The sequence below is a fragment of the Hemitrygon akajei genome, unplaced genomic scaffold (genome assembly GCF_048418815.1).
Source record: "Hemitrygon akajei unplaced genomic scaffold, sHemAka1.3 Scf000076, whole genome shotgun sequence".
Lineage (NCBI taxonomy): Eukaryota > Metazoa > Chordata > Chondrichthyes > Myliobatiformes > Dasyatidae > Hemitrygon > Hemitrygon akajei.
In genome coordinates this window covers 2,636,820-2,780,305 of record NW_027331962.1, presented here as the reverse complement: position 1 = coordinate 2,780,305, position 143,486 = coordinate 2,636,820, and the positions used below count along the sequence as shown (strand labels likewise).

Genomic DNA, 143,486 nt, shown 5'->3' with positions numbered 1-143,486 from the left:
CCAACACACCTTTTGTCCCTCTTCCCTCCGGGAGAAGGTTCAGGATTTTGAAGATTCGTACGGCCAGATTTGGGAACAGCTTCTTTCCAACTGCGATAAGACTACCGAACGGATCCTGACCCAGATCTGGGCCGTTCCTTCCAAATATCCGGACCTGATTTGCACTACCTTACTTTCCCTTTACTATTTTCTAATCATGATTTATAATTTAATTTTTTATTATATTTAATTCGATTTGTACTTCAGGGAGCGCGAAGCGCAGAAACAAATGTCACTGTGATGATTGTACGCTCTAGTATCAATTGTTTGGTGACAATAAAGTAAAGTAAATTTCGGTCAGTCTGCGATCGGACCTGATATCGAAACACATGGGGATGAGAGATAGGAATGGCGACGATATTGCGTTGGAGACACACAAATACTGTGAAGGAGTAGATAAAAACAAGCTTAAAACCATTTTTATTTTAATTGTATTTACAGAACCAGTGAGTGGGGTTGCCGTGGTGACCAATAATCCCACTCCCCTGGAAAACCTCGATACCATCGCACTGAGTTGTGACGCGTCGGGCACTGTTCAGACACGGACATGGTTCAAGGATGACCAACCCATCCGGGAAAACGGCAGAATGTTTACATCTCCCGACAAGGCGAAACTGACTATAATCAGTGTGAACAGAAACGACGCAGGGACGTACAAGTGCATCGCCAGCAACTCTTTCAGCAGTGGCGCTGGAGAGACCTACGTGCAAGTTTACTGTAAGTACACAGTTAGTCAACGGCGTTAATTTGTATCGGATAGTACATTTAACAACATGTGTCCTCATTGTATAGATGACCAGAGAAGGTTAGAATATCCCGGAACCACCAGGATTATTACTCTAATCAACATATCTTTTTTTTTATTTTATGAATGGACCGGAGAAGGACCATATACGTGTCTTTTTTTTAATGACAAAAAAATAGATAGGTGTATGGACAGGAAAGGAATGGAGAGTTATGGGCTGAGTGCAGGTAGGTGGGACTAGGTGAGAGTAAGCGTTCGGCACGGACTAGAAGGGCCGGGATGGACCGTTTCCGTGCTGTAGTTGTTATATTGTTATATGGTTATAAGGTCAGAATTGTACCGGAGCATCCAGTTCTGTCCAATATTGTGTCAAACCAGACATTAACTTGCTTTGCTCTGTCAGTCCCCTGGGGTATGTAAGCATGATACAACTGGAGCAATCTCCTGCAGACAGGGCAGGAACTCACCATTGTGTCAGTGAGCTCGGTTAACGTTGGGAGTTACACGTTTCGGGTTACTAACTGCGTAACCAAGAGGAGCAGTAACCTCACTGTCCATGTTACCGCACAAGGTGAGAGAATGAGTCTCTCATTCGTCCATGTAAACCCGATGATCAAAGATCCAAACCATTTCCCTCTCACGATCTCCTCACGCCATACATTGTCTCTTACTTGTTAATGGCTGACCAGCCCAGCAGAAGGGACTCGGCACAAAACGTAAACGGATTAATAAATTCTATTAATGCTGCCTGACACACTGAGTTATTTCGGCATTTAGAACGTATAACATGGAACAATACAGTACTGTACAGGCTCTTCGGCCCACAATAATGTACCGACCCTCAAACGCTGCCTCCCATATAACCCCCCCACCATAAATTCCTCCATATACCCGTCCAGTTCTCTCTTAAATTTCACTAGCGTATCTGCCTCCACCACAAACTCAGGCAGTGCATTCCACGCACCAACCACTCTCTGAGTAAAAAACCTTACTCTAATATCCCCCTTGAACTTCCCACCCCTTACCTTAAAGCCATTGCACTTACATTCTTGACGACCTGCCAGTTAAACTTCACTGAATCCTGCACTGGGACGACGAGGTTGATAGTTAAACACACAAAGTGCTGGTGGAACACAGCAGGCCAGGCAGCATCTATAGGGAGAAGCACTGTCGACGTTTCGGGCCGAGACCCTTCGTCCGGTAATTCCAAATTACCCGGTGATTAACAGATGTGAGACACGTAACACTGTGGGACTGGCGACAGGAGTCGACATTCAGCAAGTCATTGTATTCGGAGGAACAACTGTCATGGGCCTGTGGCCTTATGAAACAGATAAATAGTCCACAAATTCTCATTGGCACGATGTCTGAAGCCGAATAAGTAAATCTCGCCCGTATTCGGTCTCACCAACCTTATTTCCTTCTGGTTGCAAAGGTAATCCACATGAATTGTGTATTGTTTCCTCAGATGACATCACTGGTGAATAGAAGAGGACGGTTGACAGGGAATTCACACATGAGAAGGACAACCATCGTTGAAGAAGCCACCGCTCAAAACATCTCTTACTTTTTATTTATGTAGAGGGTTTCGTCTGTCACTGCGTATGTTAATCAAAATGGCTTCTTTGTAATCAAAATGGCTTCTTTGTTATGTAACTACAGACAGAGAGCTTTCTTTGGCAGCTTGTTTGGGTTATAGTTACTGATCATGAGAATTGTATTCATTTGTTAAGCAATTGGGATAGATGCTATTGTTTCTTGTGGGTCTGCGAGCTCTGGTTTCGCGGTATTTGGGGAGTTAGAGAGGAGATCGGGAAGAAGGCGGACGGTGATGGAGGCGCTGCGGTCGATCACTGCCGGTGGTCCCAGGCGCGCGGGTCGTGGAGGTCGGAGAGGATCGAATAGCGGACCGCAGTCATCTTTGGTTGAGCTCCAACGACTGTGCACTGAACCCTGATAAGTTCTGGCACCTTTTCTTTCCTTTCTTCTCTTTGATATATATTGTATCGCTATTTAACACTTGGTCCTAGTAAGATATATAAAGGGTATTCTGTGAAAGTACCTGGTGTGCGGTTTGATAGTGTGTGTGCGAGATTTTGCTCAGGTGCACGTCACAGCATCCACGTACACGGGAGGCCCGTTTTGGTGGGTGGACGGAATTTCCCCGGGACATACACCAGCCGATTGCGTGAGGGTTACATTTACAACCGTTGTCCATGACTCCCCCATATGTCTGCCAGGTGTCACATCTTCACTCCGGGATATCACTGAAGATCGAGACTCATTTTGTATCGAAGCCGCTGAGTTCTCTCACCTCAATCCAGACTCCTACATCCAATGACGTCACCCTCATGGGTTCACCACCCTCATGCTTCCACCCACATTCGCCCTCTCAACTTTGCCCTGCGATATAGAAACATTGATACACAGAAAACCTGCAGCGCATTGCAGGCCGTACGGCCCACAAAGAATGAACGAGAGTTACATGTTAGAACCCCAAAGCCCCCTCCCCCAGCTCTCCCCCCCCACCCCCCCATAAGCGGCAGCGCGCAACCATCCCCTCTCCGCCCCCACCGGCAAAAATGCCATCGGCACCCCCACCGATCACCGATCACCGATCAACAGCAAAGACACAGACTTGCAGTTACCCCGAAGAGTTCGCCTTTCACCCGGTATTCGATATTCCACAGGTTCTCTCCCTAATCAGGGAGGAAGAGGGGCGAACATTTTCCCACCTTGACGGGAGTGGCCACCCCGATGCCCGTTTCTACAGCCAGCAGTTGCCAGGAACCACTTTCTCGCCCTCCACCGCACACCGCGGTCACAGAGGCACAAGGTGCATTTGGACTGCGCGGGAGGTGCGGGTGTGGGGGGTCCAAACATGGGCTTGTAGAAGGGATTTTCCAGGCACTGGGAAGTGCAGAATTAGCGGTCGGGTTTGTGAAATAAACAACAATGTAGCGTAATCAGGGAGTCATGGGAAGTATAATAACACATTGTGGTGACCAATACTCAGTGAATTATCAAATTCTCACCCAGACCATGACCGTGAGTAGAACATTAATACCAGGATGACGTGTTTGAGGTGTCTGAAATGTTGACAAAATGCAACACTCGGTCGGTGATTGAATAAACGCGCGGATGTCTGGTGGGATTGCAGAAGGTGCATCCTTTGTTGTTGAACACGTGTCTCTTCAACGCTGTTATTCTCATGCATTATAAGCGGCTGGTGCGTGGATGTGTCAAGGGCGCTCAGGTAAAATGGCTCCGAGTTAGAATCGCCTTCCCTTTCCGCGTCCATGGTTGCTATCTGACCAATTGACTCTGTCCTGGATTATATATTTTGCATCAGAAAACATGTTAAATCCTATTCAACTCAGATGCTCCACCATAGCGCAGCTGGTTGCAGTTAACTGGCCATTTTCAGATCATATTGAATAGAAACTTCAGATCACCATTTCCCCCGCACCCTCACTAACCCATCACTCAAAACCCACGCCAGAAGTTCCGGATTGGCCAGAAGCTTTGATGCCATTTTCCAACCTCTCCCCTTAGTGTCCAAAGTTCTTTCAAACTATCCGACCTGAATATCGTCTGAATTTCAAACCCACTATCTCTTCGTCAGAAATTAAAAGAAAAAAGATTGGCAACAGACGGTCTAAGGAACTTATTCCTTCTTTCTGACTGACTCCCTGTGCTGAGGGCCGTGAACCCTGTCTGCAGTGCAATCAGGAGCTGTACATCTGTGCTCTTGTCCAACCAAGTCCCCGCAAGTCACCACGTGGTTCACTATGGTGACGTCATCATTGGCAAATCCTAACTGCAGCTCACAAATACTCATCAGTTAATTGTTCCCAGAAACACGTTTATACCAGTTGCAATTTCATTAATGACTTACTTTAATCCATAAAGGATATCGGGCGGACTGTTGAGGTTAACGCACTTACATTTCCAAAGTGAACGCAGGTCGGCCAGTCGGCAGATAGAGCCTGTTCCCCTGCTTCAGGAGATCTCGGCCGGTCAGACTGCAGCCTCAGAATTACAGTTGGTGGGCATCGGAAACGGACGGACACGACTGCACTCTGTGATAACTGACACCGTAACTGCCATATCTTTGCCAGCTTGCAGAAGTGAATTGGAGACGTGATCCAGAAATCGTTTACGTGGAGTTTCTCTGCTCCAGTTTGAGAGACACCACACTGAAACAAAAACAATTCCGCTACAGCCACAGTTCTGAGATGCCCAATCTGTGTAATCTGCGCTTGCCTTCGACAAAAGGCAGCTTTGCAAATAACAATATTTAGAAAAGATGGTGAAGGGTTAAAATGCTGTGCTTTGCAAACGAGCTCACGGAGGTAAATTGAGGAAGAAAACAATTGGCAGAGGAAGTTGGCGAATATTGTTTTGTACTTGTGGGAGAGCAGGTGTGGAGAGAAAACATTTATTTATAAGCACGACTCTTGGATGTGAACCAGAACGTGTTTACTCTGAGAGTTTCCATGTTCCAGTTTGAGAGAGACCACACTGAAAAAAATATCTCCCCACAGCTAAAGTTCTAAAGAATCACAATCTATATAATCTGTGCTGCCTTCAACAAAAGCCAGCTTTTCAATTGTGAATGTTTAGAAAATATTGTCAAGGGTTAAAATTCGGTTCTTTGCAAAAGGGCGCACAGAAGTAAAATGAGGAAGAAGGTAAATAGCTGAGGAGGTTGGCGTATATTGTTTTCTACTTGTGGGGAAGGCGGAACTTTGTGAGGGAACAGGTGCACAGGGAAAGCAGTGTCTAAAGGAAATTGACATCGGTTTATAAGCACGACTCTTGTATCTGAGCCTCTGCAACAGGAGGTTTCACAAGGTCTGACAATGGAGTGTGTGGATCCTTTTGTTGTCCTCCTCTCCAATTCCTTATTTTTTTACCGAAGTTACTTCAGAGCGCCGTGAGGGAGACTTCGCTATTTCATGAAAGCGGAAGAGGAGAAATGGAGAAGTCAGGCGAGGGTAGTTTCATATCTGGATTTTGGAATCTGCAGCGGCGTGTTGCTGAGGGAAGAGTAACTAAGAGTACAGCGGGTCACGAACAAGATCTATTAATGGAAAGGTCAGGAGAGAGAGCGCGAAAATCCTGAACGTCTGGAGCAACAGGTTTGCCTTTGCGAGGGAAGGCAGCGGTGACGCAATACCCGCGGAGGGAGATGGACTGTCAACGGGTCGTGTCGAGACCCTGCAGCGATACTGAACACCCGGAGGGCAGTGAGCCACTTTACCAAGTTCTGGTGGCTGAGAAGCGGATCGAGGTGACAGGCTTTGATGGGCAGTTGCGACGGTCAGAGAGTGGATATGATGTAAGAAAATGTATCAAAGAATCCTCCACTGTCATCTTCTGAATGATGAAGAGGGAGATATTTATATAAAGAGTAGAGCGTGGGGGGTGCGATGGGACCTGACCCGTGACAGAGGTGTCCAGTTAAGCGCGGCTGATTGGAAGATGGGAGTGACGTCAGAAGTGTAAGCGTGGAGATCGCGGCAGAGGTTGGGAGGTGATGGACAGAGGTAACAAGGGCTGGTACATAAGCAAACTGACAGTAAAACCAGGTAAAGCATGGGACCCCTGGAGGGTGAAAAGGAGAGCAGATGCGCACTTTGAGCGAGAAGGCACTGTGGGTGTCTGTGTGTAATGCAAGATGGAGTCAGAGGAGGGAGGGTAATTAAGCTCAGTAACAGGGCGCGGTGTTTGGTGTGTACAGGAGGTTCCAGGTGGCTCAGAAACAGACTGCAGGTAGAGCTCACCTGTTTTGTTTTGTGATTTGCAGCAAAGAAACAGGCTGAAACAAATCAATAAACCAGGAAATTAATTACTGTAATGAAATATATTCATTTTCATTTTTAAAATCTTTTTATTGATACATAATCTTCTGCAGCTATAAAATGATTCAGAGCTTCAACAATTAATAAAGCTGAAGAAAAAAACTTATCAAAAAGGATAATATATGAAAATGAACAAATCTTATATAAAGAAAAGAAGGAAAAAAGAGAACCCGACTAATTAAAAGAGAAAGAAAAAAGAAAAAAAGAAGAAAACGAAAACATTAGGAATCATCTCCCGGAGCAATACGACTTACAATCGTCCATATACATAAAAAATAAATCATCAACCGCCAATTCATGTTTATTTTAAATAAAATTGGAAAGAAAGCATATAAAATAATTCAAATTAAATGATAATATTTGGCAAAAGAGCCCCATCCTCTCTCAAAATCAAATTGAGGATCAAAAGTTCTACTTCTGATTTTTTTTCAAACTGAGACATAACATCACTTGAGAAAGCCACTGAATTAATGTAAGGACAGAGGTGTCTTTTCATTTTAATAAAATAGCACTTCTTGCCAACAATATAATTGGCAAGAATATTGCCAATTCTGCAATAGAACCTCTTGCTAAAGGATTCATTTTCAAAATAGTATCCAGCAAATCATATTCGTGCAAATATGGAAACTTAGATAAGTATTATTGTAAAAAAATGTCTAACCTGAAACTATTACAAGAAGTGTGTATGAAAGAGAGAATATTTACTAATTAACTCTTCAAAAGTCATCAATGGACCATCACAAAATAAATCTGCAAAAAAATCAGACCACTTATTTCTCTATAATAGAAAAATGGGATCAGTTATTGAAGGTTTAAACCACAGGAACCCTGGAGGGTGAAAACAAGAGCCGATGCGCACTTTGAGCGAGTAGACAGTGTGTGTGTGTGTGTGTGTGTGTGTGTGTGTGTGTGTGTGTGTGTGTGTGTGTGTGTGTGTGTGTGTGTGTGAGTCTGTGTGTGTGTGTGTGTGTGTGTGTGTGTGTGTGTGTGCGTGTGTGCGTGTGTGTGTGTGTGTGTGTGTGTGTGTGTGTGTGTGTGTGTGAGTCTGTGTGTGTTCGTGTGTGTGTGTGTCTGTGTCTGTGTCTGTGTGTGTGTGTGTGTATATGTGTGTCTGTGTGTGTGTGTGTGTGTGTGTGTGTGTCTGTCTGTGTGTGTGTCTGTGTGTGTGTGTGTGTGTGTTTGTGTGTCTGTGTGTCTGTGTGTGTGTGTGTGTCTGTGTGTGTGTGTGTGTGTCTGTGTGTGTCTGTGTGTGTGTGTGTGTATGTGTGTGTCTGTGTGTGTGTGTGTGTGTGCTCGGAAGTAGATTGCAGGTGGTGCTCACGTGTTTTGATTTGAGAATTACAGAAAAGAAACAACCTGCCAGCATATGTGGTGAGATTAGTTATCTTAGCGGTAACAGTGCAATGCAATGCATTATAATATAGAGAATAAATAAATGAGGATAAATAATTACAGGCAGAATATATATATATAAACATACATAAAATATTTAAATTAAAATTAATGCAAAAAGTGAGGTAATGTTCATGGGTGCAAGGTCCAATTAGTAACCGTATTGTCGAGAGGAAGAATCTGTTCCTGAAGAGTTGAGGGTGTGACGTCAGGCTTCTGTCCCTCCTAACAGATGGCAGCAGTGAGAGGAGGGGATGCCTTGGGTGCCGGGTTTCCTTTCCGATGGACGCCCCCTTTCTGCGGCACCGCTGCTTGATAATATCTTGGAGACTGCGGAGGCTGGTGTCCATGATGATTTTACAACCTCCTGTACCTTCTTACGACCCTCCGCAGTTTGCAATCACCCCTTCACCACCCCCGATATGGCACTGCAGCCTGTCAGAATCCTCACCACGCTATATATCTGTGGAAGTTTTCGAGTGTCTTGAAACTCCTTATAAAATATCAATTTCATCAGCTTTGCCTCGAGCTTCCACCTGTCCTCAACTTCACTTGGTCCATTTCTGTCACTTCTCTGCTCGGCTCCCCTCTGACATTCCCCGTTCCCTTTTCCTTCTCTCACTTTATCTCCCTCCCTGCCCATCGCCTCCATCCGGTTCTCCTTTCCCTTCCCTTTCTCCCATGGTCTTATTTCCTTTCCTATTATATTGCCACTTCTCAGCACTTTATCTCTTCCAGATCTCCACTTCACCCTCTCGCTCCAACCTCCCCAGGTTTACCTACTTGTGCTAAAACCGCCATGATACTTGTCTTCAGAGATGCTGGAGTGTCAAGCCAAAATACCCGTGTTCTCCACATTGCCGAAAAAATCCTCCCGAATACCAGCATGAACGAAACAAAATGCCGCTTAATCACTATTTCTGCAAAGTAGATTGTGTTCAGTGTATCACCGGGAACAGCGGCTGTTGTTGCAAATTGTTCTCTTGAGGATCAGCTCTAACAAACAACAACGAACAAGCGAAAGACATGCCTCCCGTTTGCAGAAGCAAGTTAAAGACGCGATAATGCAGAAGTGTCTCTCATTTACAGTCCAAATATAGTTTCCTACATATCAGAAGGGTATTTCTGTATCAGGCAGCTTCACCCAAGAATTTCAGTGACTGGGCATGACAAAAGAAGAGGCACAACTGCACATTGTGGTAACTGACGCCGGTGGCAATACAGTGACGGCCGGACTTCCATTGGCAAAGTTGAAAGAGCAACGGCACAGAAAGCAGGCGGCACAGTGTCACCACAAGGGGGCAGTGTCGGAATGCGGAGACGAGGTCAGACTGGGAGCAATGGTCACACGGTCCCTGTGCCGCTCAAACCTTGCAGTCTGATCTCGCACCTCGTCTCCTTCTGTCTCCAGGATCTTTTCTGTCTCCTCAACCTCGCCCTGTCTGATTCGAAAACATTGCACAGACCGTGTATAATAATTAAAATGCCACTGGCGATAGAGTGGGCAGCCAGCGCCTCTTCCCCAGGGCACCACTGCTCAGTACAAGAGGACATGGCTTTAAGGTACGGGGAGGGAAGTTCAAGGGGGATATTAGAGGAAGGATTTTCACTCAGAGAGTGGTTGGTGCGTGGAATGCATTGCCTGAGACAGTGGTGGAGGCAGATACACTAGTGAAATTTAAGATGCTACTAGACAGGTATATGGAGGAATTTAAGGTGGGGGTTACATGGGAGGCAGGGTTTGAGGGTCGGCACAACATTGCAGGCCGAAGTGTACTTCCTGTACTATTCTGTGTTCTACGTTCTATATGCAGCAACAATTTCCAGCAGGGCACAAATCTACAAGATGTACATTTTCTGAGCTGGTATCGCCGCAGTCTTCTGCCAATTATGCACAAAAACACTCGAATTCTCTACAGGCACCGGTGGTCATACGAACTCCACATGAACTTTAACGGCTCATCGCACATGACTCCCAGCAATGCAAGTACTGCACCTGGAAGTGAGCGGCGGAATTCCGCCAGAGACCCGCCACACTCTGAATGTCGCGCTCCAGCCCGAAGGGTTCTCAGTCCACCAGGCAGACCGATAGGCTGCATCAGATAAGAACAGAGCAGCGGCGACTCCTTCATGATAAACCATGGATTCGGAGCGTAGCTGGGTGTCTCTTCCATGTCCACCGAATATGCGTTCTCATCCTCTAATTGAGGATCCCCAATCGCTATTACACTCCCCTTTCAGCATCCCCTTCTGGGCCACAGAGCCGGTCTCAGTACCTTCCTCCTGGTAATCTCCACAACCGGCAACCCACCAAATGCATCTGAAGTGGCACGCCTATTATTGAGGGGTCCGGCCACAAGGGGGCACTGCTGCGACTGTCTATCTCCTTTGCCTCTCCTGCCGGTTACCCGTGATACTGCCCCCTTCATCTCGGGGTGGCTCCCTCCCTGTAGCTTCTTCCTATCACCTCCTCATTGTCCCGTGTGAATCGAAGCTCATGGAACAGCAGCTCCCGTTCCTTAACATGCTCCCTCAGGAGCTGCACCCGATACACGTTGTGCAGATGTATTTATGCGGGATAGAGGCGGTATCTCAGTTTCCCTAAATCTCACACATGACACTGACTCCGCATCTATTCTCAGCGCACTAGCTATGTAATAATTAAAAAAAAAATCACCTTACTTGAAACTTCATTCCTTACTTCGAGCATGCGGCTGTGTTTGTCCAAGCGTGTTCTCGCCTAAGCTTCTTTCACAAAAGCCGGACCACTCTAACAATTCACCAGCAATGGCCGTTCCAACAATGGAGAATCCTTCTTCATCTGGCTGGCCAATTCAGAGAAAAAGTCCCATCACTGCTGTCATAACCGCCAGGTGGCGCAACGCGTCCTCAGTGCATGAATAAGTAATATGTGCATAAAATATACAAAATATTTCGGTAAGTGAACAAACAAATGAATGAACAAATTAATTAACTAAAGGAAAAGTAAATTAAGTAACAAATAAAAAATGAATTTTGAGGTCGCTTTCATGGGTCCATGGACCGTTCAGAAATCTGATTCCAGAAGATTTTGGTAAATCTCTGAGCGTGGGTCTTAAGGGTCATGTAACTACTTCCGGATGGTGGTAAGGAAATAAGAAAATATCGTGGATGGTAGTAATGAGACAAGAGTATATTCCGGATGGTAGTAATGAGACAAGAGTATATTCCGGATGGTAGTAATGGGAAAAAGCATATTCCGTATTGTACTAATAGGAAGTGTGTATATCCCGAATGGTTGTAATGAGACAAGAGCATATACCTGACGGTGTTCGCCCTTAATTGTGGACCTGGTATTCCCGAGGAACCACCTTTTGAAGATTTTCTCGATTATGAAGAGGCTTGCACTGTGATGAATGTGATTGTTGTACACAAGCCTCTGCAATCTGTGTCGATCCTGTGCATTGCAGCCTGCACACCAGACGGTGATGGAAACAGTCAGAATACTCTCCGCCTTGCATGTGCGTACATTTCCCAGGTTTTGGTGACATACCCATACCAAATCTCTCCCTTTGTGGGCCGAAGGGCCTTTATTGTGCTGTGGGCTTTCTCTGTTTCTATGTTTCTATCACCTGATGGAATGCAGCCGCTGACGTGCCCGAATGTGACAGAGACAGGCTCCGCTCTCTCGGGATCGCGTGGATAACGGTCACTTTACTCTCTCATTCTCTCTTCATGTCGGTGGGCAAGAGAAACTCTCTTTGACAATATTATCTGATGCAAAACCACAGAAGATAGCTGTAGAACAGCACACAGGATTTGATGTAGATTTGAGCAAAGTACAGATTCTCTCATTGGGCCTGATCCAATTAGGGCTGCTGCTTGTGACGTCAGAATCCAGATATCTGACCCGCAAACCAGGAAGTGCGGCTCAGTCTCCGAGTGTAACAGAGATCGGCGCTGCTCTCTCGGGATGTCGGGACTGCCCTTCGCAGCTCTCGTTCTTTGTCTCCACATAACGGCGGGTGAGTGTCACTCTCTCCAACCACTGGTGATCATATAATCAACAGAACGACGCGTGGTTAGTTGGATGAAGATGAGATTATAATTTTCATCATGTCTCTCCTGTGTGTGTGTGTGTGTTTTTTTTTTGTTGACTCCTGTTGGTTATGTGAAAGATTTCCAATCCTCTCACTTCCCACTGTTTTCTTGCTATATTACGTGACCCCGCTTTTGCTTTTATCAAAAACAGGAGAGAATCTGTGGATGCTGGAAATCCAAGCAACACATACACAAAATGCTGGAGTAAGCTAGGAGGCCAGGCAGCATATATGGGAAATAGTAAACAGTCGACGTTTCGGGCCGAGACCCTTCATCAGGACTGGGAACAAAGAAGATGAGACGTCAGAGGAAGAAGTGTGGGGGTTGGAGGGGTGGAAGACGTGGTAGGTGATGGGTGAAACTGGGAGAGGGGGAGCAGTGAAGGAAAAATCTTCTTTGGATTTTATTTCCTTAACGATTCTCGAAGGATCATTGCCAATGCCTCCACATCACTTCAGCCACCTCTTTCAGATCTCTGGGGTGTATACCATCTGGTCCAGGTGACCTATTTACCTTTAGACCATCTCTGTTTCCCAAAGAACCTTCTCCCGTGTAACGTAACTTTACACATTCTGACCACTGACATCTGGGACTTCCGTATTCCTGCCAGTGTCTTCGAGAGATAAGGGTGATGTACAAGACTTATTCAGTTCATCTGCCATCACCTTGCACCCCCACCCCATTACTACCTGTCCAGCCTCATTTTTCAGTGGTCCGATATCCACTTCAGCCTCTCTTTTACAATATATGTACCTGAAGAAAAATTTGGTATCCTCTTTAATATTGCGGGCTAGCTCATCTATGTATTCCATCTTTTCCTTCTTAATTATTTTGGTTGCATTGTTTGTTTTTAAAAGCTTCCCAATTCTCTAACTTCCAAATAACTTTTGCTCTGTGCCCTCCCCTTGGTTTTTACGTTGTCTTTGGTTTCTCTTATCAGCCACGGTTTTGTCACCTTACCTTTAGAATACTATTTGCTCTTTGTGATGTGTATATACCCTGTGCCTTCCGAATTGCTCCCAGAAATTCCAGCCATTGCTATTCTGTTTTCATCCCTGCCCGTGTTCTTTTCAAATCAATTTTGTCCAATTCTTCTCTCTTGCTCTCAAATTACACATCTGACTTTAATGTCAGGGTAACATTAATGTCACCTTCTCTAATGTCAGGGTGAATTTGATCATATTAAGAGCATTTCGCCCGAAGGGTTCCTTGAACTCGTGACCTAATTAATTAATTAATCATTCACCAAAATCTTGCTTTAAAATACAAACTCATAAATGCCCTCCATTACTTCATAAAGGCACCATAAATTCAAGCCTGATCCAGTTTTAGAGTCAAAATATTACAATTTATCTGATAAACTCCAAGTAAATGGCAGGATACTTGGTAGTGTGGAGGAGCAGAGGGATCTGGGGGTACGTGTCCACAGATCCCTGAAGGTTGCCTCACAGGTAGATAGGGTAGTTAAGAAAGCTTATGGGGTGTTAGCTTTCATAAGTCGAGGGATAGAGTTTAAGAGACGCGATGTAATGATGCAGCTCTATAAACTCTAGTTAGGCCACACTTGGAGTACTGTGTCCAGTTCTGGTCACCTCACTATAGGAAGGATGTGGAAGCATTGGAAAGGGTACAGAGGAGATTTACCAGGATGCTGCCTGGTTTAGAGAGTATGGATTATGATCAGAGATTAAGGGAGCTAGGGCTTTACTCTTTGGAGAGAAGGAGGATGAGAGGAGACATGATAGGTGAGTATAAGACATTAAGAGGAATAGACAGAGTGGACAGCCAGCGCCTCTTCCCCAGGGCACCACTGCTCAGTACAAGAGGACATGGCTTTATGGTAAGGGTAGGGAAGTTCAAGGGGGATATTAGAGGAAGGTTTTTCACTCAGAGAGTGGTTGGTGCGTGGAATGCACTGCCCGAGTCAGTGGTGGAGGCAGATATACTAGTGAAATTTAAGAGACTACTAGACAGGCATATGGAGGAATTTAAGGTGGGAGGCTATATGGGAGGCAGGGTTTGAGGGTCAGCACAACATTGTGGGCCGAAGGGCCTGTAATGTGCTGTACTATTCTATATGTTTTATAATCAATACATTATTTCAGATAGGACAATCCATAATAACCATTCAGATATAATATTACAGGATAAACAAGCAGGAACAACTCCCCCAATAGATAAAACCATTCCAAACACACATACGTTCCTCAACCAGTGGAGCACCTCACCACAGGCATTGTTTGTGTCATCAGTCAGACAACCGAAATATTTTCTCTGTCAATCAGCTTCCAAATGTTGCTACTCTGTCATTCGTTGCCACGCCCCGCTGCTGATTCCCTTCTCCTCATCGTACGTTCTTACCCCGACCATCGTCCAGAGCCCCAAACTCTGCCCTGTGCAGACCCGCCTCTGGTTTCTGACCCCGCTCCGTTGGACATCCAACGGATGGTTTCCCATTCTGCTTTCAGTCTTTAGAGGACAGCGGTGTTTTCAACAACACTTTAGAAGCAGGGAAAACGACCCATAATCTGGAAATGAGCCGTGAATAAGGAGGGTAACTCCCAAATTCATTCTTCCTCAGCCCAGAGATTTCAGGGGCGAAGAACATCTCAGACAGAACTGCAGTCAGCTCAATTTCTTCAGTCTGCAGAGAATTCAGGGAAACCTCTTCATCCACAGGATGGTGACGGTTTGGAACCCATCACCACAGGGAGAGCGAGAGGGGAACAACAGGGGAGGATTTAAAAGGACTGTCCTGGAACAGAATCACTGGCAGGGGCCAGCCGGCCTGAGTTGACCCTCTACTGTGCACGAGGTGTGTTAAAGATTCACTAAGTACCGGAGACAGAGTTTAAAATAGAACTGATTTACTTGTCTCAGATCCAGAATATTAAACTCCAGTCCCATTAAAGGTGAATATGCAGCAGAAGAAACTCCTCCCATGCCCAGTGACCAGGGTGCAGACCTGGGTGTGGTGAGCAGCAGCAATAATTGCAGATTTCATCACCGACAGTCACTCTCGAAATTGCATTCAGCAACTGTGATGGACAAATATCCAGCATGCAGCTCATTGAAACTTTCTCCCCAGTGTGAACCCGGTGGTCTGTCACAAGTATAACAATGTTTAGGTTACGACTGGAGAAAACAGGGATTTGGAGTGCGGGTCTATCCAATGAGAGAAATGTTCCTTCTTCTGAGTCTGGAAGAGAGATTTTCATGGTTTTTTGCTGGGGAGAGATGAGAAGACGCGAATGGAGAGAGTGGGCTCTTTTTCTTTCTTTTTGTTGCCTTTACTAACCCTATAGTCAAAGTAAGAATTATAAATCTCAATTGTTTAATCACATATTGTGTACTGTTTGTAATTTCAGGGTACTGATTTGAAACAGGGGACACATCACACAGCATCCACCCAAAAGAGATTTCTTAAGTTTGGCCGGGCTGGGGGGGCCAAATTAAGCTATATTAAGCTGCTAGCTGAAGCGAGAGTTACATACGCTTAGATTACTTAGTGAATCACTTCCCACATTCACTGCAGGTGAACGGCCACTCCCCAGTGTGAACTCGCTGATGCACATTTTGGTTGATTTGGCTGACAGAAACTTTTCCCAAAGACTGACCAGTTGATCGGCCTCTACTCAGTGTGAACTCGCTGGTGTCTCTGTAGTTGAGATGACCGAGTGAATCCCTTCCCACAGTCTGAGCAGGTGAACGGCCACTCCCCAGTGTGAACTCGCTGATGTAACTTCAGAATAGATGACTGAGTGAATCCCTTCCCACGGTCTGAGCAGGTGAACGGCCACTCCCCAGTGTGAACTCGCTGATGTAACTTCAGAATAGATGACTGAGTGAATCCCTTCCCACGGTCTGAGCAGGTGAACGGCCGCTCCCCAGTGTGAACTCGCTGATGTAACTTCAGAATAGATGACTGAGTGAATCCCTTCCCACGGTCTGAGCAGGTGAACGGCCACTCCCCAGTGTGAACTCGCTGATGTAACTTCAGAATAGATGACTGAGTGAATCCCTTCCCACAGTCTGAGCAGCTGAACGGCCACTCCCCAGTGTGAACTGACTTGTGTACCAGTAGTTTGTGTGACAGAATGAATCCCTTCCCACAGTCTGAGCATGTGAATGGCCTCTCACCAGTGTGAACTCTCTGATGTCCTTTCAGATTAGATAAGCAAGTGAATCCCTTCCCAGAGTCTGAGCAGGTGAACAGCCTCTCTCCAGTGTGAACTCGCTGATGTACCTTCAGTTGGGATGACAAAGTGAATCCCTTCCCACAGTCTGAGCAGGTGAAAGGCCTCTCTCCAGTGTGAACTCTCTGATGTACCTTCAGTTGGGATGATTGAGAGAATCCCTTCCCACAGTCTGAGCAGGTGAACAGCCACTCCCCAGTGTGAACTGACTTGTGTACCAGTTGTTCGTGTGACAGAATGAATCCCGTCCCACAGTCTGAGCACGTGAATGGCCTCTCACCAGTGTGAACTCTCTGATGTCCTTTCAGATTAGATAAGCAAGTGAATCCCTTCCTACAGTCTGAGCAGGTGAACAGCCTCTCTCCAGTGTGAACTCGCTGGTGTACCTTCAGAATAGATGACTGAGTGAATCCCTTCCCACAGTCTGAGCAGGCAATCGGCCTCTCTCCAGTGTGAACTCGCTGATGTACCTTCAGTTGGGATGACTGAGAGAATCCCTTCCCACAGTCGGAGCAGGTGAATGGCCTCTCCCCAGTGTGAACTCGGTGATGTACCTTCAGTTTTGATAACTGAGTGAATCCTTTCCCACAGTCTGAGCAGATGAACGGCCAAACCCCAGTGTGAACTCGGAGATGTACCTTCAGTTGGGATGACAAACTGAATCCCTTCCCACAGTCTGAGCAGGTGAACGGCCTCTCTCCAGTGTGAACTGACTTGTGTACCAGCAGTTCGGATGACCGAGTGAATCCCTTCCCGCAGTCTGAGCAGATGAACGGCCTCTCCCCACTGTGAAATTGCTGATGTTCCTTCAGTTTAGATGACTGAGTGAATCCCTTCCCACAGTTTGAGCAGGTGAATGGCCTCTCCCCAGTGTGAACTCGCTGATGTATCTTCAGTTTATCTGAGCAAGTGAATCCCTTCCCACAGTTTGAGCAGGTGAATGGCCTCTCCCCAGTGTGAACTCACTGATGTATCTTCAGTTTATCTGAGCAAGTGAATCCCTTCCCACAGTCTGAGCAGGTGAAAGGCCTCTCCCCAGTGTGAAATTGCTGATGTATCTTCAGTTTATCTGAGCAAGTGAATCCTTTCCCACAGTCTGAGCAGGTGAATGGCCTCTCTCCAGTGTGAACTGACTTGTGTACCAGCAGTTCGGATGACCGAGTGAATCCCTTCCCGCAGTCTGAGCAGATGAACGGCCTCTCCCCACTGTGAAATTGCTGATGTTCCTTCAGTTTAGATGACTGAGTGAATCCCTTCCCACAGTTTGAGCAGGTGAATGGCCTCTCCCCAGTGTGAACTCGCTGATGTATCTTCAGTTTATCTGAGCAAGTGAATCCCTTCCCACAGTTTGAGCAGGTGAATGGCCTCTCCCCAGTGTGAACTCACTGATGTATCTTCAGTTTATCTGAGCAAGTGAATCCCTTCCCACAGTCTGAGCAGGTGAAAGGCCTCTCCCCAGTGTGAAATTGCTGATGTATCTTCAGTTTATCTGAGCAAGTGAATCCCTTCCCACAGTCTGAGCAGGTGAATGGCCGCTCCCCAGTGTGAACTCGCTGGTGAGCCATTAGATCAGATGACCGAGTGAATCCTTCTCCACAAATTCAGCAAATGACCAGCCTCTGCCCAGTGAACTGACTGGTGTGTCCACAGGTGGGAAGACCAACTGAATCCCTTCTCACACACAGAACAGGTGAATGGCCTTGTCCCAGTGTGAACTTGCTGATGTCCCTTCAGTTGAAATGTCCAACTGAATCCATTCCCACAGTCTGAGCAGATGAATGGGTTCCCCCCCTTGTTTAAAATGACAGGCATGGCAGTCAGTCAGATGATAGAGTGAATCCCTCCCCACAGTCTGAACAGGAAGGATGATCGAGTGAATCCCTTGCTCCACTTCTTAAATATCTGGACAGAGACAGCAAAACTGGCGTGTTGTGTTCGAGATTCCCGTAGACAAATCCCTTGTCATTTTTAACCTGTAAAAAGACTTACAGAATCAATCAATGGGTGTAGGACAACATTTCAGATGAGATCACTTGAGTTGTCACGGTATGATCTGACAACACAGTGAAGTTCAACCCAAGTTGGAGAGAGAAATCATCTTCTAATTGGGCACAGCGCTGGCATCTGGAATGACCCTCAAACTCTCTGATGCTCTTCCTGTGTCTATAAGAATGGGGCATTTCTGCCATATCCAATCTGTGACCTGGCTCAGTTTGACTCTCTCCATTGGTATTACTCCCTGTTCCCACTGAGCTGCATGGTTTCCTGTTCCCACAGTAACTGAAACACTCTCACACAAAAAGCCAGCAATGCATTCCATGCACCCACCATCCTCTGTGTAAAAAAATTACCCCTGACATCCCCTCAGTATCAATTTTCATGCACCTTAAACTCTGCTCTCTTGTGTTAGCCATTTCAGCCCTGGGAAAATAACCTCTGGCTATGCACACGATCAATGCCCCTCATCATCTTATACAACTAAAAAAGCTCTTAACATAAACAAGGACATTTTACACATTATACGTGATTGAGTTCATGTGCACTCGCACACAACCTATGTAGCAGGCCTGTAACGGGTAATGAAGGATTTTCTCACCAGAGCTTTTGTACATTGTCCATATGTGGTTTGCTTGCTAAACTACGCTTTAAAAAGTCAGATTTCCAAATATCACTCCACTTCTTCCCACTTGCAAATTCTCCAGCAACTTTTGCATCGCCACAATACACACAGGTAACAGCAGTTTCTATATTGGACATAAATATTTCCCCTGAACCCACCTGAGGAATTGAGGATGGAACCTATGTAACCTCTGGCTAAAAGAATAATTGGGACTGAATAGGAATTTTGAACTGAAGTGAACTCCGTTTTCAGCATTTAGCTAAGACAGGCTCATAACCAGTTCTCTGTGGCTTGCAGAGAGACACACTGAGAGCCGATGACATTGTACTCTCATTAGCTGATAACATTATACACTGTACTCTTGTTTGAGTAAGTGGAGGAGGACTCACTGATAAGGACAGGAATGAACTTCTGTTTGTAATTAAATCAGGGGCTTGCAAAGGGAATAACTGACAAGGACTGGACTGTACATCCATCTGTAATTAAAACCTTGATTTAGTGAACTCTCAATTCTAAGTAATTAAGTTTTGCACCAACAGACTTGGGTGTACCAGTTCAAACAACATATTGCAATTGTAATGTATGGGCTTACTATGTACAGGTATACGGCTGTAACCTGACTAAGTCAGTCCACTTGTCAGATGGTGGCAGTGCTTACATGCCTTCCCTTTGACAACTGGGTCTCAAACCCCTGCAGGAGAATGCGCAATAAACTGTGGTGATGATAAGAAACTGGACTCCCGAGTTTTAATTATATTCAACTTTTAACATTTGTCACCACGAACACGATCCCAATACAGGGAGTGCCAAGCAGACGGGATGAGCAAGTGGCTGGACCACTCTGGGGACTGCGGAGAGTGACCGGGTGCCCAGTAGGTATTTTACCTTTTGTCACTCTCCGTTAGTTCATTTGGAGGTACGGTCCCTCGCCCAAGGCTGATTGCTTAGCTTGACGGGATCAGGAAAGAATCTGTCGAGAGGCTCGTATAAGGCAAAATTTTGCTAAGTGGGCAGGAGGCGGTACCAGGTAAATTTTACTAAGTGGGCAGGAGGCTTACATGCCAGGTAATTTCATTAATTGAGCAGGAGGTGCCAGCCGGGTAAAGTTACCTGATCGATAATTGAGCAGGAGGCTTTGTGCCGGGTAAATGACAAAGAGAACATGGGTCAATTGCAGTCGATTGAGAGTCTTCCAGACAAGGAAAAAGATTTTCAAATGTTGAGTGCAGCGCTGAATAAGAAATTGGGGAACAAAATGTGGCCACGGACGGGGGAGGGTGCAGGAGCCTGGGATATTACATCATGAGAACAAGCAGTAAATTGGATATGGAAAAAGAACTGTGGAAAGAAGTGGAAATTGTTGAAAAGGGAATGGAAGGAAAAGCAGATATGAAGTGGAACAGTATATTATTAGCAAGTTGGAGGAATAATGCATGTGACAACAGGATAGAGGTATGTAATGCAAAGGTTGGGAGATGCTAAAAGTGAAGTGTGAATGGGTGGATGGATGCCGAAAATGAGAGCAGGAAGAACAACGTAAGCAAACCAAGGCCGGCCCAGATAGGAGAGAAGGGCAGGAACGTCAGACAGACATACTTTATTGACCCCGAGGGAAATTGGGTTTCGTTACATACTGATAGGGAAACAAGGGATCCCAAACACATGTCTGTCATACCGACCCTGTTTGAGGACAGTGACCGTGATGAGGAGTGGGCACCCACCGTACCTCTCCTACCTTACCAGGGGCCAAGTTCACCCAGTGATCCCAAACCCCAACAGTGGCCGCTCGGGTAAAACAGCGGGACAGGGAAGGGGGGGGGGTGTCACTTTACCATGTGATCCTGAAAGGGAATACAGAGGTTTATTCCGAGACAGGGAGGGAAGAATCCAATAAAACCCCAGTTAATGGCTCCACAAAGACAATTCCCACCTGAATGCTGCCCAATCCACGAGCAGGAGGAGGGACAGCCCTCAGTGATTCCTGTGTCTGCACCCCGGAAGCCTCAAGAAACGATAATGATCATGAATCAGGCCCCAGATAGAAAAGAAAACCCAGCACAGTGTGTCGGCAATACAAAAATGTTTAATGCAACTCCACAAGATTTATTCAGTCTCTGCTGCATGATTCTCTCAGCTGCTGAGGGGAGGAAATGGAAGGCAGATTTGAGATACCAAACCTATCAGGAGTTACAGGCGGGAAAACATAATGAGAATGAACAGACAGACCAGATTATTCAAGTCTTGGAAAGGGCTCTCCAGCAACCTGTAAACATTACTAAAGTAGTTGAATGCAAACCTAACCCTGGGGAATCGGGACCAGACTATTGGGAGTGATTTGTGGCCTGCTATGGCACTTTTGCAGGAGACCAAGCCTTTATAATTGGAATCTGTCCCCCCAGTTTAATGCCCTACTGTTCTATCGCTTACCAATATAGATAGCCAACAGGATTAAAAATAATATGGATTGCCCTGACAATGACCGAAATGGAATACGTTGAGCTTTGACATATCATTGCGACCCGACTTTCGAATCCCAATCGACCATGAAGGGAACTAATATTAAAGGAGAATATGTTCAGTGGAAAGAAGGATGCGAGCGGGCTATATCTGGGGATCAGAAATGGGAACAGAAGAACAGAAAGCTGCCACGGGACAGGTGGGGAAAACAACCCGTTTAGAAATGGACAAGCAAGGATGCTTCCTACTGTGATTTCCACCCCTCAGGAAGAGCCCAATGTAATATTGCAAGTTGCTGGAATTCCAATTCCGTTTATGATTGATATGGGGGCAACCACAACCACCCTCGATCAGGAAACAGTATCAGAAAAGGGATTCCAGCTATCAGACGCTACAATCACTGTGTCTGGCTTTGAGGGCATAGGATGTACGTATTCACATAACCAGCCACTGCAGGTGGAATTCCAGGGGAACCAGTGTGAGGTTTCATTCACAGTCACCACCAGTCGGGGGTGTAATCTAGCAGGGAGAGACTTGCTCTGTCTGTTGGAAGTCGAGATCCTCTGCAGAGACAATGGTATCACCCTGCAACTAGCGAACAACCGACAACTTCCCCAATTTCTGAACCGCCCCCCCCCCCCAAGTGGTGGGCACTTAATCCGGACTCCACTGAGTTTGAACCCCTTCTGCCAGCGGCCGACTCTCATGTGACTCTGTACTTCGACCCTACGGGGTGCTCAACTGAGGAAAGCCATATTTATGCAGCCCTCGAGGGACAAAAGTTCCCATTCACGGTGATTGGACAGGTTAAAGGAAGAGAGGGCAGTTCATTACTGTGTGTGTGCAGTTCTGGATTTCCTTTGGCGACAGACAGGACTGGTGGCTGCCCATACCAGCATCAGGGTTTGCCCTGGGTTCCCTGCCTACACCCTGACAAAACAAGCCTCCAGCACGAAAGGAGACTGGCAAGATTTCCTGTGGGCCAACTCCGATACTGGAAGGAGTCGGAAGTGAAGACGGGACATCTAGTAAAACTCTCTTTTAATGTTGACAAAACCCAAGATGTTGCACCACATCTCTGGGCAATTTCAGGCCATGAAGTCGGCCGCACCAACTGCCCCCTGTCTGGATCACAGTGAAAGAAGGACAGACTCTCCCATCCATTCTGCAATACCCCCTCAAGCCTGAGGCAACTTTTTACGAGGATGGAAGCTCTTTTGTGGATCCATCAGGAAAACGATATCCTGGCTATGCGATAGTGACGGACAGTGAAGTAATTGAGCAGGCCTCTTTTGAAGCAGCTGTCTCCGCCCAGAAGGCTGAGCTGTTTGCTCTGACTCGTGTCCGTATCCCAGCAACAGACAGAAATGGGAACGTTCACACAGACTCCCGTTATGCGTTTGGAATGGTACATGACTACGGGGCTCTCTGGGAACACGGGGATTCCTGACTTCCTCTGGCCACCCCATTAGTAATGCCACCTTTGTAGACAACTTACTCACCGCTCTACAGCTACCTCGAGTTTCGGCTATTATTAAGTGTGCAGCCCACGTCCGCATGTCTAACCTGGTCACTACGGGCAATGCTTTAGCAGATGAGACAGCGAAAAGTGCGGCACAATCCTCGGTAGTTGTAGTCCGCTCGGGTTCCCGTCAAGCAATCCTCCATGATTCAAGCAGAACGGGTTTGCCAGACATGCGGGAGGTGCGTACTTTTCAGGGGGACGTCTCTGAGGATGAGCGCAAACTGTGGTCCCAGATGGGATGCCAGAAAGACCCCGACCTAGGTTTTTGGATCACCCCAATGGGACAGGTTTGTGTTCCTACACAGTTTTTACTTACATTGGTCAATTATGTACATAACTGTACACACTTGGAAAAGGAGGGAATGGTTGGTTACCTGTACCCTGCACACCGGGTACAACTCCCTTGACAGGTGAAACCTTTTCGTGTCTACAAGTTGATTTCATTGAATTGCCTCGAGTACATTGCTATAGATACTGCTTAGTTATTATAGACGTGTTTAGTAGATGGGTTGAAGCTTTTCAAACTACCATTAATACTGCTGACTGGTGTGAAGGTATTATTACGGGAAATAATTCCCAGGTACGGCCTGCCAGAGATGCTGAGCTCTGACAATGGCCCACACTTTGTGGTGAAAGCAAACGAAGGGGTACGTAACGAACTAGCTATCAAGCAACAATTCCACTGTGTACACCACCCACGGACCACCGGTATGGTGGAAAGAGCCAATGGCACTCTGAAGAGTAAACTGGCCAGACTAACAGCGGAGACTGGACTCACTTGGTTGAAGGTCCGACCATTAGCCCGATTCCACATGAGGGTTACCCCACAGGGGAAAACAGGGTTGTCACCAGCTGAAATCATTTCTGGACGCCCCATGAGGACACCCTGGGAACAAAGTCTCAGGATTAAAGGCTAAGTGAATAAGAATAAGGAACCTTGGTTCTCGAGGGAACTCTGATAAAGAAAAAGAGAGATGTATGACATGTATAAGAAACAGGGAGCAAATAAGGTACTAGAGGAGTATAAAAGAGTAAGAAAATACTTAAGAAAGAAATCAGGAGGGCTAAAAGAAGACATGAGGTTGCTTTGGCAGTCAGGGTGAAGGATAATCCAAAGAGCTACATCAGGCATGGTAAGAGCAAAAGGATAGTAAGGGATAAAATTGGTCCTCTTGAAGATCAGAGTGGTCGGCTATGTATGGAACCGAAAGAAATGGGGGAGATCTTAAATGTTTTTTTTGCATCTGTATTTACTAAGGAAACTGCCATGGAGTCAATGGAAATAAGGCAAACAAGTATTGAGGTCATGGAACCTATACAGATAGAAGAGGAGGAGGTGCTTGCTATCTTGAGGCAAGTAGATAAATATCCAGGACCTGACAGGGTATTCCCTCAGACCTTGAAGGAGACTAGTGTTGAAATTGCAGGGGCCCTGGCAGATATATTTAAATGTCGTTATCTACGGGTGAGGTGCCAGAGATTTGGAGGATAGCTCATGTTGTTCCGTTGTTTAAAGCAGGCTGTAAAAGTAATTCTCGAAATTATAGGCTGGTAAGTTTGATGTCGGTAGTGGGTAAAATATTGGAGACAGGATCGACAATTATTTAGATAGACAGGGTCTTATTAGGGAGAGTCAACATGGCTTTGTGTGTGGTAGGTCATGTTTAACAAATATATTAGAGTGTTTTGAGGAGGTTCCAAGGAAAGTGGATGAAAGCAAGGCAGTGGATGTTGTCTACATGGACTTCAGTAAGGCCTTTGACAAAGTCCCGCATGGGAGGTTAGTTAGGAAGATTCAGTCGCTAGGTATAGATGGTAAGGTAGTAAATTGGATTAGACATTGGCTCAATGGGAGAAGCCAGAGATTGGTAGTGGAGGATTGTTTCTCTGAGTGGAGGCCTGTGACTAGTGATGTGCCACGGGGATCAGTGCTGGGTCCATTGTTATTTGTCATCTATATCAATGATCTGGATAATAATTTGGTAAATTGGATCAGCAAATTTGCTGATGATACAAAGATCGGAGGTATAGTGGACAGTGAGGAAGGTTTTCAAAGCTTGCAAAGGGATCTGGACCAGCTAGAAAAATGGGCTGAAAAATGGCAAATGGAGTTTAATACAGATAAGTGTGAGGTATTGCACTTCAGAAGGAAAACCCAATGTAGAACAGATAAGGTAAATGGTGGGGCACTGAGGAGTGTAGTAGAAGAGGGATCTAGGAATATTGATACAAAATTCCCTAAAAGTGGCGTCACGGGTAGATAGGGTAGTAAAGAGAGCTTTTGGTACATTGGCCTTTATGAATCAAAGTATTGAGTATAAGAATTGGAATGTTATGGTGCGGTTGTATAAGTCATTGGTGAGGCCGAATTTGGAGTATCTTGTGCAGCTCTGGTCACCGAATTACAGGAAGGATGTTAATAAGGTTGAAAGAGTGCAGAGAAGGTTTACGAGGATGTTGCCGGGACTTGAGAAACTGAGTTACAGAGAAAGGTTGAATAGTTTAGGACTTTATTCCTTGGAGCGTAGAAGAATGAGCGGAGACTTCATAGAGGTATATAAAATTATGATGGGTATAGATAGAGTGAATGCAAGCAGGCTTTATCCACTGAGGCTATCGGAGAAAAAAACCAGAGGACATGGGTTAAGGGTGAAGGGCAAAAAGTTTAAAGGGAACATTGGGGGGGGCTTCTTCACAACTGGTTCTGACAGAGGCATAACTGGTTCTTCTGGGCACATTCTGTTTCACTCCCAACTATTCCCTACCTTCCTTTGTGCAGGTATGTAATGTCTAAAGGACCAGTGTTTGAGTAAACGAGACTCACCCAACTTTCTCCTGACTGAATCAATGGAAACCCTGAGTCAGATGGGTTCTCTCCAGTTGGTGCTCTCAGTCCTCGGGCTGGTTCACTTGCTGCTGTTCCCTCGTCTTCAGTCGTGGTTTTTCTTCCAATGAATCTCTCACTGCAGGTCTAACTTTAACATGAAAGATAATGAAGCACATTAACATTACAAAGGAGGACCAAACATTTCTGCTTAATGTTACTAGGAACAAAACTCACTGAAATTTAAACGTTGAAGGCAAATATAATGATCTCAGTGAACAATCTTTTATTGTCCCTCATATGTCACAAAACGATATGGGATAAGAAGGAGCCATCATTCAGTCATGGTAAGACATAAGACAAAGGAACAGAATCAGATGATTCGATCCATCTGGTCTGCCACACCACTCAACCAGGGCTGATTTTTATTCCAACACCATATTCCTGCCTTCCTCCTGTAACCCTGAAGCTAATTAGCAATCATGAATATATTAATCTCTGTCATAAATATACCCAAATGGCAGCCTCAATCAGACTCCGCGGCAACAAATTCCATAGATCAGACATATTTTGGCAAAAAAAAATTCTCAACTGAATTTTAACAGGCAGCATCTTTATTCTGAGACTGTGCTGTCAGATCACAGACTCTGTCTAATGGAAACATCCTCTCCATGTCCACTGTATCCAGGCTTTTCAGCATTCGGTAAGTTTACTTAACCGTACGTCCCTCCACCACCCCCCCGTCCCTCTGAACTCCATCGAGCACAGGTCCAGAACCATCAAATGCTCCTCATACATAACGCCGATCATTCCTGAGATTATTCATGTAAACCGTGTTAGCAACAACTGTACTGAACACACTTCCAGGAATAACAGACAAATTGGTACCAGGATAATTTAAAGGGAAACATTGTGCTTTCTTTACTGTTCTACTATCACATGTGTTGGCGCGTGGCCAAGTGGTTAAGGCGTTGGTCTAGTGATCTGAAGGTTGCTAGTTCGAGCCTTGGCAGAGGCTGCATGTGTGTCCTTGAGCGACGACACCAGTGCCAAGCTGTATGGGTCCTAATGCCCTTCCCTTGGACAACATCGCTGGCGTGGAGAGGGGAGACTTGCAGAGACTCTAACGGAGGCCTACAAACTATCACAGCCATTTTCATTTCCAGGTTAAAACAGGTCCATTTCATGAAATATAAACCAAGAAATAAAAAGAAACTGGAAGTACCAGAAACACTCAGCAGGTAAGGAACAGCTTACAATACAATTCAATTAATAACATTTCATCAGATTGAGTTCAAACATTTTCAGTTTTTAGTGCAGATCTCCAGCACAGCTGCCTGATTTCCACTATGTGACAGTGGGGGGGGGGGGGATTTCCAAACACAGTTTGAACACCAGACTCAGGGTCTATTTCTACTGTTGTAAACACGGAACAGCCCATTTACTCACAGCCTCTCCCTGCGAGGATGAAATGGGAACTCATCCTCTCCTCAGATTGGCAGCCATTGCTTCCAAAGGAACTCCAGAAACAAACATCTGATCCCAGACCAGAAATACTCGATCAACACCTCACAAGCCCAAACAGCTCAATCCCGGGTCCACTTTACCTGGATCAAAAACCGTGATCTCCCAGGACTCAACCTCACAGACTCACACAGCTGAATCTGCCACTCACCGACCCTAAGAGTCTCACACATCGTCCCCACATCTCACACTGGGTAGCACAATCTAAGATTTTACCTCAACCAATGTCCAGCTGCTCAAAATTTCTGCTTCATTGCAGGATCTGTATCTTACAGCCCCATCTGTAGAAGCTCAAACCAAAGTCAAAGCCAAAACACCAATAGTTCCATTTGCCTGGAATGCCGATCACAGGATTAGAGCCCAAGCACCAACTCTCCCAGTACTCTTTGCTGCCAGTAAAATGCTGCAGTGTGTCAGCCCGTCACTGTTCATAAACTAGCACCTCCACACCAATGCACAACAGAACTGGGACCTGATGACCCTCCGACATTCCAACTAACAATAACCGATTCTGGAAATGACTCAGCGAGGCCAAAAGTACAGAAGAACACTTCACAATGAAGACAAGGGTTGGAAGAAAGTTTGCTGATATATAACATTGAGGAGGTGGGATACAAGGCGGACTGAGGATGACCCAGATGGTTGATGTATATCACTGAAACGGTGTGAGGAGACTGGACAGAGGTTGAACAAGATGAGCAGATGGAACCAGGTGGGAGAAGGGATCAAGGACGATCACTGATGGTCCTCCAGCAACACATAGGTACTGAATGAATAGTACATACTATTGTACAAAAGATTCTAAAATGACAGAATTAGCAAAAATAACAAGAACTTTGCCAGATATACTTTGACCCTCACCAAAATTTTTACCAACACAACATAGAAAGTTTCCCATCCGGACACTTCACGTTTTGCATGGTAACTACTCTGCCTGTGACTGCGAGGAACTGCACAGACCTTTGGATCCAGATCAGCACATCACAGAAACCATCCTCCCCCCTAGACTTCCCAGTCCCTCGGTAAAGCAGGCAGTGAAATCAAAGATCCCCACAACCTGGGACGTTCTCCTTTCTCACCCACCCCAGTCCGGGAGAAGGCACAACAGCCATAAAGCTCCAGGACAAATGTGAGGAGCCTCAGGAAGCGAGGTGAGTTGGGGGAAGTTAACAGGACTCCGTGGCCAACATCAGATTTCCCAACACAACATGGAGGATGCGTGACCACCAATCTGGAGAATCTCCGAGAATGGGGGCGACCAGAACTGTATGAAACACTCCAGATGAGGGCTAACAAGTTTTACAAAGCTGCAACACAACTTCATGACTTTTGAACTAATTCAACTAATAAAGACAACCACGCCATTTGCCTTCTTAACCACCCGATCAATCTGTGCAGTCTCTTTCAGGGAGCGATGAACTTGGAGTCTAAGATCCCTCTGATCATCGACACTGTTCAGGGTTTTGCATTTAACACTGTACTGTCTCATACATTCAGGGCTGCAGTGCTACCAGAGCTCACCGGAGAGCCGCTCCGACACCTCTGTAAAACAGTCAAAATAAACAAGCACGGAATTTAACAGCGGCCGCATATTAAATAGAGGGAATTTTACCGAAGCGGGGGTTGGGAAGAGGGGGTGTTGACTGCTGGGGAAAAATACCACTAATAACATTAGGATATTTGATCGTTTTTGGTGAAATCCTGGAGCTGTGACTGTTTTTTATTTAGGTATTTGTGAAATTCCTTCTCGCTCGACCCGTTGTCCTAGGAAGCTGGGAAATACCTGCACAGAAGTGCGAGCATTATTCCGCTCTTTCCAATGGGTACCATTGGATACCAGGAAGGAGCTATATTAAGCAAGGAATGAACATAGAAACCCAAGTTTAAAAGTCGAAAACAATGAAAGAAAAATTCACTGCTCACTCATCTTCTTCCTGATTTTGATCAAATACACAAGCTAATCATCCAAAATCCTCTTCTACACCCGGATAAATTTAGTTTTGTTTTACAAGCTAAATGGAAGAAAAGCATTTCTGGGCTATAAGCTAGTTTTACGTCATTTCAACTATCATTAATAGCGGATCAACCCCTTGGCCTCGCTCCACCAACTGTAGCTGATGGGAAAGAGGCTCTTTTTCTCTTTGTGTTGATAGGAAAAAGAGTAATTTAGTGAGGCAATGAACGAGATGAAATGCATTTCCAAAACTCCCAAATGGTTGCTGTCCTCCCCTGTTAACATTTGTCACTTGCAAATTACGATATTTTCTATTTGCATAAATGTGATAATAATTCATGTAAAGATTCAAGCTTCTTTAACTTTTTATATATTTAAAGACTAAACAGAATCTGTAAAGATCGAACCACGTAACACCCAACTTGTGAGAATATTGTGAGTATCGACACTCACAGGTACACTTCCCGTCCAACCATTTCTGCGAGAGAAACGGTACGAGGCAGAGTTGCCAACCTACCACTTTTGAGACTAATAATCAGCAATATTCCTGGCTTTAGCAATAGTTCGTCAGATGTTCTTTTTTCATATTTGATTACTTGGTTCCAATTTAGGTGGCTAAAAGTGTAAAAAAAATGAATGGCTTTATTTCTGTTATTTTTATACCTCTGAGGAACACTGCTAAGCGCTGCGGGCCCTGCCGTCTGCTCCGACTCAGTCGTATTAGTAAGGCTACATCTGTGGTGGTCCGTGGATTACTCGCTAATCCTAAAGTAAATTTTTCTCACTAACAACCCTTTGGCTTCTAAGCAAACAAAGTTATTTTACTTGCTTGATAATTATATTTTATGATAATCAGTTAAGTGCAACCGTGCAATACTTTGTCATATTATTAAATTAAATATTATATGTTTAATTGTACCAGTTATACACTGAAATGTAGTGAGAGGCTGTAATCTTGTTAATGTCTTAGCTATCACTATATTTCTGTGGAGCTCTGGAATTCACATATTTCTTTCATCTTGGTTTACTGCTTGACATTATAAGAAGCCCTATATATGTCACACCCAATTTGTGTACCTGCTCATTACACGAATGGGGCAAGGAAGTTGCCCAGTACATGAAATGAACAGGTAGACAAATTGGGTGTCACACACGAGAGGTGATTGATAACTTCGTGGCCTAAGGTGGAACGAGTCAATTTTACAAAACCGAGCAATTTTCAATTATCTGAAACAGAAATACCGCAAAAGTTATTAATTTCAAACTGTGAGAGCTGAAGCCATAAATTAAGATGTGCGTTTCTGAAAGAGGTTGAGGGAGTCGGTGCAGTAAACAAATGTGATTTAATTATGTCTGATAAGCAGGAATGCAGAAGCCCTGACGAGATTAATTGCTTGTGGAATCATTGAAGTCCTGAGATATGGACTATTGTTTTACAGAAATGTGTAAAAAAACAACTCCAAATATGGAATGGGATAAGACTATGTACCTCCCGAGTCAGGGAGGGGAGGAGTAAGGAAGAAGGATAAAACCTGTTGCCCTGTAAGGTTCGGGGTTACCTTCTCTGAGGGGGCCCAGCTCTGCAGAACTGTTAATAAACTTTGTTTCCTTGAATTTGTCTTGAAGCCATTATTCGGGAGCGTGGCTCGTTTCTGACAAAACTTTATGCATAATCACTCAAAGAGTTGAACCACGTGCAGGTACCGAGAGTTGGATAACTTTAAGCCTTCTAACTTAGGCCGCGAACTTATCAACCACCGCCACCCCCCCCCACCCCCACCCCCGTACAGCTCCGGCACCTAAAAAATTGCCACTGCACCCCTGCTCCAGCCGTCCGGCAGAGCTCGGGCCCGGCCCTTTCCCAATGCAACCGACCCACATTTACACAATTTCGGGATCAGCCCCGACTCACCCCCGCTCGAATCGGAAAACCGCCAACAGCTGCAGAGAGCACTGCGCATGCGTATAGCAGACGTTTCTCCGCAGCGCCACCTGTGGCCGGAGGTCCATGCAGCGCCACCAGTCTCTGGAGGTCCATGCAGCGCCACCAGTCTCTGGAGGTCCATGCAGCGCCACCAGTCTCTGGAGGTCCATGCAGCGCCACCAGTCTCTGGAGGTCCATGCAGCGCCACTAGTGGCTGGAGGTCCATGCAGCGCCACCAGTCTCTGGAGGTCCATGCAGCGCCACCAGTCTCTGGAGGTCCATGCAGCGCCACTAGTGGCTGGAGGTCCATGCAGCGCCACCAGTCTCTGGAGGTCCATGCAGCGCCACCAGTCTCTGGAGGTCCATGCAGCGCCACTAGTGGCTGGAGGCGGGAGGGACAACGGAGAGGCAAATCACAAACACCACAAAGTCTGCAGATGCTGGAAATTCAGAGCAACACAAACAAAATGCTGGCGGAACTCAGCAGGCCGGGCAGCCTCTATCGAAAAGAGTTTCAGTTGAACCCTCCTTCAGGACTGAGATGGGATGGGAGAAATATCTGAATAAAATCGGGGCGGGTGAGGAAATGTCTCGCTGGAAGGTGATAAGTGAAGCCAGGTTGGTGGGAAAGCTCAAGAGCAGAAGAAAATAGAGTCTAATAGGAGAGGGGAGTGGAGAATAGGAGAAAGATATGGAGCAGTGGACCCAGAGAGAAGTGATACGCAGGTGAGAGGACGTGAAAAGTCAGAGAGGAAGAGAGGGAGTGGGAGGGAGGGGTGTGAGGGAAATTTGTTCACCGGAAGGAGAAATCGATATTCATGCCATCAGGTTGTGGGGGTGGAGGTACATACACGGAATATGAGGTGCTGATCCTGGACCCTGAAGGTAGCCTCATTTTGGCACAAGAGGAGGCGATGGGTTGACACGTCGGAACGAGAATGGGAATCGCAATGAAAATGTTTGGACACCGGGAACTCCCGCTCGGAGCGGATAGTTCAAAGTTTAATTTATTATAAAGCAGGTATCCATAAACAACTCTGAGTTTTTTTGTTCTTCTCCGGAGAACCACGAAACAAAGAAAGAACATGAAAGTCGCTCAGGGAGAAAAATCAAACTCCCACCCCACCCCCCGCATAAAACAGAACGTCATCCTGATCATCAACCCCCAAACCCACCCCTCCAGACAAAAGGGAACTATAATATTGATGCCCCCCCAAAAACAACCCTACCCCGCATAACTGCGGAGGAGCCGGTGTCACGAGTGTAGAGGCGGCCGCATCGGGAGCAGTGGACACAACAGGCGACCCCGGAAGATTCACAGGTGAAGTGTCGCCTCACCTGGAAGGATGTTTGGACAACGGAGAGAGTTCGGCCGTCCGGCCCTTTCACTGTGACACCCCGAACTCCACATCAAATCCGTCCAAACGAACCTGGGTGAACTTTAATGACCAATAAATATAATGCCTCTCAGCGATCAGCTGTCTGAGTGACCCCTGACTGTGAGAGGAAGGGGTGTCTATGGTCCACACTGTCAGGGTGTTGAGTTTACCAGGAGACAAAGACTGCACGGACGAGAGGTTTTCTGTTGACTAATACACTGTGTGTGGACCCCGCTGGCAATTCTGGTGTTGTGACCCGAATCGAGACAAACACCACGCTGCCCACTCCACCAACAACACGGCACAGCCGGACACATAACAGGGGACTTTACATCCCACAACACTGGATTCAGTGATGAAACCCGTGATTAATGTTGTTGTCCCACCGAAAGGTCCATTAAATGCCAGCGCTCTCCCACAGGTTACAACCAGTCGCGGAGGCGGACAGGCCGAGTGGGCGTTACCCCGCTGAGTCCGTCTCCCGCTCGGAGAAAAGCTCAAAGTAAATGTCCGCTTTCTGATTTATTTCCATTTCCCTCCGAGGGAAGTTGGGGCGTTTGTGAAGCGTCTCCCGCGGCCGGAGTCCGATGTGTCGCCGAGAGGTAGGAGGAGACCGCTCGGCCCGTCGGTGTGATGCCGGCTCCCCGGGGAGGGGGGATTTTATTGAGAGGGTGAAGATGGTGAGAGAGGGGGCGGACAGGATGTTTGTCCCGGGGGGGACAAGAGGGGCTCATCTGTGGAAATGTCTGAGCCCACGGTGGTGTCGAGCGGAGGGATTCACCACATTGGGGGGCAAACACCGGCAGACTGTTGCCCTGCAAGCGGGGCCGATGGTCCGGGCAGAGTGACAATTATTTGTGTTTTGTTGGGATTGTACCAGGAGGAGGGTGGAAAAAAAAACTAAATGTATCAGGGATGGGGTAAGAAGGGGAGGAGGGTCATTAATTGAAGTTAGAGAAGTCAATGTTCATGCCATCAGGTTGGAGGCTACCCAGACGGTATATAAGGTGTTGTTCCTCCAACCTGAGTGTGGCTTCATCTTGACAGTAGAGGAGGCCATGGATAGACATATCAGAATGGGAATGGGACGTGGAATCAAAATGTGAGGCCTCTGGGAGATCCTGCTTTCCTTGGCAGACCGAGCGCAGGTGTTAGATAGATAGATAGATAGATAGATAGATAGATAGATAGATACTTTATTCATCCCCATGGGGAAATTCAACATTTTTTCCAATGTCCCATACACTTGTTGTAGCAAAAACTCATTACATACAATACTTAACTCAGTAATAATATGATATGCATCTAAATCACTAACTCAAAAAGCATTAATAATAGCTTTAAAAAAAAGTTCTTAAGTCCTGGCAGTTGAATTGTAAAGCCTAATGGCATTGGGGAGTATTGACCTCTTCATCCTGTCTGAGGAGCATTGCATCGACAGTAACCTGTCGCTGAAACTGCTTCTCTGTCTCTGGATGGTGCTATGTAGAGGATGTTCAGGGTTTTCCATAATTGACCGTAGCCTACTCAGCGCCCTTCGCTCAGCTACCGATGATAAACTCTCCAGTACTTTGCCCACGACAGAGCCCGCCTTCCTTATCAGCTTATTAAGACGTGAGGCGTCCTTCTTCTTCAGGGAAATGGTCTCCCAGTCTGCGTCGGGTCTCACCAAAGGCCACACCGGGAGCATCGGACACATTATACCACACCAGCCGACTCACAGGTGAAGTGTCGCCTCACCTGGAAGGACTGTCTGGGGCCCTGAATGGTGGTGAGGAAGGAAGTGTAAGGGCAGGTGTAGCACTTGTTCTGCTTACAAGGATAAGTGCCAGGAGGGAGATCGGTGGGGAGGGATGGGGGGACAAGTGAGTCGCATAGGGAGCGATCCCTGCGGAAAGCAGAAAGGGAATGTGGAGGGAAAGATGTGCTTGGTAGTGGGATCCCGTCGGAGGTGGCGGAAGTTACGGAGAAGTACACGTTGGACCCGGAGGCTGGTGCGGTGGTAGGTGAGGACAAGAGGAACCCTATCCCGAGTCGGGTGGTGGACAGATGGGGTGAGGGCAGATGTGTGGGAAATGGGAGAGATGCATTTCAGAGCAGAGGTGATGACAGACAGACATACTTTATTGACCCCGAGGGAAACTGGGTTTCGTTACAGATGCACCACCAAGAATAGTGAAGAAATATTGCAATATAAAACCATAAATAATCAAATAATAATAAGTTAATCATGCCAAGTGGAAATAAGTCCAGGGCCCGCCTATTGGCTCAGGGTGTCTGACACTCTGAGGGAGGAGTTGTAAAGTTTGATGGCCACAGGTAGGAATGACTTCCTATGACGCTCAGTGTTACATCTCGGTGGAATGAGTCTCTGGCTGAATGTAATCCTGTACATTATGGACTGGATGGAAGTCATTGTCCAAGATGGCATGCAACTTGGACAGCATCCTCTTTTCCGACACCACCGTCAGAGCCCCTTTGTTAAAAAAGGAAGACATCTCCTTCGTCCTGGAATGAAAAGCCTCATCCTGAGAGCAGATGCGGTGTAGATGGAGGAATTGTGAGAAGGGACATTTTTGCAAGAGACAGGGTGGGAAGAATAATAGTCCAGGTAGCTGTGAGAGTCTGTCGGCTTATAGTAGATATCAGTAGATAAACCGTCTCCAGAGATGGAGACAGAAAGATCAAGAAAGGGGAGGGAGGTGTCGGAAATGGACTAGGTAAATTTGAGGGCAGGGTGAAAGTTAATGAAGTCAACGAGCTCAGCATGCGTGCAGGAGGCAGACCCAATGCAGTCATCGAAGTAGCGAAGGAAAAGAGGGACACGGAAACCCGTATAGACTTGGAACATGGACTGTTCCACATAACCAACAAAAAGGCAGGCATAACTGGGACCCATGCGGGTGCCCATGGCTACCCCCTTGGTTTGGAGGAAGTGGGAGGAGACAAAGGATAAATTATTGAGAGTAAGAACTAATTCCGCTAGACGGAGGAGAGTGGTTGTAGAGGGGAATTGTTTAGGACTGGAATCCAAAAAGAAGCGGAGAGCTTTGAGACCTTCCTGGTCGGGGGTGGAGGTATATAGGGACTGGACGTCCATGGAGAAAATAAGGCGGTGGGGGCGAGGGAACTTAAAACCATTGAAAAAATTCAAAGCGTGAGAAGTGTCACGGACATAGGTGGGAAGGGATTGAACAAGGGGGGGATAAGACAGTATCAAGGTATGCAGAAATGAGTTGGGTGGATATATATCTGCCCACTTATCTGGTGACGCGCATGCTCGGTGGGGCAGGAGCAATCTGAGACAATGGGTCCACCCGGACAGGCAGGTTCAAGGTATCCACTACTTCTGGTAGGCTTTTTCTGTACATTGGTGTTTCCATTCTAGGTCTTGATGCAACCAGTCAATATACTCTTCACCTCACATCTATTGGAATTTTTCAAAGTTTTAGATACCAAATCTTTGCAAACTTCTAAGGAAGTGGAGGCATTTCTTTGTACTTTGTAATGGTACTGCATGCTATGCTGGACCCAGAACAGATCCTCTGAAATGATAACACTAAGGAATTTGAAGTTGCTGACCCTCTTCACCTCTGATCCTCCAATGAGGACAGGCTCTTGGACATCGGTTTCCTCGGCTCCCTGGTCTTGCTGACGTTGAATGAGAGTTGTTGTTGTGGGCACCAGTCAGCTGTGTCTAATCTCCCTCCTATATGCTGCTTTGCCCAAGGACAGTGGTGTCATCAGCAAACTTAAATCTGGCGTTGAAGCTTTGCTTGGCCTCCCAGTATAAAGTGAGTAGGGCAGGGAACTAATCATACAGCCTTGATGTGCACCAGTGTTGATGGTGATTGTGGAGGAGATGTTGCCAATCTGAACTGACTAGGGTCTGCAAGTGAGGAAATTGAGGATTCGATTCAAGTCAAGTCAACTTTTATTGTCATTTCAACCATAACTGCTGGTACAGTGCATAGTAAAAATGAGACAACGTTTTTCAGGACCATGGTTTACATGACACAGTACAAAAAACTAGACTGAACTACGTAAATAAAAAAAAACACAGAGAAAGCTATACTAGACTACAGACCTACACTGGACTGCATAAAGTGCACAAAAACAGTACTGGCATTACTGTAAATAATAAACAGTTGCACAAGTAGGTGTTGAGGCCTAGGTCTTGAAGCAAATTGATTTGTTTTGAGGGGTTAATAGTATTGAATGCAAAACTGTAGTAAGTGAAGAGCTAATGAAATGGCTTCTGCTATGGACCTGTGGTGGTGAAAGGTAAATTAGAATGGATCTAAGTCACCGCTCAGGCAGTGATTGGTATGTTTGGTCACCAACCTCTCAGAACACTTTTTCTGAGTGTTTTCTGGGGTCAAAAAGGACAGGGAGGGAGGGAATTGAAGTTGGGGAGAACACTTCTAATGAGCGAAAATATCATAGCTACATAAAGGGAGAGCAACACGAGACATCATCTACAGAGTCTGTGTGGGTAACAGAACCAGGAATGGAGCAATCATCCTTTTGCAAGTATTCCATAGGTCCCCCAGTAGACACTAAGGAGCAGGTTGGTAGGCAAATTTTAGAAAGATATAAAATTAACAGGGAAAAGTCGTGGGAGAAATCAGATTCCCTCATTTTGATTGGCACTTCTGTTGTAAGAGATGTAGGAGGGGCAGAATTTGTTGGGTATGCCCAGGAAAGTGTTGTGATATGTGGACAGGCCAACTAGAGGAGAGGCCATACTGGATCTAGACTAGGCAGTGAACCTGGTCAGGTGACGACTCTCTTGATGGGTGAGGATTTCAGGAGTGATCACAGATCTATGACCTTTAGCTGGCCTTGGACAAGAATAGGAGCAGACAGTATGGGAAAGTATTTCATGGGGGAGGGTTGATTACAATGGTATTAAGCAGGTACTTGAGAGCATAAATTGAGAACAGATGTTCTCAAGCAAATGTATATTGAAAATCTGAATATTTTTTAGGGAGCACTTGCGTAGGGTTCTAGATAGGTTTGTCCTTATGAGGCAGGTAAAGGATGATAAGATGAAAGAATCATGGTTGACAAGAGAAATTGAGCTTTTAGTCAAGGAAGAAGGAAGAGTACTTGAGGTTTAGAAAACAAAGATCAGCTAAGGTAGCTAAGAAGGAGCTTAAGAAGGGATTTAGCAGTGCTAGGAGGGGACTTGAAGGCTTAGGATTAAGGAAAGACTTCAGCTCGAAAGAGGCGTTGGCTCTTGGTAAGCTTCTGTTAAGGTTCCCTTTTTTCCCCTCACTGTACATAGTGTAGTAAATGGCTGTTGTGTGTTCCTGTTAGGTGTTGGAGTCCTGAGAGACTCGATCTCCCAAGGAGCTACTTCTGCATGAAGTGCATCCAGCTGCAGCTCCTTGAAGACATGCTAGGGATCTGGAACAGCAGCTGGATGACTTGCTTGTATGGGAGAGTGAGAAGATAATCGATCAGATTTGCAGGGAAGTAGTCATTCCAAAGTTGCAGAAGGCAAGTAGTTGGGTGACTATCAGGAGAAATGGAAAAGTGAATAGGCAGTTAGCGCCGAGCACCCCTGTGGCCATTCCTCTCAATGAGTAACACACTTTGGATACTGTTGTGGGGTATGACCTCCAAGGGGAATGCCACAGAAACCAGACTGCTAGCACTGAGCATAGATCTGTGGTGCAGAAGGGAAAGAGGGAGAAGAGAGGAGTGGTGGTGATGTGGGAGAGTGTCAGTAGTCAGGAGAATAGGCAAGGGATTCTCTGAGCGTGAACGGGACACCGTAATGGTACATTGCCTCCCAGGTGCCAGAGTCAGGGATGACTCACATTGCGTCATTTGGAAAGGGAGGGAGAGCAGCCAGATGTCTCGGTATTTATAGGTACCAATGACGTAGGAAGGAAAAGCAAAGAGGTCCTGAAAAGAGAATTTAGAGAGCTAGGTGAAAAGCTGAGAGGCAGGACTTCCAGGGTAGTAATTTCTGAATTGCTGCCTGTGCCACGTGCCAGCGAGCATAGAAACTGGATGATTTGCCAGATAAATTCATGGCTGAGAAGCTGGTTCAGGGGGCAGGGTTAAGATTCTTGGATCATTGGGATCTATTCTGGGGGAGGTACGACCTGTACAAAAGTGACGTGTTGCACCTGGTCATGCACTTTGGTAGAGGAAATAAATGTGCAGAGTGTTTTCTAAATGGGGAGAACATCCAACCATCTGAGATGCAAAGGGATTTGGGAGTCCTTGTACAGAGCACCCTAAAGGTTAACTTGCAGGTAGTCGGTGGTGAGAAAGGCAAATGTAATGTTAGCATTCATTTCAATAGGTCTAGAACATGAGCAGGGATGTGATGCTGAAGCTTTATAAGGCACTGGTGAGGCCTTATCTTGAGTAATATGAACAGTTTTGGGCTCATTTAAGAAAAGATGTACTGGCATTAGAGAAGTTCAGAGGAGGTTCACAAAGGTGATTCCAGGAATGAAGGGGTTATTGTACAAGGAACGTTTGATGGCTCTGGGTCTGTACTTGCTGGAATTTAGAAGGGTGGGGGGGGGGGGATCTCATTGAATGTTGAAAGACCTTGACAGAGTAGATGCGGAAAGGATGTTTACAATGATGGAGTCAAGGACAAGAGGATGCAGCCTCAGGATAGCTGGGGATCCATTTAAAACCGAGATTCAGAGAAATTTCTTTAGCCAGAGGGTGGTGAATTTGTGGAACTTATTACCACAAGCAGCTGTGGAGGCCAGGTTGTTGGGTGTACAAGGCATCAAAGGTTACGGGGAGAAGGCTGGGGAGTGGGGCTGAGTAGGGGAGAAATAAAAGGATCAGCCAGGATTGAATGGCGGAGCAGGCTCGATGGGCCATATAGCTTAATTCTACACCTGTGTCTTATGGTAAAACCCCATGTTTTACAAGTATATGAAAAAGAGGATGGCTAGAGTGACGGCAGGACTGATCAGGGAAGAGCGAAGAAACATGCCTGGAGTCAGAGGAGTTGGGGGAGGTCATTAAGTATTTTGCTTCAGTGAGGGGAATCTTGATAAATGGGAAGTCAGTGAGGAACAGTTCAATGTGCTGGAACATATGAAGGTTAAGAAAGAAGATGTCTTGGAACTTTTTTAAAAAAAATATCAGGGTAGGTAAGTCTCTGGGGCTGGATAGATTGTACCACAAGTTACTATGGGAGTGAAAGAGGAGATTCATATCACTGGCAGTGATCTGTGCATCCTCGGCCACTGGCGTAGTACTAGAAGTTGTACCAGAGGGTGGCAAATGTTTCCTTTTCTTCAGGAAAGGTAATAAGGATTACCCTGGGAATTGCAGACCAGTGAGACTTGCGTCAGTACTGGGCAAACTAATGGGGGGAGGATTCTTAGAGACAGGATTTGTGAGCATTTGGAGGAGGACAGGCTGATTAGGGATAATCAGCATAGTTTTGAGTGAAGCAGGTTGGAAATCACGAGCTTGATTTACTGCTTTGTGGAAGTTACAAACTGAAGATGGGGCAGTAATTGTGCATATGGATTTCAGTAAGGCATTCAATAAGCTTTCCAATGTTAGGTCAGAAAATCAGTAGGCATGGGATCCAGGGAAGCTTTGCATGTATGCAGAATTAGCTTGCCCATGGAAGACAGAGGATGGTAATACACGGAGTGTATTCTGCCTGGAGGTCTGTGACTAGAGGCCTTCCACAGGGATCTATTCTGGGACCCCAGCTCTTTTGTAATCTTTATAAATAACTTGGATGTCAAAGTTGAAGGGTGGGTTAGTAAGTTTGATAACAAGGGTTGATAATGTTGTAGATGGTGTAGAAGCTCGTCATAAAGTACAATGGGCACTGATAGGATGTACAGATGGGCTGAGAGATGGCAGGTGGAATTGAAGCTGGAATTCATCCTTGCCAAGTGTGAAGTGATACAAAGTTGAATCTGTATTACCAGGATTCTTGACAGCGTAGAGGAAAGAAGGATCTTGTGGTCCGCATCTATAGATCCCTTCAAGTTGCCACACAAGTTGATGAGGTTAATAAGGAGGCATATGGTGTGTTGGCCTTCATCAGCCGGGTGATTTGAGTTCAAGAGCCGTGACGCTGCAGCTCTGTAAAACTATTTAGACTTCACTAGGAGTCTTGTGTTCAGACCCGTCACCTTATCATTAGAAGGATGTGGAAGCCTTAAGGGAGGATGCAGAGGAGATTTACCAGGATGCTGCCTGGATTGGAGCATGTCTAATGAGGAAAGGTTTGGTGAGCTAAGGCTTTTCTGTATGGGGCGAAGGAGGATGAAATGCAATTTGATAGGTGTGTAAGATAAAGGGCTTAGATAGTGGACAGCCAGCGCCTTTTTTAATTTAACACGGTGCTCAGTGCACAGAACACACTGCTGAGGATGATGATAGAGGCTGATACATTCAGGACATTTAAGACATTCATGTGCATAGGCACATGGATAAAAGAAAACTGGAGTGCTATGTGAGAAAGAAGGGTTAGATTGATCTTGGATTGGGTTAAAAGGATTGCGTAACATTGCGGCCTGTACTGTGCTGTATTGATCTATGTTCCAATACTTTCAATTCAAGAGCTAACAGTATTTGCTTGAAGGTCTGAAAGAAGAATTCAAAATCTGGTTTTTTTTTTTTTAAATTGTTTATAGCAGAAGCTTCTTTGTTAAGGATAGTTCCTTTTAGAAAGCAGTTTTACAGATAGTCAACAGTTCCTGGTGCCAGCAATGAGTATCCCTTTCTTAGGGAAAAAACATACTCCAATGTGTGCAGATATACTTTTCTCTCCCAGAATGGTAGTGGGATTGATTTACAAGCCATAAGGTTAATGTTCAATTGAATAATTTTCGAGTGCTGTATTGTACGTCTCAATTTGGCACAACTATAATTTTAATGGCAAGAATCAGTAGAAAGAAGGTTGCTGCTTTTTTTTCTTATCTGAGCAATGTGATTTTCTTTACAGGCAGAGACGATGTCAATGGAGGACTTGGTGAAAACGCTTATGGTCGGAAGTCGCTGGGGCAAGAGCTGAGGGTTAGCAATGTGACCACTGATGTAAGCAGCATTCAGCGTGGGAGTCGTGCTTTAGCTACAAAGGAGATGAGGAAATCACAGGGTAAGCTGACTATCCAGATAAACATTAATTTTGCCTAGAAAGGTATTCTGTAAAGCATCCTTAGTGCTGCAGAAATTTAAAGGCTGAAGGGTCTCGACCTGAAGCATCAACTGTCTGTTTCCCTCCATGATGTTAATTGACCCACTGAATTCCTCCAGCATTTTCCGTGTTGCAAGGAGAATTGGAGTTAATGTTCATGTCCTTTGTCAAAACTCTGAAACAGAGTAAGCAAGTTAGATTTCAGTAACAGAGGTTAAGAGGATTGAGCAAACAAAATGATAATCTGTTTGAATCAGATCACATCTGGACCAACTGTTACATTCCAAGGACTAGTTTCGTAGAGTGGAACATTGATTCCTTTGTATACAGAAGACTTTCAGGGTGATGTGTTTGACAATGGAAGAGGTGGGTGAGCTACTCAGATGGAAGAGTCTGAACACGTGGATGGTGGAACAAGTCCATTCAGGGGTGATGCCCAACGGCACTTATTTACATAAAGAATAATAGAAGTCATGTCACCAGCCTCATTGAAAGGAATCAAAATTGATACATTTTCTCTAATTCTGTCAAATTGAGTTGGGGATGGCGGGGGGGGGGTGGGGGGGGTAACACTGGGGTTGAAAGCACAGGGCAGCCATGGATCTGCAGCTTCGTTCCGAGGCCCCGCCCACTTACCCGGTGACGCGCTGACGACATCGCGCATGCTCAGTCCGGGAAGGGCGGTGTTGTTTTTCGTTCTTTGTTGAAGCGGGATCGGGAGGGGGTCCTCACCCTCGCCCCTTGGGGCGGAGAGCCGGGGACGGATCATTCTCTGCGGGGCGACACCAAGATTTTCCTTTCGGTGAGTATTGAAGCAGGTCCGGAGCGGGGAGGTCTGATGTGAGGCCGTGAAACCCATTAACATGGACTACTTGACAGATAGACCTCAGTATGTGCGGTTGGGAGACTGTAGGTCTGACACGGTGGTCAGCAGCACAGGAGCGCCGCAGGGGACCGTGCTCTCTCCGGTCCTGTTCACCCTGTACACATCAGACTTCCAATATAACTGGGAGTCCTGCCATGTGCAGAAGTTCGCTGATGACACGGCCATCGTGGGGTGTGTAAGGAATGGACAGGAGGAAAAGTATAGGAAACTGATACAGGACTTTGTGATATGGTGCAACTCAAACTACCTGCGTCTCAATATCACCAAGACCAAGGAGATGGTGGTGGACATTAGGAGACCTAGGCCTCATATGGAGCCAGTGATCATTAATGGAGAATGTGTGGAGCAGGTTAAGACCTACAAGTATCTGGGAGTGCAGTTAGACGAGAAGCTAGACTGGACTGCCAACACAGATGCCTTGTGCAGGAGGGCACAGAGTCGACTGTACTTCCTTAGAAGGTTGGCGTCATTCAATGTTTGTAGTGAGATGCTGAAGATGTTCTATAGGTCAGTTGTGGAGAGCGCCCTCTTCTTTGTGGTGGCGTGTTGGGGAGGCAGCATTAAGAAGAGGGACGCCTCACGTCTTAATAAGCTGGTAAGGAAGGCGGGCTCTGTCGTGGGCACAGAACTGGAAAGTATGACATCGGTAGCAGAGCGAAGAGCGCTGAGTTAGCTACGGTCAATTATGGAAAACCCTGAACATCCTCTACATAGCACCATCCAGAGACAGAGAAGCAGTTTCAGTGACAGGTTACTATCGATGCAATGCTCCTCAGACAGGATGAAGAGATCAATACTCCCCAATGCCATTCGGCTTTACAATTCAACCGCCAGGAGTAAGATATGTTAAAGTGCCGGGGTTAGGACTCAATGTATTAAGTAAACTACTTAAGAACTTTTTAAAAGCTATTTATTAATGCTTTTTGAGAGGGTGATTTCAGATGCATATCATATGTTTACTGTTAAGTATTTTTATGTAATTAGTTTTGCTACAATTAAGTGTATGGGACATTGGAAAAAATGTTGAATTTCCCCATGGGGATGAATAAAGTATCTATCTATCTATCTATCTGCTGGAGATGAGATCTTGGGCTCCTAGACTCTGCTTGTCCGACCTCCCTCAGCCTGGAGCTGAGACGCTACTGTGTCAGTGTGAGGAGCTCCGACCCACTGTTGCAGTGCACAGGGTGTGGGGGGCAACAGAAACCTCAAATAAAACTCGAGTCCGACACAAAACAGGAAGATACAGCGGTTTATTGATTTTTTTTATGAGAAATATAAATGAAACAATGTGTGAGCTGCTATCGTGCGGGAATAAATGATCTGCTCACGGTCACACACAATTAACTGACCGGCGACAAGGAGTGACCGGTTGAATAATCAGTGCCGTTTCTCACCGTCACTCTGCATCGGGGAACCGATGATTATAAAATCACACTTCAGGGCCGTGTCCGGGATCGCTGCAGATCCAGGGTCACTGCCGAGGGATTTGTCCATTTAACATCATTATATCGGCCAGGCTGCCGAATGCACCGTCCTCAGCAAAGGGAGCAAAAGGATTCTCTCCCGGGATCATCCCCCCGACCCCGGGACACCGGTGTCCCAGACTGAGCCCCGGACCCCGGGCTCTTCCTGTCCGGGTAATTCCCCGGGGTGTCACGTGGGGAGTCTCGCACACGCACATCCGGCGGAAGCTGCCCCGCCGGACAGCAGGCGGAAACACGTCACTGCGGGACCGCTGCGAGCGACACACACAGCGCGAGGCCCGAGCCGGTTCCGTTAAAACCGTTGGGAATCAGCCCCGGCGCGCGGCCGTTAAAGGTAAGGGCGGGAGTTAAAGGGGAGGGCGGGGAGTCGGCCAAATGTCCCCATCCCGCGGGCGGGGATGTTCACACATTCAGATGTTCACAGATACACTCTCAGTCCGGGTCTGGGTTCCCGCAGAGAGCTCAGTTCCTTCTTCCCGGTCTCACTGAACTGATTCCTCAACAGCCTGAAACAGATGGGAGAATAAAGATGAAATAGACAGATTACACAACAGTGTCAGTAACAGGGGACCGGGGTTAATGATTCAACAACACTCACAGACAAATATCACCAGAAAACCCGCGGATCCGCTGATATTTTATCACATTGAACATTAACACAAACACTCACCCGATCCACTCCAGACTCGGGTGGGTCAGTATGAGGCGGCGGAGAGCGGGGACAGATCGGTCTGTCAGAGAGTTTGATCCCAGGTTCAGCACCGTCAGTGATGGGTTTGTACTGAGAGCGGAGACGAGATCCTCGGCACCAGAATCTGTGAGACCGACATTGTCCAGCCTGGAGATGAGAGAGAGTGAGGGTGAAGGACACAGAGAGACAGGAGACGGTACAAATCCCCAGTGTTTATCAGTAACACAATTACTGATCACATTAATGTTCAGTGTCAGACACCCAGTGACTGTAAACACAATCTCCCACAGTCTGGTACTTACTCCAGTGTCTGTATTTTACACTCCGGGTTCCTCAGAGCCGCAGACACCAGTTTCACTCCTGAATCTCCCAGTTTATTATCACTCAGGTCCAGATCCATCAGTGATGGGTTTGTACTGAGAGCGGAGGCAAGCTCCTCGGCACCAGAATCTGTGAGACCGACATCCCACAGCCTGGAGATGAGAGAGAGTGAGGGTGAAGGACACAGAGAGACAGGAGACGGTACAAATCCCCAGTGTTTATCAGTAACACAATTACTGATTTTTTTCTTCAGCACGACTGCGCAAGTCGGCCAGTGAGAAGAGCGAGAAGAGTTTAAAAGGAAGACAGATTTACAGAGCGAGCGTCAGAGGAGTGGGAGACAGAGTAGGAAGGCTTTGGCTCAACGGGGCTTCGGCGATAAAGGGTCGAGGCGAGGTAGGTTATCTGTTTACAATACAGACAGAGAGTATGTGTGTGAGGCTGGTTTTCTGTGCTCGGTGTCAGATGTGGGAGATCCTGGAGACTCCCAGCCTCCTGGACGGCAACATCTGCACCCGGTGTGTCGAGCTGCAGCTCCTTAAGGACCGAGTTAGGGAACTGGAGATGCAGCTCGATGACCTTCGTCTGGCCAGGGAGAGCGAGGAGGTGATAGAGAGGAGTTACAGGCAGGTGGTCACTCCGGGGCCACGGGAGACTGAAGAAGTGGGTCACAGTCAGGAGAGGGAAGGGCAAGAAGCAGGTACTAGAGAGTACCCCTGTGGCTATTCCCCTTGACGATAAGTACCCCTGTTCAAGTACTGCTGGAGAGGGGTGGGGACAGCCTACCTGGTGGAGGCAACAGTGGCCCTGTGGCTCAGAAGGGCAGGGAAAGGAAGAGGAAGACAGTAGTGATAGGTGACTCTGTCGTTTGAGGGCCAGATAGACGATTCTGTGGACGCAGGAAAGAAACGCGGATGGTCGTTTGCCTCCCAGGTGCCAGGGTGCGGGATGTTTCAGAACACGTCCAAGATATCCTGCAGTGGGAGGGAGAACTGCCAGAGGTCGTGGTACATATTGGTACCAGTGACATAGGTAGGAAAAGGGAAGAGGTCCTGAAAACAGACTACAGGGAGTTAGGAAGGAAGTTGAGAAGCAGGACCGGCAAAGGTAGTAATCTCGGGATTACTGCCTGTGCCACGCGACAGTGAGTACAGGAATAGAATGAGGTGGAGGATGAATGCGTGGCTGAGGGATTGGAGCAGGAGGCAGGGATTCAGATTTCTGGATCACTGGGACCTCCTTTGGAGCAGGTGTGACCTGCACAAAAAGGACGGGTTGCACTTGAACGCCAGGGAAACCGATATCCTGGTTTGCTCAGGCTATTGGGGAGAATTTAAACTAGAATTGCTGGGAGGGGGTGGGAACTGAAAAGAAGTGATGGCGGAAAGGGAGGTTGGCTCACAAATAGAGAAAATTTGGAGAGTGCGAGAGGGAGGATAGGCAGGTGATAGAGAAGGGACGCTCTCAGACCGATGGTTTGAGGTGTGTCTATTTTAATGCAAGGAGTGTTGTGAACAAAGCAGATGAGCTTAGAGCGTGGATCAGTACTTGGAGATATGATGTGGTGGCCATTACAGAGACTTGGATGGTGCAGGGACAGGAATGTTTATTTCGAGTGCCAGGCTTTAGATGTTTCAGAAAGGACAGGGAGGGAGGCCACAGAGGTGGGTGCATGGCACTGTTGATCAGAGATAGTGTCACAGCTGCAGAAAAGGAGGAAGTCATGGAGGGATTATCTGTGGAGTCTCTGTGAGTGGAGGTTAGGAACAGGAAGGGGTCAATAACTCGACTGGGTGTTTTTTATAGACCACCCATCAGTAACAGGGACATCGAGGAGCAGATAGGGAGACAGATTCTGGAAAGAAGTAAGAATAACAGTATTGTTGAAGTGGGAGATATTAATTTCCCAGATATTGATTGGCATCTCCCTAGAGTGAGGGGTTTTGACGGGGTGGAGTTTGTTAGGTGTGTTCAGGAAGGTTTCCTGATACAATATGTAGATAAGCCTACAAGAGGAGAGGCTGCACTTGATCAGCTATTGGGAAATGAACCTGGCCAGGTGTCAGGTCTCTCAGTGGGAGAGCATTTTAGAGATAGTGATCACAATTCTATCTCTTTTACCATAGCATTAGAGAGGGATAGGAACAGGCAAGTTAGGGAAACCTTTAATTGGAGTAAGGAGAACTATGAGCCTATCAGGCTGGAACTTGTAAGCATAAATTGGAAATTGATGTCCTCAGGGAAACGGACCAAAGAAATGTAGAAAACATTCAAGGGATATTTGCGTGGGGTTCTGAGTAGATACGTTCCAATGAGACATGGAAAGGATGGTAGGGTACAAGATCTGTGGTGCACAAAGGCCGTTGTAAATCTAGTGAAGAAGAAAAGCAGAGCTTCCAAAAGGTTCAAAAACTAGGTAATGATATGAATCTGGAAGATTATAAGGCTACTCAGTCAGCGAGTTTGATATCAGGTTCAGGTCCGTCAGTGATGGGTTTGTACTGAGAGCGGAGGCGAGATCCTCGGCACCAGAATGTGAGACCGACATTCTCCAGCCTGGAGATGAGAGAGAGTGAAGGTGAAGGACACGGAGAGACAGGAGACGGTACAAATCCCCAGTGTTTATCAGTAACACAATTACTGATCACATTAATGTTCAGTGTCAGACACCCAGTGACTGTAAACACAATCTCCCACAGTCTGGTACTTACCACAGTCTCTGTATTTTACACTCCGGGTTCCTCAGAGCCGCAGACACCAGTTTCACTCCTGAATCTCCCAGGTCATTCCCCCCGAGACTAAACACAAACAGACAGATTGCTGAACATAATGATTAAAACCGTGGGTCTGAGGCAATTTCTCTCACACGGATATTTCAGGAAACATTAAACCCTTTATTAATTCACTGATCATAGTTCCCATCACTGTCAATGTCCCTCACTGCCCAGCTCCAATGAATTCACCGAATGTCAGTAATTTCGCCTGTCGGTGTGACCCTGTAAACCCCACATATTCTCACTCATTCCCTGATGGTTAGAAAAGTGTTCCTGACGTGAGACAGTCGGAATGGGCAGGGGTGAAGGGGAGAAAGTCAAACAGTGAGGAGGATTTGAGAATCGGGAAATGTCGATGGGAGATGGAGGAAGAGGCATGTCCTAAGGTAAAGGATGGAAAGACACAGAAGGAAGCGGATGTGGAAGAGAGATCCCACAAGAGGAAGGGGGATGAGGGAGAGAGATCCCACAGGAGGAAGGGGGATGGGGAAGAGAGATACCACAGGAGGAACGGGGATGGGGGAGAGAGATCCCACAGGAGGAAGGGGGATGGGGGAGAGAGATCCCACAGGAGGAAGGGGGATGGAGGAGAGAGAACCAACAGGAGAAAGGGGGATGGGGAAGAGAGATCACACAAGAGGAAGGGGGATGGGGGAGAGAGATCCCACAGGAGGAAGGGGGATGGGGGAGAGAGATCCCACAGGAGGAAGGGGGATGGAGGAGAGAGATCCCACAGGAGGAAGGGGGATGGGGAAGAGAGATACCACAGGAGGAACGGGGATGGGGGAGAGAGATCCCACAGGAGGAAGGGGGATGGGGGAGAGAGATCCCACAGGAGGAAGGGGGATGGAGGAGAGAGAACCAACAGGAGAAAGGGGGATGGGGAAGAGAGATCACACAAGAGGAAGGGGGATGGAGGAGAGAGATCCCACAGGAGGAAGGGGGATGGAGAATAGAGGTCCCACAGGAGGAAGGGGGATGGGGGAGAGAGATCCCACAAGAGGAAGGGGGATGTGGAAGAGAGTTCCCACAGGAGGAAGTGGGATGGGGAAGACAGATCCCACAGGAGGAAGGGGGATGGGGAAGACAGATCCCACAGGAGGAAGGGGGATGGGGAAGACAGATCCCACAGGAGGAAGGGGGATGGGTGAGAGTGATCCCACAGGAGGAAGGGGGATGGGGAAGAGAGATCCCACAAGAGGAAGGGGGATGGGGAAGAGAGATCCCACAGGAGGAAGGGGGATGGGGCAGAGAGATCCCACAGGAGGAAGGGGGATGGGGGAGAGAGAACCAACAGGAGAAAGGGGGATGGGGAAGAGAGATCACACAAGAGGAAGGGGGATGGAGGAGAGAGATCCCACAGGAGGAAGGGGGATGGAGAATAGAGGTCCCACAGGAGGAAGGGGGATGGGGGAGAGAGATCCCACAAGAGGAAGGGGGATGTGGAAGACAGATCCCACAGGAGGAAGGGGGATGGGGCAGAGAAATCCCACAGGAGGAAGGGGGATGGGGGAGAGAGGTCCCACAGGAGGAAGGGGGATGGGGAAGAGAGATCCCACAGGAGGAAGGGGGATGGGGAAGACAGATCCCACAGGAGGAAGGGTGATGGGGAAGAGAGATCCCACAGGAGGAAGGGGGATGGGGCAGAGAAATCCCACAGGAGGAAGGGGGATGGGGCAGAGAGGTCCCACAGGAGGAAGGGGGATGGGGAAGAGAGTTCCCACAGTAGGAAGGGGGATTGGGATGCGGGATCTCACAGGAGAAAGGGGGATGGGGAAGAGAGATCCCACAGGAAGAACGGGGATGGGGGAGAGAGATCCCACAGGAGGAAGGGGGATGGGGAAGAGAGATCCCACAGGAGGAACGGGGATGGGGGAGAGAGATCCCACAGGAGGAAGGGGGATGGAGGAGAGAGAACCAACAGGAGAAAGGGGGATGGGGAAGAGAGATCACACAAGAGGAAGGGGGATGGAGGAGAGAGATCCCACAGGAGGAAGGGGGATGGAGAATAGAGGTCCCACAGGAGGAAGGGGGATGGGGGAGAGAGATCCCACAAGAGGAAGGGGGATGTGGAAGAGAGTTCCCACAGGAGGAAGTGGGATGGGGAAGACAGATCCCACAGGAGGAAGGGGGATGGGGAAGACAGATCCCACAGGAGGAAGGGGGATGGATGAGAGTGATCCCACAGGAGGAAGGGGGATGGGGAAGAGAGATCCCACAAGAGGAAGGGGGATGGGGAAGAGAGATCCCACAGGAGGAAGGGGGATGGGGCAGAGAAATCCCACAGGAGGAAGGGGGATGGGGGAGAGAGGTCCCACAGGAGGAAGGGGGATGGGGAAGAGAGTTCCCACAGTAGGCAGGGGGATGGAGGAGAGGGATACCACAGGAGGAAGGGGGATGGGGAAGAGAGATCACACAAGAGGAAGGGGGATGGAGGAGAGAGATCCCACAGGAGGAAGGGGGATGGAGAATAGAGGTCCCACAGGAGGAAGGGGGATGGGGGAGAGAGATCCCACAAGAGGAAGTGGGATGTGGAAGAGAGTTCCCACAGGAGGAAGGGGGATGGGGCAGAGAAATCCCACAGGAGGAAGGGGGATGGGGGAGAGAGGTCCCACAGGAGGAAGGGGGATGGGGAAGAGAGATCCCACAGGAGGAAGGGGGATGGGGAAGACAGATCCCACAGGAGGAAGGGGGATGGGTGAGAGTGATCCCACAGGAGGAAGGGTGATGGGGAAGAGAGATCCCACAGGAGGAAGGGGGATGGGGCAGAGAAATCCCACAGGAGGAAGGGGGATGGGGCAGAGAGGTCCCACAGGAGGAAGGGGGATGGGGAAGAGAGTTCCCACAGTAGGAAGGGGGATGGGGATGCGGGATCTCACAGGAGAAAGGGGGATGGGGAAGAGAGATCCCACAGGAGGAACGGGGATGGGGGAGAGTGATCCCACAGGAGGAAGGGGGATGGGGAAGAGAGATCCCTCAGGAGGAACGGGGATGGGGGAGAGAGATCCCACAGGAGGAAGGGGGATGGAGGAGAGAGAACCAACAGGAGAAAGGGGGATGGGGAAGAGAGATCCCACAGGAGGAAGGCGGATGGAGGAGAGGGATCCCACAGGAGGAAGGGGGATGGGGAAGAGAGATCACACAAGAGGAAGGGGGATGGGGGAGAGAGATCTCACAGGAGGAAGGGGGATGGGAGAGAGAGATCCCACAGTAGGAAGGAGGATGGGGGAGAGAGATCCCACAGGAGGAAGGGGGATGGGGGAGAGAGATCCCACAGGAGGAAGAGGGATGGGGAAGAGAGATCCCCCAGGAGGAAGGGGGTTTTGGGGAGAGAGATCCCCCAGGAGGATGGGGGATGGGGGAGTGAGATACCATTAGCAGGAAGTGGAATGGAGGAGAGAGAACCCACAGGATGTAGGGGGATGCTGAAGAGAGATCCCACAGGAGGAAGGGGGATGGGGAAGAGAGATCCCACAGGAAGAAGGGGGATGGGGAAGAGAGAACCCACAGCAGGAATAGGAATGGTGGAGAGGTGCCCCAGGAGGAAGGGGGTTGGGGGAGAGGTGCCGCAGGAGGAAGGGTGATGAGGGAGAGAGATCCCACAGGAGGAAGGTGGATGGGGGAGAGAGATCCCACAGGAGGAAGGGGGATGGGGAAGAGAGAACCCACAGGAGGAAGGGGAATGGGGGAGAGGTGCCGCAGGAGGAAGGGGGATGGGGGAGAGTTGCCACTGGAGGAAGGGGGATGGGGGAGAGAGATCCCACAGGAGGAAGGATGATGGCGGAGAGGTTCCACAGGAGGATGGGGGATGGGGGAGAGATTACGCAGGAGGAAGGGGGATGGGAAGAGAGTTCCCAAAGGAGGAAGGGGGATGGGGGAGAGAGATCCCACAGGAGGAAGGGGGATGCGAGATAGAGATCCCACAGGAGGAACGGGGATGTGCGAGAGAGATCACCCAGGAGTAAGGGGGATGGGAGAGAGAGATCCCACAGGAGGAAGGTGGATGGGGGAGAGATATCCCACAGGAGGAAGAGGGATGGGGAAGAGAGATCCCCCAAGAGGAAGGGGGAAGTGGGAGAGAGATCCCCCAGGAGGATGGGGGATGGGGGAGTGAGATCCCATTATGAGGAAGTGGAATCGAGGCGAGAGAACCCACAGGAGGTAGGGGGATGCTGAAGAGAGATCCCACAGGAGGGAGGGGGATGGGGAAGAGAGATCCCACAGTAAGAAGGGGGATGGGGAAGAGAGAACCCACAGCAGGAATAGGAATGGTGGAGAGGTGCCGCAGGAGGAAGCGGGATGGGGGAGAGGTTCCGCAGGAGGAAGGGGGATGAGGGAGAGAGATCCCACAGGAAGAAGGGGGATGGGGGAGAGAGATCTCCCAGGAGGAAGGGGAATGGGAGAGAGAGATCCCACAGGAGGAAGGGGGATGGGGGAGAGAGATCTCCCAGGAGGAAGGGGAATGGGAGAGAGAGATCCCACAGGAGGAAGGGGGATGGGGGAGAGAGATCCCACAGGAGGAAGGGGGATGGGGGAGAGAGATCCCACAGGAGGAAGGGGGATGGGGGAGAGAGATCCCCCTGGAGGATGGTGGAGTGAGATCCCATTAGGAGGAAGGGGAATGGAGGAGAGATAACCCACAGGAGGAATAGGAATGGTGGAGAGGTGCCCCAGGAGGAAGGGGGTTGGGGGAGAGGTGCCGCAGGAGGAAGGGTGATGAGGGAGAGAGATCCCACAGGAGGAAGGGGGATGGGGGAGAGGTGCCGCAGTAGGAAGGGTAATGGTGGAGAGAGATCCCACGGAGGAAGGGGGATGGGAGAGAGAGATCCCACAGGAGGAAGGGGGATGGGGGAGAGAGATCCCCCTGGAGGATGGAGGATGGGGGAGTGAGATCCCATTAGGAGGAAGGGGAATGGAGGAGAGAGAACCCACAGGAAGAATGGGGATGGGGAAGAGAGAACTCACAGAAGGAAGGGGAATGGGGGAGAGGTGTCGCAGGAAGAAGGGGGATGGGGGAGAGTTGCCGCAGGAGGAAGGGTGATGGGGGAGAGAGATCCCACAGGAGGAAGGGGGATGGGGAAGAGAGATCCCACAGGAGGAAGGAGGATGGGGGAGAGAGATCCCCCAGGAGGATTGGGGATGGGGTGAGAGCTCCCAGCGGAGGAAAGGGGATGAAGGAGAGAGATCCCACAGGAGGAAGGGGGATGGGGGAGAGAGATACCACAGGAGGAAGGGGGATCGGGGAGAGAGATCCCACAGGAGGAAGGGGGATGGGGAAGAGAGATCCCACAGGAGGAAGGGGGATGGGGAAGAGAGATCCCACAGGAGGAAGGGGGATGGGGCAGAGAGATCCCACAGGTGGAAGGGGGATGGGGCGGAGAGATCCCACAGGAGGAAGGGGGATGGGGGAGAGAGATTCCACAGGAGGAAGGGGGATGGGAGTGAGAGATCCCTCAGGAGGAAGGGGGATGGGGGAGAGTGATCCCACAGGAGGAAGGGGGATGCGGATGTGAGATCCCACAAGAGGAAGGTGGATGGGGGAGAGAGATCCCACAGGAGGAAGGGGGATGGGGAAGAGAGATCCCACAGTAAGAAGGGGGATGGGGAAGAGAGAACCCACAGCAGGAATAGGAATGGTGGAGAGGTGCCGCAGGAGGAAGCGGGATGGGGGAGAGGTTCCGCAGGAGGAAGGGGGATGAGGGAGAGAGATCCCACAGGAGGAAGGGGGATGGGGAAGAGAGAACCCACAGCAGGAATAGGAATGGTGGAGAGGTGCCCCAGGAGGAAGGGGGTTGGGGGAGAGGTGCCGCAGGAGGAAGGGTGATGAGGGAGAGAGTTCCCACAGGAGGAAGGGGGATGGGAGAGAGAGATCCCACAGGAGGAAGGGGGATGGGGGAGAGAGATCTCCCAGGAGGAAGGGGAATGGGAGAGAGAGATCCCACAGGAGGAAGGGTGATGGGGGAGAGAGATCCCCCTGGAGGATGGAGGATGGTGGAGTGAGATCCCATTAGGAGGAAGGGGAATGGAGGAGAGATAACCCACAGGAGGAATAGGAATGGTGGAGAGGTGGCCCAGGAGGAAGGGGGTTGGGGGAGAGGTGCCGCAGGAGGAAGGGTGATGAGGGAGAGAGATCCCACAGGAGGAAGGGGGATGGGGGAGAGGTGCCGCAGTAGGAAGGGTAATGGTGGAGAGAGATCCCACGGAGGATGGGGGATGGGAGAGAGAGATCCCACAGGAGGAAGGGGGATGGGGGAGAGAGATCCCCCAGGAGGATGGTGGATGGGGTGAGAGTTCCCAGCGGGGGAAAGGGGCTGAGGGAGAGAGTTCCCACATTAGGAAAGGGGATGGGGGAGCTAGATCCCGCAGGAGGCAGGGTATGGAGGATAGAGATCCCACAGAAGGCAGGGGGATGGGGGAGAGAGATCCCACAGGAGGAAGGTGGATGGGGATGTGAGATGCACAAGAGGAAGAGGGATGGGGGAGAGAGATCCCACAGGAGGAAGGGGGATGGGGAAGAGAGAACCCGCAGGAGGAAGGGGAATGGTGGAGAGTTGCCGCAGGAGGAAGGGGGATGGGGGAGAGTTGCCACAGGAGGAAGGAGGATGGGGGAGAGAGATCCCACAGGAGGAAGGATGATGGGGGAGAGGTTCCACAGGAGGATGGGGGATGGGGGAGAGAGATCCCACAGGAGGAAGGGGCATGTGGAAGAGAGAACCCACAGGAGGAAGGGGAATGGGGGAGAGGTGCCGCAGGAGGAAGGGGGATTGGGGAGAGTTGCCACAGGAGGAAGGGTGATAGGGGAGAGAGATCCCACAGGAGGAAGGATGATGTGGGAGAGTTTCCACAGGAGGATGGGGGATGGGGGAGAGGTGCCGCAGGAGGAAGGGGGATGGGAAGAGATTTCCCAAAGGAGGAAGGGGGATGAGGGAGAGAGATCCCACAGGAGGAAGGGGGATGCGAGAGAGAGATCCCAGAGGAGTAAGGGGGATGGGGGAGAGAGATCCCACAGGAGGAAGGGGGATGGGGGAGTGAGATCCCCCAGGAGGAAGGGAGATGGGGGAGAGAGATCCCCCAGGAGGATGGGGGATGGGGCAGAGAGATTCCACAGGTGGAAGGGGGATGGGGCGGAGAGATCCCACAGGAGGAAGGGGGATGGGGGAGAGAGATTCCACAGGAGGAAGGGGGATGGGAGAGAGAGATCCCTCAGGAGGGGGGATGGGGGAGAGTGATCCCACAGGAGGAAGGGGGATGGGGATGTGAGATCCCACAAGAGGAAGGTGGATGGGGGAGAGAGATCCCACAGGAGGAAGGGGGATGGGGAAGAGAGAACCCACAGGAGGAAGGGGAATGGGGGAGAGGTGCCGCAGGAGGAAGGGGGATGGGGGAGAGTTGCCACTGGAGGAAGGGGGATGGGGGAGAGAGATCCCACAGGAGGAAGGATGATGGCGGAGAGGTTGCACAGGAGGATGGGGAATGGGGGAGAGATTACGCAGGAGGAAGGGGGATGGGAAGAGAGTTCCCAAAGGAGGAAGGGGGATGGGGGAGAGAGATCCCCCAGGAGGATGGGGGATGGGGGAGTGAGATCCCATTAGGAGGAAGGGGAATTTAGGAGAGAGAACCCACAGGAGGTAGGGGGATGGGGGAGAGAGATCCCCCAGGAGGAAGGGAGATGGGGGAGAGAGAACCCACAGGAGGTAGGGGGATGGGGAAGAGATATCCCACAGGAAGATGGGGGATGGGGAAGAGAGAACCCACAGCAGGAAGGGGAATGGTGGAGAGGTGACGCAGGAGGAAGGGGGATGGGGGAGAGAGATCCCACAGGAGGATGTGGGATGGGAGAGAGAGATCCCACAGGAGGAAGTGGGATGGGGGAGTGAGATCCCATTAGGAGGAAGGGGAATTTAGGAGAGAGAACCCACAGGAGGTAGGGTGATGGGGAAGAGAGATCCCACAGGAGGAAGGGGGATGGGGAAGAGAGATCCCACAGAAAGATGGGGGATGGTTAACAGAGAACACACAGCAGGAAGAGGGATGGTGGAGAGGTGCCGCAGGAGGAAGGGGGATTGGGGAGAGGTGCCGCAGGAGGAAGGGGGATGATGGAGAGAGATCCCAGAGGAGGAAGGGGGATGGGAGAGAGAGATCCCTCAGGAGGAAGGGGGATGGGGGAGAGAGATCTCCCAGGAGGAAGGGGGATGGGAGAGAGAGATCCCACAGGAGGAAGGGGGATGGGAGGGAGAGAACCCACAGGAGGAAGTGGAATTGGGGATAGGTGCCGCAGGAGGAACGGGGATGGGGGATAGGTGCCGCAGGAGGAAGGGGGATGGGGGAGAGGTGCCGCAGGAGGAAGGAGAATGGAGGAGAGAGAACCCACAGGAGGTAGGGGGATGGGGAAGAGATATCCCACAGGAAGATGGGGGATGGGGAAGAGAGAACCCACAGCAGGAAGGGGAATGGTGGAGAGGTGACGCAGGAGGAAGGGGGATGGGGGAGAGAGATCCCACAGGAGGAAGGGGGATGGGAGGGAGAGAACCCACAGGAGGAAGTGGAATTGGGGATAGGTGCCGCAGGAGGAACGGGGATGGGGGATAGGTGCCGCAGGAGGAAGGGGGATGGGGGAGAGGTGCCGCAGGAGGAAGGAGAATGGAGGAGAGAGAACCCACAGGAGGTAGGGGGATGGGGAAGAGATATCCCACAGGAGGAAGGGAGATGGGGGAGAGAGATCCCCCAGGAGGATGGGGGATGGGGGAGTGAGATCCCATTAGGAGGAAGGGGAATTTAGGAGAGAGAACCCACAGGAGGTAGGGGGATGGGGGAGAGAGATCCCCCAGGAGGAAGGGAGATGGGGGAGAGATAACCCACAGGAGGTAGGGGGATGGGGAAGAGATATCCCACAGGAAGATGGGGGATGGGGAAGAGAGAACCCACAGCAGGAAGGGGAATGGTGGAGAGGTGACGCAGGAGGAAGGGGGATGGGGGAGAGAGATCCCACAGGAGGATGTGGGATGGGAGAGAGAGATCCCACAGGAGGAAGTGGGATGGGGGAGTGAGATCCCATTAGGAGGAAGGGGAATTTAGGAGAGAGAACCCACAGGAGGTAGGGTGATGGGGAAGAGAGATCCCACAGGAGGAAGGGGGATGGGGAAGAGAGATCCCACAGAAAGATGGGGGATGGTTAACAGAGAACACACATCAGGAAGAGGGATGGTGGAGAGGTGCCGCAGGAGGAAGGGGGATTGGGGAGAGGTGCCGCAGGAGGAAGGGGGATGATGGAGAGAGATCCCAGAGGAGGAAGGGGGATGGGAGAGAGAGATCCCTCAGGAGGAAGGGGGATGGGGGAGAGAGATCTCCCAGGAGGAAGGGGGATGGGAGAGAGAGATCCCACAGGAGGAAGGGGGATGGGAGGGAGGTGCCGCAGGAGGAAGGAGAATGGAGGAGAGAGAACCCACAGGAGGTAGGGGGATGGGGAAGAGATATCCCACAGGAGGAAGGGAGATGGGGGAGAGAGATCCCCCAGGAGGATGGGGGATGGGGCAGAGAGATTCCACAGGTGGAAGGGGGATGGGGCGGAGAGATCCCACAGGAGGAAGGGGGATGGGGGAGAGAGATTCCACAGGAGGAAGGGGGATGGGAGAGAGAGATCCCTCAGGAGGGGGGATGGGGGAGAGTGATCCCACAGGAGGAAGGGGGATGGGGATGTGAGATCCCACAAGAGGAAGGTGGATGGGGGAGAGAGATCCCACAGGAGGAAGGGGGATGGGGAAGAGAGAACCCACAGGAGGAAGGGGAATGGGGGAGAGGTGCCGCAGGAGGAAGGGGGATGGGGGAGAGTTGCCACTGGAGGAAGGGGGATGGGGGAGAGAGATCCCACAGGAGGAAGGATGATGGCGGAGAGGTTGCACAGGAGGATGGGGAATGGGGGAGAGATTACGCAGGAGGAAGGGGGATGGGAAGAGAGTTCCCAAAGGAGGAAGGGGGATGGGGGAGAGAGATCCCACAGGAGGAAGGGGGATGCGAGAGAGAGATCCCACAGGAGGAACTGGGATGTGGGAGAGAGTTCACCCAGGAGTAAGGGGGATGGGAGAGAGAGATCCCACAGGAGGAAGGTGGATGGGGGAGAGAGATCACACAGGAGGAAGAGGGATGGGGAAGAGAGATCCCCCAGGAGGAAGAGGGATGGGGGAGAGAGATCCCCCAGGAGGATGGGGGATGGGGGAGTGAGATCCCATTAGGAGGAAGTGGAATGGAGGAGAGAGAACCCACAGGAGGTAGGGGGATGCTGAAGAGAGATCCCACAGGAGGAAGGGTGATGGGAGAGGGAGATCCCACAGGAGGAAGGGAGATGGGGGAGAGAGATCCCCCAGGAGGATGGGGGATGGGGGAGTGAGATCCCATTAGGAGGAAGGGGAATTTAGGAGAGAGAACCCACAGGAGGTAGGGGGATGGGGGAGAGAGATCCCCCAGGAGGAAGGGAGATGGGGGAGAGAGAACCCACAGGAGGTAGGGGGATGGGGAAGAGATATCCCACAGGAAGATGGGGGATGGGGAAGAGAGAACCCACAGCAGGAAGGGGAATGGTGGAGAGGTGACGCAGGAGGAAGGGGGATGGGGGAGAGAGATCCCACAGGAGGATGTGGGATGGGAGAGAGAGATCCCACAGGAGGAAGTGGGATGGGGGAGTGAGATCCCATTAGGAGGAAGGGGAATTTAGGAGAGAGAACCCACAGGAGGTAGGGGGATGGGGAAGAGAGATCCCACAGGAGGAAGGGGGATGGGGAAGAGAGATCCCACAGAAAGATGGGGGATGGTTAACAGAGAACACACAGCAGGAAGAGGGATGGTGGAGAGGTGCCGCAGGAGGAAGGGGGATTGGGGAGAGGTGCCGCAGGAGGAAGGGGGATGATGGAGAGAGATCCCAGAGGAGGAAGGGGGATGGGAGAGAGAGATCCCTCAGGAGGAAGGGGGATGGGGGAGAGAGATCTCCCAGGAGGAAGGGGGATGGGAGAGAGAGATCCCACAGGAGGAAGGGGGATGGGAGGGAGAGAACCCACAGGAGGAAGTGGAATTGGGGATAGGTGCCGCAGGAGGAACGGGGATGGGGGATAGGTGCCGCAGGAGGAAGGGGGATGGGGGAGAGGTGCCGCTGGAGGAAGGAGAATGGAGGAGAGAGAACCCACAGGAGGTAGGGGGATGGGGAAGAGATATCCCACAGGAAGATGGGGGATGGGGAAGAGAGAACCCACAGCAGGAAGGGGAATGGTGGAGAGGTGACGCAGGAGGAAGGGGGATGGGGGAGAGAGATCCCACAGGAGGATGTGGGATGGGAGAGAGAGATCCCACAGGAGGAAGTGGGATGGGGGAGTGAGATCCCATTAGGAGGAAGGGGAATTTAGGAGAGAGAACCCACAGGAGGTAGGGGGATGGGGGAGAGAGATCCCCCAGGAGGATGGGGGATGGGGGAGTGAGATCCCATTAGGAGGAAGGGGAATTTAGGAGAGAGAACCCACAGGAGGTAGGGGGATGGGGAAGAGAGATCCCACAGGAGGAAGGGGGATGGGGAAGAGAGATCCCACAGAAAGATGGGGGATGGTTAAGAGAGAACACACAGCAGGAAGAGGGATGGTGGAGAGGTGCCGCAGGAGGAAGGGGGATTGGGGAGAGGTGCCGCAGGAGGAAGGGGGATGATGGAGAGAGATCCCACAGGAGGAAGGGGGATGGGAGAGAGAGATCCCTCAGGAGGAAGGGGGATGGGGCAGAGAGATCTCCCAGGAGGAAGGGGATGGGAGAGAGAGATCCCACAGGAGGAAGGGGGATGGGAGAGAGAGAACCCACAGGAGGAAGTGGAATTGGGGATAGGTGCCGCAGGAGGAACGGGGATGGGGGATAGGTGCCGCAGGAGGAAGGGGGATGGGGGAGAGGTGCCGCAGGAGGAAGGAGAATGGAGGAGAGAGAACCCACAGGAGGTAGGGGGATGGGGAAGAGATATCCCACAGGAAGATGGGGGATGGGGAAGAGAGAACCCACAGCAGGAAGTGGAATGGTGGAGAGGTGACGCAGGAGGAAGGGGGATGGGGGAGAGAGATCCCACAGGAGGATGTGGGATGGGGGAGAGAGATCCCACAGGAGGAAGGATGATGGGGGAGAGGTTAAACAGGAGGATGGGGGATGGGGGAGAGAGATCCCACAGGAGGAAGGGGCATGTGGAAGAGAGAACCCACAGGAGGAAGGGGAATGGGGGAGAGGTGCCGCAGGAGGAAGGGGGATTGGGGAGAGTTGCCACAGGAGGAAGGGTGATAGGGGAGAGAGATCCCACAGGAGGAAGGATGATGTGGGAGAGTTTCCACAGGAGGATGGGGGATGGGGGAGAGGTGCCGCAGGAGGAAGGGGGATGGGAAGAGATTTCCCAAAGGAGGAAGGGGGATGAGGGAGAGAGATCCCACAGGAGGAAGGGGGATGCGAGAGTGAGATCCCAGAGGAGTAAGGGGGATGGGGGAGAGAGATCCCACAGGAGGAAGGGGGATGGGGGAGAGAGATCCCCCAGGAGGAAGGGAGATGGGGGAGAGAGATCCCCCAGGAGGATGGGGGATGGGGCAGAGAGATTCCACAGGTGGAAGGGGGATGGGGCGGAGAGATCCCACAGGAGGAAGGGGGATGGGGGAGAGAGATTCCACAGGAGGAAGGGGGATGGGAGAGAGAGATCCCTCAGGAGGGGGGATGGGGGGAGAGTGATCCCACAGGAGGAAGGGGGATGGGGATGTGAGATCCCACAAGAGGAAGGTGGATGGGGGAGAGAGATCCCACAGGAGGAAGGGGGATGGGGAAGAGAGAACCCACAGGAGGAAGGGGAATGGGGGAGAGGTGCCGCAGGAGGAAGGGGGATGGGGGAGAGTTGCCACTGGAGGAAGGGGGATGGGGGAGAGAGATCCCACAGGAGGAAGGATGATGGCGGAGAGGTTGCACAGGAGGATGGGGAATGGGGGAGAGATTACGCAGGAGGAAGGGGGATGGGAAGAGAGTTCCCAAAGGAGGAAGGGGGATGGGGGAGAGAGATCCCACAGGAGGAAGGGGGATGCGAGAGAGAGATCCCACAGGAGGAACTGGGATGTGGGAGAGAGTTCACCCAGGAGTAAGGGGGATGGGAGAGAGAGATCCCACAGGAGGAAGGTGGATGGGGGAGAGAGATCACACAGGAGGAAGAGGGATGGGGAAGAGAGATCCCCCAGGAGGAAGAGAGATCCCCCAGGAGGATGGGGGATGGGGGAGTGAGATCCCATTAGGAGGAAGTGGAATGGAGGAGAGAGAACCCACAGGAGGTAGGGGGATGCTGAAGAGAGATCCCACAGGAGGAAGGGTGATGGGAGAGGGAGATCCCACAGGAGGAAGGGAGATGGGGGAGAGAGATCCCCCAGGAGGATGGGGGATGGGGGAGTGAGATCCCATTAGGAGGAAGGGGAATTTAGGAGAGAGAACCCACAGGAGGTAGGGGGATGGGGGAGAGAGATCCCCCAGGAGGAAGGGAGATGGGGGAGAGAGAACCCACAGGAGGTAGGGGGATGGGGGAGAGAGATCCCCCAGGAGGAAGGGAGATGGGGGAGAGAGATCCCCCAGGAGGATGGGGGATGGGGCAGAGAGATTCCACAGGTGGAAGGGGGATGGGGCGGAGAGATCCCACAGGAGGAAGGGGGATGGGGGAGAGAGATTCCACAGGAGGAAGGGGGATGGGAGAGAGAGATCCCTCAGGAGGGGGGATGGGGGAGAGTGATCCCACAGGAGGAAGGGGGATGGGGATGTGAGATCCCACAAGAGGAAGGTGGATGGGGGAGAGAGATCCCACAGGAGGAAGGGGGATGGGGAAGAGAGAACCCACAGGAGGAAGGGGAATGGGGGAGAGGTGCCGCAGGAGGAAGGGGGATGGGGGAGAGTTGCCACTGGAGGAAGGGGGATGGGGGAGAGAGATCCCACAGGAGGAAGGATGATGGCGGAGAGGTTGCACAGGAGGATGGGGAATGGGGGAGAGATTACGCAGGAGGAAGGGGGATGGGAAGAGAGTTCCCAAAGGAGGAAGGGGGATGGGGGAGAGAGATCCCACAGGAGGAAGGGGGATGCGAGAGAGAGATCCCACAGGAGGAACTGGGATGTGGGAGAGAGTTCACCCAGGAGTAAGGGGGATGGGAGAGAGAGATCCCACAGGAGGAAGGTGGATGGGGGAGAGAGATCACACAGGAGGAAGAGGGATGGGGAAGAGAGATCCCCCAGGAGGAAGAGGGATGGGGGAGAGAGATCCCCCAGGAGGATGGGGGATGGGGGAGTGAGATCCCATTAGGAGGAAGTGGAATGGAGGAGAGAGAACCCACAGGAGGTAGGGGGATGCTGAAGAGAGATCCCACAGGAGGAAGGGTGATGGGAGAGGGAGATCCCACAGGAGGAAGGGAGATGGGGGAGAGAGATCCCCCAGGAGGATGGGGGATGGGGGAGTGAGATCCCATTAGGAGGAAGGGGAATTTAGGAGAGAGAACCCACAGGAGGTAGGGGGATGGGGGAGAGAGATCCCCCAGGAGGAAGGGAGATGGGGGAGAGAGAACCCACAGGAGGTAGGGGGATGGGGAAGAGATATCCCACAGGAAGATGGGGGATGGGGAAGAGAGAACCCACAGCAGGAAGGGGAATGGTGGAGAGGTGACGCAGGAGGAAGGGGGATGGGGGAGAGAGATCCCACAGGAGGATGTGGGATGGGAGAGAGAGATCCCACAGGAGGAAGTGGGATGGGGGAGTGAGATCCCATTAGGAGGAAGGGGAATTTAGGAGAGAGAACCCACAGGAGGTAGGGGGATGGGGAAGAGAGATCCCACAGGAGGAAGGGGGATGGGGAAGAGAGATCCCACAGAAAGATGGGGGATGGTTAACAGAGAACACACAGCAGGAAGAGGGATGGTGGAGAGGTGCCGCAGGAGGAAGGGGGATTGGGGAGAGGTGCCGCAGGAGGAAGGGGGATGATGGAGAGAGATCCCAGAGGAGGAAGGGGGGATGGGAGAGAGAGATCCCTCAGGAGGAAGGGGGATGGGGGAGAGAGATCTCCCAGGAGGAAGGGGGATGGGAGAGAGAGATCCCACAGGAGGAAGGGGGATGGGAGAGAGAGAACCCACAGGAGGAAGTGGAATTGGGGATAGGTGCCGCAGGAGGAACGGGGATGGGGGATAGGTGCCGCAGGAGGAAGGGGGATGGGGGAGAGGTGCCGCAGGCGGAAGGAGAATGGAGGAGAGAGAACCCACAGGAGGTAGGGGGATGGGGAAGAGATATCCCACAGGAAGATGGGGGATGGGGAAGTGAGAACCCACAGCAGGAAGTGGAATGGTGGAGAGGTTACGCAGGAGGAAGGGGGATGGGGGAGAGAGATCCCACAGGAGGATGTGGGATGGGAGAGAGAGATCCCACAGGAGGAAAGTGGGATGGGGGAGTGAGATCCCATTAGGAGGAAGGGGAATTTAGGAGAGAGAACCCACAGGAGGTAGGGGGATGGGGGAGAGAGTTCCCCCAGGAGGAAGGGAGATGGGGGAGAGAGATCCCCCAGGAGGATGGGGGATGGGGGAGTGAGATCCCATTAGGAGGAAGGGGAATTTAGGAGAGAGAACCCACAGGAGGTAGGGGGATGGGGAAGAGAGATCCCACAGGAGGAAGGGGGATGGGGAAGAGAGATCCCACAGAAAGATGGGGGATGGTTAAGAGAGAACACACAGCAGGAAGAGGGATGGTGGAGAGGTGCCGCAGGAGGAAGGGGGATTGGGGAGAGGTGCCGCAGGAGGAAGGGGGATGATGGAGAGAGATCCCACAGGAGGAAGGGGGATGGGAGAGAGAGATCCCTCAGGAGGAAGGGGGATGGGGCAGAGAGATCTCCCAGGAGGAAGGGGGATGGGAGAGAGAGATCCCACAGGAGGAAGGGGGATGGGAGAGAGAGAACCCACAGGAGGATGTGGAATTGGGGATAGGTGCCGCAGGAGGAACGGGGATGGGGGATAGGTGCCGCAGGAGGAAGGGGGATGGGGGAGAGGTGCCGCAGGAGGAAGGAGAATGGAGGAGAGAGAACCCACAGGAGGTAGGGGGATGGGGAAGAGATATCCCACAGGAAGATGGGGGATGGGGAAGAGAGAACCCACAGCAGGAAGGGGAATGGTGGAGAGGTGACGCAGGAGGAAGGGGGATGGGGGAGAGAGATCCCACAGGAGGATGTGGGATGGGAGAGAGAGATCCCACAGGAGGAAGTGGGATGGGGGAGAGAGATACCTCATGAGGAAGGGGGATGGGGGAGAGAGATCCCCCTGGAGGATGGAGGATGGGGGAGTGAGATCCCATTAGGAGGAAAGGGAATGGAGGAGAGAGAACCCACAGGAAGAATGGGGATGGGGAAGAGAGAACCCACAGAAGGAAGGGGAATGGGGGAGAGGTGTCGCAGGAAGAAGGGGGATGGGGGAGAGGTGCCGCAGGAGGAAGGGGGATTGAGGAGGGAGATCCCACAAGGGGAAGGTGGATGGCGGAGAGAGATCCCACAGGAGGAAGGGGCATGGGGGAGAGAGATCCCCCAGGAGGATGGTGGATGGGGTGAGAGTTCCCAGCGGGGGGAAAGGGGCTGAGGGAGAGAGTTCCCACATTAGGAAAGGGGATGGGGGAGCGAGATCCCGCAGGAGGCAGGGTATGGAGGATAGAGATCCCACAGAAGGCAGGGGGATGGGGGAGAGAGATCCCACAGGAGGAAGGTGGATGGGGATGTGAGATGCACAAGAGGAAGAGGGATGGGGGAGAGAGATCCCACAGGAGGAAGGGGGATGGGGAAGAGAGAACCCGCAGGAGGAAGGGGAATGGTGGAGAGTTGCCGCAGGAGGAAGGGGGATGGGGGAGTGTTGCCACAGGAGGAAGAAGGATGGGGGAGAGAGATCCCACAGGAGGAAGGATGATGGGGGAGAGGTTCCACAGGAGGATGGGGGATGGGGGAGAGAGATCCCACAGGAGGAAGGGGCATGTGGAAGAGAGAACCCACAGGAGGAAGGGGAATGGGGGAGAGGTGCCGCAGGAGGAAGGGGGATTGGGGAGAGTTGCCACAGGAGGAAGGGTGATAGGGGAGAGAGATCCCACAGGAGGAAGGATGATGTGGGAGAGTTTCCACAGGAGGATGGGGGATGGGGGAGAGGTGCCGCAGGAGGAAGGGGGATGGGAAGAGATTTCCCAAAGGAGGAAGGGGGATGAGGGAGAGAGATCCCACAGGAGGAAGGGGGATGCGAGAGAGAGATCCCACAGGAGGAAGGGGGATGTGGGAGAGAGATCACAGAGGAGTAAGGGGGATGGGAGAGAGAGATCCCACAGGAGGAAGGGGGAAGGGGGAGAGAGATCCCCCAGGAGGAAGGGAGATGGGGGAGAGAGATCCCCCAGGAGGATGGGGGATGGGGCAGAGAGATCCCACAGGTGGAAGGGGGATGGGGCGCAGAGATCCCACAGGAGGAAGGGGGATGGGAGAGAGAGATCCCTCAGGAGGAAGGGGGATGGGGGAGAGTGATCCCACAGGAGGAAGGGGAATGGGGGAGAGGTGCCGCAGGAGGAAGGGGGGATGGGGGAGAGTTGCCACTGGAGGAAGGGGGATGGGGGAGAGAGATCCCACAGGAAGATGGGGGATGGGGAAGAGAGAACCCACAGCAGGAAGGGGAATGGTGGAGAGGTGACGCAGGAGGAAGGGGGATGGGGGAGAGAGATCCCACAGGAGGATGTGGGATGGGAGAGAGAGATCCCACAGGAGGAAGGGGGGATGCGAGAGAGAGATCACACAGGAGGAACTGGGATGTGGGAGAGAGTTCACCCAGGAGTAAGGGGGATGGGAGAGAGAGATCCCCCAGGAGGATGGGGGATGGGGGGAGTGAGATCCCATTAGGAGGAAGGGGAATTTAGGAGAGAGAACCCACAGGAGGTAGGGGGATGGGGAAGAGAGATCCCACAGGAGGAAGGGGGATGGGGAAGAGAGATCCCACAGAAAGATGGGGGATGGTTAAGAGAGAACACACAGCAGGAAGAGGGATGGTGGAGAGGTGCCGCAGGAGGAAGGGGGATTGGGGAGAGGTGCCGCAGGAGGAAGGGGGATGATGGAGAGAGATCCCACAGGAGGAAGGGGGATGGGAGAGAGAGATCCCTCAGGAGGAAGGGGGATGGGGCAGAGAGATCTCCCAGGAGGAAGGGGGATGGGAGAGAGAGATCCCACAGGAGGAAGGGGGATGGGAGAGAGAGAACCCACAGGTGGAAGTGGAATTGGGGATAGGTGCCGCAGGAGGAACGGGGATGGGGGATAGGTGCCGCAGGAGGAAGGGGATGGGGGGAGAGGTGCCGCAGGAGGAAGGAGAATGGAGGAGAGAGAACCCACAGGAGGTAGGGGGATGGGGAAGAGATATCCCACAGGAAGATGGGGGATGGGGAAGAGAGAACCCACAGCAGGAAGGGGAATGGTGGAGAGGTGACGCAGGAGGAAGGGGGATGGGGGAGAGAGATCCCACAGGAGGATGTGGGATGGAGAGAGAGATCCCACAGGAGGAAGTGGGGATGGGGGAGTGAGATCCATTAGGAGGAAGGGGAATTTAGGAGAGAGAACCCACAGGAGGTAGGGGGATGGGGGAGAGAGATCCCCCAGGAGGAAGGGAGATGGGGGAGAGAGATCCCCCAGGAGGATGGGGGATGGTTAAGAGAGAACACACAGCAGGAAGAGGGATGGTGGAGAGGTGCCGCAGGAGGAAGGGGGATTGGGGAGAGGTGCCGCAGGAGGAAGGGGGATGATGGAGAGAGATCCCACAGGAGGAAGGGGGATGGGAGAGAGAGATCCCTCAGGAGGAAGGGGGGATGGGCAGAGAGATCTCCCAGGAGGAAGGGGGATGGGAGAGAGAGATCCCACAGGAGGAAGGGGATGGGAGAGAGAGAACCCACAGGAGGAAGTGGAATTGGGGATAGGTGCCGCAGCAGGAACGGGGATGGGGGATAGGTGCCGCAGGAGAAGGAGGATGGGGAGAGGTGCCGCAGGAGGAAGGAGAATGGAGGAGAGAAAACCCACAGGAGGTAGGGGGATGGGGAAGAGATATCCCACAGGAAGATGGGGGATGGGGAAGAGAGAACCCACAGCAGGAAGGGGAATGGTGGAGAGGTGACGCAGGAGGAAGGGGGATGGGGGAGAGAGATCCCACAGGAGGATGTGGGATGGGAGAGAGAGATCCCACAGGAGGAAGTGGATGGGGGGAGAGAGATACCTCATGAGGAAGGGGGGATGGGGAGAGAGATCCCCCTGGAGGATGGAGGATGGGGGAGTGAGATCCCATTAGGAGGAAGGGGAATGGAGGAGAGGAGAACCCACAGGAAGAATGGGGATGGGGAAGAGAGAACCCAGAGAAGGAAGGGGAATGGGGGAGAGGTGTCGCAGGAAGAAGGGGGATGGGGGAGAGGTGCCGCAGGAGGAAGGGGGATTGAGGAGGGAGATCCCACAAGGGGAAGGTGGATGGCCGAGAGAGATCCCACAGGAGGAAGGGGGATGGGGGAGAGAGATCCCTCAGGAGGATTGGGGATGGTGTGAGAGCTCCCAGCGGAGGGAAAGGGGATGAAGGAGAGAGATCCCACAGGAGGAATGGGGATCGGGGAGAGAGATCCCACAGGAGGAAGGGGGATGGGGAAGAGATCCCACAGGAGGAAGGGGGATGGGGAAGAGAGATCCCACAGGAGGAAGGGGGATGGGGCAGAGAGATCCCACAGGTGGAAGGGGGGATGGGGCGGAGAGATCCCACAGGAGGAAGGGGGATGGGGCAGAGAGATCCCACAGGTGGAAGGGGGATGGGGCGGAGAGATCCCACAGGAGGAAGGGGGATGGGGGAGAGAGATTCCACAGGAGGAAGGGGGATGGGAGAGAGAGATCCCTCAGAAGGAAGGGGGATGGGGGAGAGAGATCCCACAGGAGGAAGGGGGATGGGGATGTGAGATCCCACAAGAGGAAGATGGATGGGGGAGAGAGATCCCACAGGAGGAAGGATGATGGCGGAGAGGTTCCACAGGAGGATGGGGGATGGGGGAGAGTTGCCGCAGGAGGAAGGGGGATGGGGGAGAGAGATCCCCAGGAGGATGGGGGATAGGGGAGTGAGATCCCATTAGGAGGAAGTGGAATCGAGGCGAGAGAACCCACAGGAGGTAGGGGGATGCTGAAGAGAGATCCCACAGGAGGAAGGGGGATGGGGAAGAGAGATCCCACAGTAAGAAGTGGAATGGGGAAGAGAGAACCCACAGCAGGAATAGGAATGGTGGAGAGGTGCCGCAGGAGAAAGCAGGATGGGGGAGAGGTTCCGCAGGAGGAAGGGGGATGCGAGAGAGAGATCCCACAGGAGGAACGGGGATGTGGGAGAGAGATCACCCAGGAGTAAGGGGGATGGGAGAGAGAGATCCCACAGGAGGAAGGTGGATGGGGGAGAGAGATCCCACAGGAGGAAGGGGGATGGGGAAGAGAGAACCCACAGTAAGAAGGGGGATGGGGAAGAGAGAACCCACAGCAGGAATAGGAATGGTGGAGAGGTGCCGCAGGAGGAAGCGGGAAGGGGGAGTGGTTCCGCAGGAGGAAGGGGGATGAGGGAGAGAGATCCCACAGGAGGAAGGGGGATGGGAGAGGGAGATCCCACTGGAGGAAGGGGGATGGGGAGAGGTGCCGCAGGAGGAAGGGGGATTGAGGAGGGAGATCCCACAGGAGGAAAGCGGTTGGGGGAGAGGTTCCACAGGAAGAAGGGGGATGGGGGAGAGAGATCCCACAGGAGGAAGGGGGGTGCGAGAGAGAGATCCCACAGGAGGAACTGGGATGTGGGAGAGAGTTCCCCCAGGAGTAAGGGGGATGGGAGAGAGAGATCCCACAGGAGGAAGAGGGATGGGGGAGAGAGATCCCCCAGGAGGATGGGGGAGTGAGATCCCATTAGGAGGAAGTGGAATGGAGGAGAGGCAACCCACAGGAGGTAGGGGGATGCTGAAGAGAGATCCCACATGAGGAAGGGTGATGGGAGAGGGAGATCCCCCAGGAGGATGGGGGAGTGAGATCCCATTAGGAGGAAGGGGAATTTAGGAGAGAGAACCCACAGGAGGTAGGGGGATAGGGGAGAGAGATCCCCCAGGAGGAAGGGAGATGGGGGAGAGAGATCCCCCAGGAGGATGGGGGATGGGGGAGTGAGATCCCATTAGGAGGGGGAATTTAGGAGAGAGAACCCACAGGAGGTAGGGGGATGGGGAAGAGAGATCCCACAGGAGGAAGGGGGATGGGGAAGAGAGATCCCACAGAAAGATGGGGGATGGTTAAGAGAGAACACACAGCAGGAAGAGGGATGGCGGAGAGGTTCCACAGGAGGATGGGGGATGGGGGAGAGATTACGCAGGAGGAAGGGGGATGGGAAGAGAGTTCCCAAAGGAGGAAGGGGGATGGGGGAGAGAGATCCCACAGGAGGAAGGGGGATGGGAGAGAGAGATCCCACAGGAGGAAGGTGGATGGGGGAGAGAGATCCCACTGGAGGAAGAGGGATGGGGAAGAGAGATCCCCCAAGAGGAAGGGGGATGGGGGAGAGAGATCCCCCAGGAGGATGGGGGATGGGGGAGTGAGATCCCATTAGGAGGAAGTGGAATCGAGGCGAGTGATCCCACAGGAGGAAGGGGGATGGGGAAGAGAGATCCCACAGTAAGAAGGGGGATGGGGAAGAGAGAACCCACAGCAGGAATAGGAATGGTGGAGAGGTGCCGCAGGAGGAAGCGGGATGGGGGAGAGGTTCCGCAGGAGGAAGGGGGATGAGGGAGAGAGATCCCATAGGAGGAAGGGGGATGGGAGAGGGAGATCCCACAGGAGGAAGGGGGATGGGTGAGGTGCCGCAGGAGGAAGGGGGATTGAGGAGGGAGATCCCACAAGAGGAAGTTGGATGGCGGAGAGAGATCCCACAGGAGGAAGGGGATGGGGGAGAGAGATCCCCCAGGAGGATTGGGGATGGGGTGAGAGCTCCCAGCGGAGGAAAGGGGATGAAGGAGAGAGATCCCACAGGAGGAAGGGGGATCGGGGAGAGAGATCCCACAGGAGGAAGGGGGATGGGGAAGAGAGATCCCACAGGAGGAAGGGGGATGGGGCAGAGAGGTCCCACAGGTGGAAGGGGGATGGGGCGGAGAGATCCCACAGGAGGAAGGGGGATGGGGTAGAGAGATTCCACAGGAGGAAGGGGAATGGGAGAGAGAGATCCCTCTGGAGGAAGGGGGATGGGGGAGAGTGATCCCACAGGAGGAAGGGGGATGGGGATGTGAGATCCCACAAGAGGAAGGTGGATGGGGGAGAGAGATCCCACAGGAGGAAGGGGGATGGGGAAGAGAGAACCCACAGGAGGAAGGGGAATGGGGGAGAGGTGCCGCAGGAGGAAGGGGGATGGGGGAGAGTTGCCACTGGAGGAAGGGGGATGGGGGAGAGAGATCCCACAGGAGGAAGGATGATGGCGGAGAGGTTCCACAGGAGGAAGGGGGATGGGAGAGAGAGAACCCACAGGAGGAAGTGGAATTGGGGATAGGTGCCGCAGGAGGAACGGGGATGGGGGATAGGTGCCGCAGGAGGAAGGGGGATGGGGGAGAGGTGCCGCAGGAGGAAGGGGGATGGGGGAGAGTTGCCACTGGAGGAAGGGGGATGGGGGAGAGAGATCCCACAGGAGGAAGGATGATGGCGGAGAGGTTCCACAGGAGGAAGGGGGATGGGAGAGAGAGAACCCACAGGAGGAAGTGGAATTGGGGATAGGTGCCGCAGGAGGAACGGGGATGGGGGATAGGTGCCGCAGGAGGAAGGGGGATGGGGGAGAGGTGCCGCAGGAGGAAGGAGAATGGAGGAGAGAGAACCCACAGGAGGTAGGGGGATGGGGAAGAGATATCCCACAGGAAGATGGGGGATGGGGAAGAGAGAACCCACAGCAGGAAGGGGAATGGTGGAGAGGTGACGCAGGAGGAAGGGGGTTGGGGGAGAGAGATCCCACAGGAGGATGTGGGATGGGAGAGAGAGATCCCACAGGAGGAAGTGGGATGGGGGAGAGAGATACCTCATGAGGAAGGGGGATGGGGGAGAGAGATCCCCCTGGAGGATGGAGGATGGGGGAGTGAGATCCCATTAGGAGGAAGGGGAATGGAGGAGAGAGAACCCACAGGAAGAATGGGGATGGGGAAGAGAGAACCCACAGCAGGAAGGGGAATGGTGGAGAGGTGACGCAGGAGGAAGGGGGTTGGGGGAGAGAGATCCCACAGAAGGAAGGGGAATGGGGGAGAGGTGTCGCAGGAAGAAGGGGGATGGGGGAGAGGTCCCGCAGGAGGAAGGGTGATGGGGGAGAGAGATCCCACAGGAGGAAGGGGGATGGGGAAGAGAGATCCCACAGGAGGAAGGAGGATGGGGGAGAGAGATCCCCCAGGAGGATTGGGGATGGGGTGAGAGCTCCCAGCGGAGGAAAGGGGATGAAGGAGAGAGATCCCACAGGAGGAAGGGGGATCGGGGAGAGAGATCCCACAGGAGGAAGTTGGATGGGGAAGAGAGATCCCACAGGAGGAAGGGGGATGGGGAAGAGAGATCCCACAGGAGGAAGGGGGATGGGGCTGAGAGATCCCACAGGTGGAAGGGGGATGGGGCGGAGAGATCCCATAGGAGGAAGGGGGATGGGGGAGAGAGATTCCACAGGAGGAAGGGGGATGGGAGAGAGAAATCCCTCAGGAGGAAGGGGGATGGGGGAGAGTGATCCCACAGGAGGAAGGGGGATGGGGATGTGAGATCCCACAAGAGGAAGGTGGATGGGGGAGAGAGATCCCACAGGAGGAAGGGGGATGGGGAAGAGAGAACCCACAGGAGGAAGGATGATGGCGGAGAGGTTCCACAGGAGGATGGGGGATGGGGGAGAGATTACGCAGGAGGAAGGGGGATGGGAAGAGAGTTCCCAAAGGAGGAAGGGGGATGGGGGAGAGAGATCCCACAGGAGGAAGGGGGATGGGAGAGAGAGATCCCACAGGAGGAAGGTGGATGGGGGAGAGAGATCCCACTGGAGGAAGAGGGATGGGGAAGAGAGATCCCCCAGGAGGATGGGGGATGGGGGAGTGAGATCCCATTAGGAGGAAGTGGAATCGAGGCGAGTGATCCCACAGGAGGAAGGGGGATGGGGAAGAGAGATCCCACAGTAAGAAGGGGGATGGGGAAGAGAGAACCCACAGCAGGAATAGGAATGGTGGAGAGGTGCCGCAGGAGGAAGCGGGATGGGGGAGAGGTTCCGCAGGAGGAAGGGGGATGAGGGAGAGAGATCCCATAGGAGGAAGGGGGATGGGAGAGGGAGATCCCACAGGAGGAAGGGGGATGGGTGAGGTGCCGCAGGAGGAAGGGGGATTGAGGAGGGAGATCCCACAAGAGGAAGTTGGATGGCGGAGAGAGATCCCACAGGAGGAAGGGGATGGGGGAGAGAGATCCCCTAGGAGGATTGGGGATGGGGTGAGAGCTCCCAGCGGAGGAAAGGGGATGAAGGAGAGAGATCCCACAGGAGGAAGGGGGATCGGGGAGAGAGATCCCACAGGAGGAAGGGGGATGGGGAAGAGAGATCCCACAGGAGGAAGGGGGATGGGGCAGAGAGGTCCCACAGGTGGAAGGGGGATGGGGCGGAGAGATCCCACAGGAGGAAGGGGGATGGGGTAGAGAGATTCCACAGGAGGAAGGGGAATGGGAGAGAGAGATCCCTCAGGAGGAAGGGGGATGGGGGAGAGTGATCCCACAGGAGGAAGGGGGATGGGGATGTGAGATCCCACAAGAGGAAGGTGGATGGGGGAGAGAGATCCCACAGGAGGAAGGGGGATGGGGAAGAGAGAACCCACAGGAGGAAGGGGAATGGGGGAGAGGTGCCGCAGGAGGAAGGGGGATGGGGGAGAGTTGCCACTGGAGGAAGGGGGGATGGGGGAGAGAGATCCCACAGGAGGAAGGATGATGGCGGAGAGGTTCCACAGGAGGATGGGGGATGGGGGAGAGATTACTCAGGAGGAAGGGGGATGGGAAGAGAGTTCCCAAAGGAGGAAGGGGGATGGGGGAGAGAGATCCCACAGGAGGAAGGGGGATGCGAGAGAGAGATCACCCAGGAGTAAGGGGGATGGGAGAGAGAGATCCCACAGGAGGAAGGTGGATGGGGGAGAGAGAGATCCCACTGGAGGAAGAGTGATGGGGAAGAGAGATCCCCCAAGAGGAAGGGGGATGGGGGAGTGAGATCCCATTAGGAGGAAGTGGAATCGAGGTGAGAGATCCCACAGGAGGAAGGGGGATGGGAAGAGAGATCCCACAGTAAGAAGGGGGATGGGGAAGAGAGAACCCACAGCAGGAATAGGAATGGTGGAGAGGTGCCGCAGGAGGAAGCGGGATGGGGGAGAGGTTCCGCAGGAGGAAGGGGGATGAGGGAGAGAGGTCCCACAGGAGGAAGGGGGATGGGAGAGGGAGATCCCACAGGAGGAAGGGGGATGGGTGAGGTGCCGCAGGAGGAAGGGGGATTGAGGAGGGAGATCCCACAAGAGGAAGGTGGATGGCGGAGAGAGATCCCACAGGAGGAAGGGGGATGGGGAAGAGAGCTCCCACAGGAGGAAGGGGGATGGGGGAGAGAGATCCCCCAGGAGGATTGGGGATGGGGTGAGAGCTCCCAGCGGAGGAAAGGGGATGAAGGAGAGAGATCCCACAGGAGGAAGGGGGATCGGGGAGAGAGATCCCACAGGAGGAAGGGGGATGGGGAAGAGATTTCCCACAGGAGGAAGGGGGATGGGGAAGAGAGATCCCACAGGAGGAAGGGGGATGGGGCAGAGAGATCCCACATGTGGAAGGGGGATGGGGCGGAGAGATCCCACAGGAGGAAGGGGGATGGGGGAGAGAGATTCCACAGGAGGAAGGGGGATGGGAGAGAGAGAGATCCCTCAGAAGGAAGGGGGATGGGGGAGAGAGATCCCACAGGAGGAAGGGGGATGGGGATGTGAGATCCCACAAGAGGAAGATGGATGGGGGAGAGAGATCCCACAGGAGGAAGGGGGATGGGGAAGAGAGAACCCACAGGAGGAAGGGGAATGGGGGAGAGGTGCCGCAGGAGGAAGGGGGATGGGGGAGAGTTGCCACTGGAGAAAGGGGGATGGGGGAGAGAGATCCCACAGGAGGAAGGATGATGGCGGAGAGGTTCCACAGGAGGATGGGGGATGGGGGAGAGATGCCGCAGGAGGAAGGGGGATGGGAAGAGAGTTCCCAAAGGAGGAAGGGGGATGGGGGAGAGGGATCCCACAGGAGGAACGGGGATGTGGGAGAGAGATCACCCAGGAGTAAGGGGGATGGGAGAGAGAGATCCCACAGGAGGAAGGTGGATGGGGGAGAGAGATCCCACAGGAGGAAGAGGGATGGGGAAGAGAGATCCCCCAGGAGGAAGGGGGATGGGGGAGAGAGATCCCCAAGGAGGATGGGGAATGGGGGAGTGAGATCCCATTAGGAGGAAGTGGAATCGAGGCGAGAGAACCCACAGGAGGTAGGGGGATGCTGAAGAGAGATCCCACAGGAGGAAGGGGGATGGGGAAGAGAGATCCCACAGTAAGAAGGGGAATGGGGAAGAGAGAACCCACAGCAGGAATTGGAATGGTGGAGAGGTGCCGCAGGAGGAAGCGGGATGGGGGAGAGGTTCCGCAGGAGGAAGGGGGATGAGGGAGAGAGATCCCACAGGAGGAAGGGGGATGGGAGAGGGAGATCCGACAGGAGGAAGGGGGATGGGTGAGGTGCCGCAGGAGGAAGGGGGATTGAGGAGGGAGATCCCACAAGAGGAAGGTGGATGGGGAAGAGAGAACCCACAGGAGGAAGGGGAATGGGGGAGAGGTGCCTCAGGAGGAAGGGGGATGGGGAAGAGAGATCCCACAGTAAGAAAGGGGATGGGGAAGAGAGAACCCACAGCAGGAATAGGAATGGTGGACAGGTGCCGCAGGAGGAAGCGGGATGGGGGAGAGGTTCCGCAGGAGGAAGGGGGATGAGGGAGAGAGATCCCACAGGAGGAAGGGGGATGGGAAGAGAGTTCCCAAAGGAGGAAGGGGGATGGGGGAGAGAGATCCCACAGGAGGAAGGGGGATGCGAGAGAGAGATCCCACAGGAGGAACGGGGATGTGGGAGAGAGATCACCCAGGAGTAAGGGGGATGGGAGAGAGAGATCCCACAGGAGGAAGGTGGATGGGGGAGAGAGATCCCACAGGAGGAAGAGGGATGGGGAAGAGAGATCCCCCAGGAGGAAGGGGGATGGGGGAGAGAGATCCCCCAGGAGGATGGGGGATGGGGGAGTGAGATCCCATTAGGAGGAAGTGGAATCGAGCTGAGAGAACCCACAGGAGGTAGGGGGATGCTGAAGAGAGATCCCACAGGAGGAAGGGGGATGGGGAAGGGAGAACCCACAGTAAGAAGGGGGATGGGGAAGAGAGAACCCACAGCAGGAATAGGAATGGTGGAGAGGTGCCGCAGGAGGAAGCGGGAAGGGGGAGTGGTTCCGCAGGAGGAAGGGGAATGAGGGAGAGAGATCCCACAGGAGGAAGGGGGATGGGGGAGAGAGATCCCACAGGAGGAAGGGGGATGCGAGAGAGAGATCCCACAGGAGGAACTGGGATGTGGGAGAGAGTTCACCCAGGAGTAAGGGGGATGGGAGAGAGAGATCCCACAGGAGGAAGGTGGATGGGGGAGAGAGATCACACAGGAGGAAGAGGGATGGGGAAGAGAGATCCCCCAGGAGGAAGAGGGATGGGGGAGAGAGATCCCCCAGGAGGATGGGGGATGGGGGAGTGAGATCCCATTAGGAGGAAGTGGAATGGAGGAGAGAGAACCCACAGGAGGTAGGGGGATGCTGAAGAGAGATCCCACAGGAGGAAGGGTGATGGGAGAGGGAGATCCCACAGGAGGAAGGGAGATGGGGGAGAGAGATCCCCCAGGAGGATGGGGGATGGGGGAGTGAGATCCCCCAGGAGGAAGGGAGATGGGGGAGAGAGATCCCCCAGGAGGATGGGGGATGGGGGAGTGAGATCCCATTAGGAGGAAGGGGAATTTAGGAGAGAGAACCCACATGAGGTAGGGGGATGGGGAAGAGAGATCCCACAGGAGGAAGGGGGATGGGGAAGAGAGATCCCACAGAAAGATGGGGGATGGTGAAGAGAGAACACACAGCAGGAAGAGGAATGGTGGAGAGGTGCCGCAGGAGGAAGGGGGATTGGGGAGAGGTGCCGCAGGAGGAAGGGGGATGATGGAGAGAGATCCCACAGGATGAAGGGGGATGGGTGAGAGAGATCCCTCAGGAGGAAGGGGGATGGGGGAGAGAGATCTCCCAGGAGGAAGGGGGATGGGAGAGAGAGATCCCACAGGAGGAAGGGGGATGGGAGAGAGAGAACCCACAGGAGGAAATGGAATTGGGGATAGGTGCCGCAGGAGGAACGGGGATGGGGGATAGGTGCCGCAGGAGGAAGGGGGATGGGGGAGAGGTGCCGCAGGAGGAAGGAGAATGGAGGAGAGAGAACCCACAGGAGGTAGGGGGATGGGGAAGAGATATCCCACAGGAAGATGGGGGATGGGGAAGAGAGAACCCACAGCAGGAGGGGGAATGGTGGAGAGGTGACGCAGGAGGAAGGGGGATGGGGGAGAGAGATCCCACAGGAGGATGTGGGATGGGAGAGAGAGATCCCACAGGAGGAAGTGGGATGGGGGAGAGAGATCCCCCTGGAGGATGGAGGATGGGGGAGTGAGATCCCATTAGGAGGAAGGGGAATGGAGGAGAGAGAACCCACAGGAAGAATGGGGATGGGGAAGAGAGAACCCACAGAAGGAAGGGGAATGGGGGAGAGGTGTCGCAGGAAGAAGGGGGATGGGGGAGAGGTGCGGCAGGAGGAAGGGTGATGGGGGAGAGAGATCCCACAGGAGGAAGGGGGATGGGGAAGAGAGATCCCACAGGAGGATGGGGGAGAGAGATCCCCCAGGAGGATTGGGGATGGGGTGAGAGCTCCCAGCGGAGGAAAGGGGATGAAGGAGAGAGATCCCACAGGAGGAAGGGGGATCGGGGAGAGAGATCCCACAGGAGGAAGGGGGATGGGGAAGAGAGATCCCACAGGAGGAAGGGGGATGGGGAAGAGAGATCCCACAGGAGGAAGGGGGATGGGGCAGAGAGATCCCACAGGTGGAAGGGGGATGGGGCGGAGAGATCCCACAGGAGGAAGGGGGATGGGGGAGAGAGATTCCACAGGAGGAAGGGGGATGGGAGAGAGAGATCCCTCAGGAGGAAGGGGGATGGGGGAGAGTGATCCCACAGGAGGAAGGGGGATGGGGATGTGAGATCCCACAAGAGGAAGGTGGATGGGGGAGAGAGATCCCACAGGAGGTAGGGGAATGGGGGAGAGGTGCCGCAGGAGGAAGGGGGATGGGGGAGAGTTCCCAAAGGAGGAAGTTGGATGGGGGAGAGAGATCCCACAGGAGGAAGGGGGATGCGAGAGAGAGATCCCACAGGAGGAACGGGGATGTGCGAGAGAGATCACCCAGGAGTAAGGGGGATGGGAGAGAGAGATCCCACAGGAGGAAGGTGGATGGGGGAGAGAGATCCCACTGGAGGAAGAGGGATGGGGAAGAGAGATCCCCCAAGAGGAAGGGGGATGGGGGAGAGAGATCCCCAGGAGGATGGGGGATGGGGGAGTGAGATCCCATTAGGAGGAAGTGGAATCGAGGCGAGAGATCCCACAGGAGGAAGGGGGATGGGGAAGAGAGATCCCACAGTAAGAAGGGGGATGGGGAAGAGAGAACCCACAGCAGGAATAGGAATGGTGGAGAGGTGCCGCAGGAGGAAGCGGGATGGGGGAGAGGTTCCGCAGGAGGAAGGGGGATGAGGGAGAGAGATCCCACAGGAGGAAGGGGGATGGGAGAGGGAGATCCCACAGGAGGAAGGGGGATGGGTGAGGTGCCGCAGGAGGAAGGGGGATTGAGGAGGGAGATCCCACAAGAGGAAGGTGGATGGCGGAGAGAGATCCCACAGGAGGAAGGGGGATGGGGGAGAGAGATCCCCCAGGAGGATTGGGGATGGGGTGAGAGCTCCCAGCGGAGGAAAGGGGATGAAGGAGAGAGATCCCACAGGAGGAAGTGGGATCGGGGAGAGAGATCCCACAGGAGGAAGGGGGATGGGGAAGAGAGATCCCACAGGAGGAAGGGGGATGGGGAAGAGAGATCCCACAGGAGGAAGGGGGATGGGGCGGAGAGATCCCACAGGAGGAAGGGGGATGGGGGAGAGAGATTCCACAGGAGGAAGGGGGATGGGAGAGTGAGATCCCTCAGAAGGAAGGGGGATGGGGGAGAGTGATCCCACAGGAGGAAGGGGGATGGGGATGTGAGATCCCACAAGAGGAAGGTGGATGGGGGAGAGAGATCCCACAGGAGGTAGGGGAATGGGGGAGAGGTGCCGCAGGAGGAAGGGGGATGGGGGAGAGTTCCCAAAGGAGGAAGTTGGATGGGGGAGAGAGATCCCACAGGAGGAAGGGGGATGCGAGAGAGAGATCCCACAGGAGGAACGGGGATGTGCGAGAGAGATCACCCAGGAGTAAGGGGGATGGGAGAGAGAGATCCCACAGGAGGAAGGTGGATGGGGGAGAGAGATCCCACTGGAGGAAGAGGGATGGGGAAGAGAGATCCCCCAAGAGGAAGGGGGATGGGGGAGAGAGATCCCCAGGAGGATGGGGGATGGGGGAGTGAGATCCCATTAGGAGGAAGTGGAATCGAGGCGAGAGATCCCACAGGAGGAAGGGGGGATGGGGAAGAGAGATCCCACAGTAAGAAGGGGGATGGGGAAGAGAGAACCCACAGCAGGAATAGGAATGGTGGAGAGGTGCCGCAGGAGGAAGCGGGATGGGGGAGAGGTTCCGCAGGAGGAAGGGGGATGAGGGAGAGAGATCCCACAGGAGGAAGGGGGATGGGAGAGGGAGATCCCACAGGAGGAAGGGGGATGGGTGAGGTGCCGCAGGAGGAAGGGGGATTGAGGAGGGAGATCCCACAAGAGGAAGGTGGATGGCGGAGAGAGATCCCACAGGAGGAAGGGGGATGGGGGAGAGAGATCCCCCAGGAGGATTGGGGATGGGGTGAGAGCTCCCAGCGGAGGAAAGGGGATGAAGGAGAGAGATCCCACAGGAGGAAGTGGGATCGGGGAGAGAGATCCCACAGGAGGAAGGGGGATGGGGAAGAGAGATCCCACAGGAGGAAGGGGGATGGGGAAGAGAGATCCCACAGGAGGAAGGGGGATGGGGCGGAGAGATCCCACAGGAGGAAGGGGGATGGGGGAGAGAGATTCCACAGGAGGAAGGGGGATGGGAGAGTGAGATCCCTCAGAAGGATGGGGGATGGGGGAGAGAGATCCCACAGGAGGAAGGGGGTTCGGGATGTGAGATCCCACAAGAGGAAGATGGATGGGGGAGAGAGATCCCACAGGAGCAAGGGGGATGGGGAAGAGAGAACCCACAGGAGGAAGGGGAATGGAGGAGAGGTGCCGCAGGAGGAAGGGGGATGGGGGAGAGTTGCCACTGGAGGAAGGGGGATGGGGGAGAGAGATCCCACAGGAGGAAGGATGATGGCGGAGAGGTTCCACAGGAGGATGGGGGATGGGGGAGAGATGCCGCAGGAGGAAGGGGGATGGGAAGAGAGTTCCCAAAGGAGGAAGGGGGATGGGGGAGAGAGATCCCACAGGAGGAACGGGGATGTGGGAGAGAGATCACCCAGGAGTAAGGGGGATGGGAGAGAGAGATCCCACAGGAGGAAGGTGGATGGGGGAGAGAGATCCCACAGGAGGAAGAGGGATGGGGAAGAGAGATCCCCCAGGAGGAAGGGGGATGGGGGAGAGAGATCCCCCAGGAGGATGGGGGATGGGGGAGTGAGATCCCATGAGGAGGAAGTGGAATCGAGGCGAGAGAACCCACAGGAGGTAGGGGGATGCTGAAGAGAGATCCCACAGGAGGAAGGGGGATGGGGAAGAGAGATCCCACAGTAAGAAGGGGAATGGGGAAGAGAGAACACACAGCAGGAATAGGAATGGTGGAGAGGTGCCGCAGGAGGAAGCGGGATGGGGGAGAGGTTCCGCAGGAGGAAGGGGGATGAGGGAGAGAGATCCCACAGGAGGAAGGGGGATGGGTGAGGTGCCGCAGGAGGAAGGGGGATGGGAGAGAGAGAACCCACAGGAGGAAGTGGAATTGGGGATAGGTGCCGCAGGAGGAACGGGGATGGGGGATAGGTGCCGCAGGAGGAAGGGGGATGGGGGAGAGGTGCCGCAGGAGGAAGGAGAATGGAGGAGAGAGAACCCACAGGAGGTAGGGGGATGGGGAAGAGATATCCCACAGGAAGATGGGGGATGGGGAAGAGAGAACCCACAGCAGGAAGTGGAATTGGGGATAGGTGCCGCAGGAGGAACGGGGATGGGGGATAGGTGCCGCAGGAGGAAGGGGGATGGGGGAGAGGTGCCGCAGGAGGAAGGAGAATGGAGGAGAGAGAACCCACAGGAGGTAGGGGGATGGGGAAGAGATATCCCACAGGAAGATGGGGGATGGGGAAGAGAGAACCCACAGCAGGAAGGGGAATGGTGGAGAGGTGACGCAGGAGGAAGGGGGATGGGGGAGAGAGATCCCACAGGAGGATGTGGGATGGGAGAGAGAGATCCCACAGGAGGAAGTGGGATGGGGGAGAGAGATCCCCCTGGAGGATGGAGGATGGGGGAGTGAGATCCCATTAGGAGGAAGGGGAATGGAGGAGAGAGAACCCACAGGAAGAATGGGGATGGGGAAGAGAGAACCCACAGAAGGAAGGGGAATGGGGGAGAGGTGTCGCAGGAAGAAGGGGGATGGGGGAGAGGTGCCGCAGGAGGAAGGGTGATGGGGGAGAGAGATCCCACAGGAGGAAGGGGGATGGGGAAGAGAGATCCCACAGGAGGAAGGAGGATGGGGGAGAGAGATCCCCCAGGAGGATTGGGGATGGGGTGAGAGCTCCCAGCGGAGGAAAGGGGATGAAGGAGAGAGATCCCACAGGAGGAAGGGGGATGGGGGAGAGTTCCCAAAGGAGGAAGTTGGATGGGGGAGAGAGATCCCACAGGAGGAAGGGGGATGCGAGAGAGAGATCCCACAGGAGGAACGGGGATGTGCGAGAGAGATCACCCAGGAGTAAGGGGGATGGGAGAGAGAGATCCCACAGGAGGAAGGTGGATGGGGGAGAGAGATCCCACTGGAGGAAGAGGGATGGGGAAGAGAGATCCCCCAAGAGGAAGGGGGATGGGGGAGAGAGATCCCCCAGGAGGATGGGGGATGGGGGAGTGAGATCCCATTAGGAGGAAGTGGAATCGAGGCGAGAGATCCCACAGGAGGAAGGGGGATGGAGAAGAGAGATCCCACAGTAAGAAGGGGGATGGGGAAGAGAGAACCCACAGCAGGAATAGGAATGGTGGAGAGGTGCCGCAGGAGGAAGCGGGATGGGGGAGAGGTTCCGCAGGAGGAAGGGGGATGAGGGAGAGAGATCCCACAGGAGGAAGGGGGATGGGAGAGGGAGATCCCACAGGAGGAAGGGGGATGGGTGAGGTGCCGCAGGAGGAAGGGGGATTGAGGAGGGAGATCCCACAAGAGGAAGGTGGATGGCGGAGAGAGATCCCACAGGAGGAAGGGGGATGGGGGAGAGAGATCCCCCAGGAGGATTGGGGATGGGGTGAGAGCTCCCAGCGGAGGAAAGTGGATGAAGGAGAGAGATCCCACAGGAGGAAGGGGGATCGGGGAGAGAGATCCCACAGGAGGAAGGGGGATGGGGAAGAGAGATCCCACAGGAGGAAGGGGGATGGGGAAGAGAGATCCCACAGGAGGAAGGGGGATGGGGCGGAGAGATCCCACAGGAGGAAGGGGGATGGGGGAGAGAGATTCCACAGGAGGAAGGGGGATGGGAGAGTGAGATCCCTCAGAAGGAAGGGGGATGGGGGAGAGAGATCCCACAGGAGGAAGGGGGATGGGGGAGAGAGATCCCACAGGAGGAACGGGGATGTGGGAGAGAGATCACCCAGGAGTAAGGGGGATGGGAGAGAGAGATCCCACAGGAGGAAGGTGGATGGGGGAGAGAGATCCCACAGGAGGAAGAGGGATGGGGAAGAGAGATCCCACAGGAGGAAGAGGGATGCGGAAGAGAGATCCCCCAGGAGTAAGGGGGATGGGAGAGAGAGATCCCACAGGAGGAAGGGGGATGGGTGAGGTGCCGCAGGTGGAAGGGGGATTGAGGAGGGAGATCCCACAAGAGGAAGGTGGATGGGGGAGAGAGATCCCACAGGAGGAAGGGGGATGGGGGAGAGAGATCCCACAGGAGGAAGGGGGATGGGAGAGGGAGATCCCACAGGAGGAAGGGGGATGGGTGAGGTGCCGCAGGAGGAAGGGGGATTGAGGAGGGAGATCCCACAAGAGGAAGGTGGATGGCGGAGAGAGATCCCACAGGAGGAAGCGGGATGGGGGAGAGGTTCCGCAGGAGGAAGGGGGATGAGGGAGAGAGATCCCACAGGAGGAAGGGGGATGGGAGAGGGAGATCCCACAGGAGGAAGGGGGATGGGTGAGGTGCCGCAGGAGGAAGGGGGATTGAGGAGGGAGATCCCACAAGAGGAAGGTGGATGGCGGAGAGAGATCCCACAGGAGGAAGGGGGATGGGGGAGAGAGATCCCCCAGGAGGATTGGGGATGGGGTGAGAGCTCCCAGCGGAGGAAAGGGGATGAAGGAGAGAGATCCCACAGGAGGAAGTGGGATCGGGGAGAGAGATCCCACAGGAGGAAGGGGGATGGGGAAGAGAGATCCCACAGGAGGAAGGGGGATGGGGAAGAGAGATCCCACAGGAGGAAGGGGGATGGGGCGGAGAGATCCCACAGGAGGAAGGGGGATGGGGGAGAGAGATTCCACAGGAGGAAGGGGGATGGGAGAGTGAGATCCCTCAGAAGGAAGGGGGATGGGGGAGAGTGATCCCACAGGAGGAAGGGGGATGGGGATGTGAGATCCCACAAGAGGAAGGTGGATGGGGGAGAGAGATCCCACAGGAGGTAGGGGAATGGGGGAGAGGTGCCGCAGGAGGAAGGGGGATGGGGGAGAGTTCCCAAAGGAGGAAGTTGGATGGGGGAGAGAGATCCCACAGGAGGAAGGGGGATGCGAGAGAGAGATCCCACAGGAGGAACGGGGATGTGCGAGAGAGATCACCCAGGAGTAAGGGGGATGGGAGAGAGAGATCCCACAGGAGGAAGGTGGATGGGGGAGAGAGATCCCACTGGAGGAAGAGGGATGGGGAAGAGAGATCCCCCAAGAGGAAGGGGGATGGGGGAGAGAGATCCCCAGGAGGATGGGGGATGGGGGAGTGAGATCCCATTAGGAGGAAGTGGAATCGAGGCGAGAGATCCCACAGGAGGAAGGGGGATGGGGAAGAGAGATCCCACAGTAAGAAGGGGGATGGGGAAGAGAGAACCCACAGCAGGAATAGGAATGGTGGAGAGGTGCCGCAGGAGGAAGCGGGATGGGGGAGAGGTTCCGCAGGAGGAAGGGGGATGAGGGAGAGAGATCCCACAGGAGGAAGGGGGATGGGAGAGGGAGATCCCACAGGAGGAAGGGGGATGGGTGAGGTGCCGCAGGAGGAAGGGGGATTGAGGAGGGAGATCCCACAAGAGGAAGGTGGATGGCGGAGAGAGATCCCACAGGAGGAAGGGGGATGGGGGAGAGAGATCCCCCAGGAGGATTGGGGATGGGGTGAGAGCTCCCAGCGGAGGAAAGGGGATGAAGGAGAGAGATCCCACAGGAGGAAGTGGGATCGGGGAGAGAGATCCCACAGGAGGAAGGGGGATGGGGAAGAGAGATCCCACAGGAGGAAGGGGGATGGGGAAGAGAGATCCCACAGGAGGAAGGGGGATGGGGCGGAGAGATCCCACAGGAGGAAGGGGGATGGGGGAGAGAGATTCCACAGGAGGAAGGGGGATGGGAGAGTGAGATCCCTCAGAAGGATGGGGGATGGGGGAGAGAGATCCCACAGGAGGAAGGGGGTTCGGGATGTGAGATCCCACAAGAGGAAGATGGATGGGGGAGAGAGATCCCACAGGAGCAAGGGGGATGGGGAAGAGAGAACCCACAGGAGGAAGGGGAATGGAGGAGAGGTGCCGCAGGAGGAAGGGGGATGGGGGAGAGTTGCCACTGGAGGAAGGGGGATGGGGGAGAGAGATCCCACAGGAGGAAGGATGATGGCGGAGAGGTTCCACAGGAGGATGGGGGATGGGGGAGAGATGCCGCAGGAGGAAGGGGGATGGGAAGAGAGTTCCCAAAGGAGGAAGGGGGATGGGGGAGAGAGATCCCACAGGAGGAACGGGGATGTGGGAGAGAGATCACCCAGGAGTAAGGGGGATGGGAGAGAGAGATCCCACAGGAGGAAGGTGGATGGGGGAGAGAGATCCCACAGGAGGAAGAGGGATGGGGAAGAGAGATCCCCCAGGAGGAAGGGGGATGGGGGAGAGAGATCCCCCAGGAGGATGGGGGATGGGGGAGTGAGATCCCATGAGGAGGAAGTGGAATCGAGGCGAGAGAACCCACAGGAGGTAGGGGGATGCTGAAGAGAGATCCCACAGGAGGAAGGGGGATGGGGAAGAGAGATCCCACAGTAAGAAGGGGAATGGGGAAGAGAGAACACACAGCAGGAATAGGAATGGTGGAGAGGTGCCGCAGGAGGAAGCGGGATGGGGGAGAGGTTCCGCAGGAGGAAGGGGGATGAGGGAGAGAGATCCCACAGGAGGAAGGGGGATGGGTGAGGTGCCGCAGGATGAAGGGGGATGGGAGAGAGAGAACCCACAGGAGGAAGTGGAATTGGGGATAGGTGCCGCAGGAGGAACGGGGATGGGGGATAGGTGCCGCAGGAGGAAGGGGGATGGGGGAGAGGTGCCGCAGGAGGAAGGAGAATGGAGGAGAGAGAACCCACAGGAGGTAGGGGGATGGGGAAGAGATATCCCACAGGAAGATGGGGGATGGGGAAGAGAGAACCCACAGCAGGAAGTGGAATTGGGGATAGGTGCCGCAGGAGGAACGGGGATGGGGGATAGGTGCCGCAGGAGGAAGGGGGATGGGGGAGAGGTGCCGCAGGAGGAAGGAGAATGGAGGAGAGAGAACCCACAGGAGGTAGGGGGATGGGGAAGAGATATCCCACAGGAAGATGGGGGATGGGGAAGAGAGAACCCACAGCAGGAAGGGGAATGGTGGAGAGGTGACGCAGGAGGAAGGGGGATGGGGGAGAGAGATCCCACAGGAGGATGTGGGATGGGAGAGAGAGATCCCACAGGAGGAAGTGGGATGGGGGAGAGAGATCCCCCTGGAGGATGGAGGATGGGGGAGTGAGATCCCATTAGGAGGAAGGGGAATGGAGGAGAGAGAACCCACAGGAAGAATGGGGATGGGGAAGAGAGAACCCACAGAAGGAAGGGGAATGGGGGAGAGGTGTCGCAGGAAGAAGGGGGATGGGGGAGAGGTGCCGCAGGAGGAAGGGTGATGGGGGAGAGAGATCCCACAGGAGGAAGGGGGATGGGGAAGAGAGATCCCACAGGAGGAAGGAGGATGGGGGAGAGAGATCCCCCAGGAGGATTGGGGATGGGGTGAGAGCTCCCAGCGGAGGAAAGGGGATGAAGGAGAGAGATCCCACAGGAGGAAGGGGGATGGGGGAGAGTTCCCAAAGGAGGAAGTTGGATGGGGGAGAGAGATCCCACAGGAGGAAGGGGGATGCGAGAGAGAGATCCCACAGGAGGAACGGGGATGTGCGAGAGAGATCACCCAGGAGTAAGGGGGATGGGAGAGAGAGATCCCACAGGAGGAAGGTGGATGGGGGAGAGAGATCCCACTGGAGGAAGAGGGATGGGGAAGAGAGATCCCCCAAGAGGAAGGGGGATGGGGGAGAGAGATCCCCCAGGAGGATGGGGGATGGGGGAGTGAGATCCCATTAGGAGGAAGTGGAATCGAGGCGAGAGATCCCACAGGAGGAAGGGGGATGGAGAAGAGAGATCCCACAGTAAGAAGGGGGATGGGGAAGAGAGAACCCACAGCAGGAATAGGAATGGTGGAGAGGTGCCGCAGGAGGAAGCGGGATGGGGGAGAGGTTCCGCAGGAGGAAGGGGGATGAGGGAGAGAGATCCCACAGGAGGAAGGGGGATGGGAGAGGGAGATCCCACAGGAGGAAGGGGGATGGGTGAGGTGCCGCAGGAGGAAGGGGGATTGAGGAGGGAGATCCCACAAGAGGAAGGTGGATGGCGGAGAGAGATCCCACAGGAGGAAGGGGGATGGGGGAGAGAGATCCCCCAGGAGGATTGGGGATGGGGTGAGAGCTCCCAGCGGAGGAAAGTGGATGAAGGAGAGAGATCCCACAGGAGGAAGGGGGATCGGGGAGAGAGATCCCACAGGAGGAAGGGGGATGGGGAAGAGAGATCCCACAGGAGGAAGGGGGATGGGGAAGAGAGATCCCACAGGAGGAAGGGGGATGGGGCGGAGAGATCCCACAGGAGGAAGGGGGATGGGGGAGAGAGATTCCACAGGAGGAAGGGGGATGGGAGAGTGAGATCCCTCAGAAGGAAGGGGGATGGGGGAGAGAGATCCCACAGGAGGAAGGGGGATGGGGGAGAGAGATCCCACAGGAGGAACGGGGATGTGGGAGAGAGATCACCCAGGAGTAAGGGGGATGGGAGAGAGAGATCCCACAGGAGGAAGGTGGATGGGGGAGAGAGATCCCACAGGAGGAAGAGGGATGGGGAAGAGAGATCCCACAGGAGGAAGAGGGATGCGGAAGAGAGATCCCCCAGGAGTAAGGGGGATGGGAGAGAGAGATCCCACAGGAGGAAGGGGGATGGGTGAGGTGCCGCAGGTGGAAGGGGGATTGAGGAGGGAGATCCCACAAGAGGAAGGTGGATGGGGGAGAGAGATCCCACAGGAGGAAGGGGGATGGGGGAGAGAGATCCCACAGGAGGAAGGGGGATGGGAGAGGGAGATCCCACAGGAGGAAGGGGGATGGGTGAGGTGCCGCAGGAGGAAGGGGGATTGAGGAGGGAGATCCCACAAGAGGAAGGTGGATGGCGGAGAGAGATCCCACAGGAGGAAGGGGGATGGGGGAGAGAGATCCCCCAGGAGGATTGGGGATGGGGTGAGAGCTCCCAGCGGAGGAAAGGGGATGGGTGAGGTGCCGCAGGAGGAAGGGGGATTGAGGAGGGAGATCCCACAAGAGGAAGGTGGATGGCGGAGAGAGATCCCACAGGAGGAAGGGGGATGGGGAAGAGAGATCCCACAGGAGGAAGGGGGATGGGGAAGAGAGATCCCACAGGAGGAAGGGGGATGGGGCGGAGAGATCCCACAGGAGGAAGGGGGATGGGGGAGCGAGATTCCACAGGAGGAAGGGGCATGGGAGAGTGAGATCCCTCAGAAGGAAGGGGGATGGGGGAGAGAGATCCCACAGGAGGAAGGGGGATCGGGATGTGAGATCCCACAAGAGGAAGATGGATGGGGGAGAGAGATCCCACAGGAGGAAGGGGGATGGGGAAGAGAGAACCCACAGGAGGAAGGGGAATGGGGGAGAGGTGCCGCAGGAGGAAGGGGGATGGGGGAGAGTTGCCACTGGAGGAAGGGGGATGGGGGAGAGAGATCCCACAGGAGGAAGGATGATGGCGGAGAGGTTCCACAGGAGGATGGGGGATGGGGGAGAGATGCCGCAGGAGGAAGGGGGATGGGAAGAGAGTTCCCAAAGGAGGAAGGGGGATGGGGGAGAGAGATCCCACAGGAGGAACGGGGATGTGGGAGAGAGATCACCCAGGAGTAAGGGGGATGGGAGAGAGAGATCCCACAGGAGGAAGGTGGATGGGGGAGAGAGATCCCACAGGAGGAAGAGGGATGGGGAAGAGAGATCCCACAGGATTAAGAGGGATGGGGAAGAGAGATCCCCCAGGAGTAAGGGGGATGGGAGAGGGAGATCCCACAGGAGGAAAGGGGGATGGGTGAGGTGCCGCAGGAGGAAGGGGGATTGAGGAGGGAGATCCCACAAGAGGAAGGTGGATGGGGGAGAGAGATCCCACAGGAGGAAGGGGGATGGGGAAGAGAGAACCCACAGGAGGAAGGGGAATGGGGGAGAGGTGCCGCAGGAGGAAGGGGGATGGGGAAGAGAGATCCCACAGTAAGAAGGGGGATGGGGAAGAGAGAACCCACAGCAGGAATAGGAATGGTGGACAGGTGCCGCAGGAGGAAGCGGGATGGGGGAGAGGTTCCGCAGGAGGAAGGGGGATGAGGGAGAGAGATCCCACAGGAGGAAGGGGGATGGGAGAGGGAGATCCCACAGGAGGAAGGGGGATGGGTGAGGTGCCGCAGGAGGAAGGGGGATTGAGGAGGGAGATCCCACAAGAGGAAGGTGGATGGGGGAGAGAGATCCCACAGGAGGAAGGGGGATCGGGGAGAGAGATCCCACAGGAGGAAGGGGGATGGGGAAGAGAGATCCCACAGGAGGAAGGGGGATGGGGAAGAGAGATCCCACAGGAGGAAGGGGGATGGGGCAGAGAGATCCCACAGGTGGAAGGGGGATGGGGCGGAGAGATCCCTCAGGAGGAAGGGGGATGGGGGAGAGAGATTCCACAGGAGGAAGGGGGATGGGAGAGTGAGATCCCTCAGAAGGAAGGGGGATGGGGGAGAGAGATCCCACAGGAGGAAGGGGGATCGGGATGTGAGATCCCACAAGAGGAAGATGGATGGGGGAGAGAGATCCCACAGGAGGAAGGGGGATGGGGAAGAGAGAACCCACAGGAGGAAGGGGATGGGGGAGAGATTCCGCAGGAGGAAGGGGGATGGGAAGAGAGTTCCCAAAGGAGGAAGGGGGATGGGGGAGAGAGATCCCACAGGAGGAACGGGGATGTGCGAGAGTGATCACCCAGGAGTAAGGGGGATGGGAGAGAGAGATCCCACAGGAGGAAGGTGGATGGGGGAGAGAGATCCCACTGGAGGAAGAGGGATGGGGAAGAGAGATCCCCCAAGAGGAAGGGGGATGGGGGTGAGAGATCCCCCAGGAGGATGGGGGATGGGGGAGTGAGATCCCATTAGGAGGAAGTGGAATCGAGGCGAGAGATCCCACAGGAGGAAGGGGGATGGGGAAGAGAGATCCCACAGTAAGAAGGGGGATGGGGAAGAGAGAACCCACAGCAGGAATAGGAATGGTGGAGAGGTGCCGCAGGAGGAAGCGGGATGGGGGAGAGGTTCCGCAGGAGGAAGGGGGATGAGGGAGAGAGATCCCACAGGAGGAAGGGGGATGGGAGAGGGAGATCCCACAGGAGGAAGGGGGATGGGTGAGGTGCCGCAGGAGGAAGGGGGATTGAGGAGGGAGATCCCACAAGAGGAAGGTGGATGGCGGAGAGAGATCCCACAGGAGGAAGGGGGATGGGGGAGAGAGATACCCCAGGAGGATTGGGGATGGGGTGAGAGCTCCCAGCGGAGGAAAGGGGATGAAGGAGAGAGATCCCACAGGAGGAAGGGGGATCGGGGAGAGAGATCCCACAGGAGGAAGGGGGATGGGGAAGAGAGATCCCACAGGAGGAAGGGGGATGGGGCGGAGAGATCCCACAGGAGGAAGGGGGATGGGGGAGAGAGATTCCACAGGAGGAAGGGGGATGGGAGTGAGATCCCTCAGAAGGAAGGGGGATGGGGGAGAGAGATCCCACAAGAGGAAGATGGATGGGGGAGAGAGATCCCACAGGAGGAAGGGGGATGGGGAAGAGAGAACCCACAGGAGGAAGGGGAATGGGGGAGAGGTGCCGCAGGAGGAAGGGGGTATGGGGGAGAGTTGCCACTGGAGGAAGGGGGATGGGGGAGAGAGATCCCACAGGAGGAAGGATGATGGCGGAGAGGTTCCACAGGAGGATGGGGGATGGGGGAGAGATTACGCAGGAGGAAGGGGGATGGGAAGAGAGTTCCCAAAGGAGGAAGGGGGGATGGGGGAGAGAGATCCCACAGGAGGAAGGGGGATGGGGCGGAGAGATCCCACAGGAGGAAGGTGGATGGGGGGAGAGAGATCCCACTGGAGGAAGAGGGATGGGGAAGAGAGATCCCCAAGAGGAAGGGGGATGGGGGAGAGAGATCCCACAGGAGGAAGGGGGATGGGGAAGAGAGAACCCACAGGAGGAAGGGGAATGGGGGAGAGGTGCCGCAGGAGGAAGGGGGATGGGGGAGAGTTGCCACTGGAGGAAGGGGGATGGGGGAGAGAGATCCCACAGGAGGAAGGATGATGGCGGAGAGGTTCCACAGGAGCATGGGGGATGGGGGAGAGATGCCGCAGGAGGAAGGGGGATGGGAAGAGAGTTCCCAAAGGAGGAAGGGGGATGGGGGAGAGAGATCCCACAGGAGGAACGGGGATGTGGGAGAGAGATCACCCAGGAGTAAGGGGGATGGGAGAGAGAGATCCCACAGGAGGAAGGTGGATGGGGGAGAGAGATCCCACAGGAGGAAGAGGGATGGGGAAGAAAGATCCCCCAGAGGACGGGGGATGGGGGAGAGAGATCCCCCAGGAGGATGGGGGATGGGGGAGTGAGATCCCATTAGGAGGAAGTGGAATCGAGGCGAGAGAACCCACAGGAGGTAGGGGGATGCTGAAGAGAGATCCCACAGGAGGAAGGGGGATGGGGAAGAGAGATCCCACAGTAAGAAGGGGAATGGGGAAGAGAGATCCCACAGGAGGAAGGGGGATGGGGCAGAGAGATCCCACAGGTGGAAGGGGGATGGGGCGGAGAGATCCCTCAGGAGGAGGGGGATGGGGGAGAGAGATTCCACAGGAGGAAGGGGGATGGGAGAGTGAGATCCCTCAGAAGGAAGGGGGATGGGGGAGAGAGATCCCACAGGAGGAAGGGGGATCGGGATGTGAGATCCCACAAGAGGAAGATGGATGGGGGAGAGAGATCCCACAGGAGGAAGGGGGATGGGGAAGAGAGAACCCACAGGAGGAAGGGGATGGGGGGAGAGATTCCGCAGGAGGAAGGGGGATGGGAAGAGAGTTCCCAAAGGAGGAAGGGGGATGGGGGGAGAGAGATCCCACAGGAGGAACGGGGATGTGCGAGAGTGATCACCCAGGAGTAAGGGGGATGGGAGAGAGAGATCCCACAGGAGGAAGGTGGATGGGGGGAGAGAGATCCCACTGGAGGAAGAGGGATGGGGAAGAGAGATCCCCCAAGAGGAAGGGGGATGGGGGTGAGAGATCCCCCAGGAGGATGGGGGATGGGGGAGTGAGATCCCATTAGGAGGAAGTGGAATCGAGGCGAGAGATCCCACAGGAGGAAGGGGGATGGGGAAGAGAGATCCCACAGTAAGAAGGGGGATGGGGAAGAGAGAACCCACAGCAGGAATAGGAATGGTGGAGAGGTGCCGCAGGAGGAAGCGGGATGGGGGAGAGGTTCCGCAGGAGGAAGGGGGATGAGGGAGAGAGATCCCACAGGAGGAAGGGGGATGGGAGAGGGAGATCCCACAGGAGGAAGGGGGATGGGTGAGGTGCCGCAGGAGGAAGGGGGATTGAGGAGGGAGATCCCACAAGAGGAAGGTGGATGGCGGAGAGAGATCCCACAGGAGGAAGGGGGATGGGGAGAGAGATCCCCCAGGAGGATTGGGGATGGGGTGAGAGCTCCCAGCGGAGGAAAGGGGATGAAGGAGAGAGATCCCACAGGAGGAAGGGGGATCGGGGGAGAGAGATCCCACAGGAGGAAGGGGGATGGGGAAGAGAGATCCCACAGGAGGAAGGGGGATGGGGCGGAGAGATCCCACAGGAGGAAGGGGGATGGGGGAGAGAGATTCCACAGGAGGAAGGGGGATGGGAGAGTGAGATCCCTCAGAAGGAAGGGGGATGGGGGAGAGAGATCCCACAAGAGGAAGATGGATGGGGGAGAGAGATCCCACAGGAGGAAGGGGGATGGGGAAGAGAGAACCCACAGGAGGAAGGGGAATGGGGGAGAGGTGCCGCAGGAGGAAGGGGGATGGGGGAGAGTTGCCACTGGAGGAAGGGGGATGGGGGAGAGAGATCCCACAGGAGGAAGGATGATGGCGGAGAGGTTCCACAGGAGGATGGGGGATGGGGGAGAGATTACGCAGGAGGAAGGGGGATGGAAGAGAGTTCCCAAAGGAGGAAGGGGGATGGGGGAGAGAGATCCCACAGGAGGAAGGGGGATGGGGCGGAGAGATCCCACAGGAGGAAGGTGGATGGGGGAGAGAGATCCCACTGGAGGAAGAGGGATGGGGAAGAGAGATCCCCAAGAGGAAGGGGGATGGGGGAGAGAGATCCCACAGGAGGAAGGGGGATGGGGAAGAGAGAACCCACAGGAGGAAGGGGAATGGGGGAGAGGTGCCGCAGGAGGAAGGGGGATGGGGGAGAGTTGCCACTGGAGGAAGGGGGATGGGGGAGAGAGATCCCACAGGAGGAAGGATGATGGCGGAGAGGTTCCACAGGAGGATGGGGGATGGGGGAGAGATGCCGCAGGAGGAGGGGGATGGGAAGAGAGTTCCCAAAGGAGGAAGGGGGATGGGGGAGAGAGATCCCACAGGAGGAACGGGGATGTGGGAGAGAGATCACCCAGGAGTAAGGGGGATGGGAGAGAGAGATCCCACAGGAGGAAGGTGGATGGGGGAGAGAGATCCCACAGGAGGAAGAGGGATGGGGAAGAGAGATCCCCCAGGAGGACGGGGGATGGGGGAGAGAGATCCCCCAGGAGGATGGGGGATGGGGGAGTGAGATCCCATTAGGAGGAAGTGGAATCGAGGCGAGAGAACCCACAGGAGGTAGGGGGATGCTGAAGAGAGATCCCACAGGAGGAAGGGGGATGGGGAAGAGAGATCCCACAGTAAGAAGGGGAATGGGGAAGAGAGAACCCACAGCAGGAATAGGAATGGTGGAGAGGTGCCGCAGGAGGAAGCGGGATGGGGGGAGAGGTCCGCAGGAGGAAGGGGGGATGAGGGAGAGAGATCCCACAGGAGGAAGGGGGATGGGAGAGGGAGATCCCACAGGAGGAAGGGGGATGGTGAGGTGCCGCAGGAGGAAGGGGGATTGAGGAGGGAGATCACACAAGAGGAAGGTGGATGGGGGAGAGGTTCCGCAGGAGGAAGGGGGATGGGGAAGAGAGATCCCACAGGAGGAAGGGGGGATGGGGCAGAGAGATCCCACAGGTGGAAGGGGGATGGGGCGGAGAGATCCCACAGGAGGAAGGGGGATGGGGAAGAGAGATCCCACAGGAGGAAGGGGGATGGGGAAGAGAGATCCCACAGGAGGAAGGGGGATGGGGCGGAGAGATCCCACAGGAGGAAGGGGGATGGGGGAGAGAGATTCCACAGGAGGAAGGGGGATGGGAGAGTGAGATCCCTCAGAAGGAAGGGGGATGGGGGAGAGAGATCCCACAGGAGGAAGGGGGATGGGGGAGAGAGATCCCACAGGAGGAACGGGGATGTGGGGAGAGAGATCACCCAGGAGTAAGGGGGATGGGAGAGAGAGATCCCACAGGAGGAAGGTGGATGGGGAAGAGAGATCCCACAGGAGGAAGAGGGATGGGGAAGAGAGATCCCACAGGAGGAAGAGGGATGCGGAAGAGAGATCCCCCAGGAGTAAGGGGGATGGGAGAGAGAGATCCCACAGGAGGAAGGGGGATGGGTGAGGTGCCGCAGGTGGAAGGGGGATTGAGGAGGGAGATCCCACAAGAGGAAGGTGGATGGGGGAGAGAGATCCCACAGGAGGAAGGGGGATGGGGGAGAGAGATCCCACAGGAGGAAGGGGGGATGGGAGAGGGAGATCCCACAGGAGGAAGGGGGATGGGTGAGGTGCCGCAGGAGGAAGGGGGATTGAGGAGGGAGATCCCACAAGAGGAAGGTGGATGGCGGAGAGAGATCCCACAGGAGGAAGGGGGATGGGGGGAGAGAGATCCCCCAGGAGGATTGGGGATGGGGTGAGAGCTCCCAGCGGAGGAAAGGGGATGGGTGAGGTGCCGCAGGAGGAAGGGGGATTGAGGAGGGAGATCCCACAAGAGGAAGGTGGATGGCGGAGAGAGATCCCACAGGAGGAAGGGGGATGGGGGAAGAGAGATCCCACAGGAGGAAGGGGGATGGGGAAGAGAGATCCCACAGGAGGAAGGGGGATGGGGCGGAGAGATCCCACAGGAGGAAGGGGATGGGGGAGCGAGATTCCACAGGAGGAAGGGGGATGGGAGAGTGAGATCCCTCAGAAGGAAGGGGGATGGGGGAGAGAGATCCCACAGGAGGAAGGGGGATCGGGATGTGAGATCCCACAAGAGGAAGATGGATGGGGGAGAGAGATCCCACAGGAGGAAGGGGGATGGGGAAGAGAGAACCCACAGGAGGAAGGGGAATGGGGGAGAGGTGCCGCAGGAGGAAGGGGGATGGGGGGAGAGTTGCCACTGGAGGAAGGGGGATGGGGGAGAGAGATCCCACAGGAGGAAGGATGATGGCGGAGAGGTTCCACAGGAGGATGGGGGATGGGGGAGAGATGCCGCAGGAGGAAGGGGGATGGGAAGAGAGTTCCCCAAGGAGGAAGGGGGATGGGGGAGAGAGATCCCACAGGAGGAACGGGGATGTGGGAGAGAGATCACCCAGGAGTAAGGGGGATGGGAGAGAGAGATCCCACAGGAGGAAGGTGGATGGGGGGAGAGAGATCCCACAGGAGGAAGAGGGATGGGGAAGAGAGATCCCACAGGATTAAGAGGGATGGGGAAGAGAGATCCCCCAGGAGTAAGGGGGATGGGAGAGGGAGATCCCACAGGAGGAAGGGGGATGGGTGAGGTGCCGCAGGAGGAAGGGGGATTGAGGAGGGAGATCCCACAAGAGGAAGGTGGATGGGGGGAGAGAGATCCCACAGGAGGAAGGGGGATGGGGAAGAGAGAACCCACAGGAGGAAGGGGAATGGGGGAGAGGTGCCGCAGGAGGAAGGGGGATGGGGAAGAGAGATCCCACAGTAAGAAGGGGGATGGGGGAAGAGAGAACCCACAGCAGGAATAGGAATGGTGGACAGGTGCCGCAGGAGGAAGCGGGATGGGGGAGAGGTTCCGCAGGAGGAAGGGGGATGAGGGAGAGAGATCCCACAGGAGGAAGGGGGATGGGAGAGGGAGATCCCACAGGAGGAAGGGGGATGGGTGAGGTGGCCGCAGGAGGAAGGGGGATTGAGGAGGGAGATCCCACAAGAAGAAGGTGGATGGTGGGGGAGAGAGATCCCACAGGAGGAAGGGGGATCGGGGAGAGAGATCCCACAGGAGGAAGGGGATGGGGAAGAGAGATCCCACAGGAGGAAGGGGGGATGGGGAAGAGAGATCCCACAGGAGGAAGGGGGATGGGGCAGAGAGATCCCACAGGTGGAAGGGGGGATGGGGCGGAGAGATCCCTCAGGAGGAAAGGGGGATGGGGGAGAGAGATTCCACAGGAGGAAGGGGGATGGGAGAGTGAGATCCCTCAGAAGGAAGGGGGGATGGGGGAGAGAGATCCCACAGGAGGAAGGGGGATCGGGATGTGAGATCCCACAAGAGGAAGATGGATGGGGGAGAGAGATCCCACAGGAGGAAGGGGGATGGGGAAGAGAGAACCCACAGGAGGAAGGGGATGGGGGAGAGATTCCGCAGGAGGAAGGGGGATGGGAAGAGAGTTCCCAAAGGAGGAAGGGGGATGGGGGAGAGAGATCCCACAGGAGGAACGGGGATGTGCGAGAGTGATCACCCAGGAGTAAGGGGGATGGGAGAGAGAGATCCCACAGGAGGAAGGTGGATGGGGGAGAGAGATCCCACTGGAGGAAGAGGGATGGGGAAGAGAGATCCCCCAAGAGGAAGGGGGATGGGGGTGAGAGATCCCCCAGGAGGATGGGGGATGGGGGAGTGAGATCCCATTAGGAGGAAGTGGAATCGAGGCGAGAGATCCCACAGGAGGAAGGGGGATGGGGAAGAGAGATCCCACAGTAAGAAGGGGGATGGGGAAGAGAGAACCCACAGCAGGAATAGGAATGGTGGAGAGGTGCCGCAGGAGGAAGCGGGATGGGGGGAGAGGTTCCGCAGGAGGAAGGGGGATGAGGGAGAGAGATCCCACAGGAGGGAAGGGGGATGGGAGAGGGAGATCCCACAGGAGGAAGGGGGGATGGGTGAGGTGCCGCCAGGAGGAAGGGGGATTGAGGAGGGAGATCCCACAAGAGGAAGGTGGATGGCGGAGAGAGATCCCACAGGAGGAAGGGGGATGGGGGAGAGAGATCCCCCAGGAGGATTGGGGATGGGGTGAGAGCTCCCAGCGGAGGAAAGGGGATGAAGGAGAGAGATCCCACAGGAGGAAGGGGGATCGGGGAGAGAGATCCCACAGGAGGAAGGGGGATGGGGAAGAGAGATCCCACAGGAGGAAGGGGGATGGGGCGGAGAGATCCCACAGGAGGAAGGGGGATGGGGGAGAGAGATTCCACAGGAGGAAGGGGGATGGGAGAGTGAGATCCCTCAGAAGGAAGGGGGATGGGGGGAGAGGAGATCCCACAAGAGGAAGATGGATGGGGGAGAGAGATCCCACAGGAGGAAGGGGGATGGGGAAGAGAGAACCCACAGGAGGAAGGGGAATGGGGGAGAGGTGCCGCAGGAGGAAGGGGGATGGGGGAGAGTTGCCACTGGAGGAAGGGGATGGGGGAGAGAGATCCCACAGGAGGAAGGATGATGGCGGAGAGGTTCCACAGGAGGATGGGGGATGGGGGAGAGATTACGCAGGAGGAAGGGGGATGGGAAGAGAGTTCCCAAAGGAGGAAGGGGGATGGGGGAGAGAGATCCCACAGGAGGAAGGGGGATGGGGGCGGAGAGATCCCACAGGAGGAAGGTGGATGGGGGAGAGAGATCCCACTGGAGGAAGAGGGATGGGGAAGAGAGATCCCCCAAGAGGAAGGGGGATGGGGGAGAGAGATCCCACAGGAGGAAGGGGGATGGGGAAGAGAGAACCCACAGGAGGAAGGGGGAATGGGGGAGAGGTGCCGCAGGAGGAAGGGGGATGGGGGAGAGTTGCCACTGGAGGAAGGGGGATGGGGGAGAGAGATCCCACAGGAGGAAGGATGATGGCGGAGAGGTTCCACAGGAGGATGGGGGATGGGGGAGAGATGCCGCAGGAGGAAGGGGGATGGGAAGAGAGTTCCCAAAGGAGGAAGGGGGATGGGGGAGAGAGATCCCACAGGAGGAACGGGGATGTGGGAGAGAGATCACCCAGGAGTAAGGGGGATGGGAGAGAGAGATCCCACAGGAGGAAGGTGGATGGGGGAGAGAGATCCCACAGGAGGAAGAGGGATGGGGAAGAGAGATCCCCCAGGAGGACGGGGGATGGGGGAGAGAGATCCCCCAGGAGGATGGGGGATGGGGGAGTGAGATCCCATTAGGAGGAAGTGGAATCGAGGCGAGAGAACCCACAGGAGGTAGGGGGATGCTGAAGAGAGATCCCACAGGAGGAAGGGGGATGGGGAAGAGAGATCCCACAGTAAGAAGGGGAATGGGGAAGAGAGATCCCACAGGAGGAAGGGGGATGGGGCAGAGAGATCCCACAGGTGGAAGGGGGATGGGGCGGAGAGATCCCTCAGGAGGAAGGGGGATGGGGGAGAGAGATTCCACAGGAGGAAGGGGGATGGGAGAGTGAGATCCCTCAGAAGGAAGGGGGATGGGGGAGAGAGATCCCACAGGAGGAAGGGGGATCGGGATGTGAGATCCCACAAGAGGAAGATGGATGGGGGAGAGAGATCCACAGGAGGAAGGGGGATGGGGAAGAGAGAACCCACAGGAGGAAGGGGATGGGGGAGAGATTCCGCAGGAGGAAGGGGGATGGGAAGAGAGTTCCCAAAGGAGGAAGGGGGGATGGGGGAGAGAGATCCCACAGGAGGAACGGGGATGTGCGAGAGTGATCACCCAGGAGTAAGGGGGATGGGAGAGAGAGATCCCACAGGAGGAAGGTGGATGGGGGAGAGAGATCCCACTGGAGGAAGAGGGATGGGGAAGAGAGATCCCCCAAGAGGAAGGGGGATGGGGGTGAGAGATCCCCAGGAGGATGGGGGATGGGGGAGTGAGATCCCATTAGGAGGAAGTGGAATCGAGGCGAGAGATCCCACAGGAGGAAGGGGGATGGGGAAGAGAGATCCCACAGTAAGAAGGGGGATGGGGAAGAGAGAACCCACAGCAGGAATAGGAATGGTGGAGAGGTGCCGCAGGAGGAAGCGGGATGGGGGAGAGGTTCCGCAGGAGGAAGGGGGATGAGGGAGAGAGATCCCACAGGAGGAAGGGGGATGGGAGAGGGAGATCCCACAGGAGGAAGGGGGATGGGTGAGGTGCCGCAGGAGGAAGGGGGATTGAGGAGGGAGATCCCACAAGAGGAAGGTGGATGGCGGAGAGAGATCCCACAGGAGGAAGGGGGATGGGGGAGAGAGATCCCCCAGGAGGATTGGGGATGGGGTGAGAGCTCCCAGCGGAGGAAAGGGGATGAAGGAGAGAGATCCCACAGGAGGAAGGGGGATCGGGGAGAGAGATCCCACAGGAGGAAGGGGGATGGGGAAGAGAGATCCCACAGGAGGAAGGGGGATGGGGCGGAGAGATCCCACAGGAGGAAGGGGGATGGGGGGAGAGAGATTCCACAGGAGGAAGGGGGATGGGAGAGTGAGATCCCTCAGAAGGAAGGGGGATGGGGGAGAGAGATCCACAAGAGGAAGATGGATGGGGGAGAGAGATCCCACAGGAGGAAGGGGGATGGGGAAGAGAGAACCCACAGGAGGAAGGGAATGGGGGAGAGGTGCCGCAGGAGGAAGGGGGATGGGGGAGAGTTGCCACTGGAGGAAGGGGGATGGGGGAGAGAGATCCCACAGGAGGAAGGATGATGGCGGAGAGGTTCCACAGGAGGATGGGGGATGGGGGAGAGATTACGCAGGAGGAAGGGGGATGGGAAGAGAGTTCCCAAAAGGAGGAAGGGGGATGGGGGAGAGAGATCCCACAGGAGGAAGGGGGATGGGGCGGAGAGATCCCACAGGAGGAAGGTGGATGGGGGAGAGAGATCCCACTGGAGGAAGAGGGATGGGGAAGAGAGATCCCCCAAGAGGAAGGGGGATGGGGGGAGAGAGATCCCACAGGAGGAAGGGGGATGGGGAAGAGAGAACCCACAGGAGGAAGGGGAATGGGGGAGAGGGTGCCGCAGGAGGAAGGGGGATGGGGGGAGAGTTGCCACTGGAGGAAGGGGGATGGGGGAGAGAGATCCCACAGAGGAAGGATGATGGCGGAGAGGTTCCACAGGAGGATGGGGGATGGGGGAGAGATGCCGCAGGAGGAAGGGGGATGGGAAGAGAGTTCCCAAAGGAGGAAGGGGGATGGGGGAGAGAGATCCCACAGGAGGAACGGGGATGTGGGAGAGAGATCACCCAGGAGTAAGGGGGATGGGAGAGAGAGATCCCACAGGAGGAAGGTGGATGGGGGAGAGAGATCCCACAGGAGGAAGAGGGGATGGGGAAGAGAGATCCCCCAGGAGGACGGGGGATGGGGGAGAGAGATCCCCCAGGAGGATGGGGGATGGGGGAGTGAGATCCCATTAGGAGGAAGTGGAATCGAGGCGAGAGAACCCACAGGAGGTAGGGGGATGCTGAAGAGAGATCCCACAGGAGGAAGGGGGATGGGGAAGAGAGATCCCACAGTAAGAAGGGGAATGGGGGAAGAGAGAACCCACAGCAGGAATAGGAATGGTGGAGAGGTGCCGCAGGAGGAAGCGGGATGGGGGAGAGGTTCCGCAGGAGGAAGGGGGATGAGGGAGAGAGATCCCACAGGAGGAGGGGGATGGGAGAGGGAGATCCCACAGGAGGAAGGGGGATGGGTGAGGTGCCGCAGGAGGAAGGGGGATTGAGGAGGGAGATCACACAAGAGGAAGGTGGATGGGGGGAGAGGTTCCGCAGGAGGAAGGGGGATGGGGAAGAGAGATCCCACAGGAGGAAGGGGGGATGGGGCAGAGAGATCCCACAGGTGGAAGGGGGGATGGGGCGGAGAGATCCCACAGGAGGAAGGGGGATGGGGGAGAGAGATTCCACAGGAGGAAGGGGGATGGGAGAGTGAGATCCCCTCAGAAGGAAGGGGGATGGGGGAGAGAGATCCCACAGGAGGAAGGGGATCGGGATGTGAGATCCCACAAGAGGAAGATGGATGGGGGAGAGAGATCCCACAGGAGGAAGGGGGATGGGGAAGAGAGAACCCACAGGAGGAAGGGGATGGGGGAGAGATTCCGCATGAGGAAGGGGGATGGGAAGAGAGTTCCCAAAGGAGGAAGGGGGATGGGGGAGAGAGATCCCACAGGAGGAACGGGGATGTGCGAGAGTGATCACCCAGGAGTAAGGGGGATGGGAGAGAGAGATCCCACAGGAGGAAGGTGGATGGGGGAGAGAGATCCCACTGGAGGAAGAGGGATGGGGAAGAGAGATCCCCCAAGAGGAAGGGGGATGGGGGGAGAGAGATCCCCCAGGAGGATGGGGGATGGGGGGAGTGAGATCCCATTAGGAGGAAGTGGAATCGAGGCGAGAGATCCCACAGGAGGAAGGGGGATGGGGAAGAGAGATCCCACAGTAAGAAGGGGGATGGGGAAGAGAGAACCCACAGCAGGAATAGGAATGGTGGAGAGGTGCCGCAGGAGGAAGCGGGATGGGGGAGAGGTTCCGCAGGAGGAAGGGGGATGAGGGAGAGAGATCCCACAGGAGGAAGGGGGATGGGAGAGGGAGATCCCACAGGAGGAAGGGGGATGGGTGAGGTGCCGCAGGAGGAAGGGGATTGAGGAGGGAGATCCCACAAGAGGAAGGTGGATGGCGGAGAGAGATCCCACAGGAGGAAGGGGGGATGGGGAGAGAGATCCCCCAGGAGGATTGGGGATGGGGGTGAGAGCTCCCAGCGGAGGAAAGGGGATGAAGGAGAGAGATCCCACAGGAGGAAGGGGGATCGGGGAGAGAGATCCCACAGGAGGAAGGGGGATGGGGAAGAGAGATCCCACAGGAGGAAGGGGGATGGGGCGGAGAGATCCCCACAGGAGGAAGGGGGATGGGGGAGAGAGATTCCACAGGAGGAAGGGGGATGGGAGAGTGAGATCCCTCAGAAGGAAGGGGGATGGGGGAGAGAGATCCCACAAGAGGAAGATGGATGGGGGAGAGAGATCCCACAGGAGGAAGGGGGATGGGGAAGAGAGAACCCACAGGAGGAAGGGGAATGGGGGGAGAGGTGCCGCAGGAGGGAAGGGGGATGGGGGAGAGTTGCCACAGGAGGAAGGGGGATGGGGGAGAGAGATCCCACAGGAGGAAGGATGATGGCGGAGAGGTTCCACAGGAGGATGGGGATGGGGGAGAGATTACGCAGGAGGAAGGGGGATGGGAAGAGAGTTCCCAAAGGAGGAAGGGGGATGGGGGAGAGAGATCCCACAGGAGGAAGGGGGATGGGCGGAGAGATCCCACAGGAGGAAGGTGGATGGGGGAGAGAGATCCCACTGGAGGAAGAGGGATGGGGAAGAGAGATCCCCCAAGAGGAAGGGGGATGGGGGAGAGAGATCCCACAGGAGGAAGGGGGATGGGGAAGAGAGAACCCACAGGAGGAAGGGGAATGGGGGAGAGGTGCCGCAGGAGGAAGGGGGATGGGGGAGAGTTGCCACTGGAGGAAGGGGGATGGGGGAGAGAGATCCCCACAGGAGGAAGGATGATGGCGGAGAGGTTCCACAGGAGGATGGGGGATGGGTGAGAGATGCCGCAGGAGGAAGGGGGATGGGAAGAGAGTTCCCAAAGGAGGAAGGGGGATGGGGGAGAGAGATCCCACAGGAGGAACGGGGATGTGGGAGAGAGATCACCCAGGAGTAAGGGGGATGGGAGAGAGAGATCCCACAGGAGGAAGGTGGATGGGGGAGAGAGATCCCACAGGAGGAAGAGGGATGGGGAAGAGAGATCCCCCAGGAGGACGGGGGATGGGGGAGAGAGATCCCCCAGGAGGATGGGGGATGGGGGAGTGAGATCCCATTAGGAGGAAGTGGAATCGAGGCGAGAGAACCCACAGGAGGTAGGGGGATGCTGAAGAGAGTTCCCACAGGAGGAAGGGGGATGGGGAAGAGAGATCCCACAGTAAGAAGGGGAATGGGGAAGAGAGAACCCACAGCAGGAATAGGAATGGTGGAGAGGTGCCGCAGGAGGAAGCGGGATGGGGGAGAGGTTCCGCAGGAGGAAGGGGGATGAGGGAGAGAGATCCCACAGGAGGAAGGGGGATGGGAGAGGGAGATCCCACAGGAGGAAGGGGGATGGGTGAGGTGCCGCAGGAGGAAGGGGGATTGAGGAGGGAGATCCCACAAGAGGAAGGTGGATGGGGGAGAGAGATCCCACAGGAGGAAGGGGGATGGGGAAGAGAGAACCCACAGGAGGAAGGGGAATGGGGGAGAGGTGCCGCAGGAGGAAGGGGGATGGGGATGAGAGATCCCACAGTAAGAAGGGGGATGGGGATGAGAGAACCCACAGCAGGAATAGGAATGGTGGACAGGTGCCGCAGGAGGAAGCGGGATGGGGGAGAGGTTCCGCAGGAGGAAGGGGGATGAGGGAGAGAGATCCCACAGGAGGAAGGGGGATGGGAGAGGGAGATCCCACAGGAGGAAGGGGGATGGGTGAGGTGCCGCAGGAGGAAGGGGGATTGAGGAGGGAGATCCCACAAGAGGAAGGTGGATGGGGGAGAGAGATCCCACAGGAGGAAGGGGGATCAGGGAGAGAGATCCCACAGGAGGAAGGGGCATGGGGAAGAGAGATCCCACAGGAGGAAGGGGGATGGGGAAGAGAGATCCCACAGGAGGAAGGGGGATGGGGCAGAGAGATCCCACAGGTGGAAGGGGGATGGGGCGGAGAGATCCCACAGGAGGAAGGGGGATGGGGGAGAGAGATTCCACAGGAGGAAGGGGGAAGGGAGAGTGAGATCCCTCAGAAGGAAGGGGGATGGGGGAGAGAGATCCCACAGGAGGAAGGAGGATCGGGATGTGAGATCCCACAAGAGGAAGATGGATGGGGGAGAGAGATCCCACAGGAGGAAGGGGGCTGGGGAAGAGAGAACCCACAGGAGGAAGGGGAATGGGGGAGAGGTGCCGCAGGAGGAAGGGGGATGGGGGAGAGTTGCCACTGGAGGATGGGGGATGGGGGAGAGAGATCCCACAGGAGGAAGGATGATGGCGGACAGGTTCCACAGGAGGATGGGGGATGGGGGAGAGATGCCGCAGGAGGAAGGGGGATGGGAAGAGCGTTCCCAAAGGAGGAAGGGGGATGGGGGAGAGAGATCCCACAGGAGGAACGGGGATGGGGGAGAGAGATCCCACAGGAGGAACGGGGATGTGGGAGAGAGATCACCCAGGAGTAAGGGGGATGGGAGAGAGAGATCCCACAGGAGGAAGGTGGATGGGGGAGAGAGATCCCACAGGAGGAAGAGGGATGGGGAAGAGAGATCCCCCAGGAGGACGGGGGATGGGGGAGAGAGATCCCCCAGGAGGATGGGGGATGGGGGAGTGAGATCCCATTAGGAGGAAGTGGAATCGAGGCGAGAGAACCCCACAGGAGGTAGGGGGATGCTGAAGAGAGATCCCACAGGAGGAAGGGGGATGGGGAAGAGAGATCCCACAGTAAGAAGGGGAATGGGGAAGAGAGAACCCACAGCAGGAATAGGAATGGTGGAGAGGTGCCGCAGGAGGAAGCGGGATGGGGGAGAGGTTCCGCAGGAGGAAGGGGGATGAGGGAGAGAGATCCCACAGGAGGAAGGGGGATGGGAGAGGGAGATCCCACAGGAGGAAGGGGGATGGGTGAGGTGCCGCAGGAGGAAGGGGGATTGAGGAGGGAGATCCCACAAGAGGAAGGTGGATGGGGGAGAGAGATCCCACAGGAGGAAGGGGGATGGGGAAGAGAGAACCCACAGGAGGAAGTGGAATGGGGGAGAGGTGCCGCAGGAGGAAGGGGGATGGGGAAGAGAGATCCCACAGTAAGAAGGGGGATGGGGAAGAGAGAACCCACAGCAGGAATAGGAATGGTGGACAGGTGCCGCAGGAGGAAGCGGGATGGGGGAGAGGTTCCGCAGGAGGAAGGGGGATGAGGGAGAGAGATCCCACAGGAGGAAGGGGGATGGGAGAGGGAGATCCCACAGGAGGAAGGGGGATGGGTGAGGTGCCGCAGGAGGACGGGGGATTGAGGAGGGAGATCCCACAAGAGGAAGGTGGATGGGGGAGAGAGATCCCACAGGAGGAAGGGGGATGGGGAAGAGAGAACCCACAGGAGGAAGGGGAATGGGGGAGAGGTGCCGCAGGAGGAAGGGGGATGGGGGAGAGAGATCCCACAGGAGGAAGGATGATGGCGGAGAGGTTCCACAGGAGGATGGGGGATGGGGGAGAGATTACGCAGGAGGAAGGGGGATGGGAAGAGAGTTCCCAAAGGAGGAAGGGGGATGTGGGAGAGAGATCCCACAGGAGGAAGGGGGATGCGAGAGAGATCACCCAGGAGTAAGGGGGATGGGAGAGAGAGATCCCACAGGAGGAAGGTGGATGGGGGAGAGAGATCCCACTGGAGGAAGAGGGATGGGGAAGAGAGATCCCCCAAGAGGAAGGGGGATGGGGGAGAGAGATCCCACAGGAGGAAGGGGGATGGGGAAGAGAGATCCCACAGGAGGAAGGGGGATGGGGAAGAGAGAACCCACAGGAGGAAGGGGAATGGGGGAGAGGTGCCGCAGGAGGAAGGGGGATGGGGGAGAGTTGCCACTGGAGGAAGGGGGATGGGGGGAGAGAGATCCCACAGGAGGAAGGATGATGGCGGAGAGGTTCCACAGGAGGATGGGGGATGGGGTAGAGATGCCGCAGGAGGAAGGGGGATGGGAAGAGAGTTCCCAAAGGAGGAAGGGGGATGGGGGAGAGAGATCCCACAGGAGGAACGGGGATGTGGGAGAGAGATCACCCAGGAGTAAGGGGGATGGGAGAGAGAGATCCCACAGGAGGAAGAGGGATGGGGAAGAGAGATCCCCCAGGAGGAAGGGGGATGGGGGAGAGAGATCCCCCAGGAGGATGGGGGATGGGGGAGTGAGATCCCATTAGGAGGAAGTGGAATCGAGGCGAGAGAACCCACAGGAGGTAGGGGGATGCTGAAGAGAGATCCCACAGGAGGAAGGGGGATGGGGAAGAGAGATCCCACAGTAAGAAGGGGAATGGGGAAGAGAGAACCCACAGCAGGAATAGGAATGGTGGAGAGGTGCCGCAGGAGGAAGCGGGATGGGGGAGAGGTTCCGCAGGAGGAAGGGGGATGAGGGAGAGAGATCCCACAGGAGGAAGGGGGATGGGAGAGGGAGATCCCACAGGAGGAAGGGGGATGGGTGAGGTGCCGCAGGAGGAAGGGGGATTGAGGAGGGAGATCCCACAAGAGGAAGGTGGATGGGGGAGAGAGATCCCACAGGAGGAAGGGGGATGGGGAAGAGAGATCCCACAGGAGGAAGGGGAATGGGGGAGAGGTGCCGCAGGAGGAAGGGGGATGGGGAAGAGAGATCCCACAGTAAGAAGGGGGATGGGGAAGAGAGAACCCACAGCAGGAATAGGAATGGTGGACAGGTGCCGCAGGAGGAAGCGGGATGGGGGAGAGGTTCCGCAGGAGGAAGGGGGATGAGGGAGAGAGATCCCACAGGAGGAAGGGGGATGGGAGAGGGAGATCCCACAGGAGGAAGGGGGATGGGTGAGGTGCCGCAGGAGGAAGGGGGATTGAGGAGGGAGATCCCACAAGAGGAAGGTGGATGGGGGAGAGAGATCCCACAGGAGGAAGGGGGATGGGGAAGAGAGAACCCACAGGAGGAAGGGGAATGGGGGAGAGGTGCCGCAGGAGGAAGGGGGATGGGGGAGAGAGATCCCACAGGAGGAAGGATGATGGCGGAGAGGTTCCACAGAGGAGGATGGGGGATGGGGGAGAGATTACGCAGGAGGAAGTGGGATGGGAAGAGAGTTCCCAAAGGAGGAAGGGGGATGGGGGAGAGAGATCCCACAGGAGGAAGGGGGATACGAGAGAGATCACCCAGGAGTAAGGGGGATGGGAGAGAGAGATCCCACAGGAGGAAGGTGGATGGGGGAGAGAGATCCCACTGGAGGAAGAGGGATGGGGAAGAGAGATCCCCCAAGAGGAAGGGGGATGGGGGAGAGAGATCCCCCAGGAGGATGGGGGATGGGGGACTGAGATCCCATTAGGAGGAAGTGGAATCGAGGCGAGAGATCCCACAGGAGGATGGGGGATGGGGGACTGAGATCCCATTAGGAGGAAGTGGAATCGAGGCGAGAGATCCCACAGGAGGAAGGGGGATGGGGAAGAGAGATCCCACAGTAAGAAGGGGGATGGGGAAGAGAGAACCCACAGCAGGAATAGGAATGGTGGAGAGGTGCCGCAGGAGGAAGCGGGATGGGGGAGTGCTTCCGCAGGAGGAAGGGGGATGAGGGAGAGAGATCCCACAGGAGGAAGGGGGATGGGAGGGGAAGATCCCACAGGAGGAAGGGGGATGGGTGAGGTGCCGCAGGAGGAAGGGGGATTGAGGAGGGAGATCCCACAAGAGGAAGGTGGATGGCGGAGAGAGATCCCACAGGAGGAAGGATGATGGCGGAGAGGTTCCACAGGAGGATGGGGGATGGGGGAGAGATTACGCAGGAGGAAGGGGGGGTGGGAAGAGAGTTCCCAAAGGAGGAAGGGGGATGGGGGAGAGAGATCCCACAGGAGGAAGGGGGATGCGAGAGAGAGATCCCACAGGAGGAACGGGGATGTGCGAGAGAGATCACCCAGGAGTAAGGGGGATGGGAGAGAGAGATCCCACAGGAGGAAGGTGGATAGGGGAGAGAGATCCCACTGGAGGAAGAGGGATGGGGAAGAGAGATCCCCCAAGAGGAAGGGGGATGGGGGAGAGAGATCCCCCAGGAGGATGGGGGATGGGGGACTGAGATCCCATTAGGAGGAAGTGGAATCGAGGCGAGAGATCCCACAGGAGGATGGGGGATGGGGGACTGAGATCCCATTAGGAGGAAGTGGAATCGAGGCGAGAGATCCCACAGGAGGAAGGGGGATGGGGGAGAGAGATCCCACAGGAGGAAGGATGATGGCGGAGAGGTTCCACAGGAGGATGGGGGATGGGGGAGTGAGATCCCATTAGGAGGAAGTGGAATCGAGGCGAGAGAACCCACAGGAGGTAGGGGGGATGCTGAAGAGAGATCCCACAGGAGGAAGGGGGATGGGGAAGAGAGATCCCACAGTAAGAAGGGGAATGGGGAAGAGAGAACCCACAGCAGGAATAGGAATGGTGGAGAGGTGCCGCAGGAGGAAGCGGGATGGGGGAGAGGTTCCGCAGGAGGAAGGGGGATGAGGGAGAGAGATCCCACAGGAGGAAGGGGGATGGGTGAGGTGCCGCAGGAGGAAGGGGGATTGAGGAGGGAGATCCCACAAGAGGAAGGTGGATGGGGGAGAGAGATCCCACAGGAGGAAGGGGGATGGGGAAGAGAGATCCCACAGGAGGAAGGGGAATGGGGGAGAGGTGCCGCAGGAGGAAGGGGGATGGGGAAGAGAGATCCCACAGTAAGAAGGGGGATGGGGAAGAGAGAACCCACAGCAGGAATAGGAATGGTGGACAGGTGCCGCAGGAGGAAGCGGGATGGGGGAGAGGTTCCGCAGGAGGAAGGGGGATGAGGGAGAGAGATCCCACAGGAGGAAGGGGGATGGGAGAGGGAGATCCCACAGGAGGAAGGGGGATGGGTGAGGTGCCGCAGGAGGAAGGGGGATTGAGGAGGGAGATCCCACAAGAGGAAGGTGGATGGGGGAGAGAGATCCCACAGGAGGAAGGGGGATGGGGAAGAGAGAACCCACAGGAGGAAGGGGAATGGGGGAGAGGTGCCGCAGGAGGAAGGGGGATGGGGGAGAGAGATCCCACAGGAGGAAGGATGATGGCGGAGAGGTTCCACAGGAGGATGGGGGATGGGGGAGAGATTACGCAGGAGGAAGGGGGATGGGAAGAGAGTTCCCAAAGGAGGAAGGGGGATGGGGGAGAGAGATCCCACAGGAGGAAGGGGGATGCGAGAGAGATCACCCAGGAGTAAGGGGGATGGGAGAGAGAGATCCCACAGGAGGAAGGTGGATGGGGGAGAGAGATCCCACTGGAGGAAGAGGGATGGGGAAGAGAGATCCCCCAAGAGGAAGGGGGATGGGGGAGAGAGATCCCCCAGGAGGATGGGGGATGGGGGGACTGAGATCCCATTAGGAGGAAGTGGAATCGAGGCGAGAGATCCCACAGGAGGATGGGGGATGGGGGACTGAGATCCCATTAGGAGGAAGTGGAATCGAGGCGAGAGATCCCACAGGAGGAAGGGGGATGGGGAAGAGAGATCCCACAGTAAGAAGGGGGATGGGGAAGAGAGAACCCACAGCAGGAATAGGAATGGTGGAGAGGTGCCGCAGGAGGAAGCGGGATGGGGGAGTGCTTCCGCAGGAGGAAGGGGGATGAGGGAGAGAGATCCCACAGGAGGAAGGGGGATGGGAGGGGAAGATCCCACAGGAGGAAGGGGGATGGGTGAGGTGCCGCAGGAGGAAGGGGGATTGAGGAGGGAGATCCCACAAGAGGAAGGTGGATGGCGGAGAGAGATCCCACAAGAGGAAGGATGATGGCGGAGAGGTTCCACAGGAGGATGGGGGATGGGGGAGAGATTACGCAGGAGGAAGGGGGGTGGGAAGAGAGTTCCCAAAGGAGGAAGGGGGATGGGGGAGAGAGATCCCACAGGAGGAAGGGGGATGCGAGAGAGAGATCCCACAGGAGGAACGGGGATGTGCGAGAGAGATCACCCAGGAGTAAGGGGGATGGGAGAGAGAGATCCCACAGGAGGAAGGTGGATAGGGGAGAGAGATCCCACTGGAGGAAGAGGGATGGGGAAGAGAGATCCCCCAAGAGGAAGGGGGATGGGGGAGAGAGATCCCCCAGGAGGATAGGGGATGGGGGACTGAGATCCCATTAGGAGGAAGTGGAATCGAGGCGAGAGATCCCACAGGAGGATGGGGGATGGGGGACTGAGATCCCATTAGGAGGAAGTGGAATCGAGGCGAGAGATCCCACAGGAGGAAGGGGGATGGGGAAGAGAGATCCCACAGTAAGAAGGGGGATGGGGAAGAGAGAACCCACAGCAGGAATAGGAATGGTGGAGAGGTGCCGCAGGAGGAAGCGGGATGGGGGAGTGGTTCCGCAGGAGGAAGGGGGATGTGGGAGAGAGATCCCACAGGAGGAAGGGGGATGGGAGAGGGAGATCCCACAGGAGGAAGGGGGATGGGTGAGGTGCCGCAGGAGGAAGGGGGATTGAGGAGGGAGATCCCACAGGAGGAAGGGGGATGGGGGAGAGAGATCCCCCAGGAGGATTGGGGATGGGGTGAGAGCTCCCAGCGGAGGAAAGGGGATGAAGGAGAGAGATCCCACAGGAGGAAGGGGGATCGGGGAGAGAGATCCCACAGGAGGAAGGGGGATGGGGAAGAGAGATGCCACAGGAGGAAGGGGGATGGGGAAGAGAGATCCCACAGGAGGAAGGGGGATGGGGCAGAGAGATCCCACAGGTGGAAGCGGGATGGGGCGGAGAGATCCCACAGGAGGAAGGGGGATGGGGGAGAGAGATTCCACAGGAGGAAGGGGGATGGGAGAGAGAGATCCCTCAGAAGGAAGGGGGATGGGGGAGAGAGATCCCACAGGAGGAAGGGGGATGCGAGAGAGAGATCCCACAGGAGGAAGGGGGATGGGAGAGGAAGATCCCACAGGAGGAAGGGGGATGGGTGAGGTGCCGCAGGAGGAAGGGGGATTGAGGAGGGAGATCCCACAAGAGGAAGGTGGATGGCGGAGAGAGATCCCACAGGAGGAAGGATGATGGCGGAGAGGTTCCACAGGAGGATGGGGGATGGGGGAGAGATTACGCAGGAGGAAGGGGGATGGGAAGAGAGTTCCCAAAGGAGGAAGTGGGATGGGGGAGAGAGATCCCACAGGAGGAAGGGGGATGCGAGAGAGAGATCCCACAGGAGGAAGGTGGATGGGGGAGAGAGATCCCACTGGAGGAAGAGGGATGGGGAAGAGAGATCCCCCAAGAGGAAGGGGGATGGGGGAGAGAGATCCCCCAGGAGGATGGGGGATGGGGGACTGAGATCCCATTAGGAGGAAGTGGAATCGAGGCGAGAGATCCCACAGGAGGATGGGGGATGGGGGACTGAGATCCCATTAGGAGGAAGTGGAATCGAGGCGAGAGATCCCACAGGAGGAAGGGGGATGGGGAAGAGAGATCCCACAGTAAGAAGGGGGATGGGGAAGAGAGAACCCACAGCAGGAATAGGAATGGTGGAGAGGTGCCGCAGGAGGAAGCGGGATGGGGGAGTGGTTCCGCAGGAGGAAGGGGGATGAGGGAGAGAGATCCCACAGGAGGAAGGGGGATGGGAGAGGAAGATCCCACAGGAGGAAGGGGGATGGGTGAGGTGCCGCAGGAGGAAGGGGGATTGAGGAGGGAGATCCCACAAGAGGAAGGTGGATGGCGGAGAGAGATCCCACAGGAGGAAGGATGATGGCGGAGAGGTTCCACAGGAGGATGGGGGATGGGGGAGAGATTACGCAGGAGGAAGGGGGATGGGAAGAGAGTTCCCAAAGGAGGAAGGGGGATGGGGGAGAGAGATCCCACAGGAGGAAGGGGGATGCGAGAGAGAGATCCCACAGGAGGAAGGTGGATGGGGGAGAGAGATCCCACTGGAGGAAGAGGGATGGGGGAAGAGAGATCCCCCAAGAGGAAGGGGGATGGGGGAGAGAGATCCCCCAGGAGGATGGGGGATGGGGGACTGAGATCCCATTAGGAGGAAGTGGAATCGAGGCGAGAGATCCCACAGGAGGATGGGGGATGGGGGACTGAGATCCCATTAGGAGGAAGTGGAATCGAGGCGAGAGATCCCACAGGAGGAAGGGGGATGGGGAAGAGAGATCCCACAGTAAGAAGGGGGATGGGGAAGAGAGAACCCACAGCAGGAATAGGAATGGTGGAGAGGTGCCGCAGGAGGAAGCGGGATGGAGGAGTGGTTCCGCAGGAGGAAGGGGGATGAGGGAGAGAGATCCCACAGGAGGAAGGGGGATGGGAGAGGGAGATCCCACAGGAGGAAGGGGGATGGGTGAGGTGCCGCAGGAGGAAGGGGGATTGAGGAGGGAGATCCCACAGGAGGAAGGGGGATGGGGGAGAGAGATCCCCCAGGAGGATTGGGGATGGGGTGAGAGCTCCCAGCGGAGGAAAGGGGATGAAGGAGAGAGATCCCACAGGAGGAAGGGGGATCGGGGAGAGAGATCCCACAGGAGGAAGGGGGGATGGGGAAGAGAGATGCCACAGGAGGAAGGGGGATGGGGAAGAGAGATCCCACAGGAGGAAGGGGGATGGGGCAGAGAGATCCCACAGGTGGAAGCGGGATGGGGCGGAGAGATCCCACAGGAGGAAGGGGGATGGGGGAGAGAGATTCCACAGGAGGAAGGGGGATGGGAGAGAGAGATCCCTCAGAAGGAAGGGGGATGGGGGAGAGAGATCCCACAGGAGGAAGGGGGATGCGAGAGAGAGATCCCACAGGAGGAACGGGGATGTGCGAGAGAGATCACCCAGGAGTAAGGGGGATGGGAGAGAGAGATCCCACAGGAGGAAGGTGGATGGGGGAGAGAGATCCCACTGGAGGAAGAGGGATGGGGAAGAGAGATCCCCCAAGAGGAAGGGGGATGGGGGAGAGAGATCCCCCAGGAGGATGGGGGATGGGGGACTGAGATCCCATTAGGAGGAAGTGGAATCGAGGCGAGAGATCCCACAGGAGGATGGGGGATGGGGGACTGAGATCCCATTAGGAGGAAGTGGAATCGAGGCGAGAGATCCCACAGGAGGAAGGGGGATGGGGAAGAGAGATCCCACAGTAAGAAGGGGGATGGGGAAGAGAGAACCCACAGCAGGAATAGGAATGGTGGAGAGGTGCCGCAGGAGGAAGCGGGATGGGGGAGTGGTTCCGCAGGAGGAAGGGGGATGAGGGAGAGAGATCCCACAGGAGGAAGGGGGATGGGAGAGGAAGATCCCACAGGAGGAAGGGGGATGGGTGAGGTGCCGCAGGAGGAAGGGGGATTGAGGAGGGAGATCCCACAAGAGGAAGGTGGATGGCGGAGAGAGATCCCACAGGAGGAAGGATGATGGCGGAGAGGTTCCACAGGAGGATGGGGGATGGGGGAGAGATTACGCAGGAGGAAGGGGGATGGGAAGAGAGTTCCCAAAGGAGGAAGGGGGATGGGGGAGAGAGATCCCACAGGAGGAAGGGGGATGCGAGAGAGAGATCCCACAGGAGGAAGGTGGATGGGGGAGAGAGATCCCACTGGAGGAAGAGGGATGGGGAAGAGAGATCCCCCAAGAGGAAGGGGGATGGGGGAGAGAGATCCCCCAGGAGGATGGGGGATGGGGGACTGAGATCCCATTAGGAGGAAGTGGAATCGAGGCGAGAGATCCCACAGGAGGAAGGGGGATGGGGAAGAGAGATCCCAAGTAAGAAGGGGGATGGGGAAGAGAGAACCCACAGCAGGAATAGGAATGGTGGAGAGGTGCCGCAGGAGGAAGCGGGATGGGGGAGTGGTTCCGCAGGAGGAAGGGGGATGAGGGAGAGAGATCCCACAGGAGGAAGGGGGATGGGAGAGGGAGATCCCACAGGAGGAAGGGGGATGGGTGAGGTGCCGCAGGAGGAAGGGGGATTGAGGAGGGAGATCCCACAGGAGGAAGGGGGATGGGGGAGAGAGATCCCCCAGGAGGATTGGGGATGGGGTGAGAGCTCCCAGCGGAGGAAAGGGGATGAAGGAGAGAGATCCCACAGGAGGAAGGGGGATCGGGGAGAGAGATCCCACAGGAGGAAGGGGGATGGGGAAGAGAGATGCCACAGGAGGAAGGGGGATGGGGAAGAGAGATCCCACAGGAGGAAGGGGGATGGGGCAGAGAGATCCCACAGGTGGAAGCGGGATGGGGCGGAGAGATCCCACAGGAGGAAGGGGGATGGGGGAGAGAGATTCCACAGGAGGAAGGGGGATGGGAGAGAGAGATCCCTCAGAAGGAAGGGGGATGGGGGAGAGAGATCCCACAGGAGGAAGGGGGATGTGAGAGAGAGATCCCACAGGAGGAACGGGGATGTGCGAGAGAGATCACCCAGGAGTAAGGGGGATGGGAGAGAGAGATCCCACAGGAGGAAGGTGGATGGGGGAGAGAGATCCCACTGGAGGAAGAGGGATGGGGAAGAGAGATCCCCCAAGAGGAAGGGGGATGGGGGAGAGAGATCCCCCAGGAGGATGGGGGATGGGGGACTGAGATCCCATTAGGAGGAAGTGGAATCAAGGCGAGAGATCCCAAAGGAGGAAGGGGGATGGGGGAGAGAGATCCCACAGGAGGAAGGGGGATGCGAGAGAGAGATCCCACAGGAGGAACGGGGATGTGCGAGAGAGATCACCCAGGAGTAAGGGGGATGGGAGAGAGAGATCCCACAGGAGGAAGGTGGATGGGGGAGAGAGATCCCACTGGAGGAAGAGGGGTGGGGAAGAGAGATCCCCCAAGAGGAAGGGGGATGGGGGAGAGAGATCCCCCAGGAGGATGGGGGATGGGGGACTGAGAACCCATTAGGATGAAGTGGAATCGAGGCGAGAGATCCCACAGGAGGAAGGGGGATGGGGAAGAGAGAACCCACAGCAGGAATAGGAATGGTGGAGAGGTGCCGCAGGAGGAAGCGGGATGGGGGAGTGGTTCCGCAGGAGGAAGGGGGATGAGGGAGAGAGATCCCACAGGAGGAAGGGGGATGGGAGAGGGAGATCCCACAGGAGGAAGGGGGATGGGTGAGGTGCCGCAGGAGGAAGGGGGATTGAGGAGGGAGATCCCACAGGAGGAAGGGGGATGGGGGAGAGAGATCCCCCAGGAGGATTGGGGATGGGGTGAGAGCTCCCAGCGGAGGAAAGGGGATGAAGGAGAGAGATCCCACAGGAGGAAGGGGGATCGGGGAGAGAGATCCCACAGGAGGAAGGGGGATGGGGAAGAGAGATGCCACAGGAGGAAGGGGGATGGGGAAGAGAGATCCCACAGGAGGAAGGGGGATGGGGCAGAGAGATCCCACAGGTGGAAGCGGGATGGGGCGGAGAGATCCCACAGGAGGAAGGGGGATGGGGGAGAGAGATTCCACAGGAGGAAGGGGGATGGGAGAGAGAGATCCCTCAGAAGGAAGGGGGATGGGGGAGAGAGATCCCACAGGAGGAAGGGGGATGTGAGAGAGAGATCCCACAGGAGGAACGGGGATGTGCGAGAGAGATCACCCAGGAGTAAGGGGGATGGGAGAGAGAGATCCCACAGGAGGAAGGTGGATGGGGGAGAGAGATCCCACTGGAGGAAGAGGGATGGGGAAGAGAGATCCCCCAAGAGGAAGGGGGATGGGGGAGAGAGATCCCCCAGGAGGATGGGGGATGGGGGACTGAGATCCCATTAGGAGGAAGTGGAATCAAGGCGAGAGATCCCAAAGGAGGAAGGGGGATGGGGGAGAGAGATCCCACAGGAGGAAGGGGGATGCGAGAGAGAGATCCCACAGGAGGAACGGGGATGTGCGAGAGAGATCACCCAGGAGTAAGGGGGATGGGAGAGAGAGATCCCACAGGAGGAAGGTGGATGGGGGAGAGAGATCCCACTGGAGGAAGAGGGGTGGGGAAGAGAGATCCCCCAAGAGGAAGGGGGATGGGGGAGAGAGATCCCCCAGGAGGATGGGGGATGGGGGACTGAGAACCCATTAGGATGAAGTGGAATCGAGGCGAGAGATCCCACAGGAGGAAGGGGGATGGGGAAGAGAGAACCCACAGCAGGAATAGGAATGGTGGAGAGGTGCCGCAGGAGGAAGCGGGATGGGGGAGTGGTTCCGCAGGAGGAAGGGGGATGAGGGAGAGAGATCCCACAGGAGGAAGGGGGATGGGAGAGGGAGATCCCACAGGAGGAAGGGGGATGGGTGAGGTGCCGCAGGAGGAAGGGGGATTGAGGAGGGAGATCCCACAAGAGGAAGGTGGATGGCGGAGAGAGATCCCACAGGAGGAAGGGGGATGGGGGAGAGAGATCCCCCAGGAGGATTGGGGATGGGGTGAGAGCTCCCAGCGGAGGAAAGGGGATGAAGGAGAGAGATCCCACAGGAGGAAGGGGGATCGGGGAGAGAGATCCCACAGGAGGAAGGGGGATGGGGAAGAGAGATGCCACAGGAGGAAGGGGGATGGGGAAGAGAGATCCCACAGGAGGAAGGGGGATGGGGCAGAGAGATCCCACAGTAAGAAGGGGGATGGGGCGGAGAGATCCCACAGGAGGAAGGGGGATGGGGGAGAGAGATTCCACAGGAGGAAGTGGGATGGGAGAGAGAGATCCCTCAGAAGGAAGGGGGATGGGGGAGAGAGATCCCACAGGAGGAAGGGGGATGGGGATGTGAGATCCCACAAGAGGAAGATGGATGGGGGAGAGAGATCCCACAGGAGGAAGGGGGATGGGGAAGAGAGAACCCACAGGAGGAAGGGGAATGGGGGAGAGGTGCCGCAGGAGGAAGGGGGATGGGGGAGAGTTGCCACTGGAGGAAGGGGGATGGGGGAGAGAGATCCCACAGGAGGAAGGATGATGGCGGAGAGGTTCCACAGGAGGATGGGGGATGGGGGAGAGATGACGCAGGAGGAAGGGGGATAGGAAGAGAGTTCCCACAGTAAGAAGGGGAATGGGGAAGAGAGAACCCACAGCAGGAATAGGAATGGTGGAGAGGTGCCGCAGGAGGAAGCGGGATGGGGGAGAGGTTCCGCAGGAGGAAGGGGGATGCGAGAGAGAGATCCCACAGGAGGAACGGGGATGTGGGAGAGAGATCACCCAGGAGTAAGGGGGATGGGCGAGAGAGATCCCACAGGAGGAAGGTGGATGGGGGAGAGAGATCCCACAGGAGGAAGAGGGATGGGGACGAGAGATCCCCCAGGAGGAAGGGGGATGGGGGAGAGAGATCCCCCAGGAGGATGGGGGATGGGGGTGTGAGATCCCATTAGGAGGAAGTGGAATCGAGGCGAGAGAACCCACAGGAGGTAGGGGGATGCTGAAGAGAGATCCCACAGGAGGAAGGGGGATGGGGAAGAGAGATCCCACAGTAAGAAGGGGAATGGGGAAGAGAGAACCCACAGCAGGAATAGGAATGGTGGAGAGGTGCCGCAGGAGGAAGAGGGATGGGGGAGAGGTTCCGCAGGAGGAAGGGGGATGAGGGAGAGAGATCCCACAGGAGGAAGGGGGATGGGAGAGGGAGATCCCACAGGAGGAAGGGGGATGGGTGAGGTGCCGCAGGAGGAAGGGGGATTGAGGAGGGAGATCCCACAAGAGGAAGGTGGATGGGGGAGAGAGATCCCACAGGAGGAAGGGAGATGGGGAAGAGAGAACCCACAGGAGGAAGGGGAATGGGGGAGAGGTGCCGCAGGAGGAAGGGGGATGGGGAAGAGAGATCCCACAGTAAGAAGGGGGATGGGGAAGAGAGAACCCACAGCAGGAATAGGAATGGTGGACAGGTGCCGCAGGAGGAAGCGGGATGGGGGAGAGGTTCCGCAGGAGGAAGGGGGATGAGGGAGAGGTTCCGCAGGAGGAAGGGGGATGAGGGAGAGAGATCCCACAGGAGGAAGGGGGATGGGAGAGGGAGATCCCACAGGAGGAAGGGGGCTGGGTGAGGTGCCGCAGGAGGAAGGGGGATTGAGGAGGGAGATCCCACAAGAGGAAGGTGGATGGGGGAGAGAGATCCCACAGGAGGAAGGGGGATGGGGGAGAGAGTTCCCACAGGAGGATTGGGGATGGGGGAGAGAGATCCCCCAGGAGGATTGGGGATGGGGTGAGAGCTCCCAGCGGAGGAAAGGGGATGAAGGAGAGAGATCCCACAGGAGGAAGGGGGATCGGGGAGAGAGATCCCACAGGAGGATGGGGGATGGGGAAGAGAGATCCCACAGGAGGAAGGGGGATGGGGAACAGAGATCCCACAGGAGGAAGGGGGATGGGGCAGAGAGATCCCACAGGTGGAAGGGGGATGGGGCGGAGAGATCCCACAGGAGGAAGGGGGATGGGGGAGAGAGATTCCACAGGAGGAAGGGGGATGGGAGAGAGAGATCCCTCAGGAGGAAGGGGGATGGGGATGTGAGATCCCACAAGAGGAAGATGGATGGGGGAGAGAGATCCCACAGGAGGAAGGGGGATGGGGAAGAGAGAACCCACAGGAGGAAGGGGAATGGGGGAGAGGTGCCGCAGGAGGAAGGGGGATGGAGGAGAGTTGCCACTGGAGGAAGGGGGATGGGGGAGAGAGATCCCACAGGAGGAAGGATGATGGCGGAGAGGTTCCACAGGAGGATGGAGGATGGGGGAGAGATGCCGCAGGAGGAAGTGGGATGGGAAGAGAGTTCCCAAAGGAGGAAGGGGGATGGGGGAGAAAGATCCCACAGGAGGAACGGGGATGTGGGAGAGAGATCACCCAGGAGTAAGGGGGATGGGAGAGAGAGATCCCACAGGAGGAAGGTGGATGGGGGAGAGAGATCCCACAGGAAGAAGAGGGATGGGGAAGAGAGATCCCCCAGGAGGAAGGGGGATGGGGGATAGAGATCCCCCAGGAGGACGGGGGATGGGGGAGTGAGATCCCATTAGGAGGAAGTGGAATCGAGGCGAGAGAACCCACAGGAGGTAGGGGGATGCTGAAGAGAGATCCCATATGAGGAAGGGGGAAGGGGAAGAGAGATCCCACAGTAAGAAAGGGAATGGGGAAGAGAGAACCCACAGCAGGAATAGGAATGGTGGAGAGCTGCCGCAGGAGGAAGCGGGATGGGGGAGAGGTTCCGCAGGAGGAAGGGGGATGAGGGAGAGAGATCCCACAGGAGGAAGGGGGATGGGAGAGGGAGATCCCACTGGAGGAAGGGGGATGGGTGAGGTGCCGCAGGAGGAAGGGGGATTGAGGAGGGAGATCCCACAAGAGGAAGGTGGATGGGGGAGAGAGATCCCACAGGAGGAAGGGGGATGGGGAAGAGAGAACCCACAGGAGGAAGGGGAATGGGGGAGAGGTGCCGCAGGAGGAAGGGGGATGGGGGAGAGTTGCCACTGGAGGAAGGGGGTTGGGGGAGAGAGATCCCACAGGAGGAAGGATGATGGCGGAGAGGTTCCACAGGAGGATGGGGGATGGGGGAGTGATGCCGCAGGAGGAAGGGGGATGGGAAGAGAGTTCCCAAAGGAGGAAGGGGGATGGGGGAGAGAGATCCCACAGGAGGAAGGGGGATGCGAGAGAGAGAGAGATCCCGCAGGAGGAACGGGGATGTGGGAGAGAGATCACACAGGAGGAAGAGGGATGGGGAAGAGAGATCCCCCAGGAGGAAGAGGGATGGGGGAGAGAGATCCCCCAGGAGGATGGGGGATGGGGGAGTGAGATCCCATTAGGAGGAAGTGGAATGGAGGAGAGAGAACCCACAGGAGGTAGGGGGATGCTGAAGAGAGATCCCACAGGAGGAAGGCTGATGGGAGAGGGAGGACCCACAGGAGGAAGGGGGATGGGGAGAGGTGCCGCTGGAGGAAGGGGGATTGAGGAGAGAGATCCCACAGGAGGAAAGTGGTTGGGGGAGAGGTTCCACAGGAAGAAGGGGGATGGGGGAGAGGTGCCGCAGGAGGAAGGGGGATGGGGGAGTGAGATCCCACAGGAGGCAGGGGGATCGGGGAGAGAGATGCCGCAGGAGGAAGGGGGATGGGGGAGAGAGATCACACAGGAGGAAAGGGAATGGGGGAGAGGTGCCACAGGGGGAAGTGGGATGGGGGAGAGAGATCCCACAGGAGGAAGGGGGATGGGGAGAGGTGCCGCAGGAGGAAGGAGGATTGAGGAGAGAGATCCCACAGGAGGAAAGGGGTTGGGGGAGAGGTTCCACAGGAGGAAGGGTGATGGGGGAGAAGTGCTGCAGGAGGAAGGGGGATGGGGGATAGTGATCCTACAGGAGGAAGGGGAATGGGGTAGAGGTGCCACAGCGGGAAGGGGGATGGGGGAGAGAGATCCCACAGGAGGAAGAGCTATTGGGAAGAGGGAACCCACAGGAGGAATGGGAATGGGGAAGAGAGATCCCGCAGGAAGGGGGTTAGGGAAAAGACATTCCACTGGAGGAAGAGGAAAGGGTAACAGAGAGCCGACAGGAGGAATGGGGATGGGGACGAGATCCCTAAGAATCGAAGGGAGATTGGGATAAAAACTGCCTCAGGAGAATTCCAAGGGTTAACGATAATCCCACAATACGAGAGGATTCAGAAAATTTTTGTACGTGTGTTGGGTCTGAACAGAGACCAAGAGGAGATGCGGCCTCGCTCTCTGTGTATCTGGTAGTGAGCAAAGTCACACACTATCAAGGGCAGGGGAGGACAATCTCACAATGGTATTTCTTTCCTTCTCACTGGGACAGTCTGCTGACCGTCTCTTGTCCCTCACCGGGAAGGGGGTGTGAATCTCTGACCCACCTGCTGCAGTCAGTGTCGGTCTGGGTGTCAGTAACAGTGAGAAGGAACATTGTCAATGGACGTGTCACAGGCAGCAGGAAACACGACCATTCCTATGATTTACTACCATTAAACCAATGGCCGTTGTTCACTGATCTGATGAAGTCTCCAACATCCCTTCACAAGGAACCACAGAACCCTCCCGTCCTTGGGGAATTACTGACCGATCCCCTGGGCATTTGTCAGAATTCTTCACAATCTGATTCATCACAGTTTAACCCAAATCTCTTTACATTGAAATGACACAATAGAACTGTTTCACAGTTCCGAGTGAGAGATAAATCAAGTTACCTCGACTCCTGGCACTTGTGCAGCCCGGGTCCCAGCCGCTGGATTCCTTCACACTGCATGTGGCAGTTCCCCAGGTCGAGGTGTTTTATTGTATCACAGAGTCCGATGGCACGAGACAGGACCGCGCAGTCAATCGGGGTCAGTGTCATTCCACTGAATGAAAGTGTTTCCACAGATCCCAGTGCGGCCTGAGCCAGTCCACGATTCTGAGACTCAAACAGGTAGTGCAATGTGTTCAGGAGGCTCCTTTTACCAGCTTCACTCCCTGTGTTTCCACTCTTCCGTTTAACCTGCTCCTTCACCCAGTCAATCACCCGGCAGGTTGTTTCATGAAGAAATGGACCCAGAAACTCCTCCAGGCCCCGAGCTGTCATTGGGGAGGAGAGACCAGCAACAAAACGGAGAAATACCTCAAATCGCCCATCTGTCATGATGTGGGCTTCAGTGAGGAATATCAGGATATCCCCAGGATGTGGATTCAGGAATTGTGCGACTGCAGCTACAAACTCTTGGATGGTGAGGTGTGGGAATGTGTACACCACGCTCTGGGCAGATTCCTCTCTCTCCAAAAGCTCCATCAGGAACCCGGACAGGAACTGGGAAGGCTGAAGATTGTACTTGATCAAATCTCCATCTGTAAACACAATCTTCTTCTCGGACACTCCTCTGAAGGCCATCTGACCAACCCTGAGTAACACATCACGGGGGTTCTCAATCTCACGGCCATGGTTTTTCAGGATGTTATAAATATAGTAGGAGTACAGTTGGGTGATGGTCTTGGGAACTCGCTGTGGGTCCCTGACTCTTTGTGTGAAGAAGGGGCCCAGTGCCAGAGCGAGGATCCAGCAGTAGGAGGGGTTGTAGCTCATGGTGTACAGGATCTCGTTCTCCTTCACGTGTTTGAAAACAGCTTCGGCCACCATCTGATCTTCAAAATGTCTGATGAAATATTCCTTCCGTTCCTCATCAAGAAATCCCAGGATTTCAGCCCAGACACTGATATCCGCCTTTTCCAATAAATGTAACGCAGTGGGACGGGTGGTCACCAGCACTGAACACCCTGGGAGCAGCTTGCCCTGGATTAAACTGTACACAATGTCGGACACTTCACACCACCACTCGGGATCTGGGCACTGGTGCTTGGGTTCTGTATCTCTCCGACTGTCCGCAAAATCGATTTTGTGTTTGAATTCATCTAAACCATCGAATATAAACAGTAATCCCTCTGGGTTCTTCCAGACTTCTCTCAGGATATTCCTAAAGTAAGGATAATGATCCAGAATCAGTTCCTTCAGGTTTATTCTACAATTAACGGTGTTTAAATCTCGGAATTTGAAACTGAAGACAAACTGGAATTGTTGGTATATTTTCCCCGTGGCCCAGTCATAAACAATCTTTTGTACCATCGTTGTTTTCCCGATCCCCGGGACTCCGGCCACTGCTGCTGAACTCCCAGATTTGGATTTACTCCAGGAAAAGCTGCTCTGGAATAACTGATCAGTACGGATTTTTTCCAGCTGACTGCGGAGTTGTTTCTCTCTATAATCCTCATGGTCTCTTCCTCTTGCCAGCAGCTCATGTTCCACCAGTGTCCGATCCCGAACAGTAGAAATGACCGTGAGCTCAGCGTATCGATCAGCCAGCTGGAAAACCTTCACCTTCTCCGTCATCAGGATCGTGTTCACTCTCAGTGTTTCAGTTTGTGCCCGCAGAGTCTCCTTGTGTTTCTGTTGAACATCTTCCATGGGAACAGAGAACGTATTCAAAACGTTAAATGGCTCATCTGACAAAGAACTTTATAACGGTATTTCAGCATTCAGTGTTTGAGATTACATGAATAAATTCAGTGCTTCCATGGATATTAGGACAGAAAGTAAAATTCTGTTCACAGACACGGAATTGACAGCAATGGATGTCCCTGAAAATGTCCAATCCTCATGTTCTGGTTCTAGTTATTTGTGAAGGTGAACATTCCCCTGATTGCACTTTCTGAGGAAGCTTAAACAAGCATCACTCCCCACTAACATCTTAACTACATTCTACAGAGGCGTGGTTGAGAGTGTGCTGACCTTTTGCATCACAACCTGGTACTCCAGCTGCTGTGCTGCCGACAAAAAGCCTTGCAGGGGGTGGTTAGGGGAGCAGAGAAGGTTATTGGGGTCTCCCTACCTTCTTCCAAGACCTCTTTCAGATTCGATGCCTCCAGAAGACACGGTACATCATTAAAAACCCCTCACACCCTCTCCATGAACTGTTTGTTCTTCTGCCATCAGGTAAACGTTACAGGAGCATCAAAACTAAAACCACAAGGCTACTGAACAGCTTCCTCCCACAGGCAGTCAGACTGCTAAATAGCTGCTCTACCTGACTCTGCTTTGGACACTTATAACTTGCACCGGACACTTATAACCTGATTTAAAGCGACATGTGTCTGTTGTGTTTTACTATTTATTGTTGTGTTTATTATTTAGTGTTGCGTTTGTTATGTTATGGTTGCACTGCTCCTGGGAAACGCTGTGTCATTCTGCCCTGCAGAGCTGATGTATGGCTGGAAAGCAATAAAGTTTTTGAATCTTGAATATCCTATTGCAATCCTGACTGCACTCCCGGTACAACAACATTTCACTATATTTAAGGCATTGTTTGCCTCATTAACAGAGGATGTTAATGTTGATCTGGTGTGGAACTATGGAGAGCAGGACACTGTGCATTTTGGCCAATCTGCACACTGGGGAGTCACAGGTGTCCACTGCTCTTGCATCAAAACAGGAGCAGAATACGCGGGAAATACTCAAGTCGGGCAGCGTCTGTGGGAGAATCAGAGTGAAGTTGCGGATCGATAACCCATCGGAATGACAGGAATGAAAATGGGTAGTTTTCAATCGCAGTGATGGAGGATTGGTGGAAAGATGCAATCTCTGTTAATGGAAGAAGCCACAAGCGTATGTCTCAGTGATGTACATCGTGTCTGTGGGAGAGGGTGGTGAAGTCTTGGCAACTGCTACTCATCAGTCTTGCTGTGGGGGTGTGGGGCTCTGTCTAATGAGGCCTCCGTCTGTCAGAGTCGACCATGGATGTCCTGCCCCTGCAAGCCGGGACACTCCGATATGGAGAGGAAGCTTCTGCCGATGTAGCAAGCTCCCTCTCTCCATGCATCTGATGTACACAAAGGAACGGCAGAGACTGACACAGCTTGGCACCAGAGGTGTCGCAGGAGATGCCAGTCTGCATTGAACACCATTTAACACTGACTCAGGGACTCCAGCTCCAGGCTTTTCCCATTGGGTTTACTCCCAAACTCTTCCCCATGAGGGGTTACAGTTACAAGGCAGTGGAGTTTTGAGATCAGAGTTTTCTTGTTCCTGGGTGAGCAGCCAATCACGGCCGATGAGCCCCATCTACCCAAAGCGACTGGTTGTAAGGCACCAGTAACCCACCTCTGCCCCTTCTCCTGTGGGAAGAAACGCTTCCACCGGGATTAGTGGCTAAACCGCACGTGAAGGCCAAGAGCTGGACAGAGGCTACTCGCCACTGGGAGCATTTAATTAGGTCGTGGCAGCTCATCCGCACTGTCACCCCCCTCCCCCCCCCCCCCCACCGGTTATAACAATCTTCAGCAACCAAGGGGCGCTGTATTATTGACAATGAATCGGTAAATTGGTTTATTATTGTGACATGCACCACTGTAAAATGGAAAACTTTTCTGCATGCAATCCAAATAGATCATTACATCACATCGGTGCAATGAGGTTGTACAAGGAAAAATGGAACAGAATAGTTCAGGGAAACAGTGTTTCAGTTGCCGAGAAAATGCAGTGCAGGCAGACGATAAGGTAGAAGGCCAAAGGATCATTGGGAGGTCAGCGTTGAGTTTTTTTGGGACTATGTTCCTAAACTGTAGAATTCAACATCTTAAACTACAGTACTGTGCAGAAGTCTGAGGTGTATATTAGGACTGACACATTTTGTCTTTTATTTTCTAGTTTGCACTTTATCCCGTTGTGATGCGGTTTGAACGGCATCGTCTGGATGAAAGGTGCTTTATAAATAAGTCATTATTATTATTATTATTATGATTATTATTATTAATTATTATTATCGTAGCCTAAACTGGTAAAACTTGAGGTACAGGCATAGATAGCCAAGCACACTCATGTCTCAATTGATAGGAGATTTCAGACTATTCTCGTGGTGTATCGTGTTATGGGTTTTCGAAGATTTACAAAAGTATCGCCGTGTGGGCCTAATTTATTAATACTATACTGTAAAGCCTTTAGGATGATACCAGTTATCGATATTACGATTGGGATAAATAATACCCTGTTCGTTTTCCATAGTCTTTCATTTTGTCCTTTCAATACAACATATTTCTGGGGTTTTTTTACTAATTCATTTCTGAAAGTTATGTGTGTTTGGAATGGCTATATATATTTAAAAAGTTGCTTTTGCTTGTTTATCCTGTAAAATTACATCCGAATGCAGATCATGTATTATCCTATCTGAAATAATGATCGGACGCAGTATGATATGAAGGACTCTAACTCTAAAAGTGGAAGAGGCTTGTACGTTTAGTAAATTATGGTGCTTTAAATCAGTTGTAGTTTAAGCAATATTTTTGTGAATGTTGTCCGCCATTTTATTGTGCTTGTGCAAGTATTGAGATTCAGTTGAACTACTGCAGGATCTTGTAAAGTCGGATTGTTTGTAGTTTCTCTTATAATTTTCAGCATATATCGTCTTGGACCTATTAGTCGTTTATTCTCTATTATTGATAACTACATGTGTCAACAACCTTGTCCTGTATTGCTACAATGATCCCTTCTGTTTCTGGGAAGAGGTCTCCAACTCTGAGCCAGGGGCTCGACGCTTCCTTGTCGACATCTATGTCAATCGAGCTAATTGTGGATTTCAGAAAAGGCGAGATGAGGGAACACGACACACCAGTCCTCACAGAGGGATCAGATGTGGAAAGAGTGAGCAATTCCAAATTCCTGGCTGTCAGTATCTCCGAGTATCTAACCTGGACCCAATATATCGATGCAGCTACAAAGAAGGCACAACAGTGGCTATATTTCATCAGGATTTTCCAACATCACTCGAATATTTCTACAGGTGTGACTTGCAGAGCATTGTAACTGGCTGCATCACCGTCTGGTTCACGAGGAACGGAGTAAGGCGCACACTCAACGATTCAGGAGCAACTTCTCCTCTGATATCCACTTTCTGAATGGACATTGAACCCATCGATAGTGACTCACTAATCGCTTTTTTATTTCTATTTCTGCACTACTTATTTAGTTTAATATTTCATATAAACACACAGACATGCACAGCTATATATGTTCAACTTCCAGGCCCTGAAGCCACTTCGCTGCTCAGCCAGATCCACCGTCTGACAGGTCACATGTCTCGCATGGATAACTCCAGGTTACCGAAAGCAGTACTCTACGGAGAACTCTCTCAGGGCACTATATGTTGTATAGTGCGTATGTATATTATACACACACACACACACACACACACACACACACACACACACACACACACACACACACACACACACACACACACACACACACACACACACACACACACACACACACACACCTATTTGGGAAGAGAACAGGATTTAGGGTATGTTTCATGATCATTAATGCTTGGTGGAACCCCGGAATGTCCTTGCCCTCAAATCCTTTTGTTCCCCAGATCTGGAGTACCTGGTGCTGCTGTGTAAACCTTTCCGGCTGCCAAGGGAGTTCCCGGCTGTTATTATCACAGCTGTGTAATATCAACATCCCCCAGTTGTGTTTTATTGTCACAGAGTGGGGATGATTTCCTTCAAAATCGGTCAGGACTTCCCAAACCACAAAATTTGTATCAACAGTTCCGTGTGAACAGCACTTGCCGTGTGACCGACTGCTTACATTGCCGGTGATCAGCAGGAGCTCAAGAAATTCAGCTCCGATCTGTGCAAAGTCATCCAGGCAGCGAAACGACAATACAGAGATCGTATTCAGGCACAGCTCTCCACCAACAACACACACAGCTTATGGCAAGCTCTGCACCCCAATGCAGACTTCAGAGCTAAGTGCAGTGGTGCTGCCAACATCGCTGCCTGTCTCCCAGAGGATCTAAGTCTCTTTACGCTCGGTTCGATATCGCCAACACTGAGACCCCGAGGAGAGCCGACAAAGCGACCTGCACATTGGTCATCTCTGAGGCTGAAGTTCGCAGGTGTTTCCAACGAGTGGACAGTCGCAAGCCTGCGGGACCGGACGGCGTCCCAGGGCGGGTACTCAGGATGCGCGCGGCACAACTGGCAGGTGTATTTACGGATATTTTTAATCTCACCCTCTCCCAATGTAGAGTTCCCTCCTGCTTCAAATCATCCACCATTGTTCCTGTACCTAAAACAACTAAGGCAACATGCCTGAACGTCTGGCGTCCTGTCACACTCACATCAATAATAAGCAAATGCTTTGAGAGGCTGGTCAAGGACTGCATCTGCAGCTTGTTACCACCCACACTGGACCCCTACAATTCACCTACCGACACAACCGATCAACAGATGACACAATAGCCACTGCTCTGCACACCTCCTTAAACATCTGGAGAAGAGGGATGCTTATGTGAGAATGATGTTATTAGACTACAGTTCAGCATTCAATACCATCATTCCCTCCAGGCTTGACAAGAAGCTCAGAGACCTCGGCCTTCACCCTGCCTTGTGCAGCTGGGTCCTGGATTTCCTGTCAGATCACCAGCAAATGGTAAGAGTGGGCTCCCTCATCTCTACCCCTCTGACCCTCAACACAGGAGCCCCTCAGGGCTGTGTCCTAAGCTCCCTCCGATACTCTCTGTATGCGCATGGCTGTGTCGCTACCCACAGCTCCAATCTGCTAATTAAATTTGCTGAGGATACTATATTTATTGGCCAAATCTCAAATAATAACGAGGCAGCCTACACAGAAGAAGTCACTACCCAGACACAGTGGTGACAAGAAAACAACTTATCCGTCAATGTCGCAAAAACAAAGGAGCTGGATTAATATCCTTCCTGTAATTAGGTGACCAAAACTGCATACAATACTCCAAATTCGGTCTCACCAATGTCTTATACAACCTCACCATTACATTCCAACTCTTATACTCAGTACTTTGATTTATAAAGGCCAATGTTCCAAAAGCTCTCTTTACGACCCTATCTACTTGTGACGCCACTTTTAGGGAATTATGTATCTATACTCCCAGATCTCTCTGTTCTACTGCCCTCCTCAGTGTCCTACCATTTACCTTGTATGTTCTAACTTGGTTTGACCTTCTGAAGTGCAATACCTCACACGTGTCCGCATTAAACTCCATCTGCCGTTTTTCAGCCCATTCCTCCAACTGGTCCAAATCCCTCTGCAAGCTTTGAAAACCTTCCTCACTGTCCACTGCACCGCTAATCTTTGTATCATCAGCAAATTTGCTGATCCAATTTGCCACATTCTCATCCAGATCATTAAGATAGATGACAAATAACAATGGACCCAGCACTGATCCCCGTGGCACATCACTAGTCACAGGCCTCCACTCAGAGTAGCAATCCTCCACTACCACTCTCTGGCTTCTTCCATTGAGCCAATATCTAATCCAATTTACTACCTCTCCATGTATACCTAGCGACTGAATCTTCCTAACTAACCTCCCATGCGGGACCTTGCCAAAGGCCTTACTGAGGTCCATGTATACAACATCCACTGCCTTCCCTTCATCCACTTTCCTGGTAACTTCCTCGATAAATTCTAATAGATTGGTTAAACATGATCTACCACGCTCAAAGCCATACTGACTTTTTCTAATAAGTCCCTGTCTATCCAAATACCTGGAGATCCTATCTCTTAGTATTCCTTCCGGTAATTTACCTACTGCCGATGTCAAACATACCGGCCTATAATTTCACGGCTTACTTTTTGAGCCTTTTTTAAACAACGGAACTACATGAGCTATCTTCCAATCCTCTGGCACCCGATCCGTGGATATCGACATAATATTTATGCCAGGGCCACTGCAATTTCAACATTAGTCTCCTTCAAGGTCCGAGGGAATACCTTGTCAGGTCCCGGGGATTTATCTACTCTGATTTGCCTCAAGACAGCAAGCACCTCCTCCTCTTTAATCTATATAAGTTCCATGACCTCCCTACTTGTTTGCCTTGTTTCCATAGATTCCATTCCAGTTTCCTTAGTAAGTACAGATGCAAAATACCCATTTAATATCTCTCCCATTTCTTTTTGTTCCATACATAGCCGACCACTCTGATCTTCAAGAGGACCAATTTTATCCCTTATTATCCTTTTGCTCTTAACATACCTGTAGAAGTTCTTAAAATTATCCTTCACCCTGACTGCCAAAGCAACCTCATGTCCTCTTTTAGCCCTCCTGATTTCTTTCTTAAGTATTTTCTTACTCTTTTTATACTCCTCAAGCATCTTATTTCCTCCCTGTTGCCTATACATGTTATACATCTCTCTTCTTCTTTATCAGAGTTGCAATATCCCTCCATAGCCAAGGCTCCTTATTCTTATTCATTTTGCCTTTAACCCTGACAGGAACATACAAACTCTGCACTCTCAAAATTTCTCCTTTGAAGGTTTCCCACTTACCAATCACATTCTTGCCAGAGAACAACCTGTCCCAATCTACGATTTTTTAGATCCCTTCTCATTTCTTCAAATTTGGCCCTTTTCAGGTTTAGAACGTCAACCCGAGGACCAGATCGATCTTTATCCATGATCAAGTTGAAACTAATGACGTTATGATCACTGGAACGAAAGTGTTCCCCTACACAGGCTTCCGTCACCTGCCCTAACTCATTTCCTAATAGGAGATCTAATATTGCATCCTCCCTAGTTGGTACATCTATACATTGATTTAGAAAACTTTCCTGAACACATTTTACAAACTCTAACCCATCTAGACGTTTAACAGTATGGGAGTCCCAATCAATGTGTGGAAAATTAAAATCCTCTACAATCACAGATTTCTGTCTCCTGCAGTTGTCTGCTATCTCTTTGCAGATTTGCCCCTCCAATTCTCGCTGACTATTGGGTAGTCCATAATACAACCCTATTAATGTGGTCATACCTTCCTGTTTCTCAGCTGCACCCATATGGCCTCAGTAGACAAGCCATCTAATCTGTCCTGCCGAAGCACTGCTGTAGTATTTTCCCTGACTAGCAAAGCCACCACCCACCCTTCATCCCTCTATCTCTATCACGTCTGAAACATTGGAACCCTGGAACATTGAGCTGCCAGTCCTGCCCCTCCTGTAGCCAAGTTTCAGTAATGGCTGTGATGTCATAATTCCATGTGTCAATCCAGGCCCTCAGCTCGTCTGCCTTTCCCACAATACTCCACACTTTGAAATATACACACCTCAGAAGATTATTACCACCACAGACAACCTTGCTATTTGTGACTTTGCATGAACTACCAACATCATTTATTTTTACCCCCGTACCACTACTCACTCTGGCACTCTGGTTCTCATCTAGTTTAAACCCTCTCCAATATCACTAGCAAACCTCCCTGCAAGTATATTGGTGCCCTTGTAGTTCAGGTGTAACCCGTCTCTCTTGTACAGGTCCCACCTGCCCCTGAAGAGGTCCCGATGATCTAGAAATCTGAAACCCTGCCCCCTACACCAATTTCTCAGCCACGTGTTCATCTGCCAGAGCATCGCACTCTTACCCTCACAGGCACGTGGCACAGGCAGCAATCCGGAGATTACTATCCTCTATGTCCTGTTTTTCAAGCTTTCTTTACTCAATCTTCAGGACATCCTGACTCTTTCTACCTATGTCATTGGTACCGATGTGTACCACGACATCTGGCTGATCACCCTCCCACCTCAGAATGCTGTGCAGGCGATCAGAGACATCCCTGACCATGGCACCCGGGAGGAAACAAACCATCCGGGAGTCTCTGTCACAACCACAGTATCTCCTGTCTGTACCCCTGACTATGGAGTCCCCTATCACTACCGCTCTCCTCTTCCTCCTCCCTCCGTTCTGCACTGCAGAACCAGACTCAGTGCCAGAGATCCGGCTGCCGCAGCTTGTCCCAGGTAAGCCATCCTCCCCCCGACAGTATCCAAATTGGTATACCTATTTTGGAGGGGAATGGTCACAGAAGAACCCTGCATTAACTGCCCTTTCCCCTTCGCTCGCCTGACGGTAACCCAATTACCTGTGCCCTGTTCCTTTGGTGTAACTACCTCCCAGAAGCTACTATCTATAATCTGCTCAGTCTCCCGAATGAACCGGAGGTCATCCAGCTCCTGCTCCAGTTCCCTAATGCGGTCTGTTAGGAGCTGCAGCTGGATGCACTTCTTGCAGGTATCGTTGTCAGGGACACTGGATGTCTCCCTGACTTCCCACATCCTGCAAGAGGAGCATTCCGACATCCTGCCTGACATATTCTCTAGTCTGAACAAAAAACAAGAAAAACAGAAAAACAGATGGTTGAGATGGTTGAGGACGTTTGGGATGGGCCCCTAAATGCTAACGATTTTCTATAGGGGCACAATTTTGTGCATCGTGACTTGCTGCATCACTGCCTGGTATGGGAACTGTACTTCTCTCAATCGCAGGACTCTGCAGAGAGTGGTGCGGACAGCCCAGTGCATCTGTAGGTGTGAACTTGCTACTATTCAGGTCATTTCAGAGATAGGGGGTAAAAAGTGCCCGAAGGATCATTCTGGACCCAAGTCTCACCAAGCACAAACTGTTCCAGCTGCTACCATCCGGAAAATGGTACCGCAGCGTAAAAGCCAGGACCAACAGGCTCCGGGACAGCTTCTTCCACCAGGCCATCAGACTGATTAATTCATGCTGATACAATTCTATTTCCACAATTGTATACATAAATACAGACTCACTGCACACACTTTACCGTAATCGTGCTGCTGGCGCAGAAAAACAATTTTCACGACTTGTGTCCATGATATTAACCCTTATCCTGAAAATTTTTATCTGGCTGTTGTCTCATTTTTTTAGATCTGTTATTCATCATCCTCATACTGTCCTCGTTCATATCAATCCAAGTGCACTCCAGTGCACATGGTGTTTTCCAGAAATTGCCATTTAAGTTCTTATTGTTTTGAATATTTTCCAGATCTGTTTCAGACCAGGATATTTTACCAAAATTATACGTCAATATGGGCACAGTGAGTGTTTACCACCTTGGTTATATTTTTACTGTTCAGCTCTGTTTGGCAGATTTTCCTGATCCTTGATGTAAATTCAAAGTTTGTTCAGCCTTGCAGTAAATTCAGATTTTCTTCAGCCTTGCAGTAAATTCAGATTTTCTTCAGCCTTGTAGTAAATTTTGTTGGAAGGTTTTCCTTTATCACACGATGATCTATTTTCTTTGCTTATTGATATCCTAAATATACGTTTCATATTCTGTTGCACTGTATCCTGATGCTCTGTTTGATATTCTACCGGCTCTATTGCACCTTTCTTTATGTTTAATGATGTTCTGTACTTTCCTAGTCTAAAGTTCATGCTTATATATTTGGAAATTAGTTCCATTATTTGAATTGTTTGTTTCAGCTTTACTGATACAAGAGCAAATAATTTCAAATCATCAACGTATAGCTGTGTCAAGGTATAATTCGTATTTTTTTCTGATGAGATACCTGATTTTTATCTGTTTCAGTAAATTATGAGTGGGCTTAAAGCTAGACAAAACCAAAGTGGGCTTAGTGAGTCGCTCTGGAAAATCCCTCCATTTATTTTGATAGTGGTCGTTGTTCCTCTGTGGTTGTTAATAGGACGATTATTTTACGCTAATGTTTCATCAGTTGTAGAAATTTCACAAGTATTCTATGTATTTTATATATATTTGGAACTTCTCTAAAACACACGAGGAACAGAATCAGATGTGTTTTTTGATTGACAATGTAACACTGAAAGTTTTCTGCTTTCCACAGGGTTTGAAATAGAGTTAGATAATCTGTTATCTGTTGTTCAAACCCGAATGGTATTCTGTCTGCTCTCCTGTGAGTATATTGTGGTTATCTAAGTTGTTATCTGAGTTGTTATTAGTTACGAGATGTACGATGCTGTAATTTTAGATATAAAGTTGTCTTATTATTATTAAGAGCCAATAATAACATAGTAGGTGACCATTTAGTAGTCTTATAAATGCAGAATAAAGCTGTCCTTGAGACTGGTGGTACATACCTTCAGCCTTTTATATGTTCTGCCCCATGGGAGTATGACAGAGAGGATGTATGAGGTGGTTTGGGGTTCAGTAGCAAGGCTTTGGGTCGGGTTTGTGTCTTGCCAGCTTGATTGAGTTCCTCCAGGAGGTGACAAAGGTGATGGATGCAGGTACACATGGATATTGTCTACTTGTATATTGGTAGAGTGTTTGACAAAGTCCCACATGGGAGGCTCATACAGAATATTAACATGCTTGAGAACTGTGGGGAATTGTCCTGGCTGCCAGGGACACAAACTGGGAGAAATGTCTTGGCTGGCGGGTGGTGAATCTGTGAAATTATTGTCATAGACGGCTGAGGAAGTCACTTCATTGGATATATTTAAAATGCAGGTTGATATGTTCCTGATTAGAAAGAGCGTCGACGTTTACTGGGATAATGGGGTAGAGAGGAACTGAAGAGCAAATTCACTGAGCCGAATGGCTTAATTCTGCTACTAGGTCTTATGGTTTTAGGGTGCATCTGGAGTACTGTGTTCACATCTGATTGTCCAGCTCTTGGAAGGATTGGAGAGGGTGCAGAACAAGTTCATCAGGATGTTGCCTGGATTCGGTGACATGTGCTACAAGCAGAGGTTTGATAAACCTGGTTTCTTTATTCTGGAGTTAGAATAGAGATCTGACTGAGGTGTACAAGTTTGAGAGATATGAGTCTGGGTCGACAGCCTGTATTTTGTTTATTTTTTACATATGACTGGTGTCTATTACCAGAGGGCGTTTGGTTAAGGTGAGATGGGGTAAATTTACAGCAATTGTGGGTAGTTTTTTAACAGAGTTGTGGGTGCCTGGAATTTACTGTCTGGGTCAACATGGCTTTGTGAAGGGAACGTCGTGCCTCACGAGGCTAATTGAGTTTTTTGAAGAGGTAACAAAAAGCAATTGACGGAGGTACGGTAGTAGATGTGGTCTACATGGATTTTAGCAAGGCATTTGACAAGGTCCCTCACGAGAGACTCATCCAGAAAATCATGAGACACGGGATAAGTGGAACCTTGGCTGTTTGGATAAATAATTGGCTTACAGGAAGAAAGCAGAGGGTAGTAGTGGAAGGAAAGTATTCTGCCTGGAGGTCGGTGACTAGTGGAGTGCCGCAGGGATCTGTCCTGGGATCCCTGCTATTTGTGATTTTTATAAAGGACCTGGATGAAGAGGTGGAAGAATGGGTGAGTAAATTTGTGGATGACATGAAGATTGGAGGAGTTGTGGATGGAGCTGTAGGTTGTCGAAGGTTACAAGAGGATATAGACAGGGTGCAGATTTGGGCAGAAAAATGGCAGATGGGGTTCAATCCGGATAAGTGTGAGGTGATGCATTTTGGAAGGACAAACCAGAATGCTGAGTACAAGTTTAATCGTTGGTTACTGAAGAGTGTGAATGAACAGAGGGACCTTTGGGTTCAAATCCATACATCCCTTAAGGTCGCTGCACGGGTTGATAGGATCGTTAAGAACTCCTATGGGATGCTAGGCTTCATTAATGGGGGGATTGAGTTCAAGAGTAGAGAGGCCAAGTTGCAAATCTACAAATCTCTGGTGAGACCGCACTTAGAGTATTGTGTTCAATTCTTCTCACCTCATTATAGGAAGGATGTGGAAGCTATGGAGAGGGTGCAGAGGAGATTTACCAAGATGTTGCCTGGTTTGGAGAACAAGTCATGTGAAGCAAGGTTAGCAGAGCTGGGACTTTTCTCTTTGGAGCGTAGAAGGATGAGAGGGCACTTGATAGAGGTCTAAAAAATTATGAGAGACATAGATAGGGTGGATTGCTAGAACCTGTTTCCCAGGGCACCAATAGCAAACACTAGAGGGCATATGTACAAAGTTAAGGGAGGGAAGTTCAGGGGAGACATCAGGGGTAAGTTTTTTATAAAGGGTTGTGGGTGCCTGGAACAACTTGCCAGGGATGGTGGTGGAGGCAAAAACATTAAGGGTATTTAAGAACCTCTTGGACAGGCACATGGATGAAAGAAAAATAGAGGGTCACGGGGTAGTGTGGGTTTAGTACTCTTTTTAAAGGAATACATGGGTTGGCACATCATCCAGGGCGGAAGAGCCTGCACTGTGCTGTAGTATTCTAGTGTCTAGAGTCTAGTGACTAGGGTCATGTCGGAGGCAACTATGTTATAGATGCTCCTAGTTGTACATGAATGTGCAGGAAATGCAAGGGAATGGTCAATAATATAAGAAAGGATACCAAAGTATTTTTCTTTCTTTCCCGGATATATAAAGAGTGAAAAAAGGGAGAGGGTCAATATCGGACCACTAGAAACTGCTGTTGTAGTTGCAGTAACGGGTGAAAAGGAAATGCCAGACAAACTCTGTGCAAGTCACCAGCAGAATTCCAAAAGGTAAAGAACATCAGCAAACAGAATTGCGTGTAGTGCTATTACAAAGGAAAAGGGGCTTGGAAGATGAAAGGTCTGAAGATAGAAAAGTCACCTGGACTGGGTCATACAGTGTATCAGGAGCCTGCCTAGGGTGTGTTGGGATTCCCAGAGCGTTAGGACCTGGAGTGAAGGCTTCAGCAGAACCAACAGCTGGATTAATAGAAAAATATATTGTAGAATATTCAGGCTGCAAAGAGAGATTCGTTGAATTGTTACTTGAATCCAGAGATCAGCGAATGATTAATGGCGAATTTTGATTCCTAGGCTTTGCCAAGTCCGAGACTAACATTTGAGATGTGGTTTGAACTATGCGTTTCATCACTCACCGATCAGCTGAGTGGGTAATTCAGATAAACCTTGGGTGATGTTCATGTATTCCTGCGGATCAGGACCTGTTTAAATATAAAAACAAAATCCATGGAAACAGAGCGAAAATAATTAAAATAACTAAAATGTTTATCTCAATGTGCCTTTGTGTTCAGTGCGTGGTTTTAACATACCGAGTTCCTGTATTTCCCTCAGTATTCTGTCCAACTTCGGTAACTCAGTCCTCCACATCAGAAAGGATTCCCACATCGCCCTCCGGGCCCGGGAGCCTTTGCCATTCACCAAACTGAGGAAGAGTCTGGAACTCTCTGGCCGGTTTCCCTTCTCTGTCAGTTCAGTGACTTTCTACAAAAGGAAACAATGGACTTATTGTGGAGCAGACAGACAGACATGGAGAATGTGCAGGAAAGTATCTGTTCATGGTCCCAGTAGCTTCAGAATAGATGCAGTCACTGGGCTGTTGCCTCATCCTCTCTGGGTTCAGTCATTAACAGAGAAACAGTAACTGGAGGAAATTCTAAATCAATATTGTGTAAGAATAAGGATTTACTGACACCCTACAGTAGATGCAATGTGATTAATTTCCTTGATCTGTCAATGTGCAGCATTACATCAACAAGATGTGACAACAAGAACGGAAGAGAGGGGAGAGAGAGAGAGCAAAAACAAATGGATGGCGGGCATCACTGAATCGTGGCTGACAAAAGTTTATAGTTGGGTGCTTAAATCCAAGGATAAATATTGAATCCAAGGATACGCAGGTAGGTGAAAGTGTTGGGTCGAAGCTGCTGTCATTAAAAATGAAAAGTCCTGAGAAAGAGGTGATATCGGATTAGACGATGTGGATGTTAAGAAACTGCGTAGGTAAAATGACCCTGATGGAAACTATATACAGGCATGTTAACAGTAGCCAGGATGTGGGAGTCAAATTACAATGGGGGAGAGAAGAGGCATGGAAAATCAGGTCGGTGCTGAATCCCAAGTGAGGGAATTTATAGAATGCCTATGAGATGGCTTTTGAGAGAAGCCTATGGTTGAGCCCACTATAGGAAAGACGGATCTGGAGTCTGTGTTGTGTATTGCACCAGATTTGATTAGGGAGCTTCAGCTAAATAAACCCTTAAGAGGCAGTGATCATAAAATAGCTGAACTCAGCCAGCAGGTTGAAAGGGAGAAAGTAAAGTTAGAGGTATCAGTGCTACAGTAGAATAAAGGAATTACCTCGGCATGAGAGAGGAGCTGGGCAATAATAAATTCGAAAATGACACTAACAGGGACAATGGCAGAGCAGGAATGGCTGAAGTTTCTCAGAGGACAAACAATCACAATGATGAAGAATTATTCTAAAGGGAGGATGATCAACCGTGGCTGACGAGGTAGTCAAAGCAGCACAAAAGCAAAGGAGAGGGCACAGAATATTACAAAATATAGTAGAAAGCTGGAGGACTGGGATGTTTTTACAAATCAACAGAAGACAATTCAAAAACCGTAAATATAGAAAATATGAAATAGGAAGGCAGGCTAGAGAATGATGTAAAATAGCTTACCAAAACGTCCGTCTGATATATGAAGGTTGAAAGAGAGGAGAGTGGATATCGGACCACCGGAAAATGACAGTGGAGAGGTACTGTCAGGGGACAAGGAAATGCCGGACGATATTGGTCGGCATTTTGCGTCAGTCTTCACTGTAAAAACACTAGAACGTGCCAGATATTTGAGAATGTCAGGTGGCAGAAGTGAGTGTATTTGCAATTATTGCGGAGAAGGCGCTTGGGAAGCAGAAAGTTCTGAAGATAGATGAGTCCAGATCAACTCACCCGATTGCTTCTGAAGGAGGAGGCTGAAGAGATTGTGGAGACATTAGTAATGATCGCTCAAGTATCACTAGATTTTGGAATGGTTCCGGAGGACTGATCATTTTAAACTATAGGCCAGTTAGTCTGATCAGCGTTTGGGAAGATGTCAGCAGTCGATTATTGAGGATAAGGTTTCGGGGTATTTGGACGCACGTGATAAGAAAAAGACCAACATCCATGGAAGGGAATCTTGCCTGACAGAACTGTTGGAATTTTTTGAGAGACCAGCATGCTGGGTCGACAACAGAGAGTCAGTGCAAGTTGTTTACTTGGACTTCCCGAGGACCTTTGACCAGGTGTCCCACATAGACCGATGAAAAAATTGACACATTAGTGGCAATTGGAATGTAGTATAATTAGGTACGTGGCATATACTTTAGCAGAAATAATGAAGACGTAGACTATTTTTGAATCTGGGAGAAAATTCAGAAATCGGAGTTGTAAAGAGTCTCTGGAGACCTGGTGCAGGATTCCGTGCAGTTTGAGTCGGTGTTCGGAAAGGCAAATACAATGCCAGCATTCATTTCGAGAGGATCAGAATATAAGAACAAGCACTGGCCAGACCGCACTTGCATATTTTGATCTCCTGTTCAGAGAAAATATGTGATGGCGTTGTGAAAAATCCAGAGAGGAATCAAAACTAACAGAACCTGTGATATTAAACCAGATTTTGATGGGAATGGATCCTGGATGCACCTGTACTGGCCAGAGTGTGGAAGGATGAGGGGGAATCTAATTGTAACCTGTGGAATATCGAAAGGCATTGAGAGGACGTGGAGATGATGTTTCTAAGTGGGGGAGTCTAAAACCACACGGAACAGCCTCAGATTAGAGGGACATCCATTTAGAACAGAAATGAGGAGATTATTTAGCCGAGGAGTAGTGAATCTGTAGAATTCATTGGCACTGACAGCTGCGGAGACCAGGTCATTGGGTATATTTAAAACAGAGGTTGGTATCTTCTTGACTAGTCTGGTCAGCAAAGTTCACTGGGAGAAGGCAGGAGAATGGGCTTGAGGGGGATAGTAATTCACCCATGATGTAATGGCGGAGCAGAATCGATGGGCCTAATGGCCAATTGTGCTCTGATGCCTTATGGTCTTATGATGTGTAAAGACAAAAAGAAAATTAAGAAATGTCAGTGCGGCTATCTTATAATGGAGATGGTTACCGCCTGGCACTCATACCGTAAAATGGTAATGACTTCCTGAATGCAGGCATGGGTTTCCTGATTAACTGAGGAATTATGAATTAAACATTGAATAGTCTTCAAGCAACATACACCTATGATGGAATTAAGGTAACTGAATATGGATGGGCTTAGGACATTGCTCTGAGAAATAAGAGAGGCAGCGTTTAAGGGTAAGCACAACATTGTGGGCCAAAGGGTCTGTACTGTGCTGGACTATTCTATGTTCTATGTTCTGTGTCCCGGATTTGAATAATTGATCTCCTAGAACAGATATCAGTAGGGAATAATGGACAACAATTATGAAATAAATCAGCATAATTCCCTGATGGCCCACTGCACTGTAAAATAATCCCTCAGTTTCACTGCTACCAGGTCTGAGGAGTTACAGTTGTGAAAGAAATTTAACCAGTAAAGCAGACGTCTCCAGATGATGAATTTATAGATCAGCATCATATTTACAGATTACCTCTTGCCTTTGGATAATGCCTGTGTGATTCATTACAGACAGCGCCAATGAATCCCAACGGGAACAGAGTTACTCACGGGTGTAACACACTTGATTTTCTAATACCACTCATGGCTGAATAGGTCAGATCTAGGACAAGACAATCACTGTTTGTGAGCTCCAAGGAGAGTGACCTGAAATGGTGTGTCCCTGTCTCTCATTAGTCAGATATTCAGCAAGTTAGCAGCTTTTTTTTGTTTGCCCCTTCCCTTTCAGGACAACCTGTTGATTTTTTGGGATCATGAGATATCAGCTAGATCACCAGATTTATTTTATGTTTTGTGCTTTCTTCTGCCCTTTTAGATCAAACTATTGATGTTTGTGGTCATAAGATATCAGCTTTGTGCATGATCTTTCACATCTAATCAATCTCAGAGATTTTTGAGGAAGTTACCAGGAAAGTTGATGAAGGCAAGGTTGTGGATATTGTCTACATGGACTTCTGCACGTTATTTGACAAGGCCCCGTATAGGAGGTCGGTCTAGAAGATTCAGTTGCTTAGCATTCAAGATAAAGTAGTAAACTGGATTAGACACTAACTTTTTGGAAAGAATCCGGAGTGTCAATATAGACTGTTGCATTTCTGTTTGGCGCCTGTATCTCCTGCAGTGTCATGGGGATCGGTGCTGTGCCTGTTGTTGTTTGTCATCTATATCAATGATCTGGATGAAATTACGGTTAAGAGCATCAGCAAATTTGCTGATGACTCCAACATTGGGAAGGCGCAGTGGACAAAGAGGAAGATTACAAGAGCTTGCAGTGAGATCTGGACAAACCGGAGAATGGGTTTAAAAGGGGCCGATGCAATTTAATGCAGACAGGTGCAAGATGTAGCACTTTGGATGGACCAATCAGGGTAGATCTTACTGAGAGACCGGTAGAACAAAGTGATCTGGGAATACAGGTACATAAGCCATTGAAAGTGGCAGCAAATGTTGATAGGCTGTGAAAGAAAGTTTCTTAGCGCATTAACCTTGGTAAATGAAAATATCGTGTACGATATGATGTTGTATAAGACGTCGGAGAGGCCTAATTTGGATACTATGTGCAGTTCTGCACACCTACCTGCAGGACAGATGGAAATAAGTTTGAAAGAGTACAGAAAAAAACATTACAAGGATGTTACCTGGACTGGAAGACCTAAGTTATAAGAAAAGAGTGAACTGATTAGGACTTTATTCATTGGGACATGAAAGATTGAGCAGAAATTTGATAGAAGTGTACACAATTACATTGGGATATAGACAGGATAAATGCAAGCATGCATTTTGTACTGAGGTAAAGAGGTACTCCAACAAGAGGTAATCACCAAAGGGTGAAAGGTGAAAAGTTCAAAGGGTATAAAGGTGAAACCGGTTTACTCAGAGGGTAGTGAGAGTGCGAAACTAGCTAGCAGGGCAAGTAATGCAAGTGGTTAAGAGAATTCTGAATAGATGCTTGCGTAATGAGCGTATAGAGCGCCATGGCCCGGTGCAGGTCAATGGGAATAAGTAGATTCTGTAGTCTGGCTTGGAATAGATGGGCCAAAAGGCCTGTTTCTGTACTATACTTTGCTGTGACTATGACAAGTCAGCCACACATTGTTTGGGAACTCACAGAGCCAAGACAAGCTGTGGTTAGCTGGTTTCCCTGCCTCAAGCACCGCAGTGAAGCCGGTTGGCCCAATTGACAGTTTAATGCTCATCCCGGATTAATGAGATGACGGTTCAGCCAAGATTTGAAATTAGTTTCAGATCGAATGCCTTTTGGAAGTCCAGATATGCAGCCACTGCTCTTACTTCACACTGATAAATACAGCAGGTGATACAAGAAAAGGTGATGCTAAACCTGCAGTTCCCAGTGCTCCCCACCTTAAAGACTGAAACCAGATCTGCGAGAGACAAGTCAGTGATCAAAGTCTCCATTCCCAAGTCGATCTCCTAAAACGTGAAGGAGATTAATGTTGATCACTATTCCCTCTGATACCAGCAGATCAGTGACAATACACGAACTGCACTCACCTCATTTTCTTCTCTACTGAAATGTCCCTCCTTTGTCAACATCCAACCCAGTCTCTCAACCTTTTCTTCAATTGCTTGTTTGAGTCTGTCCCTGTAGAACTTTGTCAGTTTGTACAGTTGATATTCCTCCCCCTGTGCCAGGAGGTCGGAGATTGTAAACTCTGGCTCTGTGAATATAAAAAGGAAAATGTAGGCTTGAACTCAGATATCCCTCGTCTCCACCGCTCTCACCCAACTCAACAAAAAACCGTGTCTTGAACCTGCCTACAGATACAAAATTGGATTAATTCTCCATCTCCAACACCATCCCACTGAGCACGGAGTCCCCCTATGGCTGTGTGCACAGACCACTGCTGTTCACTCTGCTGACCCACGACTGTGCTGCAACACACAGCAAGAACGACGAGTCAGCTTACAGAGAGGAGGTGCAGCGGCTAACGGACTGGTGCAGAGCCAGCAGCCTGTCTCTGAATGTGAACAAAACAAATTTCTTGGTGTTCATCTAGCGGAGAATCTCACCTGGTCCCTCAACACCAGCTCCATAGCAAAGAAAGCCCAGCAGCGTCTCCACTTTCTGCGAAGTCTGAGGAAAGTCCATCTCCCACCCCCCATCCTCATCATATTCTACAGGGGTTGTATTGAGAGCATCCTGAGCAGCTGCACCACTGCCTGGTTCGGAAATTGCATCATCTCGGATCGCAAGACCCTGCAGCGTATAGTGAGGTCAGCTGAGAAGACCATCGGGGTCTCTCTTCCCACCATTACGGACATTTACACCACACGCTGCATCCGTAAAGCCAGCAGCATTATAAAGGATCCATGCACCCCTCATACAATCTCTTCTCCCTCCTGCCATCTGGGAAAATGCACCGAAGCATTCGGGCTCTCACGGCCAGACTATGTAACAGTTTCTTCCCCCAAGCTATCAGACTCCGCAATACCCAACACCTGGCCTGACACCTTACTGCCCTATTGTCACGTATATTATTTATTGTAATGTCTGCACTGTTTTGTGCACTTTATGCAGTCCTAGATAGGTGTGTAGTTTAGTGTAGTTGTTGTGTGTTTTTTTTCTTTTCCTCTGTTGTTTTTTTACGTAGTTCAGTCTAGTTTTTGTACTGTGTCATGTAACACCATGGTCCTGAAAAATGATTCATTTTTACTATGTACTGTATCAGCAGTTATGGTCGAAATGGCAATAAAATAGTGACTTGACTTGACTTGAATGTAACACTTGTCTTAAAGCCTACCCAACAATGTTCTAGGCATTACGTAATAGAAGGACCACATTTAATATAAACCAGTCCATCCCCCATCAGACCCATTCACCTATTTAAATTTGGATGGGCATAAACGTTGGGACTGTCGGTAATATTCGCTTCCCGGAGATACTCTCTCCATCCTGGCGAATACATTTCCCCTGATTCACATCCCGGAAACACTCTCCTCATCTGGACAGATGCATTTCCTCCAATTCACATCCTGGAAATCCTCAGAGCAGGTAGTACATTTCCTGTAGTCGGGTAACGGCTGCCCAGTGCACCACATGTACCACACCCACACATTTTCCCTCTCCTTTGACCAACCCTCCAACAAGGCCTCACCTTTACCCTCCACCCTGCCGCATTCTGTGAGCACATCACCCTCATATTTCACTCACCTGCTCCTTCTTGGGGACTTGACAGTTCTATGTTCAATGGGTTTCCGAGCTGACAGTCAGTCGCCTCCCTTGTGCCGGTTCCAGGGTCCTGATCGGTGTCTCTGACGTCACTGTCTCTGGTCTGAATTTGCTCCTCCTCCTCTGCGGCCGGACCGCATTCCATTGGGACATCGCTCTCAATCTGACCCTGCTTTGGTACCTTGCTTCCCGTGTCCCGATCATCTTCCCTCGATGATCCGCCTGGTAAAATCCTCTTCAGTACGTTCCGTACTAGTTTCAATTTCCCACCTGAAATAAGTGATGAATTGCACGTTATACAAGTATGATTTAGATCTGAGCAAAACTGATTCAGACTGCAATGGAACTGAGACTCAGGCTGACCAGATTTGGAGTGGAACTGTGCTGGGCAATGTGAACCGTACATCCTGTCAGGTGATCATCCCGATAAGCCGGTGACCGGACACATTTACTCCCAGTAAAATAGCACGATTGGCACAGTAATACTAATCACAGCAGTTGAACGCACGGATGACCACGGGATCATAATGCACCGCTGTCTGGTGATACCGGGAAATATCACTGTGATTATCTTCCACAAGCTAAAATCTCACTCGGTCACTAACTGTCCAGTAGTCTGTGTCACGCAAAGACCAGCAACGGGATTACACATGGTCCAGTCTGCTGGATCACACATTCTCCAGTTGCTTTGTCACACGAGGGGCTGGAAACTGGACAAGGGGACTGGAGTTGCTTTCTCCAGTCCCCTTGGTCACCGACTGACCATTCCTTTAAGACGCACGTCCTCCGGTCCCCTGGGTCACAGGCTGAACATTCCCTTGTGATCTATGCTGACCTCTCCCCTGGATCCCATCTTATCCCCCACCTGCTGATCATCATGTAACAACTATGCATGTCATTGGCAAAGTCTTGGTTATAGAGCTTTGTGTGTAATTGCAGTTGCTAATCTATAGGATGGACATGATGAAGCTGGAAAGTGTGAAGTGAAGAATGAACACTACAGTACTGGGCTAGGGTGTTGTTTTTTGTGTTATATGGTTGGGCTGGGACAGCTTGCCCTGGAGCTCAGGAGCTTGAAGGGTGATCTTACACAGACACACACACACACACACACACACACACACACACACACACACACACACACACACACACACACACACACACACACACACACACACACACACACACACACAGTAATCAGGGGTGCAGATAGAGTAGATGTTCAGTCTTTTTCCCCGGGTAGGGGAGTCTGAGACTGGAGGGCAGAGATTTAAAAGAGACTAAAGGGGCATTTTTTCACGTGGTGGCTGATGGGGATAAATTACATGCATCCAGAGGAGGCCACAAACACAAATAAAATTACAAAATTGAGAGCATGTGGGCAGGAAAAAGGGGAGAAGAAGTTTACGAGGGAAATTTGGGAAAACTGCAGGAAAATGGGACATTTAGATCAGCATGAATTATATGGGCCGAAGGACCCGTTT

At 53.2% G+C, this 143,486-nt stretch overlaps 1 protein-coding gene across 2 annotated transcripts; it reads right to left on the bottom strand.

Moving 5' to 3' along the window:
• Positions 1-43,803: 43,803 nt before the first annotated feature.
• LOC140722395 (NACHT, LRR and PYD domains-containing protein 3-like) lies at positions 43,804-121,266 on the bottom strand. Of its 2 annotated transcripts, XM_073037144.1 has the most exons (5): positions 119,786-121,266; positions 47,777-47,863; positions 45,047-45,217; positions 44,724-44,891; positions 43,804-44,559 (listed from the first exon to the last, which is right to left on the bottom strand). In XM_073037144.1, the coding sequence occupies exons 1-5, from the start codon at positions 121,189-121,191 to the stop codon at positions 44,472-44,474; spliced, it is 1,920 nt and encodes a 639-aa protein (XP_072893245.1). In that variant the 5' UTR covers positions 121,192-121,266; the 3' UTR covers positions 43,804-44,471. The 2 variants fall into 2 exon arrangements, with proteins under 2 accessions (XP_072893245.1, XP_072893246.1); XM_073037145.1 differs by lacking the exon at positions 45,047-45,217.
• Positions 121,267-143,486: the final 22,220 nt, after the last annotated feature.

Bases quoted from the DNA above. Each gene is read 5' to 3' on its own strand.
- LOC140722395 (XM_073037144.1), bottom strand. From the start codon at position 121,191: ATGGTACAAAAGATTGTTTATGACTGGGCCACGGGGAAAATATACCAA. The intron at 47,864-119,785 runs GTAACTTGATTT...GTTTGTGTTTAG, and splicing joins CACAAGTGCCAGGAGTCGAG to TCTCGGGGGGAATGACCTGG. The intron at 44,892-45,046 runs GTAAGTACCAGA...TCTCATCTCCAG, and splicing joins TGTAAAATACAGACACTGGA to GCTGGACAATGTCGGTCTCA.